The sequence below is a fragment of the Salvia miltiorrhiza genome, chromosome 1 (assembly GCF_028751815.1).
Source record: "Salvia miltiorrhiza cultivar Shanhuang (shh) chromosome 1, IMPLAD_Smil_shh, whole genome shotgun sequence".
Lineage (NCBI taxonomy): Eukaryota > Viridiplantae > Streptophyta > Magnoliopsida > Lamiales > Lamiaceae > Salvia > Salvia miltiorrhiza.
This window is the reverse complement of record NC_080387.1, coordinates 74,452,452-74,581,979: the sequence shown is the minus strand read 5'-3', so window position 1 is coordinate 74,581,979 and position 129,528 is coordinate 74,452,452. Positions and strand designations below refer to the sequence as shown.

General features: G+C 34.7%; 11 protein-coding genes and 2 non-coding genes across 16 annotated transcripts; 9 read left to right on the top strand and 4 right to left on the bottom strand.

Annotated features, from left to right (window-relative positions):
- The first annotated feature begins 2,400 nt into the window (after positions 1-2,400).
- Positions 2,401-2,507, top strand: LOC131007375 (small nucleolar RNA R71). The gene has a single exon (XR_009096077.1). It is a non-coding gene; the product is annotated as a small nucleolar RNA R71 (small nucleolar RNA).
- Positions 2,508-8,256: 5,749 nt separating this feature from the next.
- LOC131007374 (small nucleolar RNA R71) lies at positions 8,257-8,363 on the top strand. Its single transcript, XR_009096076.1, has one exon. It is a non-coding gene; the product is annotated as a small nucleolar RNA R71 (small nucleolar RNA).
- Positions 8,364-23,336: 14,973 nt separating this feature from the next.
- Positions 23,337-29,353, top strand: LOC131006163 (receptor-like protein 52). Its single transcript, XM_057933338.1, has 7 exons — positions 23,337-24,215; positions 25,050-25,193; positions 25,698-25,913; positions 26,210-26,353; positions 26,453-26,596; positions 26,712-26,855; positions 27,910-29,353. Exons 1-7 carry the CDS (start codon positions 23,585-23,587, stop codon positions 29,154-29,156), a joined length of 2,670 nt encoding a protein of 889 aa, XP_057789321.1. The 5' UTR covers positions 23,337-23,584; the 3' UTR covers positions 29,157-29,353.
- A 6,324-nt stretch (positions 29,354-35,677) lies between these two features.
- LOC131006161 (receptor-like protein 34) lies at positions 35,678-47,328 on the top strand. The gene is made up of 14 exons (XM_057933336.1): positions 35,678-37,711; positions 38,332-38,550; positions 38,863-39,006; positions 39,181-39,324; positions 39,706-39,924; positions 40,255-40,398; positions 41,050-41,193; positions 43,022-43,093; positions 43,328-43,546; positions 43,866-44,009; positions 44,175-44,318; positions 45,208-45,279; positions 45,535-45,750; positions 46,043-47,328. Exons 1-14 carry the CDS (start codon positions 37,021-37,023, stop codon positions 47,257-47,259), a joined length of 3,789 nt encoding a protein of 1,262 aa, XP_057789319.1. The 5' UTR covers positions 35,678-37,020; the 3' UTR covers positions 47,260-47,328.
- An 8,368-nt stretch (positions 47,329-55,696) lies between these two features.
- LOC131006160 (receptor-like protein 9DC3) lies at positions 55,697-57,861 on the top strand. The gene is made up of 2 exons (XM_057933335.1): positions 55,697-56,183; positions 56,513-57,861. Exons 1-2 carry the CDS (start codon positions 55,949-55,951, stop codon positions 57,733-57,735), a joined length of 1,458 nt encoding a protein of 485 aa, XP_057789318.1. The 5' UTR covers positions 55,697-55,948; the 3' UTR covers positions 57,736-57,861.
- A 5,945-nt stretch (positions 57,862-63,806) lies between these two features.
- Positions 63,807-66,997, top strand: LOC131013153 (probable leucine-rich repeat receptor-like protein kinase At1g35710). Its single transcript, XM_057941194.1, has 4 exons — positions 63,807-64,552; positions 66,202-66,420; positions 66,742-66,813; positions 66,882-66,997. The coding sequence occupies exons 1-4, from the start codon at positions 63,862-63,864 to the stop codon at positions 66,995-66,997; spliced, it is 1,098 nt and encodes a 365-aa protein (XP_057797177.1). The 5' UTR covers positions 63,807-63,861.
- Positions 66,998-67,083: 86 nt separating this feature from the next.
- LOC131006159 (receptor-like protein 9DC3) lies at positions 67,084-72,903 on the top strand. Of its 3 annotated transcripts, XM_057933332.1 has the most exons (5): positions 67,084-67,567; positions 68,131-68,349; positions 70,683-70,754; positions 71,010-71,225; positions 71,555-72,903. In XM_057933332.1, the coding sequence occupies exons 1-5, from the start codon at positions 67,522-67,524 to the stop codon at positions 72,775-72,777; spliced, it is 1,776 nt and encodes a 591-aa protein (XP_057789315.1). In that variant the 5' UTR covers positions 67,084-67,521; the 3' UTR covers positions 72,778-72,903. The 3 variants fall into 3 exon arrangements, with proteins under 3 accessions (XP_057789315.1, XP_057789316.1, XP_057789317.1); XM_057933333.1 differs by lacking the exon at positions 68,131-68,349 and having other exon boundaries at positions 67,088-67,279; XM_057933334.1 differs by lacking the exons at positions 67,084-67,567; positions 68,131-68,349 and adding an exon at positions 68,667-68,742.
- Positions 72,904-75,255: 2,352 nt separating this feature from the next.
- On the top strand, positions 75,256-84,042 carry LOC131006156 (uncharacterized). 2 transcript variants are annotated; one of them, XM_057933329.1, is made up of 16 exons: positions 75,256-75,394; positions 76,216-76,701; positions 76,895-77,135; positions 77,605-77,885; positions 78,814-78,975; positions 79,150-79,923; positions 80,020-80,111; positions 80,215-80,277; positions 80,381-80,469; positions 80,566-80,631; positions 80,749-81,396; positions 81,635-81,709; positions 81,855-81,925; positions 82,070-82,127; positions 82,726-82,945; positions 83,151-84,042. In XM_057933329.1, exons 2-16 carry the CDS (start codon positions 76,289-76,291, stop codon positions 83,792-83,794), a joined length of 3,897 nt encoding a protein of 1,298 aa, XP_057789312.1. In that variant the 5' UTR covers positions 75,256-75,394; positions 76,216-76,288; the 3' UTR covers positions 83,795-84,042. The 2 variants fall into 2 exon arrangements, with proteins under 2 accessions (XP_057789312.1, XP_057789311.1); XM_057933328.1 differs by having other exon boundaries at positions 75,265-75,394; positions 76,287-76,701.
- Positions 83,987-90,314, bottom strand: LOC131006158 (uncharacterized). Its single transcript, XM_057933331.1, has 6 exons — positions 87,937-90,314; positions 86,560-87,004; positions 85,807-85,939; positions 85,309-85,553; positions 84,744-84,915; positions 83,987-84,285 (listed from the first exon to the last, which is right to left on the bottom strand). Exons 2-6 carry the CDS (start codon positions 86,679-86,681, stop codon positions 84,079-84,081), a joined length of 879 nt encoding a protein of 292 aa, XP_057789314.1. The 5' UTR covers positions 86,682-87,004; positions 87,937-90,314; the 3' UTR covers positions 83,987-84,078.
- On the top strand, positions 88,236-90,325 carry LOC131006157 (pentatricopeptide repeat-containing protein At5g04780, mitochondrial-like). The gene has a single exon (XM_057933330.1). It carries the CDS (start codon positions 88,236-88,238, stop codon positions 90,138-90,140), a length of 1,905 nt encoding a protein of 634 aa, XP_057789313.1. The 3' UTR covers positions 90,141-90,325.
- Positions 90,326-92,606: 2,281 nt separating this feature from the next.
- On the bottom strand, positions 92,607-94,814 carry LOC131006155 (iron-sulfur assembly protein IscA-like 1, mitochondrial). The gene is made up of 3 exons (XM_057933326.1): positions 94,535-94,814; positions 93,088-93,205; positions 92,607-92,963 (listed from the first exon to the last, which is right to left on the bottom strand). Exons 1-3 carry the CDS (start codon positions 94,677-94,679, stop codon positions 92,855-92,857), a joined length of 372 nt encoding a protein of 123 aa, XP_057789309.1. The 5' UTR covers positions 94,680-94,814; the 3' UTR covers positions 92,607-92,854.
- A 1,264-nt stretch (positions 94,815-96,078) lies between these two features.
- On the bottom strand, positions 96,079-99,039 carry LOC131006154 (ribonuclease H2 subunit A). The gene is made up of 8 exons (XM_057933325.1): positions 98,821-99,039; positions 98,659-98,730; positions 97,849-97,972; positions 97,675-97,762; positions 96,955-97,092; positions 96,769-96,853; positions 96,559-96,679; positions 96,079-96,411 (listed from the first exon to the last, which is right to left on the bottom strand). The coding sequence occupies exons 1-8, from the start codon at positions 98,915-98,917 to the stop codon at positions 96,237-96,239; spliced, it is 900 nt and encodes a 299-aa protein (XP_057789308.1). The 5' UTR covers positions 98,918-99,039; the 3' UTR covers positions 96,079-96,236.
- Positions 99,040-110,882: 11,843 nt separating this feature from the next.
- LOC131006153 (cationic amino acid transporter 7, chloroplastic-like) lies at positions 110,883-114,438 on the bottom strand. Its single transcript, XM_057933324.1, has 4 exons — positions 113,766-114,438; positions 113,219-113,567; positions 112,849-113,083; positions 110,883-111,673 (listed from the first exon to the last, which is right to left on the bottom strand). The coding sequence occupies exons 1-4, from the start codon at positions 114,371-114,373 to the stop codon at positions 111,114-111,116; spliced, it is 1,752 nt and encodes a 583-aa protein (XP_057789307.1). The 5' UTR covers positions 114,374-114,438; the 3' UTR covers positions 110,883-111,113.
- Positions 114,439-129,528: the final 15,090 nt, after the last annotated feature.

Genomic DNA, 129,528 nt, shown 5'->3' with positions numbered 1-129,528 from the left:
CAAGCAAAACAAAAAACAAAAATATCAACCCAACTAACTCTCAAGCTTTCATTTATTCAACAATAACAAAAACAAGACAACAATACTAAAACAAACAAAAACAAGTAAAGCTTAAGATAGATGAGACAACTAATCCATCTCTCCCCTCCCCCCAAACTTATTTCACACAAAGTGAAAATGAGTTTGGAAGAAAAGAGAAGGAGAAGTTGTCTCGGACTCACAAAAAAAACTAACATATAAAAAAAAAAAAAATAAACCATACAAAAATTAAAGGGTACCTTGTTGGGGTGCCTCCCAACTAGCGCTTAGTTTAACGTCATGAGCTAGACGTCTCCATGATGGTGTTATGGCTCGGGGGTGGTTCCAACGAACACTTCAACTTTTGGTTTCAAGGGCAAAAATGCCTTGATTCTTTCCTTCTCAACCACAAAGGTTCTTTCATCCTTCTTTCTCAATTCAATTGCTCCATTGTTGAAAACCTTGTTGATTTTGAAAGGACCCGTCCATTTTGATCTTGGCTTTTCCGGAGGTAGTGATTGACGGAAGGTGAGGAGAAGGACTTCATCATCGGGTGCAAACTCCCGTTTTTGCATCATTTCGTCATTAGCACTTGTTATCCTCTCCTTGTAGAGGCTTGACTTCTCAAATGCGTGATACTCATCTAACTCTTTGAGTTGGAGTACACGGTCTTGCCCCATTGGATGTATCTCATTCTCACCAAAGAATGCATACTTCAAGTGTGTGGGGAGAAGCTTCAACTCCAAGCCTTGGGCTTCCTCCTCTTTCCTTTCTCCCTTCAATTTTTCTTTCATGTTGATGCAAGGTTCAATCACTTGCATCAATTTGCATTCCTCCACTCTCATTCTTTCTTCCCCATCTTTGTGCTTGGGAGCTTTGTGGATTGAGAAGGTAACACTCTCATCATTCACTCTCAATGTGAGCTTGCCCTTTGCAACATCAATTAGAGCCCTCCCCGTCGCCAAGAATGGACGTCCAAGGATCAGAGGTACATCCTTGTCCTCAACCATATCCAACACCACAAAATCCACCGGAAAAATGAATTTGTCAACCCTCACCAAGACATCCTCCACTATCCCTTTTGGATATGAAACGGAACGGTCCGCCATTTGCAAATCAATCGTGGTTGGCTTAATGGTTCCTATTTCAAGCTTGTTGAAGATGGAGAGAGGCATCAAATTTATGCTTGCTCCCAAATCACACAAGGCCTTTCCAAAACGACCATTTCCAACATCACATGGGATAGTAAAGCTCCCGGGATCCTTGATCTTGATGGGTAGCTTCTTTTGAAGAATGGCACAACATTCTTCGGTGAGGTTGACCGTCTCAAATTCTTCTAATTTCTTCTTCTTGGATAGAACTTCCTTGAGAAATTTTGCATACTTGGGCATTTGTTGCAAAGCTTCAACAAGGGGGATGTTGATGTGTACTTTCCGAAATATCTCAAGGAATTTAGAGAACTCACTCTCCACATTTTTCTTTTGAAGTCTTTGAGGGAATGGAATTGGTGGGCAATAAGGTGGTGGTGCCTTGTACACATCTTTCTCCTTCTCCTTATCGCCTTGCATTTTTGAGGAAATGTTCTCATCATTGTTCTTGACTTCCGGAGGTATCTTGGACTCTTCAAGTATCTTCCCACTTCTTATAGTGATAGCCTTGCAATGTTCTTTTGGATTCACAACGGTGTTACTCGGAAATTGCCCCTTTTGATGTTGGTTGCTTAAGGATTCAGCAATTTGTCCCACTTTCATCTCAAGCATTTTCAATTGGGTTGCTTGAGCCTCTAACCTTTCGTCGGTTCTTGTCATGTGGGCTTGAGTGGCCGTCATGAATTTCATTAAGATCTCTTCAAGGTTGAGCTTCTTCTCTTCCTTGATCATGCCATCACTCACCGCAAATCCGGGCGGTGGTTGCAAGAAGTTATTGGGATTACCATAGGCAAGATTTGGGTGGCGATTTGTTTGAAATCCTTGATTGTATTGCCCTTGCCCTTGGCCTTGATAACCACCTTGATGTGAAGGCCGGAAATTCCCTTGGCCTCGGTTGTTGTTGTTGTTGATGTAGTTCACATCCTCGAAGCTAGTTTGTTCTTCAACCACGGGCTCTACCCTTGATATTGACATAGCATCAATCTTGTTATTCATGGCGGTCAATTGAGCTGTCAAAAGAGCTATCGGATCCGAGCTTGTTGTAGCCGCCACCTTCTTCAAAATAGTCCTCTCCCCCGGAAATTGGTAGCTATTGGCGGCCAAGTTTTCTATGATGTGGGTGGCCTCCTCGTGGCTCTTCTCCAACAATGCTCCATTGGCCGATGCATTCATGTCTCTTTGCATCTCACCACTACACCCGGTATAGAATGAGCAAATAATGGTGTTTTGATCCAAACCATGGTTGGGACACTTCCTTATCATCTCTTTGAATCTCTCCCAAGCTTCATAGAAGGTCTCTCCATCGAATTGATGAAATTGGACAATGTCCTTCTTCATCTTCATTGTCTTACTTGGAGGGAAGAACTTGATAAGGAACCTTTGAGCCATTTTCTCCCATGTAGTGATGGAACCAATCTCTAAAGATTGATACCATGTCTTGGCCATGCCCCTTAGTGAGAAGGGAAAGAGTCGGAGTCGAATGGCATCCTCCGGAACTCCATTTATCTTGATAGTATCGCATATCTCCAAGAAATTGCCGAGATGTCCATTCGGGTCATCTTGAGAAAGACCGGCGAATTGATTTTGTTGCACCATGTTGATGAGGGCCGGCTTGAGCTCAAAATTATTGGCATTGATTCTCGGGGCATGCACTCCCACTTGTTGGACCACGGGTTGGAACATATTGCTAATAGGTGGTGGTGGTGGTGCATTCCTTTGAGCCTCTTGCTCATTGATTTGCCCTTGCATGTCCTCCAATTGCCTTTGGAGTTGACGGATTAAATCGAAATTTTCCGCCATAGCTTCCTCCAACTCTCTATCTCTTCTTGTTCTTGCTTTGTTGTGTCGGCAAAAAGCTTCAACCTCAAGGTCTATAGGTATAAGAGGTGCACCTTTAGACCTTGTATTCATACACTACCTATCAACCAACAAGAACAAAGAGTCAAATCACAATCTTAAAATAGAAAACAAAAATTAAAGCAAGTAAAATGTCTAAAGTAGTTAAGCACAATGAAGCAAAATATCACAAGCAAAGAAACTAAACTAATCCCCGGCAACGGCGCCAAAAACTTGTTCACTAATATTTTCACCACGCCGCAAGTATACGGGTAATTGTAATATATGGAAGCAAGGTCGTATCCCACAAGGATTAGTAGTTCAATCTAGTGATTATCCTAATTCATTTTACTCGACTATTTAGACTAAACGATTGAGTGATTGGTTTGATTATCTAACTAAATACTTAACAAGTGCAAAGACAAATAAAAATCAAATAAGCAAAGTGGATAAATAAGATGATTAAGGCGATTTAGGGACTAGGCATCGATAATTAAGCAAAAGACTTCAATTATAGCTCAATATTAATCTTGACAATCCTAATTATCTAGAGTGATCTCCCAACTAGTTCTAGCCCCCTCCCGGACGACTAGAACGGTAGATTACGGGTCATAATTGCCGTCCCCGGTCAACTTCTAACCTATAACTCCCAAAAGCACACAAAGATCGACATACTCTCACCCAACTCTCAACCTCCCGGTTATCGAATTGATATGTTTCAAACACCTTATCTATTGCAATTATCCTCTCCCGATTCAAAGTACAAATTAGAAATGCATAGAATGTGGCCAACAATCCATACAAGAAATAAATCAAGGGTTTGAAAAGATAATGTGCAAATGAACAAACAAGATTTATATTGAGCATAAATAATCAATCCATTACAATAATCATCTAGCCTAATCCCCAAATCAAAGAGAAATTTAGCCTAACATGTTCAAACACAATAAATCAAAGTTAAAGGTGTACATAATGAAATAGAGAGTAAGAAATGACAAATCCTATTTATGAGCTTCTTCTTCCTTCTCTTCTCTTCAATGGTCTTCAATGGTAGATGGGTGTGTTGTTGGAGGCTAGGGTTTAGTGTGTGGAGTGTTGGGGAAGATGAGTGATGGAGAAGAAGAAGAATAATGAGAGAAAAAGGGGGAAAATGGGGTTTAAGGGCTCAAAAACGCGACTCCGCTCTTTTCCCGCGGTCACGGCCCGCGCCCGTGGTGCTCAAACGTGGGCGAAACCCAGGGAACCCGCGGTCCCGCCCCGCGGCCGCGGGTGGTGACCGTGGGTGGACCCGCGGTCCCAGCCCGCGGCCGCGGGTGGTGACCGCGGGACATCCCTGGACTTGAGCACTTAGCCCGCGGTCCCACCCCGCGGCCGCGGGTGGTGACCGCGGGCGATACATTCCCCACGACGCGTGACCGCGGCCGCGGCCTCTGTGCGCGGCTGACTTTGTCGGCCCCGTTCTCCCTCGTCCGAGCTCCGATTCGGGCGCCGTTCACGCTCATGGATTCCTCTCGAGACGTACTTCAATCCTATGCTCTCACAATTCTCCAATCAACTCTTGATTTGCCCTGAAAATACTCAAAAACTATACCAAGCAATCAAAACTTCATAAATACTAAATATTCGGGCACAAACAAGCATTCACAAGCAAAACATGAAGGGAAATGACAACAAAACATGTGGAATTGAGGTACGAAAACCATGTTTGTCAACCCCCCAAACTTAAAGTGTTGTTTGTCCCCAAACGACGAAGAGAAGAGAAATAAAAGTAAACAAACATGTAAGCATGAATTGGTGTCATTTCAAAGGCTTCAACAATTTTTTTTTTTTCACATGAGTATCACAAGTAGATGTGCATTTCAAGAAATCACAAGTGTCAAAGAGTTCAACATTAGAGCCTCCAAGCTTGAATCCTCACAAAGGTGGATGTTTCAATGGTGCACTCAACTCTCAAGTGTTTAGAATGGACGTGTTTGCACTCAACTTGAAACAATGCATGCAATCTACCATAAGCTTGCCATTTATCCTAACTCTTTATACTTCAATGTGTTATAAATAAAGATCAAAAAGGGCTTTCCTTGGGTTGTAATGAGGGTTCTTTGGTAAGGTGAGTAATTTTTAGGCAAAGTGACTCATCCCACGATCAAATAATCATAATGAACAAATCGACTTCACTATTTCTCTTATCAAACATAAACCACAATCCCTGCATTTCATCCTTAGTGATATCTATCATGGCCATGATTCAAAAGGCAAATCACTCCCCTTTATGCTCTTTTATTCACATTCATTTTCATTTCTTTTTCATTTTGAGCTCATAGGAGACTAGTGATTTTCACTTAATCAAAGCTTGATAAGCACTTTCAATCATTTCCCAAACTTTTCTTCATCAAAGCAACCACCAACACTCTAGGTTCTACCCCTTTATTATTGGTTATTCAAAGAAAGGCTACAAGGCACAAAAGGGGTAAACTAGGATCATATGAGAATTTGGACACAATTTGAGTTAAGTGGCTAACAAAGATGGCCTTAAATCACTTCAATATTAACAACACATCTACTTTTATTTTCAAGAGAGGACTCATGGCAAGTTCTAGAGATCAACACACATGCTCAAATGATTTACACTCAAGAATAAAATGAGATTGTAAATGTATGACAATCAAAGGCTCAATTCTCACAAGCTCATTTTCTTTTTCAAGTTCTTGGAGGTACAACATTTAGCTCACTTGTCACAAGTTCAAACTTTTCATGCATAATCCACAAGTGATACACACAATTTTTCCAAAAAACGATTCATATCATAAGCCCAATGACATTCAATCAGCATCACAAAGTTTGATACAATTATCCCAAGCAAAACAAAAAACAAAAATATCAACCCAACTAACTCTCAAGCTTTCATTTATTCAACAATAACAAAAACAAGACAACAATACTAAAACAAACAAAAACAAGTAAAGCTTAAGATAGATGAGACAACTAATCCATCTCTCCCCTCCCCCCAAACTTATTTCACACAAAGTGAAAATGAGTTTGGAAGAAAAGAGAAGGAGAAGTTGTCTCGGACTCACAAAAAAAACTAACATATAAAAAAAAAAAAAAATAAACCATACAAAAATTAAAGGGTACCTTGTTGGGGTGCCTCCCAACTAGCGCTTAGTTTAACGTCATGAGCTAGACGTCTCCATGATGGTGTTATGGCTCGGGGGTGGTTCCAACGAACACTTCAACTTTTGGTTTCAAGGGCAAAAATGCCTTGATTCTTTCCTTCTCAACCACAAAGGTTCTTTCATCCTTCTTTCTCAATTCAATTGCTCCATTGTTGAAAACCTTGTTGATTTTGAAAGGACCCGTCCATTTTGATCTTGGCTTTTCCGGAGGTAGTGATTGACGGAAGGTGAGGAGAAGGACTTCATCATCGGGTGCAAACTCCCGTTTTTGCATCATTTCGTCATTAGCACTTGTTATCCTCTCCTTGTAGAGGCTTGACTTCTCAAATGCGTGATACTCATCTAACTCTTTGAGTTGGAGTACACGGTCTTGCCCCATTGGATGTATCTCATTCTCACCAAAGAATGCATACTTCAAGTGTGTGGGGAGAAGCTTCAACTCCAAGCCTTGGGCTTCCTCCTCTTTCCTTTCTCCCTTCAATTTTTCTTTCATGTTGATGCAAGGTTCAATCACTTGCATCAATTTGCATTCCTCCACTCTCATTCTTTCTTCCCCATCTTTGTGCTTGGGAGCTTTGTGGATTGAGAAGGTAACACTCTCATCATTCACTCTCAATGTGAGCTTGCCCTTTGCAACATCAATTAGAGCCCTCCCCGTCGCCAAGAATGGACGTCCAAGGATCAGAGGTACATCCTTGTCCTCAACCATATCCAACACCACAAAATCCACCGGAAAAATGAATTTGTCAACCCTCACCAAGACATCCTCCACTATCCCTTTTGGATATGAAACGGAACGGTCCGCCATTTGCAAAGCAATCGTGGTTGGCTTAATGGTTCCTATTTCAAGCTTGTTGAAGATGGAGAGAGGCATCAAATTTATGCTTGCTCCCAAATCACACAAGGCCTTTCCAAAACGACCATTTCCAACATCACATGGGATAGTAAAGCTCCCGGGATCCTTGATCTTGATGGGTAGCTTCTTTTGAAGAATGGCACAACATTCTTCGGTGAGGTTGACCGTCTCAAATTCTTCTAATTTCTTCTTCTTGGATAGAACTTCCTTGAGAAATTTTGCATACTTGGGCATTTGTTGCAAAGCTTCAACAAGGGGGATGTTGATGTGTACTTTCCGAAATATCTCAAGGAATTTAGAGAACTCACTCTCCACATTTTTCTTTTGAAGTCTTTGAGGGAATGGAATTGGTGGGCAATAAGGTGGTGGTGCCTTGTACACATCTTTCTCCTTCTCCTTATCGCCTTGCATTTTTGAGGAAATGTTCTCATCATTGTTCTTGACTTCCGGAGGTATCTTGGACTCTTCAAGTATCTTCCCACTTCTTATAGTGATAGCCTTGCAATGTTCTTTTGGATTCACAACGGTGTTACTCGGAAATTGCCCCTTTTGATGTTGGTTGCTTAAGGATTCAGCAATTTGTCCCACTTTCATCTCAAGCATTTTCAATTGGGTTGCTTGAGCCTCTAACCTTTCGTCGGTTCTTGTCATGTGGGCTTGAGTGGCCGTCATGAATTTCATTAAGATCTCTTCAAGGTTGAGCTTCTTCTCTTCCTTGATCATGCCATCACTCACCGCAAATCCGGGCGGTGGTTGCAAGAAGTTATTGGGATTACCATAGGCAAGATTTGGGTGGCGATTTGTTTGAAATCCTTGATTGTATTGCCCTTGCCCTTGGCCTTGATAACCACCTTGATGTGAAGGCCGGAAATTCCCTTGGCCTCGGTTGTTGTTGTTGTTGATGTAGTTCACATCCTCGAAGCTAGTTTGTTCTTCAACCACGGGCTCTACCCTTGATATTGACATAGCATCAATCTTGTTATTCATGGCGGTCAATTGAGCTGTCAAAAGAGCTATCGGATCCGAGCTTGTTGTAGCCGCCACCTTCTTCAAAATAGTCCTCTCCCCCGGAAATTGGTAGCTATTGGCGGCCAAGTTTTCTATGATGTGGGTGGCCTCCTCGTGGCTCTTCTCCAACAATGCTCCATTGGCCGATGCATTCATGTCTCTTTGCATCTCACCACTACACCCGGTATAGAATGAGCAAATAATGGTGTTTTGATCCAAACCATGGTTGGGACACTTCCTTATCATCTCTTTGAATCTCTCCCAAGCTTCATAGAAGGTCTCTCCATCGAATTGATGAAATTGGACAATGTCCTTCTTCATCTTCATTGTCTTACTTGGAGGGAAGAACTTGATAAGGAACCTTTGAGCCATTTTCTCCCATGTAGTGATGGAACCAATCTCTAAAGATTGATACCATGTCTTGGCCATGCCCCTTAGTGAGAAGGGAAAGAGTCGGAGTCGAATGGCATCCTCCGGAACTCCATTTATCTTGATAGTATCGCATATCTCCAAGAAATTGCCGAGATGTCCATTCGGGTCATCTTGAGAAAGACCGGCGAATTGATTTTGTTGCACCATGTTGATGAGGGCCGGCTTGAGCTCAAAATTATTGGCATTGATTCTCGGGGCATGCACTCCCACTTGTTGGACCACGGGTTGGAACATATTGCTAATAGGTGGTGGTGGTGGTGCATTCCTTTGAGCCTCTTGCTCATTGATTTGCCCTTGCATGTCCTCCAATTGCCTTTGGAGTTGACGGATTAAATCGAAATTTTCCGCCATAGCTTCCTCCAACTCTCTATCTCTTCTTGTTCTTGCTTTGTTGTGTCGGCAAAAAGCTTCAACCTCAAGGTCTATAGGTATAAGAGGTGCACCTTTAGACCTTGTATTCATACACTACCTATCAACCAACAAGAACAAAGAGTCAAATCACAATCTTAAAATAGAAAACAAAAATTAAAGCAAGTAAAATGTCTAAAGTAGTTAAGCACAATGAAGCAAAATATCACAAGCAAAGAAACTAAACTAATCCCCGGCAACGGCGCCAAAAACTTGTTCACTAATATTTTCACCACGCCGCAAGTATACGGGTAATTGTAATATATGGAAGCAAGGTCGTATCCCACAAGGATTAGTAGTTCAATCTAGTGATTATCCTAATTCATTTTACTCGACTATTTAGACTAAACGATTGAGTGATTGGTTTGATTATCTAACTAAATACTTAACAAGTGCAAAGACAAATAAAAATCAAATAAGCAAAGTGGATAAATAAGATGATTAAGGCGATTTAGGGACTAGGCATCGATAATTAAGCAAAAGACTTCAATTATAGCTCAATATTAATCTTGACAATCCTAATTATCTAGAGTGATCTCCCAACTAGTTCTAGCCCCCTCCCGGACGACTAGAACGGTAGATTACGGGTCATAATTGCCGTCCCCGGTCAACTTCTAACCTATAACTCCCAAAAGCACACAAAGATCGACATACTCTCACCCAACTCTCAACCTCCCGGTTATCGAATTGATATGTTTCAAACACCTTATCTATTGCAATTATCCTCTCCCGATTCAAAGTACAAATTAGAAATGCATAGAATGTGGCCAACAATCCATACAAGAAATAAATCAAGGGTTTGAAAAGATAATGTGCAAATGAACAAACAAGATTTATATTGAGCATAAATAATCAATCCATTACAATAATCATCTAGCCTAATCCCCAAATCAAAGAGAAATTTAGCCTAACATGTTCAAACACAATAAATCAAAGTTAAAGGTGTACATAATGAAATAGAGAGTAAGAAATGACAAATCCTATTTATGAGCTTCTTCTTCCTTCTCTTCTCTTCAATGGTCTTCAATGGTAGATGGGTGTGTTGTTGGAGGCTAGGGTTTAGTGTGTGGAGTGTTGGGGAAGATGAGTGATGGAGAAGAAGAAGAATAATGAGAGAAAAAGGGGGAAAATGGGGTTTAAGGGCTCAAAAACGCGACTCCGCTCTTTTCCCGCGGTCACGGCCCGCGCCCGTGGTGCTCAAACGTGGGCGAAACCCAGGGAACCCGCGGTCCCGCCCCGCGGCCGCGGGTGGTGACCGTGGGTGGACCCGCGGTCCCAGCCCGCGGCCGCGGGTGGTGACCGCGGGACATCCCTGGACTTGAGCACTTAGCCCGCGGTCCCACCCCGCGGCCGCGGGTGGTGACCGCGGGCGATACATTCCCCACGACGCGTGACCGCGGCCGCGGCCTCTGTGCGCGGCTGACTTTGTCGGCCCCGTTCTCCCTCGTCCGAGCTCCGATTCGGGCGCCGTTCACGCTCATGGATTCCTCTCGAGACGTACTTCAATCCTATGCTCTCACAATTCTCCAATCAACTCTTGATTTGCCCTGAAAATACTCAAAAACTATACCAAGCAATCAAAACTTCATAAATACTAAATATTCGGGCACAAACAAGCATTCACAAGCAAAACATGAAGGGAAATGACAACAAAACATGTGGAATTGAGGTACGAAAACCATGTTTGTCAGTTGACACGATCCAGTTCATGGTCATGATTTTGAACAAGGCAGAATACAGATAGGACAAGGTGGATGATTTCATCGGCTTTAACCATTTCCGCACTTTCCCACCAGTGATGACTGAGGCCACTTTGTCCATGTTCTTTACTGCTGTGGGCTTCACATCCGGCGTGCCAAGAATTCCATTGATGACCGAAGGCGTCAAATTAAAGACCGTGTTTCTGTAAAAAGCTTTCCCGTACTTCCTGGACTTTGGGTTTCCGAAATCGGCTGTCAGGTTGCTATAAACCAGCTGCACCACTGCTTTAACAAACGGCTCTACCTCCGTCACGGACTTGAACAGATGGCGAGATTTGAAGAATTCCACCAGATTGAGCACCTTAAATGAGTCTTGCTCGATGTTCCGCTCACTGTAACACTCCATCTTCTTGACATTTTGCCAAGACTTTGCCGCATCCGCAGTGTAGAAGAAGGGCTGGTAAGCTTTGTCGGCCTCCATGTCTGAGCCTTCGGGCTCTTCGTCTTCGACGTCCATGTCTTCTTCCTCCGACTCTGTGGCCTCAGGTGTTGGGGGCACAGCCGAGGTGGTAGCCTTCCTTTTTCCTTCACGAATGGCTTTTCGCTTGAGCTTTGTTAGCACCTCAGTGAGAAGTGTGTCGTCGTCAGAAGGATTCTCCGCTGCTACCTCTGCTTCAGCCTCGTTGAGCAGAGTATCAAGGGATTGCGCCGGAGAAGGGGCTGTGGGTTCTGCGGTCTCCTCTGTTGGAGCAGCAGATTCTTCATCAGCAGTGGAGGTTTCTACCGTCGGCCCAGATGTCCGTGCTTGCTTGGCTGGAGGTGCGTCGTCTTCTGATTCGTCGAGTAACACCATCTTCGGGGGTCCGGGTTTTGAAACCCTAGGTTGAGTGGGGATTCGATTTGACCTCCGTACCGCCTTGAGCTTGGGCCTAGAAGTTTCGGCCCCCTTCTTCTTGCGTTTAATCGAGGGTTTTTCAGGTTCCCCTTGCTTCGCCGGCTTTTCGACCGGTGAATCGGCAGAATGCTCGATTGTAGAAATGGGCGCCGGATTCAGCACCGCTTTTGAGACTTCCGGCGTTTGAGACACCGGTGGTGGAGCTTGTCTGCTTGCTGTTTCTGGAGTTGTCATCGGAGCAGGCAGGGACGGCAACGGTGGAACAGCCTGATTTTCCGGCACTGAGATGGTGGCTAGGGCTGCTTGAAATTGGGGATTTGAAAGAATCTGTCTAATGAGCTCAATAGTATTTGGGTTAGACATTATGAGAGCACAAAAAAAGACTAAGTGCAAGGCAAAGAAAACAAAGAGTCTCTCTCGAAAAACACAGTGTAATGATGAAGAATGGTGATGATTTGATTTGCATGCAGAGAATAAATACTAAAGAAATCAAAGCCAAAAACTCAACAAACCAAATCTTTCGAAAATCTTCACCATTAAATTCGAAAATTAGGGTTAGAAGGAGATTAAGAAAGAGATATGTTCACATCAAGACCAAGATATGCGGAACAAACTACAGAACCTGCGGATAGAGAGAATCCCATGAAAATCGGAACTGAAAACAAACTTCCCATTTTTCCCGAATTATTTTATCTAATGTTCTGCCTTCTGTTATAACAACATCCCCTAACACATAACTCAGTTAGACTTTATTTCGCACTTATAAGCACAGCACCAAGTAAAATTCACTCATTTTTATTGACATAGAGAACATCGTCGCAGCGAACGCCGTGCCCCTAGTCTAAATTTGTGAAAGCAATCGAGGATGGCCATTTTGTAAGGTAGCATCGTCGCAGCGAACGCCGTGCCCCCCAAACTACTTTGGCTTTTTCTGTGCTTTATATATATTATACACACAAACTGAGTTAGTGAAGAAGAACGTGCTGAAACAACATAGAGCATCACACAGACAAAAAAAAACAGTTGCATCTAAGAATATTTCTTTTGAAACGGATGCAACAAACACTTCCTTTTTCATTAGTTTCGAAGGCAAAGGCCAAGAGACCTTCTCAACATGGTGAATCTCTCAAAATCCAAAGGTTTAGTAAAAATATCCGCAATTTGGTTCTCGGTTGGAACATACTCTAACTTAATTACCTCTTGTTCCACTAAATCGCGAATAAAGTGGTGTCGAATATCGATGTGCTTGGTTCGTGAGTGTTGGACCGGATTCTTTGAAATGTTTATTGCACTGATGTTGTCGCAGTACATCACCATCGCATCACTCGTCACACCGTAATCTGACAACATTTGTCTCAACCAAAGAAGTTGAGAGCAACAACAACCTGCAGCAACATATTCGGATTCTGCAGTAGAGAGAGACACACAATTTTGCTTTCTACTATGCCACGACACCAAGTTATTTCCAAGATAAAAACACCCACCACTTGTACTTTTCCTATCATTAGTATCCCCTGCCCAATCTGAGTCGCTAAAAGCTACAAGGTTCGTGTTAGAATCTTTGGAAAAGAAAATGCCAAGATCAAGTGTGCCAGCCACATACCTTATCACACGCTTTACTGCTTTTAAATGAGACTCTTTAGGATCAGCTTGATACCTGGCACACACACACACGCTGAACATGATATCAGGTCGTGTGGCGGTGAGATATAGGAGGCTCCCAATCATTGATCTGTAGAGTGTTGGATCTACTGCCTCCCCAGCATTGTCTTTCGACAGAGTGTCGCTTGATCCCATTGGCGTGCGCATGTGCTTTGCACCTTCCAGATTGAACCTCTTCACCATATCTCGTGCATACTTCCCCTGTGAGATGAAAATTCCTTCCGGTTCTTGCTTGACTTGGATCCCTAAAAAGAATGTTAGTTCACCCACCATGCTCATCTCGAACGTGGTGGTCATGGCCCTTGCAAAATCATCTAACAAACGTTGTGAGGTAGCACCGACAATCATATCATCAACATAGATTTGAGTGATCAAAATATCACTACTTTCTCTTTTTATAAACAATGTCCTATCGGCATAACCTCTCACAAATCCAAACTCAAGTAAGAAGGAAGTTAGATGTCCATACCATGCTCGAGGGGCTTGTTTAAGGCCGTAGAGAGCCTTCTTTAGCCTGTAGACGTGGTGTGGTCTGTGTGGATCTTCAAAACCTTTCGGCTGCTCTACATATACCTCTTCCTTTAGGATGCCGTTGAGGAAAGCTCCTTTCACATCCATTTGGTACAGCTTGATGTTGAGATGGCACGCAATTGCAAGAAGCAGGCGTATGGATTCAATGCGGGCGACTGGTGCAAATGTGTCATCAAAGTCAACACCTTCGACTTGGGTGTATCCTTGCGCCACGAGTCTCGCCTTGTTCCTCACTATCGTCCCGCACTCGTCTGACTTGTTCTTGAAGATCCACTTTGTGCCGATCACATTCCTGTCAGCAGGTCTAGGCACAAGATACCAAACATCGCTTCGAACAAACTGGTTAAGTTCGTCTTGCATGGCTAGCATCCAGAATTCATCACGTAATGCCTCCTTGACTGTTTTTGGTTCAAGTTTCGACACAAAACACAAGAAACCAGGTATAGACGTGCAAAGGGAAGACATGCAAATCATCTTCCGGTAGTCAACCGGTGGTTTACCTCTTGTGGTCATGCCGTCACTTACATTGCCAATTACTTGAGAGGTTGGATGATTTTTGTGAATCCTTCTGGAGGGTGCATTATTCACATTTTCTCCTTGATTATTGGGGGTTCCCTCTTCATCGGTATCACACTGTTCTTCTGGTGTCTGTGGTGTGATTTCTTCTGTTGCCTCAGCATCTGCTGTTTCATCCTCTGCTGGCATCACAATGTCCATCACCTGATCTTCCCTATTATTCTCATCTGCAATACTCCTCACATCATCAAATACCACATTTACAGATTCTTGAATAGTCTGGCTTCTCAAGTTAAAAACTCGATAGGCTTGACTATTCAAAGAATATCCCAAAAAGATGCCTTTGTCACTTTTTTCATCAAACTTTGTGAGATATTCTCTGTCATTCAGTATATGACACACACACCCAAAGACATGAAAGTATTTGAGATTTGGCTTCTTACCACGCAGAATTTCATATGGAGTTTTGAACGTACCAGGTCTGATGTTGACTCGATTGTTAATATGGCATGCGGTGTTCACAGCTTCTGCCCAGAAGCGTTGTGCCAATTTCTTTGAAGCCAACATCACTCTTGCCATCTCCACCAGGGTTCGGTTCTTTCGTTCCACCACTCCATTCTGCTGTGGCGTTTTGGGGGCTGAGAATTCTTGAAAGATTCCTTTCTTCTCACAAAAATTTGTGAAAGCCGCATTCTCGAACTCACGTCCATGGTCAGACCTTATTCTTGCTATTCTCGCACCAAACATGTTAGTAAACCGGGCAAAGAGTGTTTTGAAAACATCAATAGTTTCAGATTTTTCACGTAAGAAAAAAGTCCATGTAAACCTTGAAAAATCATCCACTAAGACAAACACATACCGTTTACCTCCAATACTTTCAACACCAACTGGTCCTACCAAATCCATGTGAACCAGTTCAAAGCATCGGGTCGTACCAAAGTGTTGTTCAGCTTGTTGGGTAGCACGATGGGTGGCATGGATCTGCTTCCCTTTTTGGCAACTCTCACAAACTTCCTTTTCCTTTTGCGTGATTTTTGGGAGACCTCGAACTGCTTCCAACTTGGACAACCTGTCAAGATTCTTAAAATTTGTGTGCCCTAACTTTTGATGCCACAACATGCTTTCATCAATTTGGGCCTTATTGCACTTAGGATCATCGACAAGGTAGCAGTTATCACTAGATCTTTGCCCTCTCATTACACAACAATTTTGAGTATCAAAAACCTCACAAGAGTCCTTGTTAAACTTAACATGCAAATTCTCATCGCATAGTTGACTAATACTAATCAAATTTGCCATAAGACCTTTAACATGAAACACATTTTTCAAACAAGGTAAGCCGGGAACATTTAGGGTACCTTTACCAATGATTTTACCCTTTGAACCACCACCAAAAGACACAGATCCACCATCACATACCTGATAGTTATTAAGGTAGCCATTGTCACCTGTCATGTGACGGGAACATCCACTGTCGAAATACCATGAACTTGAGATGTTAGTTTTCAGTGCTGTGAACACAACATTACATTTCAGTTCATCTTTTCTGACCCACTTCCAGACTTTTCTACGAGCTTGTGGTAGATTTTTCTTCCCTTTGGTTCTCGTTTTCTTTGAGTTGACAAAGATTTTCTTCTCGTCATTGAACTTCCTGAAACAAAACGGTCGAATGTGCCCAATTTGATGACAATAATGACACATATACCTCTTCTTTTGTGGTCGTGTCTGTCCAACTGAAGTTCCTTCCACGACAAACTCCTTCCCATGAGTAGATTTTACCTTTGTCTTTCCAGGTGTGGATGCAGCAGCGGGTGCAGCAGTGTATCCAAGTCCAGTGGTGTCCGTAGTTCCTGCAGACACAAAATCATCAAGCCTATGCCGACTTGAATTCCATTTGGCAATGGTGCTTTGAGCTTCCTCCAGCTGACTTGTAACATGCTCAAGCTTGACTTCTTTTTGTGTGATTGAGGCTTCAAGCTTTGCCAACGATCTTTTTAGCTTGACATTCTCCTCCTTTGTTGCTTCAAGCTCTTCTCCTTGCTTTTTCCATTTTCCCAGTAGTTCGTCATAGAATTTTTTAAGTTCCATGACAACCAGCATGCTCTCTTCGTTGCTTTCCTCTGTGTTACCTACACATGCGTTAAAGCACAGACAATTTGGAACGAACCCTGTGTCATACCTGTTTAACAGCTGGTCTCCTTCATCATCCTCATCGTCGGACAAGGTTTTTCCAAACTTGACATGGAAAGCTGACAGACCGGGATCATCATCATCTTCTTTTTCTTCCTTTGAGCTTTCCGAACCATCGAAAAATTCAGCCTCATCATCACTCCAAGACACCCAATATGATTTGCCTCGTTTTCGAAGGGTGTTCGCACACTGGTTCGCATAGTGACCAAACCCCTTGCACTCACGACATTGAACATTATTGATGAAATTTGGATCATACCTGAAGGTTTCAGTCGTTGAGGCAACTTTCCTCATTGGTCGTGGGGGTGTGAAGTCATTCCTCTTAGGTGGTACGGAATCATGCCTTGGTGAGTTTCCTTCTCGATCATTCTCTTTGTTCCGTCTAAGTTTTCTCACCATATTGTTGAACTTCCTTGTGATGAGTGCGACACCATCTCCTTCGTGAATTTCCTCCAATTCTTCAGAATCCTCTAGATCACGTATCTGAAGGGTGTGGCTGCTGGTTGTTGTCGTAGATGTGCATCCGGCATTGAACGCAACAGCCTTCTTCTTGTGCAGCAATCCTCTTTCTTCCAGGGTCATCTCATAGGTCCGGAGTGTGTTCATCAAATCCACGAACTCCAGGCCTGCAACATTATGACTTGTTTCGATGGCAGTAATCTTCATTTCAAAACGCGGTGGGAGCGTTCGTAATGCTTTGGAAACAAGCACCCGATTGCTGATTGGATCTCCGAGCTCACGACATTCATTAGCCACACTGAGTATCCTCTTGGAATACTCCTTGATGTCTTCTCCTTCATCCATCTTCATGTTTTCGAACTTAGTGGTCAGGAGTCTCAGCCTTGTTTCTTTGACACTTGTGTCGCCCTCGCAGTGTCTTTGGAGTATGTCCCATTGTTCCTTGGCCGACGTGCTATTCTTGATGAGATTGAACATGTTCATGTCCACGAAAGAATAGATAGCATGCATAGCCTTTTCGTTGAAATTTGCCTCCTCGAACTCAGTTCGACTCCATTGAGCAGGTGGTGTTAAGATCACATCACCATGGGCATCAGTGGTCTTGGGGGCAGACCACCCTTCTTCGACGCAGTGCCAGGCTTTAAGGTCGATAGCCTTGATGTACTGTCGGATTCTTATCCTCCAGGCCGAGTAGTTTGCACCATCAAGGATAGGAGGACGCATAACACCAAACGGCTCCATGTGGAAGCAATTGTTGTAACAACTGTGACGGAAATTGTTGTAACAACACCAAGGATCACACTCAGTGTATCGAGTGTTGGCTCTGACGCCAATTGTAAGTGTTGCTCCACACGAACTAACTGAAAACCTTGTGTTAAAGTAACACACCACACAGCACAGAGTAAATAATGCAGCGGAAATAAACGAACACCAAACTTTGGAAAAATTTCTTCAAGTTATAAATAACTTGAAGAATGCCTTATGGCGAAATTACTAAACGGAGAATGACACTCACGTTCAATACCTTTACAAAGGACTAGGTATTGAACACCATACACTCTCACTAACAAACTAAACCGGATTCAAGAGCTATACTCCGAAATCCAACAAAACACAGAATGCTATAACTAATGTTATCCCAACACGAGAAACAGCACTCCTAAACAGATCACTTAAAAGCTAGATATCTTCTCTCAAAGTTCGTGATCTGAACTGGGACTTCTCCTTGGTATATATAGGCATCTCAATCTTGCTTCCCAAGGCTTGAAGTCGTGGCTTGGATCATGGATGAAATGGCCGTTTGATAGTTGTTGGATTTAGTCCACTTCTTCCTTGATTTTAGGAGCTGCCACACGCTCCTTTCTCTCTCTCTTTATCTCCACTTGTTCCTTCCTTTTCTCAACAGAATTTGTTCCTTCTTTTCCTCCTTCATCCTTCACGTCTTCCATCATTTCTTGACTCGGTCCAACCACCTAAAAACACACAATGAAGAAAGAGCAAAACATACTTATTCAAGACTAACAAAAGCATTGTTTAGTGTTTACCCTAAAAAAAGTTATAATCTAGTATTTTCTTATTTTTGCACAACATTTATTAGTAGTATTATTTAACGATAATCAATATATTTATATTTTTGAGTTAATTATTGACGAAAAATACCCTAAGTTTGCCAATTTTCTGGTTATATTATGAACATTTTATTTCTTGAAAATACATGAATTTAATATTGATTCTAAATCGTCCCACAACTTGCAATTTCGCTCAAATCCAATCTAATTGCCAACGTGTAATAATCGGCGGAGGGATAAAACGAAGTCGCGTGATACTAATCTCATATTTCTTCCATTAATATAAAGATTTCTCATTAATCTGTCACAACTTGAGAAACTTGGCAGACAACAACTTGGGTTTACATTTAATGATTTGGACTGTTGCGCAGACTAGTCAAAAAAATTGAAGTTAGAATTGATTAGGGAGAAGCTTCTTCCATTTTTCATTAGTGGGACCATCAAAATTAATGTGGCTGATGTAGTTTCATTAACTCTGCAATTGGCTTGACTTGTAAATAGTTTTTGTCGCTTTTGTCTCTAAAATTCTACCTTCACCACAATTATTCACACTCCAATTAAATAGTTAAAATTAATTAGCACTCTGCATTTAAAATTAAGGAGAGAGTTAGTTTCCCCTTTTATCTTGCCCTGCTCATATTGTTTTCTTGTCTTAGCCTTGCCAATTCAGATAAAATCAAAAGTGATGAATCTTCACTTCTTGCCCTAAAATCGCTCATCACTTCAAATCCTCACAATATTTTGAAAAATAATTGGACCATCGGAACCTCTGTTTGCACATAGATAGATCGGAAATCGAAAATCTTTCTTTTCTTGTTTCTCTAGATTTGAGTTGGAACTCTCTTCATGGTGAACTTCAATGATCTCTACCCTTAGAATTGGGGTGAATGAATGTCCACAACTTGAGAAAATTAAATGATCTCTATCCTTAGAATTTATACACAAGTTGGGAACTTCACACCCCTTAAGAAATTATACCATGATAGGAAGGCATGATCTCTATCCTTAGAATTTAAATGGATGTGTTCCTATTCTATACTGAGAATTTATACATCAATCCCTTCACAATATGTACAAACATATATTTATTGTTTACTAGCAAAGATGACATGCATTAGCACGTAAAAATGAATTATTTTAATATATGAATAATTTTTTATCAGTGCAAAATTTATATTTCATTTCATTTTATATCGTTTTAATATATTTTTTGAACCAATTAATGGATATTTTTTTAAAAGTGTAATGTTATAGAACTTATAAAATTGGAGAAAAAAAAATCAACCAACTAACCCTCCGGCCAAATAGTCGTTTAACGCAATTTCTTTTTTTTTTCCATAAGTGGTGGGTCACACCACATTTGATGCAATTAAACCCTCCACCTTCAACCACTACCTCACGGTGACCCACCTCGCCGCCGAGATCAACTGCCGCCGCATCATAAACATTTGATCTCGCCTGCGAGGTGGGTCACCATAAGGTACTGGTTGAAGGTGGGGGTTTAATTGCACTGAATTTGGTTGATAGTGGAGGGTTTAATTGCACCAAATATGGTGGGATCCACCACTTACGTTTAGCCATAGACACCCCTATGGCTAAACGTCATAGGGGTGTAATTGCTACCTAAGTCGAAATCGCTCTGTTGTGCTTGGAAATTTGTTGATGTATTTCCGGCTCCATTCATGAATTCGAGGATGAGCGTGAGTTGTTGTCCATGGACATGGCTATCTTGATTGACAGATCAATGCTCGACGCTCGCCTCACTCGACAGTTCTAAGTTGCTCGACACTCGATGCTCGAGGTGTCGAGCAATAGTTCAATTTGAACTATTGCTCGCCTTGCTCGACAGTTCAATGCTCAATGCTCGACCCCTCCGCCTCGCTCGATAGTTCTCAGTTGCTCGACACGCGATGCTCGACACTCGATGCTCGAGGTATCGAGCAATAGTTCAATTAGTACTATTTCTCGACACCTCGATGCTCGACACTTCAGTGTCGAGCAATGCGCGAATTATACATAAGGGTAAAAGTGGGGGTATATTTTATGTTTCATCATTCAAAAAGGGTAATGTTGGAAATGGAAATTCAGTCTTCCAACTTAACTTCTATTTGGGAGGCATTTGACACCCATGGGAAAAATAAGAAAAGAAAAAAAAAAAAGTTGTGTATTTTTTTTAAGATTAAAAGATCATGGGGAAAAATCAAAATTTGTGAAAATTTTGTGTATTTTACGGTAAAATATCACTTGTTATTATTATTATTATTATCTCAAAATGACGGGAATTCAAATTGCAACAGTTGCTCCACATGGGATCATCTGTCCCACAATATAGTGTGTACCATTGTGTACCACTTTTATTATATTATAATTTTTAATTATTTTTTATTTAATTTTAATTTATTATGCTTTAAACTAAAATAAAGATAATAAACAAGGGTTCAATCATCCAATTAGGGTTTATGATTATTTGAATTAATAATAGATTATTTGGGTTCATTAATTCAAAGTTAGGGTATATAATTTTTTAAATTTCAATTTTTAATGATAAATATTTATTAGAGTTCGTAATATAATAATAATTTTTTTTTAATTACAAAATAAAGAAATTAAGAGTGGTACACGGTGGTACACACTAATTTCTAGGACATAGGATCTCATCTGCAATTGCTCTATTTTCAGGGGGCAATTACGTAGAGCTTGGTTTTAGATTGCAAAGTGTCTCAAATCTATTATAAAAATAGAGAATATCTTTTCTGCTTTTGTTTGTTTATTTGTTTATTCAACTGGCGTATCGCTCTGATCATGGCCAACAACTTATAGTTCTATTTTAATCTGACTTCAAGGGTCATTTTTTAAGATTTTAATCTAAATCTTCCAAAACGAACAGAAATATTACTTTTGTTCTTATCAAGTATATTATTTTTGCTCATATTAAATATTATTTAACGGAAATATTACCTTTGCTTATATCAAATATTACTTTTGCTCATATCAAGTACTCATTTTGCTCATATAAAATATTACTTAACAAATCAAATTAGGACTCTTAAGTTTAATTTTGTCTCAAACTAAGCAAGATTTTTTTATTTTTGTTTTATGATATGGATGCTAGATATTACGTAGATTTAGGGCAGCTTATGCAAATGTGGGATTCTATAATATGTGTTGGACATTAACAAAATAATTAACGACTTGCACTGTTTTAGTTAAAAATATTGAAGTTAGAATTGATTAGAGAAGTTTCTTTCATTTTCCATTAATGAGACCAAAAAATATGTTGCTATGTATGATTTAGTTTCATTCTCCAATTGGCTTGACTTGAAATAGTTTTAGTCGCTTTTGCCTCCAAAAATCACTCTTTATAGTTCCACAATTATTGACTTCGTCTTTGCCCCAATCACACTCCAATTATTTATTTTCTTCGTCTTTGTCTTCGTCTTCGTCTTCCAGTGGGAAAAGATTATTTTAGCTTTGAATAAAAGGACATATTAGCCCTAGTTGGAACTGTCTCCATTGTGGGGGAGATACCATTGAATTGGGGTGAATGTCCACAACTTGAGAAACTTAACTTGGAAGACAACAATTTTGATAGACAAGGACAAGTACCTACACAAATTGGGAACATCACACACCTTAAGAAACTATACCTTGATAGGAACAATCTAAGAGGCATTATTTCTATCCTAAGAATTCAAGTGGATGATCTTATAATGTCTGTGTCCTAACATAAGCTTAATTGTAAATGGATTATGTAAATCCATTTACATAATCTGCCTAGGATTTTTGGGTTGCCCCACAATCAAATAAATCAAAATCTGATCTTATCTTGCGTGAAACAGAAGCGATATAATGACGCAGAAGCGTCCCTACTCATGTTGTTTTCTTGTCCTTTTTGCACAACATTTATTTTTTTGTTAGTAGTATTGTTTAATGATAATTAGAATAAAATTATTTTATTTCAGTTGATATATTTATTTTTTATTGTAAGGTTGAATTTTGATTTTGGATTTGTTAGGTTTTTATAGTGGATATATAAAAATCAAGATTCAATTTTTCTTGTTTTTTAAATTGAAATTTATATATATATATATATAGGGTTGGGATCTATGAAGAAGTAACTATATTTCGTTCTGAATAAGTCAATAAATTTACCGAATAAATCACGCGACCGCACGAATAGTTATTTTACTGAATAAACACGTACATTTTTCGTTCATGCGCTCGCGTGATTTATTCAGTAAATGTATTGAGTTATTCAGCCTTCGTTGTTTCCTTCTACATTTAGCATTCTTCATTGATCCCTTCCCTATATATATATATATATATATATATATATATATATATATATAGGAATTGGTTCAATTGAGATTTATATATATTTTGAGATAAATGAACATATAAGTACATTTTGATGAACTTGTCAATTAATTTTTATGAACGCGCGTTGGTCTGGGGTTCAATCCCTACAAGTGGCATGTTTTTTAAATAAATTAAATAGATTCATATGTTCATCAGTTATATTGGTTATGTTCAAAGAATTTATTGATATGTTCATTTATCTCAAAATCTCAAAATATTTAAAATCTCAATATAAGCTAACCCTATATATATATATATATATATATATATATATATATATATATATATATATTTGCTTGAATTGTTTTAATTTTATAATTATTGTTGTTTAAATATTTCCCTTTCAATGATCCAGTCATCTCCAAAAAAGTTAATGTGACATTATCAAGATCAAACCATTAATTAATTCTAGTATACGTGTGTTTGTCTACAATCAATGGTGGTAAAGACAATTAAAATTAGAGGTGACTTAATTCATTTCCCAAATTTCGAATTTCATTTGAAACTTCCCGACAAAATAATACTTGTATTGTTGCACAGATTAGACAAAAAAGTTGACCAAAGATATGTGGTTATATTTGAGTTTCATTAATTAATTCTGCAAATGGCTTCACAATTATTAGACAAATAGTTTTTGTCGCTTTTGCCTCCAAAAATCACTCTTTATAGTTCACAATTATTGACTTCGTCTTTGCCCCAATCACACTCCAATTATTTATTTTCTTCGCCTTCGTCTTCCAGTGGCAAAAGATTATTTTAGCTTTGAATAAAAGGACATCTGCTTAGGCTTCTTGTTTGCGCACACTAGCACTCTGCATTAGCATTATGGAGAGAGTTTCTTCCCATTTTCTCATCCTTGCACTACTCTTACCAATCCATTATTTGATGGATTATAGCTCGGCCAAAAACGATATCAACACCGATCGTTCTTCACTTCTCGCCTTAAAATCCCAAATCACTTTAGATCCTCAAAATGTATTGACCCAAAATTGGAGCACTGAAGCCAGTGTTTGTAGTTGGATCGGAGTTATTTGTGATTCACGTTACAATAGGGTTACGCAGTTGAACATATCGTACATGGGTCTTGTCGGAACCCTACCACCAGAAATTGGGAAACTTTCTTCTCTCGTTTCTTTAGTTGCGAACGAGAACTCCTTTCATGGCCCCATTCCCCCATCTATCTTCAACCTGTCATTTCTAGAAGTTTTGGAAGTAAGGAATAATAGTTTGTCTAGTAGTTTACCTCTTGATATGTGCAAACGCAATCTACATAGACTCAAGAGGCTTCGTTTGTCTTTCAACGAGATGTATGGGGAAATATCATCGAGTTTGGAGAAGTGTTCACAGCTTGAGTATCTTTCTTTGTACAATAACAATTTCACTGGATTGGTGCCGACAGAAATTGGGAACTTGACGAAGCTTCAAGAGCTGCACCTTGGTGAAAATAAGTTGACTGGTAAGTTCATTCCTATATTTATGACATGAGGTCAAAATCATGCATTTAACTTCTTCTCAAATCTATATTTGACTTTTCCTTATAGCATTTACAGCTATGTTCTTCTCAAATCTATAGTTCTTTAATTTCTTTTTCTCATATTTCATTTGATCTTCTTTAATTATATATGTGTGTATGTTGTCATTCATAGTGTTGTTAAATTATTTTATGTTATGCATAATATCTCCTCTTTTCAGGTCAGATGCCTAAATCCTTGAGCGATCAATTGTCAATGTGTAAATAAAAATAAGAACAACTCACTAACATAAAATAAATAGGGTTCATATCATGTAAACATTAAAATCTATATACTATATGTTATCATACCTTGAAATGTATGTGTTTGATAAATCAGTATGACCCCTAAATTTCTCAAAAATTATAATAAACTTTATATCGATAAATTAACAACTTTTTAGTTTATAAAGTATTTCTGAATTTCAGAAATTTACAATTAAATCAAGTTATAATGAGTAAAAACAAAGAGAGATGTTGTCTATGTTTTAATAAATTGGTTGAGTGTGTTGTGAGTTGAATAAGGGTCTCACCTTTTATGTGAGTGTTAAAGTAATTAAAGTGGAGTAATGGTTCAACCTACATTTACTAAAAATATAAATGAATATCAAAATGTGGGATGGACTAAAATGAAAATATGGATACTAAAAGCTAGGACGGACGAAGTATTAATTAATTCTAATTCGGGTTTTTATTTTCCTCTCTAAGAAATAATTTCATAATACTTATATACACTTATATAAATGGATTTTGATTTCATGCAATTTTACTAATATATAGGTAATATTCCAAAAGAGATCGGAGGTCTTACTAATTTGCAAGCTTTGGATATGAGTTCCAACAATTTCAGTGGACATGTGCCGAGAGAAATTGGAAACTTGACAATGCTTCAATTGTTGCACCTTGGTACCAACAACTTAAGTGGTAAGATCTTTGTCTCGTGCTCTTAATTACTTCCCTATTATACATTTGTTCTGCCGGAAAATACTTATAGTTTGCCAATTTTCTGGTTTATAACATAACCTTAAAATTTGACCAGAAAATAATAGTGACATTTATCATTTTAATATACTTTTTGCACGTGCATTTGCACGTAAAAATGAATTATTTTAATAAATAATTTTTTGTGAGTGTAAATTTATATTTCATTCATTTTATAGTGACATTTATCATTTTAATATACTTTTTGAATCAATTATAGGATAATTTTTTAAAAATATGTTATAAAACTCATAAAATAAAATAAAAATAGAAAAAAAAAACCACGATTAAAAAGAAAAGAAGATTAATATGAAGAGACCTAATGGAGTACTATAATAGTATTAAATGACACAATTGACATATGTTAGTTAGGAGAACCGTCTTATTAAATTTAGTTGATATATCGATAGCTGGATTTGATTCAACATAACTTTTACTCAATGACAGGTGAAATTCCAGAAGAGGTTGGTCGTCTGACTAATTTACAAAGTTTGAGCATGAGTTCTAACAAGTTAAAAGGCCCTCTACCATCAACTATTTTCACCATGACATCCTTGAAATATATGGACTTTGCCTTCAATGAATTGAGTGGACCATTATCAAGAGATATTGGAAACATGACATCCCTTCTCAGAATAGGCCTTGAATTCAACAATTTCAGTGGTATGATTATGCATGCACCCCTCAAAATTTTCTTTAATATTTGTTTTCTGCGTTTACGATTTGAAATGTCATGATTTGGATCATACGTATACAAATACATTTTCGTATTAATTTATAGCATATAATCGTGATTAATTCAATTGAGAGCTAATAATTTTGTGACTTCAGGTAATATTCCAAAGGAGATTTGCATCCAATTAGAGCTAATATTTTTTGTATTAAATTTGCTCATTGCAATTTGTCTTTCTTGTACCATAATTGCATCCAACTAGAGCTAATATTTTTGCTAATTTAAGGTAATATTCCAAAGGAGATTGGCCATCTCAATAATTTCGAGCGGTTGAGCATGTCTGCCAATAAGTTTAGTGGATCATTGCCAAGAGAAATTGGGAACCTAACAACCATGTTTGGGTTGTTCCTTCACAGCAATGTTTTAACCGGTATGATTATGCCCCTTTACTTATTATTATTTCAAAATACAATGAATATCATAACATTTTTAATCAAACTCAAATTTTCAAGATTTCATATTTGTGTAGGTCATATTCCGAAAGAGATTTGTCGTCTTATTAACATGGTGGAGATGCAATTGGAGGTAAACAATTTCAGTGGATCATTACCAGAAGAAATTGGAAACATGACACAACTTCGCTACTTGTACCTCAACAATGTTAATTTAAGCGGTATGATATATATCATATCTTTTTAATATTACATTACATAGTTACATTAACTCATTTTGATCGTATATGTTTCCGTTTTCAAAATTTATAAAAATTATACGACATTATTTCACAGGTAATATTCCAAAAGGCATTAGTCTTCTTAAAAATTTGAAGACACTCAATATGGCATCTAACAAAATTAGTGGAACATTGCCAAGAGAAATTGGGAACTTGACCGCCATTAGTCAGTTATGGCTTTTTGACAATAATTTAAATGGTATGTTATTCTCTCTCATTGTTTTTTTTTTAACATCCTCTTTGAGTACTTAGTAAAGATTATTTGCATTCACACGTGAATCTAATACATAAATTTTAATAAGTGCATTTGAAATTTGATTTCCTTTTTTTTAGTAGGGTTAAAATATAAATGGATGTATATTGGGGGAGTTTTTTTATGTGTATTGTAATTTTATACGTAAATGTGATTAGTGTGGGTAGTTGAAATTTATATTAATCATGTGCTAAGCACTCAAATGTGTATGTGATTAATGTGGGTAGTTGAAATTTATATTAATCATGAGCTAAGCACTCCATGTGTATTCATTTTATTGAGTCAACTTGTGAGATAGCCATATTAAGCAATGAAACTCAACTGAAACTCAACATTTAGCAAGGTGTGTAATCTTGTGTTCATCAATTTGGATGGTAATAAATTGCAAGGAACATTACCTAAATCCCTGGTCAATTGTGGAAGTCTATGAGGCCTCGACGTTGGAAATAATAGAATAGAAGACGAATTTCCCTTTTGGATGGAAGTCCTTCCGGACCTTCGAGTGCTGGTGTTGAGGTCTAACAAGTTTTATGGTAACATGTCACTTCCTTCGCAAACCAAGATTTCATTTCATAATTTGCAAGTTTTAGATATATCTCATAATAGATTTGTGGGATCTCTACCTCCAAGATATTTCAAGAATTTCAAAGCAATGATAGAGGAAAATGAGACAATCATATCATCTATCACTTTGAAAATTCTGTGGAGATGAGGATCACCTTGAAAGGTCTGGATCAATTATTAGAGAGATTGTTGTCTGCCTTTACAACAATTGACTTGTCATCCAATAGGTTTTCTGGGAGTATTCCAGATTCCATAGGAAATCTTAAGATTCTCAAATACTTGAATCATTGGACTTGTCATCAAACAAGAAAATTTTGACTTTAGGACGCAAAACATTAAAAGGTTCATTGGTTAGGATGATAAGTAATATTTTCCATATACGTTTCAATCTAGAATTAAACTAATTTTTTGTGATGATTTTGATAAATCTTTGTAGGAGTTATCCCACAAGAGATGCATCATCTTCATAATTTCCAACATTTGGGCTTAAGTTTGAACAAGTTGTCAGGCCAAATACCATCCTTCATTTGTAACTTGACATCCCTTGAGTATCTTGTTCTCTCAAAAAACACTTTGGAAGGATCAATTCCACAATGCATCGGAAACTTGAGCTCTTTGGCCATCTTTGGTCGTCGCATTCCATCAACAATTAACAAGGAGTGTAGTCTTGTGAACATTTATTTGAATGGTAATAAATTGCAAGGATCATTACCTAAATCCTGGATCAATTGCCAAAGTTTGCAAGTCCTCGACATTGGAAATAATAGAATAGAAGGCGAATTTCCCTTTTGGATGGAAGTTCTTCCAGACCTTCGAGTGCTGGTCTTAAGGTCTAACAAGTTTTATGGTAATATGTCACTTCCTTCACAAACCAAGATTCCATATCCTAATTTGCAAGTTTTAGATATATCTCATAATAGATTTGTGGGTTCTCTGCCTCAAACATATTTCAAGAATTTCGAAGAAATGATTAATGAAACAAACTTTCCAACTGACTACTTTGGTTCATATCGGGGGATAAGGATCACCTTGAAAGGTTCGGATCAATTATTAGAGAGATTGTTGTCAGGCTTTACAGCAATTGACTTATCCTCCAACAGGTTTTCTGGGAGTATTCCACATTCCATAGGAAATCTTAAGTTTCTCAGATACTTGAATTTGTCCAACAATAACCTCATTGGAAATATACCTTCATCTCTTGCAAATATGAGTGAACTTGAATCTCTGGACTTGTCAGTGAACAAGTTGGATGGAGAAATTCCAAGTGATTTGACGAGGTTGACATTTCTAGCAAAATTAAACCTTTCAATGAATAATCTTGTGGGGCAAATACCACAATCTAAGCAGTTTTCCACATTTGAAAATGATTCATACGTGGGAAACTTGGGACTGTGTGGAGTTCCGTTGACGAGAAAATGCAACGACGAGAATGGGCATGGGATGAAGCCACAAGAAGATGATGATGAAGAAGATGAGTTTGGATTTATAGATGGATTTGGATGGAGAAGTGTGGTGATGGGATATGGAAGTGGATTCATAGTTGGAATTGGAATTGGTTACATTATTATTAGAAATGGAAGGCCAAGATGGTTAGTGGAATTCTTTTTTGGGGTTGGATATAATAATAAGAAGAAGAAGAGACGCAGCAGAGCTACACCAACACCAACACGCAGGAGAACTTAATTGAAGGCTTGTGCTTGAATTGTGTTTTCTTTTTCTTATATCCTTTTTAATTGCTACTTTAGTGTGTTTGTGCTCGATTTCAACTTTAGAGTTTATGAAATGTTGTTGTTTGTTCGAATATGTGAAGTTTTAATTTTATCTCGTTTAGGTAATTTTTTAGATATATTAAAATAGTTTTGTGATTTTATTTGTTAAAATTTTTAGATTATTAAAAATGTCATCCTCTTAGTGACATAGAACTGCTTGCTGGATTTCTTCGAGCAAAAATACTACACATGTATCTAGTTGGAACAGATTCTGTTAAGACTATGAACTGTTCGAAAAAATTCCAAAACGAAGACGATGGGGAGAAAATTATCACAAAACATTTATCAGATTGTATGAGTTGTAGCGATGGGGAAAAAACCACAAAGGCAAATCGTTGGTTAACTTAGAAATCGTTTGTTTGTATTTATGGCTTATATAAATAATGTCTTATACATTTTTTTCTTTTTGACTCATTTTTGTAATTAATTAATTTAATTTAATCAATTACAAAATATCTTACTTCTTATTCTATATAAAAATAGAAAAAAAAAAAAAAAAAGTGAGTTTGAGTTTGAACACGCACTATGCAACTATGCTAACATTTATTGAAACAAAAAAAATTAATTATTCAGTGGTTAATATCTTGCATTTCTGTTGTTTATAAGAAGATTGCATTTTTGCAGTGTTCTGTAGTGAATAGTGAACTTTTGGAATTCTGTTTTGTGTAATTATTTAACTAAGTAGAAGTTTTAGAAGTCTCTCTAGTGGTTGAATATCTTTTGTTCGGCATTTTTCGATGAAATTGTTTTATTGGCTTTTTTTGTTGATTATTGCATCATAGTGTGATTTGGTTTTTGCTGGTGCTCTTGATGACTTTTTTTGTTGATTATCTCTTGTTGATTAAAATCTTGAGGGAAACGAATCCATAGTCATGAGATTTTCACCCTAGGAATGGACTCTGGTTTTGGTGTTCATCTTTGGATATAGGTCTACAAGTTTCAGAGATGGAATTGAGGACAGGAACTTTGCATCGGGAAGGCAAATACGCGAATTTTCAATAAATTTTGGTTTTTCGACAATTTTTTAATTTTGAAAAAAAAATCACCATCTTTAGATTTTTTTTCAAACTTTTGCCACCACAACTCTTTTCGATCAAATTAAAGCTGAGGTGGCATAATAATAATAAATTTATTATTTCAAAATTAATAATAATAAATTAAATTTATTAATCAAATTAACAAATTAATTCTGAAATTGGGATATTAAATGTTAATTCTAAATTAACAAAAGTTTTTTTTATTATAAAACCGTTTCAGCCCAAATGAGCCATTTAATAAAAAAAATACAAGCCCAGCCCATTTAAAACCGTAGCCCAGCAGCCCAGCAGTAGCAGCCCAACAATACCCAGCCGCCGCTGCTCCCTATTCTGTCACAGGTCGTTTATCTCGCCGCCCCCAGCGGTGGTCAAAGTTTTCCGGCAAACGTGCAGTTACTCCGCGAAGAGGGGTTCGAACCAAGTTCATCAATGTAAAACAATTTCAAAACTTTTGTTTTGAACATTTTGCCAAAACATAATGGAAAAAGCCCAGTACAGAATTCTTCAATTCCAAATATAAATTCAAAATCTGATTTCAAAAATCAAAATTTAACTAACCCATAATTAATTAGAACACAGCCAATTATAAATTGAGCCCAGGTAGGGCTGTAAATAAACCAAGCCACTCGCGAACTATTCGGAGCTCAGCTCGAAAAAAATTCATTCAAGTTCATTTAGAGAAGCTAGATAAATAAACAAACCAAACTTGAGCTTAGTAGTATTCGAGTTTAAAATTATTTCAAGCCATTATCTTAGGGCGATTTGCAAAAATAGGCCACTATTTTACGGACTTGAAAAAATAGGCCAATTATTTTAGTTTTTGGTATTTTTAAGCCACATTTGAGCTCAATTCAGCATTTATAGGCCACTTTTCGTGGTCAAAATGTGGCCCAAAATAGCCTGATTGGGTACACATGTGGCCTAAAAATACCAAAAACTAAAATAATTGACCTATTTTCCTATTTTTGCAAATCGCCCTAAGATAATGGCCTGAAATAATTTTAAACTCGTAGTATTCGGCTCGTTCGCTCGTGAATATGTTCATCAAGTGAATATGTTTAAAACTCTACAACAGTATGAAATCTTATCGGTTAAACCATTGTTTTCAAGGAATAAATACTGTAGTGCTTCCATGTTCCCAATTTCTCTCGGAATAGTACCTGGAGAATAATGAAGTCATCAAAGTCAAGTTCCATATTGTTAAGTTTAACGATCATAAGAATAATAAGTAAAAACACGTGATTTGATCGGAGGGGAAATAAATGTTAAAAAGGTGTGAGCGACAAAGAGTTCTAATATTCCAAATTTGTGGGTGCAATTAAAGCTCCATTATGTTTGTGGGAATCCCCAAAAAAAGAAATTAACTCGCAAAAAGAGTTCTAATACCACTTAAACTATTATTGTCGAGCCATAAGTCAGAAAGAGCGGTCATGTTCCCCACTTCTCTCGGGATTGATCCGCTAAGTTCGTTGGAACCCAACCGCATGTACCATAAATTATGAAGATTTTCAATTTCTTTCGGAATAGTACGTGGAGAATAATGAAGTCATCAAATTCAAGTTCCATATTATTTAAGTAAAATACGCGATTCGATCAGTTGGGAAAAGAACATAGCTGTAAATGCTATCTGGAAAAGTCAAATGTAGATTTTATTGAAGTGTCCCACATTGGATTGGAGATAGTGGCATAAGCCACTTTATATGGTGAGGCAACCCTTTCCCTTATAAGGCCTTTTAAGGGAGGAATGTGCCCAATATCCATTTCTAATAGATTTGCAATTGAGAAGAAGTTAAAGGTCTGTTTTGAAGTTCTAAAAATAGATAGCGGTTATTATTAAAAATTAATATTACTGAAATATTACAATTATGAATACTATTTTAACTTTTTACAATATGAACTTATTGTTGAATCATATTCACCTTGATCATCATTAGGATCTCCTGTAATATCAACCAAAATGACTTAGATCCATTTATTTAATTTAAATATTCTCTCTTTGTTCTTACTCATTATAACTTGATTTAATTGTAATTTCTAATAAAATTAAGAAAATACTTTATAAACTATAAAGTTGTTAATTTAAACTATAAAGTTGTTAATTTATCGATATATTAATAATTTATTAAATGAAATAAGAGAAAAAGAAATAACTCGCAAGCTAGCTTGCGGAGCTAAACTTGTGGCTAGGTGAATAATAATTCATACCACTTAAACTATTATTGCTGAGGTGTAAGCTGACCAGAGCTGTCATGTTCCCCACTTCTCTCGGAATTGATCCGCTAAGTTCGTTGGAATCCAACCACAATTCCTGCAAATTATGAAGATTTCCAATCTCTTTCGTATTAGTACCTGGAGAATAATGAAGTCATCAAAGTCAAGTTCCATATTGTTAAGTATAACAATCATAAGAATAATAAGTAAAAACACGTGATTTGATCGGATGGGAGATTGAGCCGTATAATATTTAAGTATAATGATATTTATTCCACTAAACAATGGAAGAATAACAATATAGATTTGGAAAAGTCAAATATAGATATGAGAAGAAGTTAAAGGTCTCACAATAGTTGTAAATGCTATATATACATGAAAATTAAGAAACATTTGAATACGCGTAAAACTATTGGTAAATGTTGATGGTCCTTGCAATTTATTGCCACTAAACTGGTTTGTGTTTAAATGAAAGATCATCAAAGATTTTCTAAAGGTTCGAAAACCTTGTATGCGGTATTGTATAATGATTAGTGGTCCAAATTGAGTTTATACATACAATTAAGCTGAGATAAATTTTAAATTTGACACTCAAACATAAAGCACATAAATTAAAGAATTAAATAATATGGCATTAAATGCATGATTTGACCTCATAAATATAGGAATGAACTTACCAGTCAACTTATTTACACCAAGGTACAACTCTTGAAGCTTCGTCAAGTTCCCAATTTCTGTCGGCACAAATCCAGTGAAATTGTTATTGTACAAAGAAAGATACTCAAGCTGTGAACACTGCCCCAAACTCGATGGTATTTCCCCATACATCTTGTTGTAAGATATACGAAGCCTCTTGAGTCTATGCAGATTGTGTTTGCACATATCAAGAGGCAAACTACTAGACAAACTATTATTCTTTAGTTCCAAAACTTCTAGAAATGACATGTTGAAGATAGATGGGGGAATGGGGCCATGAAAAGAGTTCTCGTTCGCTTCTAAAGAAACGAGAGAAGAAAGATTCCCGATTTCTGGTGGTAGGGTTCCCACAAGACCCATGTACGATATGTTCAACTGCGTAACCCTATTGTAACGTAAATCACAAGTAACTCCGATCCAACTGCAAACACTGGCTTCAGTGCTCCAATTTTGGATCAATACATTTTGAGGATCTAAAGTGATTTGGGATTTTAAGGCGAAAAGTGAAGAACGATCGGTGTTGATATCGTGTTTGGCTGAGCTATAATCCATCAAATAATCCATCGAACCGAATAGTGGTGTGCTCAAGTTTGGTTTGTTTAGTATTTACTAATAATTTACCAATGACTTTTCCATATAACATTCATTAGGACTAGTAAGAAATCTGAAATACTTTGAATTAAATATACTATATTTATAAAGAATTCAATACATTCATTTTAAATGTTAAGTAGGATGTGTTAGCGTGTATTTACATGACATTGTTTTATATTTAAAGATTCATAGGTTAGGGTGATAAGTAATATTTTCCATATATGTTTCAATCTAGAATTAAACTAACTTTTTGTGATGATTTGGATATATATTTGTAGGAGTTATTCCACAAGAGATACATCATCTTCAGTGGTTGAATATCTTGCATTTCTGCTGTTTATAAGAAGATTGCATTTTGCAGTGTTCTGTAGCTAATAGCGAACTGTTGGAACTCTGCTTTGTGTAATCAGTTAACTAAGTAGAAGTTTTAGAAGGCTGTCTAGTGGTTGAATATCTTTTTTTGTTCTGCAATTTTTGATGAAATTGTTTTTATTGTCTTTTTAAGTCTTATTACTTCTCTCTGAGTTTCGTCACTGTGGCTGGTGGATTACATTAGTCAGCGCATTATTGCTCTTTTTTTGTTGATTATTGCATCATAGTGTGATTTGGTTTTTGCTGGTGCTCTTGATGACTTTTTTATTTGGCTTGGTAGTTTTTAGCTGGTAAACACATAATATTAAAATGACCACAACATGTATTAAAATAAAATCTCGCACTGAAAATTTTGTACTTGATTAATAATTTAAGTAATTCACATCAACAGTTAGTCACGCCGTACCTAGTCAGATAAATTCAGATAATAGATGTAATCAAGCTTTTTTTTAAGATAATTTAAATAATTTTAAGAATTGTTCTATTGCCCTAACCCAAAGTCATGAGCCTAATAAATAAATAAAATGCTAAAATATGTATACTTTCTTGTGGAACTTAGCTCAAAATTTTTAACTAATAAAGCATGTTTCAATACTTAAATATATAAAAGTAGATTTGAGCCCATTTATGCCAAAAATCAAGTTCACTATTTAAAGTCCAAGAAAAGAAAGTGTTCAGCCCAATTATAGAAGCCCATATTAAATATCCCTAAGCCCAAAACTAATTTCAATTTAGTAGATTGTTAGTTATGCTTTCTTTGTTCAATTTAATTATGTTTTATTTCGATAGCATAGCAAATTTATTAATTCAGTGAGTATAATGAAACACTAGTCTAAAATATGTGACCTAATTGTTTTATTGATTGATACAATTGGATGAATTATTTACATCTCAATGAGAAGAAGCTTTTAGTTTAAGAAGGGATATTCGTGCTTATAATAGAATATTGTCATTTACTTCGTTCAGTGTAAAATTGGATAAAGAACTCGCATCTGTAAGACGAAGAGTTTATTCTTTAATATATGATCTTCCTGAATTGATCCCACAATATACATGTATTTTCAACTATACTTTTATGACGCACAAAGTGAGGTTGAGAATTGAATTAACATAAGATGCACGTTTTAGAGTTCAACCCGTATGAAAAATTCTTACAAATTAATTTATGTAAGAATTTACCGGTGTTTTTGATAAAATTATGTTAATTAATTTACTGGTGTTTCTGATAAAATTATTTAAATTTGAATAAATTTCCTCATTACCAAGAGCTTATTATTATTATTATTATTATTATTATTATTATTATCTATATCTATATACTAATAGAAAAATAGCCTAAGCATTCTATGGGACAACTTGCGGATTGCCTATTTTACCCCTATTATTTATTTTGTATTATATATTTATAAAATAAATCTATTTGATATATATTTATTTGCCACCCAAATTTATAAATAATATTTTATATTATAAAACCAAATATATACATAAAACCGTTGTCAAATTAATTAGATCAAAAATTTCTTCTCTACTTAGGTCCAATATTTGTTTCCCTCATCTAATCTAATTATAATTTCTAAATAAATCCCTAATATAATTGGTAATTATACATCACAATTCGTTTTTCCCTAAAAGAAGTTCATCAATTAGAGCACTCCCAGCAGATCACCTAAATGCATCACAAACTCTAAATTTAGGCTAAAACAATTGAAAATGAGATAAAAAATGCATCCAGCAGATCTCCTAAATTGGATGGGGCCCACAAAAAAAATTTACACCTACCTAAATTCAATCTTAAATTTACACTCACCCTAAATTTATTTTAAGCTTATAATTAGTAGGGCCCACACATAATTATTATTTTTATGTAAAAAATAGAAGATCTGGTGTATGCATTTATAAAATCGAGATCCTAAAATTAAATAGGGAAGCTTTAAGGAGGAATATAGGAGCATAATTTTGAGATTTCTGCTGGGAGTGCTCTTAAACCAACGATCAAGGAGATTCCAAAATCTTATCGCATTAGAATTCTATTTAATTTATTACATATTTTATTTTAAGGTTATTTTACAGTATTATATATTTATAAGAATATATTATTCATTAGATAGTACACTAAATCTATGTGATATATATCTATAGCTATTGATAAGGCTATAAATAAATATATTCATCCAATAAATTATGTAATGAAAGTAATAAATTAATAGATTTTCTAAAATAATAGATTATTAAATAAAATAACATTAATTACACGTACAACGTACGTTCTTTCTGCTAGTTACTCAAAATGACTCGAATATTCAAATTGCAACAATTGCTCTATTTTCAGGGGGCAATTGCGTAGAGCTTGGTTTTAGATTGCGAAGTGTGAATTACCCTTTATTATATCTTATTCAAAGATCACAAAAAGGGGGATTTAAAGTCTCCCAAATCTATTATAAAAATAGAGAATATCTTCTACTTTTGCATGTTATTCTACCACTTCAAATAAACAAACAGGTTTTGTTGTTTATTCAACTGACGTAGCCCTCTGATCACGGCCAAAACTTATAATGCTATTTTAATATGAATTTTAGGGTCATTTTTTAAGATTTGAGTTAGACTCAATATCCCAAATCGAACAGAAAGTAGCTTTCCATATAAATAGTCTTAGTTGCTTTTGCCTCCAAAAATCACTCTTTATAGTTCCACAATTATTTTCTTCGTCTTTTCCTCATTCACACTCCAATTAATTATTTTCTCCGTCTTCGTCGCTCCAATGGGAAAATATTATTTTAGCTTTGAATAAAAGGAAACTCTGCATTTCCTACTTCATCATTAATCCTTCCCATTTGCCCATCATATCCACACACACTCTATATATACATGTATATGGATTTCATAGTTCAATATTCTAAAAAATTACTACTGTCAAAATCAAGCCAAAAAATGCAAAAATCTCCCCATTTTCTCATCCTTGCACTACTCTTACCAATCCATTATTTGATGGATTATAGCTCAGCCAAAACCGATATCAACACCGATTGTTCTTCCCTTCTCGCCTTAAAATCCCAAATCACATTAGATCCTCAAAATATATTGACCCAAAATTGGAGCACCGAAGCCAGTGTTTGCAGTTGGATCGGAGTTACTTGTGATTCACGTTACAATAGGGTTACTCAGTTGAATATATCGTCCATGGGTCTTGTCGGAACCCTCCCACCTGAAATTGGGAATCTTTCTTCTCTCGTTTCTTTAGACGTGAACGAGAACTCCTTTCATGGCCCCATTCCCCCATCTATCTTCAACATGTCATTTCTAGAAGTTTTGGAACTAAGGAATAATAATTTGTCTACCAGTTTACCTCTTGATATGTGCAAACGCAATCTGCATAGTCTCAAGAGGCTTCATATATCTTACAACGAGATGTATGGGGAAATACCATCGAGTTTGGGGCAGTGTTCACAGCTTGAGTTTCTGTCTTTGTACAATAACAATTTCACTGGATTTGTGCCGACAGAAATTGGGAACTTGACGAAGCTTCAAACGTTGGACCTTGGTGAAAATAAGTTGACTGGTAAGTTCATTCCTATATTTATGAGGTCAAATCATGCATTTAATGCCATATTATTTAATTCTTTAATTTATGTGCTTTATGTTTGAGTGTCAAATTTAAAATTTATCTCAGCTTAATTGTATGTATGAACTCTATTTAGACCACTAATCATTATACAATAACGCATACAAGGTTTTCGAACCTTTAGAAAATCTTTGATGATCTTTCATTTAAACACAAACCAGTTTAGTGGTAATAAATTGCAAGGACCATCAACATTTATCAATGATTGGACTATTTTTCAGTCAATTTAAGTGATACTAGTAAATTGCAAGGAGCATTACCTAAATCCTTGATCAATTGTCAAAGTCATATAATTGTGTCTTTCACAAATTTATAAATGACTTTTCCATATAACATTCATTAGGACTAGTAATCTAAAATACTTTGAATTAAATATACTATATTTATAAAGAATTCAATACATTCATTTTAAATGTTAAGTAGGATGTGTTAGCGTGTATTTACATGACATTGTTTTATATTTAAAGATTCATAGGTTAGGGTGATAAGTAATATTTTCCATATACGTTTCAATCTAGAATTAAACTAACTTTGTGTGATGATTTGAATATTTGTAGGAGTTATTCCACAAGAGATACATCATCTTCATAATTTAAGAGTGTTGGACTTGAGTTTGAACAAGTTGTCAGACACTTTGCCACCAACCATTTTCAACATGTCTTCCTTGGCATGGATTGACTTATCAAGTAACACACTTAGCGGGGCATTGCCTTCAAAAATTGGGAACAAGAAAGCAGTAATAGAGTTTTTATACCTTGAAAACAATGCTTTAACCGGTAAGATTTCTAATTCTTGTAGACTTTTACACATTCAAATGTTTCTTAATTTTATATTTAGCATTTACAACCATTGTGCGACCCTTAACTTCTTCTCAAATCTATATTTGACTTTTCCATATAGCATTTACAGCTATGTTTCTGAAATCTATATTGTTCCTTGTCTTCCATTGATTAGTGGAATAAATATCATTGTACTTAAATAGCTCAAAATTTCGCATCCGATCAAATCATGTGTTTTTACCTATCATTGTTATGATCGTTATACTTAACAATATGGAACTTGATTTTGATGACTTCATTATTCTCCAGGTACTATTCCGAAAGAGATTGGAAATCTTCATAATTTGCAGAAAATGTGGTTGCATTCCAACAAACTTAGCGGATCAATCCCGAGAGAAGTGGGGAACATGACATCTCTAGGAGGCTTACAGCTCGGCAATAATAGTTTAAGTGGTATGATTTATTATCACCTAGCCACAAGTTTAGCTCCTCAAGCTAGCTTGCGAGTTAATTTCTTTTTTTTGGGATTCCCACAAACTTAGTGGAGCTTTAATTGCACCCACAAATTTGGAATATTAACTCTTTGTCGCTCACACCTTTTTAACATTGATTTAACTTTTCCGCCAGGTACTATTCCTAAAGAGATTGGAAATCTTCGTAATTTACAGTACTTAATTTTGTCTTCCAACAAAATTAGTGGATCAATCCCGAGAGAAGTGGGGAACATGACAGCTCTTGACCAGTTATTGCTCGACAATAATACTTTAAGTGGTATGATAGTGGTATGATTTATTATTTAGCTAGCCACAAGTTTAGGTAAAAGATAATATTGTTTGTTAAATTAAATAGATGCAAAGTAAAAGATATTTGATAGGTTTTGGAGAGTTTTTATTCAGGTAATTAAAAGATAGTAATAGATTGTAGAGTTTTAAACATATTCAACATGTTTCTTTTCAATTGGAACCATCTTCAGCACTCGTCTCTTTATCCTAAAAGATGGAAGCACTAAATCTTTTATTCCTGAGAAACAATGACTTTGACTTTAGACGCAAACATTAAAAGGTTCATAAATTAGGGTGATAAGTAATATTTTCCCTATACGTTTCAATCTAGAATTAGACTAACTCTTTGTGATGATTTGCATATTTGTAGGAGTTATTCCAGAAGAGATACATCGTCTTCATAATTTACGAGAGTTGAACTTGAGTTCGAACAAGTTATCAGGCACCTTGCCACCAACCATTTTCAACATGTCGTCCTTGGCATGTATTGACTTATCAAGTAACACACTTAGCGGGGCATTGCCTTCAGAAATTGGGAACAAGAAAGCAGTACTAGAGTCTTTATACCTTGAAAACAATGCTTTAACCGGTAAGATTTCTAACTCTTGTAGGGTTTTACACATATTCAAATGTTTCTTAATTTTCACGTATATTTAGCATTTACAGCCATTGTTGAGACCTTGAACTTCTTCTCCAATCTATTTTTGACTTTTCCATATAGCATTTACAGCTATGTTTCTGAAATCTATATTATTCCTTGTCTTCCATTGATTAGTGGAATAAATATCATTATAGTTAAATAGTATACAGCTCAAAATTTCCCATCCGATCAAATCATGTGTTTTTACCTAATATTATTGTTATGATCGTTATACTTAACAATATGGAACTTGACTTTGATGACTTCATTATTCTCCAGGTACTATTCCGAAAGAGATTGGAAATCTTCATAATTTGCAGGATTTGTGGTTGCATTCCAACAAACTTAGCGGATCAATCCCGAGAGAAGTGGGGAACATGACATCTCTGGGAGGCTTACAGCTCGGGAATAATAGTTTAAGTGGTATGATTTATTATCACCTAGCCACAAGTTTAGCTCCTCAAGCTAGCTTGCGAGTTAATTTCTTTTTCTCTTATTTCATTTAATAAATTATTAATATATCGATAAATTAACAACTTTATAGTTTATAAAGTATTTTCTTAATTTTATTAGAAATTACAATTAAATCAAGTTATGATGAGTAAGAACAAAGGGAGAATATTTAAATTAAATAAATGGATCTAAGTCATTTTGGTTGATATTACAGGAGATCCTAATGATGATCAAGGTGAATATGATTCAACAATAAGTTCATATTGTAAAAAGTTAAAATAGTATTCATAATTGTAATATTTCAATAATATTAATTTATAATATTAACCACCGTCTATTTTACAACTTCAAAACAGACCTTTAACTTCTTCTCAAATCTATTAGAAATGGATATTGGGCTCTTTCCTCCCTTAAAAGGCCTTATAAGGGAGAGGGTTGTCTCACCATATAAAGTGGCTCATGCCACTATCTCCAATCCAATATGGGACACTTCAATAAAATCTACATCTGACTTTTCCATATAGCATTTACAGCTATGTTCTTTTCCCAACTGATCGAATCGCGTATTTTACTTAAATAATATGGAACTTGACTTTGATGACTTCATTATATATTCTCCAGGTGCTATTCCAAAAGAGATTGGAAATCTTCATACTTTACTGTTCATGTGGTTGGGTTCCAACGAACTTAGCGGATCAATCCCGAGAGAAGTGGGGAACATGACAGCTTTGGGTAGCATACACGTCCAGAATAATAGTTTAAGCGGTATCATTTATTATCACCTATCCACGAGTCTAGCTCCTCAAGCTAGCATGCGAGTTAATTTCATTTGATCTTCTTTAATTATGTGGTATGTTGTCTTTGAAGTTGGTAGGGGTCATTCATCGTGTTGTTATTTTATGTTATGCATAATTACTCCTCTTTTCAGGTCCAATGTCTAAATCCTTGATCGATCAATTGTCAAAGTCTAAATAAAAATAACAATAACTCACTAACATAAAATAAATTGGTACATATCAAGTAAACTTTAAATTCTATATATATGTTATCATACCTTGAGATGTTTGTGTTTGATAAATCAGTATGACCCCTAAATTTCTCAAAAAATATAATAAACCTTATACAAATAAATAATAAACCTTATACAAAAATTATAATAAACCTTATCGATGATTAATGGTAATTTATTAATATATCGATAAATTAACAACTTTTTAGTTTATAAGTATTTTCTTAATTTCAGACATTACAATTAAAAATCAAGTTATAATGAGTAAAAATAAAGAGAGATAATATTTAAATTAAATAAATGGATGTATCTATCAAGTCATTGTGGTTGATATTACGGGAGATCCTAATGATGATCAAGCTGGAGATGATTCAACAATAAATTCAAATTGTAAAAAGTTAAAATAGTATTCATAATTGTAATATTTTAATAATATTAATTTATAATACTAGTGGGACCTATATATATAATAATTTGTGTCCGGCCGGAATCCAGTCATCTAGACATTAATTAATAAGAAAATTCTGACTTTAGGACGCAAACATTAAAAGATTCATAGGTTAGGGTGATAAGTCATTTTGGTTGATATTACAGGAGATCCTAATGATGATCAAGGTGTATATGATTCAACAATAAGTTCATATTGTAAAAAGTTAAAATAGTATTCATAATTGTAATATTTCAATAATATTAATTTATAATATTAACCGCTATCTATTTTACAACTTCAAAACAGACCTTTAACTTCTTCTCAATTGCAAATCTGTTAGAAATGAATATTGGGCTCATTCCTCCCTTAAAAGGCCTTATAAGGGAGAGGGTTGCCTCACCATATAAAGTGGCTCATGTCATTATCTCCAATCCAATGTGGGACACTTCAATAAAATCTAGGGGTGAGCAGAAACCGAACCGAAATGCAAAACCGAACCGAATCGAACCGTTTTGGTGCGGTTCGGTCCCGAATCTATTGGTTCGGTTTTCGGTTCGGTTCCGAAAATTAAAAACCGATAAGTTTCGGTTCGGTTTTGATTTTCAGTTTTTGGTTCGGTTTTAAACCGAACCGAACCAATAAATATTAATATTTTATTATATATTTATATTTTATACTCCCTCCGTCCCGGCTTTTGGTATCCAGTTGAGAACGGCACGGGTTTTAGTAAAGTGATTGATGTGTTGTGAGTGGAATAAGGGTCCCACATTTTATGTGAGAGTTAAAATAATTAAAGTGGAGTAAGGGCCCCACCTACTTTTACCAAAAATAGAAATGGATACCAAAATATGGGACGGCCAAAAAAGGAAAGTTGGATACTAAAAGCTGGGACGGATGGAGTAATATATATTCAATTTTCTAATTTTCAATTGGTTTATATATTTATATTTTATAATAATTTATTATACATTTATATTTTATATATTTTATAATATATTAATTGGTTTTTTCATAAATTATATATTTATATTTTTACATTATTTCGAATCACGTAATTTACTTATTATTCTTTATTCTTTTTTATACTTATTATTCTTTTGATCATTATACTTAACAATATGGAACTTGACTTTGATGACTTCATTATTCTCCAGGTACTATTCCGAGAGAAATTGGGAACATGGAAGCACTACAGATATTATTCCTTGAAAACAATGGTTTAACCGGTAAGATTTCTTACTGTTGTAGAGTTTTAAACATATTCAACATGTTTCTTTCAATTGGAACCATCTTCAGCACTCGTCTCTTTATCCTAAATCTTTTATTCCTTGGAAACAATGACTTTGACTTTAGGACGCAAACATTACAAGGTTCATAAATTAGGGTGATAAGTAATATTTTCCCTATACGTTTCAATCTAGAATTAGACTAACTCTTTGTGATGATTTGCATATTTGTAGGAGTTATTCCAGAAGAGATACATCGTCTTCATAATTTACGAGAGTTGAACTTGAGTTCGAACAAGTTATCAGGCACCTTGCCACCAACCATTTTCAACATGTCGTCCTTGGCATGTATTGACTTATCAAGTAACACACTTAGCGGGGCATTGCCTTCAGAAATTGGGAACAAGAAAGCAGTACTAGAGTCTTTATACCTTGAAAACAATGCTTTAACCGGTAAGATTTCTAACTCTTGTAGGGTTTTACACATATTCAAATGTTTCTTAATTTTCACGTATATTTAGCATTTACAACCATTGTGAGACCCTTAACTTCTTCTCAAATCTATATTTGACTTTTCCATATAGCATTTACAGCTATGTTTCTGAAATCTATATTGTTCCTTGTCTTCCATTGATTAGTGGAATAAATATCATTGTACTTAAATAGCTCAAAATTTCGCATCCGATCAAATTATGTGTTTTTACTTATCATTGTTATGATCGTTATACTTAACAATATGGATCTTGACTTTGATGACTTCATTATTCTCCAGGTACTATTCCGAAAGAGATTGGAAATCTTCATAATTTGCAGAAAATGTGGTTGCATTCCAACAAACTTAGCGGATCAATCCCGAGAGAAGTGGGGAACATGACATCTCTGGGAGGCTTACAGCTCGGCAATAATAGTTTAAGTGGTATGATTTATTATCACCTAGCCACAAGTTTAGCTCCTCAAGCTAGCTTGCGAGTTAATTTCTTTTTTTGGGGATTCCCACAAACTTAGTGGAGCTTTAATTGCACCCACAAATTTGGAATATTAGAACTCTTTGTCGCTCACACCTTTTTAACTTTTCCGCCAGGTACTATTCCTAAAGAGATTGGAAATCTTCGTAATTTACGGTACTTAAATTTGCCTTCCAACAAACTTAGTGGATCAATCCCGAGAGAAGTGGGGAACATGACAGCTCTTGACCAGTTATTGCTCGACAATAATACTTTAAGTGGTATGATTTATTATTTAGCTAGCCACAAGTTTAGGTAAAAGATAATATTGTTTGTTAAATTAAATAGATGCAAAGTAAAAGATATTTGGTAGGTTTTGGAGAGCTTTTATTCAGGTAAATTAAAGATAGTAATAGATTGTTTTATTACTTCGCAAATTCATTTCTAAAGAAAATTATTTTCACTTCAACTTAAACTTGACTGCAAATTTAACAGTAAACTTCAATTCAAACAAACTTGACCAATAAGGTTTCTTACTTTTGTAGAGTTTTAAACATATTCAACTGCGTGTTTCTTTTCATGCATAAATAGTACCTTTAACTTCTTCTCAAATCTATATTTGAATTGAACCACTTCAGCACTCTTGTCTCCTTATATAATTACAAAGCTTGGTGAACTATTTTGTACGATTTATTGTTCATTCTCTTCCATTGATTAGTGGAATATATATCATTATATTTAGGCTACATTTATTTTGATGGATAAATTTATCTATGGAAAATGATAGATAACAAAAATTTATGCCTTTAAGATTCTCATTTCTTTTCCAACATTTGACAAAAAAACATTTTTCTTTCCTTATTTTCACTTCAAGGAAGGATAATATTATCCATCCTTGAAGTGAAAATAAGGAAAGAAAAATATTTTTTTGTCAAATGTTAGAACAGAAATGAGACATTTCAAAGCATAAATTTTTGTTATCCATCATTTTTCATGGATAAATTTATCCATCAAAGTAAACGATACCTTAATAGTATACAGCTCAATCTCCCAACCGATCGAATCACGTATTTTACTTATTATTCTTTCTTCTTTTTTTTACTTATTATTCTTATGATCATTATACTTAAGAATATGGAACTTGACTTTGATGACTTCATTATTCTCGAGGTACTATTCCGAGAGAAATTGGGAACGTGGAAGCACTACAATATTTATACCTTGGAAACAATGGTTTAACCGGTAAGATTTCTTACTGTTGTAGAGTTTTAAACATATTCAACATGTTTCTTTTCAATTGGAACCATCTTCAGCACTCGTCTCTTTATCCTAAAAGATATATGGAAGCACTAAATCTTTTATTCCTTGGAAACAATGACTTTGACTTTAGGACGCAAACATTAAAATGTTCATAAATTAGGGTGATAATTAATATTTTCCCTATACGTTTCAATCTAGAATTAGACTAACTCTTTGTGATGATTTGGATATTTGTAGGAGTTATTCCACAAGAGATACATCATCTTCATAATTTAATAGCGTTGGGCTTGAGTTTGAACAAGTTGTCAGGCACTTTGCCACCAACTATTTTCAACCTGTCTTCCTTGGCATGGATTGATTTCTCAAGTAACACACTTAGCGGGGCATTGCCTTCAGAAATTGGGAACATGAAAGCACTATCTACTTTACAACTTCAGAACAATGCTTTAATTGGTAAGATTTCTTAATTTTTCTTGTATATTTAGCATTTACAGCCATTGTTGAGACCTTTAACTTCTTCTCAAATCTATATTTGAGTTTTCCATATAGCATTTACAGCTATGTCCTTTTCAAATCTATATTGTTCTTTGTCTTCCAGTGATTACTGGAATAAATATCATTATACTTAAATAGTATATATAGCTCAATCTCCCAACCGATCGAATCATGTATTTTACTTATTATTCTTATGATTGTTATACTTAACCATATGGAACTTGACTTTGATAACTTCATTATTCTCCAGGTACTATTCCATCCTCCATCTGTAACTTGACATCTCTTCATGCTCTTCTTCTCTCAAATAACAATTTGGAAGGAACAATTCCACAATGCTTTGGAAATTTGAGCAAATCTTTGTTCATTTTTCATTTAAATGTAAATCAGTTTAGTGGTCTCATTCCAACATCATTTAGCAAGGGATGTGGCCTTGTGTCCATCAATTTGAATGGTAATAAATTGCAAGGACCATTACCTAAATCCTTGATCAATTGCCAAAGACTACGAGACCTCGACGTCGGAAATAATAGAATACAAGACGAATTTCCCTTTTGGATGGAAGTCCTTCCAGACCTTCAAGTGCTGGTCTTGAGGGCTAACAAGTTTTATGGTAACATGTCACTTCCTTCGCAAACCAAGATTCCATTTCATAATTTGCAAGTTTTAGATATATCTCAGAATAGATTTGTGGGCTCTTTGCCTCAAGGATATTTCAAGAATTTCAGAGCAATGATAGAGGTAAATGAAACATACTTGCCAATTTACGACACCTTCTTTAAAGATTATGTGGAGATGAGGCTCACCTTGAAAGGTCTGGATCAATTATTACAGAGATTGTTGTCAGCCTTTACAACAATCGACTTATCCTCCAATAGATTTTCTGGGAGTATTCCACATTCCATAGGAAATCTTAAGATTCTCAAATACTTGAATCTGTCCCACAATAACCTAATAGGAAATATCCCTTCATCTCTTGGAAATTTGAGTGAACTTGAATCTTTAGACTTGTCGGTGAACAAGTTGGATGGAGAAATTCCAAGTGAATTGACAGGGTTGACATTTCTTGCGAAATTAAACCTTTCAATGAATAATTTTGTGGGACAAATACCACAGTCTAAGCAGTTTTCCACATTTGAGAATGATTCATACGTGGGAAACTTGAGACTGTGTGGAGTTCCGTTGACGAGAAAATGCAACGACGAGAATGGGCATGGGATGAAGCCACAAGAAGATGATGATGAAGAAGATGAGTTTGGATTTATAGATGGATTTGGATGGAGAAGTGTGGTGATGGGATATGGAAGTGGACTCATAGTTGGAATTGGAATTGGTTACATTATCATTAGAAATGGAAGGCCAAGATGGTTAGTGGAATTCTTTTTTGGCATTGGATATAATAATAATAAGAAGAAGAAGAAGAGACGCAGCAGAGCTACACCAACACCAACACGCAGGAGAACTTAATTGAAGGCTTTTGTTCGAATTGTGTTTTCTTTTTCTTATTTCCTTTGTAATGGCTACGTTAGTGTGTTTTTAGAGTTTACGAAATGTTTTGTGAAGTTTTAATTTTATCTCGTTTAGGTAATTTTTTGGATAAACTAAAACAGTTTTGTGATTTTATTTGTTAAATATTTAGATTATTAAAAATGTCATCCTCTTAGTGACATAGAAGTGCTTGCTGGATTTCTTCGAGCAAAAATACTACACATGAATCTAGTTGGAACAGATTCTGTTAAGCCTATGAACAGATCCTCAAAATCATCAAATTGATTTGGAGAAATGATCAAACACCACAAAGGCAAATCGTTTGTTTACTTATAAATCGTTGGTTTGTATTGGCTGCTTAATTTATAAATAATGTTTTATACAATTTTTTTGGCTCTTGTTTTATTAATTAACTAATTTAATTTAATAATCTACAAAATATCTTACTTCTTATTCTATATAAAAATAGAAAAAAAGTGTAATTAAATCAAAAAAAATAGCATAGAAAGGTGTAGTGAATTTAATCATTATACAGCCAATGAAAATAGACTACAACGTAAATATGTTGAGAGCATATTGCAGGAGTCTCTTGTTGAATTAAGTAATCAAATAGTAATAAAATAATAATTACTCAAAATAGAAAACACAACTTATACAGAAGGGTTGCTATATCATGTGACATTTTATCGAACAGTTGGAGCACTTATCTGCATACAAGATTCTGCTGGGCATTTTCTCGAACAGTTGGAGCGCCTCTTTGTTGGCCGATATGAACTAGATTCTCACGTTCCCGCTTAGAGGTTATAAATTGATACTCCCTCCGTCTTAGCTTTTAATATCTATATTTTCATTTTAGTCCGTCATTTTTTTTATTCATTTCTATTTTTGGTAAAAGTATGTGACACCGTTACTCTACTTTAATTACTTTAACACTCACATAAAAGGTAAGACCTTTATTCCACTCGTAATACACTTAACCTCTTTATTAAAACTTGTGTCACTTTCAAATTGATACTAACAATTGGGAAGGAGAGAGTAGATTTTTATCATCTTTAAGCAAAATTCAAATTGAGTTTGAACACGAATTATTTAACTATGTTAACATTTATTGAAACAAGAAAAATTAATTATATCACACATTTTTTAAGTGTAATTTATCAATCATGTTATATGTAATTCGCATGCTATTACAAATGAATATAGATAGAAATGAATATAGATAGATAAATCATAAATTTATCCAGTATACACCGAAAATAGCGCCAACATGTTTTCATGAGCATAAAAAATAAAAAGATAATTATGAAATTCACACATTGTCATGCAAATATATGATATAAGCACTTAATGTAGTATCCAATCCTCGATCTCAATTCAATATGTCATGTTTTCTTATTTGTACGTTCCATTTCAATAGATTATTTCTTAAAATGAAATATCAATACATTACAAACACCTTCACCTTTACAGCAAGTAACATTATATTTATATCCCACAAATGAGTACCCCCTCCGTCCCAATAGTAGTGTCCCACTTCACCTTTCCACTTTCTTTTTACGCAATATATTCTATCTCTATATTATTTAAATAATTTTCATCAATCCACTTTATCTACTTTTTACACATTCTTTAATCTCTGTGCCCAAAAGTAACGAGACACTACTAATGGGACAGAGGGAGCAGTATTTTTCTTTTCACTCAAAACAGAATACCTTAATCTATATTTCTAAATTCTTTGATAAATACATCTTTAAAAAAATTATTATAAACTATTTATTTTTAATATTTGAATTTGTAAACTCAATTTTCTCTCTTTTAGTTCATTATAAACTATTTATTTTTAATATCTGTATTCGTTTTGAAGTGTTGCATGACATTTCTTAAACTTGTGCCGTATTTTGGTTTCTATTTCTATTTTTCGTAAAAGTAGGTGGGACTCTTACTACACTTTAATTATTTTAACACTTAGGACCTTTATTATACTCACAACACTCAACCATCGTATTAAAATTCTGAACAAACACAATTACACTTGAACTTTGTTTAACATTTGTGTTTTGTTGAACAATTTAATTGTTTTATGTTTTCAAATCGTTCTATTTATTGTGAGTGAATTCAAGGTATGCAAATGAATTCAAAATACATTATAATTACAAAATGAAAATACTTATATTCTATAACGTAGATTGATAAAAAAAAATTAATAACATATTGATTAATAAATAGATATATTTTTTCGACATAAAAATAAAGACATATATGCAAATGAATTCAAAAATACATTAAAACTATCAAATTAAAATACTTATGATTAATAAACTATATTGATAAAAAAAATTAAAAAAAAAAAATTAAAAAAAATTTAAAAATATATATTTATTTGCCATAAAAATACGGGCGGCACGAGACTGGTCCGTAATTAACAACATTACTTGGATATAATCTCCTCATATTCAAATGTTATGAATATATGATATATATTGTATATTGAAATAGCCTTTAAATGATTTAATAGGCAATAGATATATCAATTATACGAGTGTTCTCTACTGGAGACAATTGAAAAAGAACTTCAAGGTTAAGCGTGCTTGACTTAGATTACAACTAAGATGGGTGACCCACTGGGAAGTTCGCCTAAGGTTTGAAATATTGTATAAATACGAAAATATTAGTGGAGATAAATAAATAAATAAATAAATAAAATAAATAATTTAAATAATTATTTCATTACCGGCGGCATAGTGCCGCCGGTAATTGGCTGCGGCAAAGGGCCGCCGGTAATCTCCAAACATCGACGACCATCGGTGTGGTGGTGGTGATCACCGGCGGCAATGCTACCGCCGCTGGTTACCGGCGGCATCTACCCGCCGCTGATTACCGGCGGCACTGACCGCCGGTAAACGTTCGGGAAACCACCTGAGCTTCCCGAGAAACTCCACCGGCGGTAGGGCCGCCGCCAATCTCCGGCGGCTGAGCTTCGCCGCCGGGATTCACATCTCCGACGAGATGAATACCGGCGGCAGGGTGCCGCCGGTAATTGAATCGCCGGCGGCCGTCCCTTTTTTACCGGCGGGAAATGCCGCCGGTAATCACTTATTTTTTTGTAGTGTTTCCACTTTCTTTTTTGGCAATATATTCTATCTCTATATTATTTAAATAATTTTCATCAATCCACTTTATCTACTTTTTACACATTCTTTAATCTCTGTGCCCAAAAGTAACGGGACACTACTAATGCGACAGAGGGGGTAGTATTTTTCTTTTCACTCAAAACAGAATACCTTAATCTATATAAGAGAACAATTTTTCAGACATAGAATTGTAGTATACGTCTGTATGTCCACAATAAAAGGTGGTAAACACAATCAGAATTATAGGTGACTTAATTTGAAACTTGCTGACAAAATAATAACTTGCATTACCTAAATCCTTGATCAATTGCCAAAGACTAGGAGGCCTCGACGTTGGAAATAATAGAATACAAGATGAATTTCCCTTCTGGATGGAAGTCCTTCCACAGCTTGAAGTGTTGGTCTTGAGGTCTAACAAGTTTTACGGTAACATGTCACTTCGGGCTAATTGCCGCTAAATTCATATACTTTTTTAATTTTCAATTTTTTCTCATGACAAAAAAAAATCTACTTTAAAATCCATGAATTGCAAAATTGATTGGAAATTTCCCCCGCATCCGATTTCCGGCCATCAGCGAAATGAGTCAGATCCTATGTGGCGAAATTCATTCCGGGTGTTAAGTTTAATGAATGACATGGACGCCACATAAGATTTTAAAAACTGAAAAAAAATTATAGGAAATCTTAAGATTCTCAAATACTTGAATTTATCCCAGAATAACCTCATTGGAAATATACCTTCATCTCTTGCAAATATGAGTGAACTAGAATCTTTGGACTTGTCAGTGAACAAGTTGGATGGAGAAATTCCAAGTGAATTGACAGGGTTGACATTTCTTGCGAAATTAAACCTTTCAACGAATAATCTTGTGGGGCAAATACCACAAGCCCAAAAGAATTGTTAAACTGGGGCCTTCTGGCTCCGCCATTGGTTACAACAATACAACAGACTTCGTTGTCAACTTCGTTTTTGGCTTTATAAGATACTAGCTAGTAACCTGTTGAAATTTGATGGAGTATTATTTTTTTTGTAATGAATTTATCTTTACATAACTTTTGAAATTAATTTAATTTAATGTAATAGAGTTCAAATTATATTAATCTCAACCACCTATATAAATCAAATCTTAATATTTTGTTGGGAGAATAGAAATGATATTTTATACTATAAGTTTTTATTTGATTAAGTTTTGTAAAAGGTCGATGTGGAATTGAAAATTTTAGAAAAATGAGAAGAAAAAAGTGTGTAAATTAGATGGATGATATGACAGAGGGATTGGTTGTGCCACATTGGTTGTTAATTGTATATAGACAACTTATGTGTGTATTTTAGTTGTTCAATATTCTTGAATTTTTTGGCTTTAATGAAATTTAATATACACAATTAGGTTAGGTTGTTTTTTTTTGTACAGGAATTGAAGAGATCAATGTCAACTGAATCGAATGAATGATGAAGAGCTAATGTTGGGCTACAAAGCCTACAATGTTGATTAGTCTTAATTCCTTGTTCGTGTGGGATTCTAGTGACATTAATTATAGAGATAAGCTTTTACTTTTTCTGCATAAGAGGAATAGTTTCTGCATCTGACATGGTTATTCGTTTGGGATTCTAGTGACATTATTCTGGTTTGTATCTTCAACTTAGTAGATTGTTAGTTATGCTTTCTTTGTTCAATTTAATTATGTTTTATTTCGATAGCATGAGTAGCTAATTTATTAATTCAGTGAGTATAATGAAACACTAGTGTAAAATCTGTGACCTAATTGTTTTATTGATTGATACAATTGGATGAATTATTTACATCTCAATCAGAAGAAGCTTTTAGTTTAAGAAGGGATATTCGTGCTTATAATAGAATATTGTCATTTACTTCGTTCAGTGTAAAATTGGATAAAGAACTCGCATCTATAAGACGAAGAGTTTATTCTTTACAAGCACAAGGAATGGTTTATCATGATCTTCCTGAATTGATCCCACAATATACATGTATTTTCAACAATACTTTTACGACACACAAAGTGAGGTTGAGAACCGAATTAACATAAGATGCACACGTAGAAATTTTAGAGTTCAACCCTTATGAAAAATTCTTACAAATTAGTTTATGTAAGAATTTACTGGTGTTTTTGATAAAATTATTTGAATTTGAATAAATTTCCTCGTTACAAGGAGCTTATTATTATTATTATTATTATTATTATTATTATTATTCAAAATAACTCGAATTCAAATTGCAACAATTGCTCTATTTTAAGGGGGCAATTGCGTAGAGTTTGGTTTTAGATTGCAAAGTGTGAATTACCCTTTATTATATCTTATTCAAAGATCACAAAAAGGGGGATTTAAAGTCTCCCAAATCTATTATAAAAATAGAGAATATCTTCTACTTTTGCATGTTATTCTACCACTTCAAATAAACAAACAGGTTTTGTTGTTTATTCAACTGACGTAGCCCTCTGATCACGGCCAAAACTTATAATGCTATTTTAATATGAATTTTAGGGTCATTTTTTAAGATTTGGGTTAGACTCAATCTCCCAAATCGAACAGAAAGTAGCTTTCCATATAAATTGTCTTAGTTGCTTTTGCCTCCAAAAATCACTCTTTATAGTTCCACAATTATTTTCTTCGTCTTTCCAATGGGAAAATATTATTTTAGCTTTGAATAAAAGGAAACTCTGCATTTCCTACTTTCATCATTAATCCTTCCCATTTGCCCATCATATCCACACACACACACTATATATACATGTATATGGATTTCATAGTTCAATATTCTAAAAAATTACTACTGTCAAAATCAAGCCAAAAAATGCAAAAATCTCCCCATTTTCTCATCCTTGCACTACTCTTACAAATCCATTATTTGATGGATTATAGTTCAGCCAAAAACGATATCAACACTGATCGTTCTTCACTTCTCGCCTTAAAATCCCAAATCACATTAGATCCTCAAAATATATTGACCCAAAATTGGAGCACTGAAGCCAGTGTTTGCAGTTGGATCGGAGTTACTTGTGATTCACGTTACAATAGGGTTACTCAGTTGAATATATCGTCCATGGGTCTTGTCGGAACCCTCCCACCAGAAATTGGGAATCTGTCATCTCTCGTTTCTTTAGATGTGAACTACAACTCTTTTCATGGCCCCATTCCCCCATCTATCTTCAACATGTCATTTCTAGAAGTTTTGGAAGTAAGGAATAATAGTTTGTCTAGTAGTTTACCTCTTGATATGTGCAAACACAATCTGCATAGACTCAAGAGGCTTCGTATATCTTACAACAAGATGTATGGGGAAATACCATCGAGTTTGGAGAAGTGCTCACAGCTTGAGTATCTTTCTTTGTTCAACAACACTTTCACTGGATTTGTGCCGAGAGAAATTGGGAACTTGACGAAGCTTCAAGAGTTGTACCTTGGTGTAAATAAGTTGACTGGTAAGTTCATTCCTATATTTATGAGGTCAAATCATGCATTTAATGCCATATTATTTAATTCTTTAATTTATGTGCTTTATGTTTGAGTGTCAAATTTAAAATTTATCTCAGCTTAATTGTATGTATAAACTCAATTTGGACCACTAATCATTATACAATAACGCATACAAGGTTTTCGAACCTTTAGAAAATCTTTGATGATCTTTCATTTAAACACAAACCAGTTTAGTGGTAATAAATTGCAAGGACCATCAACATTTACCAATGATTGGACTCTTTTTCAGTCAATTTAAGTGATACTAGTAAATTGCAAGGAGCATTACCTAAATCCTTGATCAATTGTCAAAGTCATATAATTGAGTCTTTCACAAATTTATAAATGACTTTTCCATATAACATTCATTAGGACTAGTAATCTGAAATACTTTGAATTAAATATACTATATTTATAAAGAATTCAATACATTCATTTTAAATGTTAAGTAGGATGTGTTAGCGTGTATTTACATGACATTGTTTTATATTTAAAGATTCATAGGTTAGGGTGATAAGTAATATTTTCCATATAAGTTTCAATCTAGAATTAAACTAACTTTGTGTGATGATTTGGATATTTGTAGGAGTTATTCCACAAGAGATACATCATCTTCATAATTTAAGAGGGTTGGACTTGAGTTTGAACAAGTTGTCAGGCACTTTGCCACCAACCATTTTCAACATGTCTTCCTTGGTATGGATTGACTTATCAAGTAACACACTTAGCGGGGCATTGCCTTCAATAATTGGGAACAAGAAAGCAGTACTAGAGTTTTTATACCTTGAAAACAATGCTTTAACCGGTAAGATTTCTAACTCTTGTAGGGTTTTACACATATTCAAATGTTTCTTAATTTTCATGTATATTTAGCGTTTACAGCCATTGTGAGACCTTTAACTTCTTCTCAAATCTATATTTGACTTTTCCATATAGCATTTACAGCTATGTCCTTCTCAAATCTATATTGTTCTTTGTCTTCCATTGATTAGTGGAATAAATATCATTGTACTTAAATAGCTCAAAATTTCCCATCCGATCAAATCATGTATTTTTACCTATTATTGTTATGATCGTTATACTTAACAATATGGAACTTGACTTTGATGACTTCATTATTCTCCAGGTACTATTCCGAAAGAGATTGGAAATCTTCATAATTTATGGTTCATGTGGTTGGATTCCAACGAACTTAGCGGATCAATCCCGAGAGAAGTGGGGAACATGACAGCTCTTTCTGACTTACGGCTCGACAATAATAGTTTAAGTGGTATTAGAACTCTTTTAGCGAGTTAATTTCTTTTTTTGGGGATTCCCACAAACTTAGTGGAGCTTTAATTGTACCCACAAATTTGGAATATTAGAACTCTTTGTCGCTCACACCTTTTTAACATTTATTTAACTTTTCTCCAGGTACTATTTCTAAAGAGATTGGAAATCTTCGTAATTTACACTACTTAAGTTTGTCTTGACTATTTATGGCTCCACAATAATACTTTAAGTGGTATGATTTATTATTTAGCTAGCCACAAGTTTAGGTAAAAGATAATATTGTTTGTTAAATTAAATAGATGCAAAGTAAAAGATATTTGATAGGTTTTGGAGAGCTTTTATTCAGGTAATTAAAAGATAGTAATAGATTGTTTTATTACTTCGCAAATTCATTTCTAAAGAAAATTATTTTCACCTTTAAGAGTCTCGTTTCTTTTCCAACATTCGACACAAAAGTATTTTTCCTTTCTTATTTTCACTTCAATGATGGATAATATTAGAAGGATAATATTATCCATCATTGAAGTGAAAATAAGAAAGGAAAAATACTTTTGTGTCAAATGTTAGAAAATAAATGAGACATTTGAAAGCATAAATTTTTGTTTCTTTTCAATTGGAACCATCTTCAGCACTCGTCTCTTTATCCTAAAAGATGGAAGCACTAAATCTTTTATTCCTTGGAAACAATGACTTTGACTCTAGGACGCAAACATTAAAAGGTTCATAAATTAGGGTGATAAGTAATATTTTCCCTATACGTCTCAATCTAGAATTAGACTAACTCTTTGTGATGATTTGGATATTTGTAGGAGTTATTCCACAAGAGATACATCATCTTCATAATTTAACAGTATTGGACTTGAGTTCGAACAAGTTATCAGGCACCTTGCCACCAACCATTTTCAACATGTCTTCCTTGGCATGGATTGACTTATCAAGTAACACACTTAGCGGGGCATTGCCTTCAGAAATTGGGAACATGAAAGCACTATCTACTTTAGTACTTCAGAACAATGCCTTAACCGGTAAGATTTCTAACTCTTGTAGAGTTTTACACATATTCAATGTTTCTTAATTTTCATGTATATTTAGCATTTACAGCCATTGTTGAGACCTTGAACTTCTTCTCAAATTTATATTTGACTTTTCCATATAGCATTAGCAGCTATGTTCTTCTCAAATCCATATTGTTCTTTGTCTTCCATTGATTACTGGAATAAATATCATTATACTTAAATAGTATACAACTCAATCTCCCAACCGATCGAATAGCGTATTTTACTTATTATTCTCAATTATGATTGTTATACTTAACAATATGGAACTTGACTTTGATCACTTCATTACTCTCCAGGTACTATTCCATCCTCCATCTGTAACTTGACATCTCTTGGATTTCTTGTTCTCTCAAATAACACCTTGGAAGGAACAATTCCACAATGCTTTGGAAATTTGAGCAAATCTTTGCTCATTTTTCATTTAAATGTGAATCAGTTTAGTGGTCTCATTCCATCATCATTTAGCAAGGGATGTGGCCTTGTGTCCATCAATTTGAATGGTAATAAATTGCAAGGACCATTACCTAAGTCCTTGATCAATTGCCAAAGACTACAAGACCTCGACGTTGGAAATAATAGAATACAAGACGAATTTCCCTTTTGGATGGAAGTCCTTCTAGACCTTCAAGTGCTGGTCTTGAGGGCTAACAAGTTTTATGGTAACATGTCAATTCCTTCGCAAACCAAGATTCCATTTCATAATTTGCAAGTTTTAGATATATCTCAGAATAGATTTGTGGGCTCTCTGCCTCAAGGATATTTCAAGAATTTCAAAGCAATGATAGAGGTAAATGAAACAAGCTTGTCAACTAACGACACCTTCTTTAAATATTATGTGGAGATGAGGCTCACCTTGAAAGGTCTGGATCAATTATTACAGAGATTGTTGTCAGCCTTTACAACAATCGACTTATCCTCCAATAGATTTTCTGGGAGTATTCCACATTCCATAGGAAATCTTAAGATTCTCAAATACTTGAATCTGTCCCACAATAACCTCATAGGAAATATCCCTTCATCTCTTGGAAATTTGAGTGAACTTGAATCTTTAGACTTGTCGGTGAACAAGTTGGATGGAGAAATTCCAAGTGAATTGACAGGGTTGACATTTCTTGCGAAATTAAACCTTTCAATGAATAATTTTGTGGGACAAATACCACAGTCTAAGCAGTTTTCCACATTTGAGAATGATTCATACGTGGGAAACTGGAGACTGTGTGGAGTTCCGTTGACGAGAAAATGCAACGACGAGAACAGGCATCAGATGCAGCCAGAAGAAGATGATGATGAAGAAGATGAGTTTGGATTTATAGATGGATTTGGATGGAGAAGTGTGGTGATGGGATATGGAAGTGGATTCGTAGTTGGAATTGGAATTGGTTACATTATCATTAGAAATGGAAGGCCAAGATGGTTAGTGGAATTCTTTTTTGGCATTGGATATAATAATAATAAGAAGAAGAAGAAGAAGAAGAGACGCAGCAGAGCTACACCAACACCAACACGCAGGAGAACTTAATTGAAGGCTTGTGCTCGAATTGTGTTTTCTTTTTCTTATTTCCTTTGTAATGGCTACGTTAGTGTGTTTTTAGAGTTTACGAAATGTTGTTGTTTGTTCAAATATGTGAAGTTTTAATTTTATCTCGTTTAGGTAATTTTTTGGATAAACTAAAACAGTTTTGTGATTTTATTTGTTAAATATTTAGATTATTAAAAATGTAATCCTCTTAGTGACATAGAACTGCTTGCTGGATTTCTTCGAGCAAAAATACCACACATGAATCTAGTTGGAACAGATTCTGTTAAGCCTATGAACAGATCCTCAAAATCATCAAATTGATTTGGAGAAATGAGCGTTTGTTTACTTATAAATCGTTGGTTTGTAGTGGCTGTTAATTTATAAATAATGTTTTATACAATTTTTTTGGCTCTTGTTTTATTAATTAACTAATTTAATTTAATAATCTACAAAATATCTTACTTCTTATTCTATATAAAAATAGAAAAAAAGTGTAATTAAATAAAAAAAATAGTCATAGACTTTTGTCATGCTCGTAGAGAGGCCAATCGAGCCGCTCATTGTTTGGCAAACTTTGCCACTTGGCATTCTGATGTAATGGTCTGGAGATCGGATTTTTTGAGTTGGCTCCAGGAGATTGTACATCGAGATTATGAATGAAAGACCTTTCCCTCTCAAAAAAAAAATAGTCATAGAAAGGTGTAGTGAATTTAATTTTATACAGCCAATGAAAATAGACTACAACGTAAATATGCTATATCATGTGACATTTTATCGAATGTGTTGCTTTATCGAAGATATCTCTCTCTCACTCTCCCCTTCTCTCTTAAAGGGCTTTTTAGATTGGAGAAAGAAAGCTGAGAGGGTTTGAGCGGAACATTTTGAAACTAAACGACGCCGTTATTAATGAACCCAATTTGGGCTGGCTTTAATGGGCTTTATACTTTGAATGAGTCCAGTACATGAATATTGTGATGGGCCTCCATAGATACATATAAAGTGAACTAATTGAATAGTCATTTTGTACTATTATAATGATAAAAAAAAAATGACATTACGAAAATAAGAAGATAAATTATTATACTAATAAGTTACAACCATGAAGCTCCGTAATCATCCTGAATTAACTCTATTTCGCTTACTATTCACAACCACGAATTTCATTTATCATGAATTGATAGTATTATTTATCTATAATTCACGATCAAACTATTTTTAAGTCGTCAAATAGACGAATATTCTTAGTTGCGAGTTGATTCGATTTCGCCTATAATTTACAACTACAAAACTTCTTAGTCTCGAATCAAGGGTTTTTTTATCCTTTTTTTTTATCTTTATAGCTATTTTTTTTACAATATGAAAATGATATTTTATATATATATATATATATATATATATATATATATATATATATAGGGTAGGGTTAATATAAAAACCTCTCTTAAGATGAAAATTAGGAACCAATTTAAAACCATTGATTTAAATAAAATAGAGGGCTGAGATTAAACTACAGATGCACAGTTTCGATTGCATAGATGCACAATTTCGATTTGCTTGAGTATTTTGCATTGTTGGTTTCAATTGCATAAATTGCATATTTTTTAATTGCACAGTAAAATATAATAGATGCACAGTTTCTTTTGTTGACTAAATCCTAACCATTAGATCTAATATTTAAAAGGTCAAGATTAGGTTCCTAGTTCTCATTTTAACAGAGGTTTTTATTAGAACCTCTTCCTATATATATATATATATATATATATATATATATATATATATATATGAACAATAAAATGGCCTTTTAAAACTTTTAAAGATAAAAGTTAATTAGCCACTAACATAAAAAAAGAGATCGATAGAGATTTGGTTGTAAATTATAATCGACCATATTATTTCCTCTGAAAATAAATGACGGCGAATAATGAAGAAAATCATAAAGAATGTAATGATGCTTTAAGTCAATGATAGTAATTAATGTTCACATGCATATTAATTGCCGTGACACGTCAGACTTTGTTTATAGTTATAGATATGGAAAATCATAAAAATAATTTTAGAGGGTTTATTTGTGTCTATTATATCATCCCTAATGGTTTCTCTATCCACTTCATTTTGGAACAAGCATCAAACATTAGATTCTGACGAAAGACTTTTGGTTGGAACATGATCGTATTTTATGTTTATTTTTTCCATTATATATATTGGTTCCATGTTGGTCAAGATTTGGTTGTATGTGTAAACAATTTTTTTGTATAAAGAATTCATAAGTAAACGCTCCTTTTTTCTTCTTTTTTTTCCTTTCGAACTTAATAATAAAAAAAAATTATAGGAATTTTTTTAAAAAATAATTTATGTGTGAAACGATTAATTGACGAGTAATATATACTTTACAACAAATTAATTGCGTGAAAAACTATTGCTAATCTTTTGTTGCCCTTTTTCTCTATCTTTGACGCCACCTTCTCCATCGTTGCCATAACCACCTCTCTCCGTCGTCACCTCTTGCATCTTTATTGTTACTGTAAAAATTGTTTTTCATTTATTATTAATGTGTTTGATTGGTCTCTTTTCTTTGTTATATGGCTTTTGGTAACTTAATTGGGCTAATCATTATTGAAATTACTTAATTTTTTGTTTATCACTGAAGAAGAAGAAGATTGCATTTTGCGTTTTTGTGTAGCAATGTGTTTGATTGGACTCTGTTTTGTGTAATTAGTTAGCTGGTAAAGAAGCTATCAAAATCTTGAGGGAAACGAATCCAAAATAGACAAAGGGGTTATTCTGCTTCATCTTTGGATAGGTCAACAAGTTTCAGAGATGGAATAGAGGGCAGGAACTTTTAATTCTGGAAAAGAAAAAAAATCACCATCTTTTGATTTTTTTTCAAACTTCTCCGATGTCCACGATGACTCTTTTCGATGAATTTAAAGCTGAGGTGACATAATAATGCCAGTGTGTCGTCATTGTGGATCACAAATGAAAACAACGTCGTACAGGCTTTGTAAATACAAATTTGAAGAACTTTTAATGCAGAAAATCATAAAGTAAATAATTTTGCTCATTTTTTTATAAATTAATTTTGCTCACTTAAAACCAATTTCAAAATAGATAAACTATCAAATAAAATACGCAAATAAACCTTGAATTTAAAAGCATCAAGCCATGACATAAACATAATATAATAATATTATAACTTAACTTGATAAATCGAATATGATATGAAAATAGTTTAAAATGCATGCAAAACTTATTCTAAACAAAATATGAGATATTGCATTAAATTCAAAGGGGCAACAATTTTCAAAATATGACTTGAGATGCCCATTCGACCCTCCACTGCATCTCCAACTTCAATTACCTGAAATATTTGTAAAGTATGGGATGAGCATGCACAGTATACTCAGTGTGGGATATCATGCAATAATTGTCCAAGTTAATAAAACGATAACACATACGATATTAACATTTATAACATTTACTCGCACGGTGACATACCAAGGACCTTTCCGTCCTGGACCTATTCAACGGGCCCCTGTCTATTATGGCTGCAACCTTAACTTTTACATTTAAATCGTATTGTGGCATACCAAAGACCTTTCCGGCCTGGACCCATTCAACGGGCCCCTAACAATATATAATTTAACTCGTATACGGTAAACACATAATATTAAAATGACCACAACATGTATTAAAATGAAATCTCACACTGAAAATTTTGTACTTGATTAATAACTTGAGTAATTCACATCAACAGTTACGTTCTAGTCACGCCGTACCTAGTCAGATAAATTCAGATAATAGATGTAATCAAGCTTTTTTTAAAGATAATTTAAATAATTTTAAGAATTGTTCTATAGCACAAACCCAAAGTCACGAGCCTAATAAATAAATAAAGTAGTAAAATATGTATACTTTCTTGAGGAACTTAGCTCAAAATTTAACTAATAAAGCATGTTTGAATACTTAAATATATAAAAGTAGATTTGAGCCCATTTATGCCAAAAATCAAGTTCACTATTTAAAGTCCAAGAAAAGAAAGTGTTCAGTCCAATTATAGAAGCCCATATTAAATATCCCTAAGCCCAAAACTCATTTCAATTTAGTAGATTGTTAGTTATGCTTTCTTTGTTCAATTTAATTATTGTAGGGTATCTTCGCCTAGCCAGGGTTCACCGCTTGATTCCCGAACCTCATGTCTTCCCCACTTCGTGCTCAAGCACTTCTTCTCTCTTCCTTCCTTCAATTATGCCTTCTTCTTCACAGCTCCTCCTTCCCTCTCCTTCAGATCTGCACAGAGAAGACAAGAAAGGAGTAAAAAGATACAAGGAAGAACAAAAGAAAGAGATAAAAGAAGTTAGGGTTCAGATGAGGGAAAAGGTGTCCTCGGGACACAGGGGCTCAGATTTTCCCCCTTAACACGGCAACCCTTCCGGCAGCTCAACAATCAAGGCCAAGGTGGACAATCGGAGCTTCTCAGATCTCAACAGAACCGCCAACAGCAGGAGCCAAGGTCAGAACTCCGGCGGCTCAGATCAACTCAGGTAACCACCAAACAGGGCTCCGATGGTCAGGAAAGCCCGGTGATACCACCACCCACGCAGGTAATCCAATATTATCAAAGAGTTAACCACAAAGGAATAGCAGAGCCTTTCAGTCCTTGATAATACGTGTTACCAGCATGAGAGCGCATCAGGGATTTATGGAGGGTAGCAGCAACGGTAGGGTGAAAAGCCATTGAAGGCGCTGAAGAATTCAAGGTAAAATGGCGGTGGAAGGTGGAGGAAACGAGGGGTCAGAGAGAGAGATGAGAGGATTAGGGTTAGTGGAGCGGCGCTGAGTGAAGTGAGGGAGAGAGAGGAGCGGGTGGAGTATATCCGAAAGGGGAGTGGGGGGAGTGGGCTTAGGGTTTGGGAATGGGCTGGGATAAGAGGGTGGGCTCGGTTCTGGGCCCTGAAGTTGGCCCAGACCCAAAAAGAAAAAGAAAGGAAGAAGGAATGAGAAATGGGCCAACCTCACAATTATGTTTTATTTCGATAGCATAGCAAATTTATTAATTCAGTGAGTATAATGAAACACTAGTCTAAAATATGTGACCTAATTGTTTTATTGATTGATACATTTGGATGAATTTTTACATCTCAATCAGAAGAAGCTTTTAGTTTAAGAAGGGATATTCGTGCTTATAATAGAATATTGTCATTTACTTCGTTCAGTGTAAAATTGGATAAAGAACTCGCATCTGTAAGACGAAGAGTTTATTCTTTACAAGCACAAGGAATGGTTTATCATGATCTTCCTGAATTGATCCCACAATATACATGTATTTTCAACAATACTTTTATGACACACAAAGTGAGGTTGAGAACCGAATTAACATAAGATGCACGTAGAAATTTTAGAGTTCAACCCGTATGAAAAATTCTTACATAAACTTACAAATTAATTTATGTAAGAATTTACTGGTGTTTTTGATAAAACTATTTGAATTTGAATAAATTTCCTCGTTACCAAGAGCTTATTATTATTATTATTATTATTATTATTATTATTATTATTATTATTATTATTATTATTATTATTATTATTATTCAAAATAACTCGAATTCAAATTGCAACAATTGCTCTATTTTAAGGGGGCAATTGCGTAGAGCTTGGTTTTAGATTGCAAAGTGTGAATTACCCTTTATTATATCTTATTCAAAGATCACAAAAAGGGGGATTTAAAGTCTCCCAAATCTATTATAAAAAAAGAGAATATCTTCTACTTTTGCATGTTATTCTACCACTTAAATAAACAAACAGGTTTTGTTGTTTATTCAACTGACGTAGCCCTCTGATCACGGCCAAAACTTATAATGCTATTTTAATATGAATTTTAGGGTCATTTTTTAAGATTTGGGTTAGACTCAATCTCCCAAATCGAACAGAAAGTAGCTTTCCATATAAATAGTCTTAGTTGCTTTTGCCTCCAAAAATCACTCTTTGTAGTTCCACAATTATTTTCTTCGTCTTTCCAATGGGAAAATATTATTTTAGCTTTGAATAAAAGGAAACTCTGCATTTCCTACTTTCATCATTAATCCTTCCCATTTGCCCATCATATCCACACACACACACTATATATACATGTATATGGATTTCATAGTTCAATATTCTAAAAAATTACTACTGTCAAAATCTAGCCAAAAAATGCAAAAATCTCCCCATTTTCTCATCCTTACACTACTCTTACCAATCCATTATTTGATGGATTATAGTTCAGCCAAAAACGATATCAACACTGATCGTTCTTCACTTCTCGCCTTAAAATCTCAAATCACTTTAGATCCTCAAAATATATTGACCCAAAATTGGAGCACTGAAGCCAGTGTTTGCAGTTGGATCGGAGTTACTTGTGATTCACGTTACAATAGGGTTACTCAGTTGAATATATCGTCCATGGGTCTTGTCGGAACCCTCCCACCAGAAATTGGGAATCTTTCTTCTCTCGTTTCTTTAGACGTGAACGAGAACTCCTTTCATGGCCCCATTCCCCCATCTATCTTCAACATGTCATTTCTAGAAGTTTTGGAACTAAGGAATAATAGTTTGTCTAGTAGTTTACCTCTTGATATGTGCAAACACAATCTGCATAGACTCAAGAGGCTTCGTATATCTTACAACAAGATGTATGGGGAAATACCATCGAGTTTGGAGAAGTGTTCACAGCTTGAGTATCTTTCTTTGGTAAACAACACTTTCACTGGATTTGTGCCGACAGAAATTGGGAACTTGACGAAGCTTCAAGAGTTGTACCTTGGTGTAAATAAGTTGACTGGTAAGTTCATTCCTATATTTATGAGGTCAAATCATGCATTTAATGCCATATTATTTAATTCTTTAATTTATGTGGAATTAAACTAACTTTGTGTGATGATTTGGATATTTGTAGGAGTTATTCCGCAAGAGATACATCATCTTCATAATTTAAGAGCGTTGCAATTGAGTTTGAACAAGTTGTCAGGCACTTTGCCACCAACCATTTTCAACATGTCTTCCTTGGTATGGATTGACTTATCAAGTAACACACTTAGCGGGGCATTGCCTTCAGAAATTGGGAACAAGAAAGCAGTACTAGAGTCTTTATACCTTGAAAACAATGCTTTAACCGGTAAGATTTCTAACACTTGTAGGGTTTTACACATATTCAAATGTTTCTTAATTTTCATGTATATTTAGCGTTTACAGCCATTGTGAGACCTTTAACTTCTTCTCAAATCTATATTTGACTTTTCCATATAGCATTTACAGATATGTCCTTCTCAAATCTATATTGTTCTTTGTCTTCCATTGATTAGTGGAATAAATATCATTGTACTTAAATAGCTCAAAATTTCCCATCCGATCAAATCATGTATTTTTACCTATTATTGTTATGATCGTTATACTTAACAATATGGAACTTGACTTTGATGACTTCATTATTCTCCAGGTACTATTCCGAAAGAGATTGGAAATCTTCATAATTTATGGTTCATGTGGTTGGGTTCCAACGAACTTAGCGGATCAATCCCGAGAGAAGTGGGGAACATGACAGCTCTTTCTGACTTACGGCTCGACAATAATAGTTTAAGTGGTATTAGAACTCTTTTAGCGAGTTAATTTCTTTTTTTGGGGATTCCCACAAACTTAGTGGAGCTTTAATTGCACCCACAAATTTAGAATATTAGAACTCTTTGTCGCTCACACCTTTTTAACATTTATTTAACTTTTCCGCCAGGTACTATTCCTAAAGAGATTGGAAATCTTCGTAATTTACAGTACATAAATTTGTCTTCCAACAAACTTAGTGGATCAATCCCGAGAGAAGTGGGGAACATGACAGCTCTTGACGGGTTATTGCTCGACAATAATACTTTAAGTGGTATGATTTATTATTTAGCTAGCCACAAGTTTAGGTAAAAGATAATATTGTTTGTTAAATTAAATAGATGCAAAGTAAAAGATATTTGATAGGTTTTGGAGAGCTTTTATTCAGGTAATTAAAAGATAGTAATAGATTGTTTTATTACTTCGCAAATTCATTTCTAAAGAAAATTATTTTCACCTTTAAGAGTCTCGTTTCTTTTCCAACATTCGACACAAAAGTATTTTTCCTTTCTTATTTTCACTTCAATGATGGATAATATTATCCATCATTGAAGTGAAAATAAGAAAGGAAAAATACTTTTGTGTCAAATGTTAGAAAAGAAATGAGACATTTGAAAGCATAAATTTTTGTTTCTTTTCAATTGGAACCATCTTCAGCACTCGTCTCTTTATCCTAAAAGATGGAAGCACTAAATTTTTTATTCCTTGGAAACAATGACTTTGACTCTAGGACGCAAACATTAAAAGGTTCATAAATTAGGGTGATAAGTAATATTTTCCCTATACGTCTCAATCTAGAATTAGACTAACTCTTTGTGATGATTTGGATATTTGTAGGAGTTATTCCACAAGAGATACATCATCTTCATAATTTAACAGTATTGGACTTGAGTTCGAACAAGTTATCAGGCACCTTGCCACCAACCATTTTCAACATGTCTTCCTTGGCATGGATTGACTTATCAAGTAACACACTTAGCGGGGCATTGCCTTCAGAAATTGGGAACAAGAAAGCAGTACTAGAGTTTTTATCCCTTGAAAACAATGCTTTAACCGGTAAGATTTCTAACTCTTGTAGGGTTTTACACATATTCAAATGTTTCTTAATTTTCATGTATATTTAGCATTTACAGCCATTAATTGTGAGACCTTTAACTTCTTCTCAAATCTATATTTGACTTTTCCATATAGCATTTACAGCTATGTTTCTGAAATCTATATTGTTCCTTGTCTTAGTGGAATAAATATCATTATAGTTAAATAGTATACAGCTCAAAATTTCCCATCCGATCAAATCATGTGTTTTTACCTATTATTGTTATGATCGTTATACTTAACAATATGGAACTTGACTTTGATGACTTCATTATTCTCCAGGTACTATTCCGAAAGAGATTGGGAACATGAAAGCACTATCTACTTTAGTACTTCAGAACAATGCCTTAACCGGTAAGATTTCTAACTCTTGTAGAGTTTTACACATATTCAAATGTTTCTTAATTTTCATGTATATTTAGCATTTACAGCCATTGTTGAGACCTTGAACTTCTTCTCAAATCTATATTTGACTTTTCCATATAGCATTTACAGATATGTCCTTCTCAAATCTATATTGTTCTTTGTCTTCCATTGATTAGTGGAATAAATATCATTGTACTTAAATAGCTCAAAATTTCCCATCCGATCAAATCATGTATTTTTACCTATTATTGTTATGATCGTTATACTTAACAATATGGAACTTGACTTTGATGACTTCATTATTCTCCAGGTACTATTCCGAAAGAGATTGGAAATCTTCATAATTTATGGTTCATGTGGTTGGGTTCCAACGAACTTAGCGGATCAATCCCGAGAGAAGTGGGGAACATGACAGCTCTTTCTGACTTACGGCTCGACAATAATAGTTTAAGTGGTATTAGAACTCTTTTAGCGAGTTAATTTCTTTTTTTGGGGATTCCCACAAACTTAGTGGAGCTTTAATTGCACCCACAAATTTAGAATATTAGAACTCTTTGTCGCTCACACCTTTTTAACATTTATTTAACTTTTCCGCCAGGTACTATTCCTAAAGAGATTGGAAATCTTCGTAATTTACAGTACATAAATTTGTCTTCCAACAAACTTAGTGGATCAATCCCGAGAGAAGTGGGGAACATGACAGCTCTTGACGGGTTATTGCTCGACAATAATACTTTAAGTGGTATGATTTATTATTTAGCTAGCCACAAGTTTAGGTAAAAGATAATATTGTTTGTTAAATTAAATAGATGCAAAGTAAAAGATATTTGATAGGTTTTGGAGAGCTTTTATTCAGGTAATTAAAAGATAGTAATAGATTGTTTTATTACTTCGCAAATTCATTTCTAAAGAAAATTATTTTCACCTTTAAGAGTCTCGTTTCTTTTCCAACATTCGACACAAAAGTATTTTTCCTTTCTTATTTTCACTTCAATGATGGATAATATTATCCATCATTGAAGTGAAAATAAGAAAGGAAAAATACTTTTGTGTCAAATGTTAGAAAAGAAATGAGACATTTGAAAGCATAAATTTTTGTTTCTTTTCAATTGGAACCATCTTCAGCACTCGTCTCTTTATCCTAAAAGATGGAAGCACTAAATTTTTTATTCCTTGGAAACAATGACTTTGACTCTAGGACGCAAACATTAAAAGGTTCATAAATTAGGGTGATAAGTAATATTTTCCCTATACGTCTCAATCTAGAATTAGACTAACTCTTTGTGATGATTTGGATATTTGTAGGAGTTATTCCACAAGAGATACATCATCTTCATAATTTAACAGTATTGGACTTGAGTTCGAACAAGTTATCAGGCACCTTGCCACCAACCATTTTCAACATGTCTTCCTTGGCATGGATTGACTTATCAAGTAACACACTTAGCGGGGCATTGCCTTCAGAAATTGGGAACAAGAAAGCAGTACTAGAGTTTTTATCCCTTGAAAACAATGCTTTAACCGGTAAGATTTCTAACTCTTGTAGGGTTTTACACATATTCAAATGTTTCTTAATTTTCATGTATATTTAGCATTTACAGCCATTAATTGTGAGACCTTTAACTTCTTCTCAAATCTATATTTGACTTTTCCATATAGCATTTACAGCTATGTTTCTGAAATCTATATTGTTCCTTGTCTTAGTGGAATAAATATCATTATAGTTAAATAGTATACAGCTCAAAATTTCCCATCCGATCAAATCATGTGTTTTTACCTATTATTGTTATGATCGTTATACTTAACAATATGGAACTTGACTTTGATGACTTCATTATTCTCCAGGTACTATTCCGAAAGAGATTGGGAACATGAAAGCACTATCTACTTTAGTACTTCAGAACAATGCCTTAACCGGTAAGATTTCTAACTCTTGTAGAGTTTTACACATATTCAAATGTTTCTTAATTTTCATGTATATTTAGCATTTACAGCCATTGTTGAGACCTTGAACTTCTTCTCAAATCTATATTTGACTTTTCCATATAGCATTAACAGCTATGTTCTTCTCAAATCTATATTGTTCTTTGTCTTCCATTGATTACTGGAATAAATATCATTATACTTAAATAGTATACAACTCAATCTCCCAACCGATCGAATCACGTATTTTACTTATTATTCTCAATTATGATTGTTATACTTAACAATATGGAACTTGACTTTGATAACTTCATTATTCTCCAGGTACTATTCCATCCTCCATCTGTAACTTGACATCTCTTCATGCTCTTCTTCTCTCAAATAACAATTTGGAAGGAACAATTCCACAATGCTTTGGAAATTTGAGCAAATCTTTGTTCATTTTTCATTTAAATGTAAATCAATTTAGTGGTCTCATTCCATCATCATTTAACAAGGGATGTGGCCTTGTGTCCATCAATTTGAATGGTAATAAATTGCAAGGACCATTACCTAAATCCTTGATCAATTGCGGAAGTCTACGAGGCCTCGACGTTGGAAATAATAGAATACAAGACGAATTTCCCTTTTGGATGGAAGTCCTTCCAGACCTTCGAGTGCTGGTCTTGAGGGCTAACAAGTTTTATGGTAACATGTCACTTCCTTCGCAAACCAAGATTCCATTTCATAATTTGCAAGTTTTAGATATATCTCGGAATAAATTTGTGGGATCTCTACCTCAAAGATATTTCAAGAATTTCGAAGCAATGATAGAGAAAAATGAATCAACCATGTCAAATTCCTTCTTTGAAATGTATGTGGACATGAGGCTCACCTTGAAAGGTTTGGATCAATTATTACGGAGATTGTTGTCGGACTTTACAGCAATTGACTTATCCTCCAACAGGTTTACTGGGAGTATTCCACATTCCATAGGAAATCTTAAGATTCTCAAATACTTGAATCTGTCCCACAATAACCTCATAGGAAATATCCCTTCATCTCTTGGCAATTTGAGTGAACTTGAATCTTTAGACTTGTCGGTGAACAAGTTGGATGGAGAAATTCCAAGTGAATTGACAGGGTTGACATTTCTTGCGAAATTAAACCTTTCACTGAATAATTTTGTGGGACAAATACCACAGTCTAAGCAGTTTTCCACATTTGAGAATGATTCATACGTGGGAAACTTGAGACTGTGTGGAGTTCCGTTGACGAGAAAATGCAACAACGACAACGACATTTAACTTATTCAACTGCATGTTTCTTTTCATGCATAAATAGTACCTTTAACTTATTCTCAAATCTATATTTGAATTGAACCACTTCAGCACTCTTGTCTCCTTATATAATTACAAAGCTTGGTGAACTATTTTGTACGATTTATTGTTCATTCTCTTCCATTGATTAGTGGAATATATATCATTATATTTAGGCTACATTTATTTCGATTGATAAATTTATCTATGGAAAATGATAGATAACAAAAATTTATGCCTTTAAGATTCTCATTTCTTTTCCATCATTTGACACAAAAGTATTTTTCCTTCCTTATTTTTACTTCAGAGATGGATAATATTATCCTTCCAAAAATGGAAGGATAATAAGTATTATCCATCCTTGAAGTGAAAATAAGGAAAGAAAAATATTTTTTTGTCAAATGTTAGAACAGAAATGAGACATTTGAAAGCATAAATTTTTGTTATCCATCATTTTTCATGGATAAATTTATCCATCAAAGTAAACGATACCTTAATAGTATACAGCTCAATCTCCCAACCGATCGAATCACGTATTTTACTTATTATTCTTTCTTCTTTTTTTTACTTATTATTCTTATGATCATTATACTTAAGAATATGGAACTTGACTTTGATGACTTCATTATTCTCCAGGTACTATTCCGAGAGAAATTGGGAACGTGGAAGCACTACAATATTTATACCTTGGAAACAATGGTTTAACCGGTAAGATTTCTTATTGTTGTAGAGTTTTAAACATATTCAACATGTTTCTTTTCAATTGGAACCATCTTCAGCACTCGTCTCTTTATCCTAAAAGATATATGGAAGCACTAAATCTTTTATTCCTTGGAAACAATGACTTTCACTTTAGGACGCAAACATTAAAATGTTCATAAATTAGGGTGATAATTAATATTTTCCCTATACGTTTCAATCTAGAATTAGATTAACTCTTTGTGATGATTTGGATATTTGTAGGAGTTATTCCACAAGAGATACATCATCTTCATAATTTAATAGCGTTGGGCTTGAGTTTGAACAAGTTGTCAGGCACCTTGCCACCAACCATTTTCAACATGTCTTCCTTGGCATGGATTGACTTATCAAGTAACACACTTAGCGGGGCATTGCCTTCAGAAATTGGGAACATGAAAGCACTATCTACTTTACTACTTGAGAACAATGCCTTAACCGGTAAGATTTCTAACTCTTGTAGAGTTTTACACATATTCAAATGTTTCTTAATTTTCATGTATATTTAGCATTTACAGCCATTGTTGAAACCTTGAACTTCTTCTCAAATCTATATTTGACTTTTCCATATAGCATTAACAGCTATGTTTTTCTCAAATCTATATTGTTCTTTGTCTTCCATTGATTACTGGAATAAATATCATTATACTTAAATAGTATAAACTCAATCTCCCAACCGATCGAATCGTGTATTTTACTTATTATTCTTAATTATGATTGTTATACTTAACAATATGGAACTTGACTTTGATCACTTCATTATTCTCCAGGTACTATTCCATCCTCCATCTGTAATTTGACATCTCTTGGATTTCTTGTTCTCTCAAATAACACCTTGGAAGGAACAATTCCACAATGCTTTGGAAATTTGAGCAAATCTTTGCTCATTTTTCATTTAAATGTAAATCAGTTTAGTGGTCTCATTCCATCATCATTTAGCAAGGGATGTGGCCTTGTGTCCATCAATTTGAATGGTAATAAATTGCAAGGACCATTACCTAAATCCTTGATCAATTGCGGAAGTCTACGAGGCCTCGATGTTGGAAACAATAGAATACAAGACGAATTTCCCTTTTGGATGGATGGTCTTCCTCAGCTTCGAGTGTTGGTCTTGAGGTCTAACAAGTTTTATGGTAACATGTCAATTCCTTCGCAAACCAAGATTCCATTTCATAATTTGCAAGTTTTAGATATATCTCAGAATAGATTTGTGGGCTCTCTGCCTCAAGGATATTTCAAGAATTTCAGAGCAATGATAGAGGTAAATGAAACAAGCTTATCAACTAACGACACCCGTTTTAAAGATTATGTGGAGATGAGGCTCACCTTGAAAGGTCTGGATCAATTATTACAGAGATTGTTGTCAGCCTTTACAACAATCGACTTATCCTCCAATAGATTTTCTGGGAGTATTCCACATTCCATAGGAAATCTTAAGATTCTCAAATACTTGAATCTGTCCCACAATAACCTCATAGGAAATATCCCTTCATCTCTTGGAAATTTGAGTGAACTTGAATCTTTAGACTTGTCGGTGAACAAGTTGGATGGAGAAATTCCAAGTGAATTGACAGGGTTGACATTTCTTGCGAAATTAAACCTTTCAATGAATAATTTTGTGGGACAAATACCACAGTCTAAGCAGTTTTCCACATTTGAGAATGATTCATACGTGGGAAACTGGAGACTGTGTGGAGTTCCGTTGACGAGAAAATGCAACGACGAGAACAGGCATCAGATGCAGCCAGAAGAAGATGATGATGAAGAAGATGAGTTTGGATTTATAGATGGATTTGGATGGAGAAGTGTGGTGATGGGATATGGAAGTGGATTCGTAGTTGGAATTGGAATTGGTTACATTATCATTAGAAATGGAAGGCCAAGATGGTTAGTGGAATTCTTTTTTGGCATTGGATATAATAATAATAAGAAGAAGAAGAAGAAGAAGAGACGCAGCAGAGCTACACCAACACCAACACGCAGGAGAACTTAATTGAAGGCTTGTGCTCGAATTGTGTTTTCTTTTTCTTATTTCCTTTGTAATGGCTACGTTAGTGTGTTTTTAGAGTTTACGAAATGTTGTTGTTTGTTCAAATATGTGAAGTTTTAATTTTATCTCGTTTAGGTAATTTTTTGGATAAACTAAAACAGTTTTGTGATTTTATTTGTTAAATATATATTTAGATTATTAAAAATGTCATCCTCTTAGTGACATAGAACTGCTTGCTGGATTTCTTCGAGCAAAAATACCACACATGAATCTAGTTGGAACAGATTCTGTTAAGCCTATGAACAGATCCTCAAAATCATCAAATTGATTTGGAGAAATGATCAAACACCACAAAGGCAAATCGTTTGTTTACTTATAAATCGTTGGTTTGTATTGGCTGCTTAATTTATAAATAATGTTTTATACAATTTTTTTGGTTCTTGTTTTATTAATCAACTAATTTAATTTAATAATCTACAAAATATCTTACTTCTTATTCTATATAAAAATAGAAAAAAAGTGTAATTAAATAAAAAAAATAGTCATAAAAAGGTGTAGTGAATTTAATTTTATACAGCCAATGAAAATAGACTACAACGTAAATATGCAACACAAATGATGTTGAGAGCATATTGCAGGAGTTTCTTGTTGAATTAAGTAATCAAATAGTAATAAAATAATAATTACTCAAAATAGAAAACACAACTTATACAGAAGGGTTGCTATATCATGTGACATTTTATCGAACAGTTGGAGCACTTATCTGCATACAAGATTCTGCTGGGCATTTTCTCGAACAGTTGGAGCGCCTCTTTGTTGGCCGATATGAACTAGATTCTCACGTCCCCGCTTAGAGGTTATAAATTGATACTCCCTCTGTCTTAGCTTTTAATATCTATATTTTCATTTTAGTCCGTCATTTTTTTTTATTCATTTCTATTTTTGGTAAAAGTATGTGACACCCTTACTCCACTTTAATTACTTTAACACTCGCATAAAAGGTAAGACCTTTATTCCACTCGTAACACACTTAACCTCTTTATTAAAACTTGTGTCACTTTCAAATGGATACTAAAAATTGGGAAGGAGAGACTATATTTTTATCATCTTTAAGCAAAAGTCAAATTGAGTTTGAACACGAATTATTTAACTATGTTAACATTTATTGAAACAAGAAAAATTAATTATTCACATATCCGAGCATATTACACATTTTTTAAGTGTAATTTATCAATCATGTTATATGTAATTCGCATGCTATTACAAATGATTCAATGAATATAGATAGAAATGAATATAGATAGATAAATCATAAATTTATCCAGTATATACACCGAAAATAGCGCCAACATATTTTCATGAGCATAAAAAATAAAAAGATAATTATGAAATTCACACATTGTCATGCAAATATATGATATAAGCACTTAATGTAGTATCCAATCCTCGATCTCAATTCAATATGTCATGTTTTCTTATTTGTACGTTCCATTTCAATAGATTATTTCTTAAAATGAAATATCAATACATTACAAACACCTTCACCTTTACACCAAGTAACATTATATTATATCCCACAAATAAGTACCCCCTCCGTCCCAATAGTAGTGTCACACTTCACCTTTCCACTTTCTTTTTAAGCAATATATTCTATCTCTATATTATTTAAATAATTTTCATCAATCCACTTTATCTACTTTTTACACATTCTTTAATCTCTGTGCCCAAAAGTAACGGGACACTACTAATGGGACAGAGGGAATAGTATTTTTCTTTTCACTCAAAACAGAATACCTTAATCTATATTTCTAAATTCTTTGATAAATACATCTTTTAAAAAATTATTATAAACTATTTATTTTTAATATTTGAATTTGTAAACTCAATTTTCTCTCTTTTAGTTCATTATAAACTATTTATTATTTAATATCTGTATTCGTATTGAAGTGTTGCATGACATTTCTTAAACTTGTGCCACATTTTGGTTTATATTTCTATTTTTAGTAAAAATAGGTGGGACTCTTGTTAAACTTTAATTATTTTAACACTTAGAATATTTATTCTATTCACAACACTCAACCATTTTATTAAATTTGTGTTACTCTCAAATAAATACTAAAACTTGGAACAAAAAGAGTACTAAATTTATAGTAAAAATTTGTGTATTTCGATGCACATGGTATCTTATATAGTCAAACTAATTGCATAAAGACCAATTTATTGCGGCTTTAGTTTAAAATTCCGAAATTCTACACAAAATTGTTTAATGGTTTTTCCAAAATTCACTATGAATAGGGGTTTATTAAATTCTTTGTTTTAATAATAATAATAATAATAATAATAAGGGCATACTCAAAAATTAGATTCAGCAATTGTACTTGGCACCTAATCCGATGAGTTCTTTGCCCCAAATTGTAGCAAGTGGGCCCCGCAACTTAACGCGCTATATATACGCACCAAAGATTTCAGCGTCGAATTAGAAAAAAATAAAATCTAAAAAGGTTCGTTACTGTCGTAGCTGCCTGTCTCTCTACGAGCTTCTGCTTTCTCTCTCTACTTCCTTTTTCTTCTCTTTCACACTCTTTCTCTCTCTTCGATCTCTCCCGATCGATGAATGCAGGTTAGCTTCTCTGCTTAGCTCGCACCTCTCTGCTTGAATTGTTCCGGAAGCTATGTAATTCTGTTTGATTTGGGGGAAGCGGAGAATTTTGAATAAACCCTAATTTCTCACTTTGCTCAATTATGACTTTTGAACTTGTGAATGGGAGCTTGAAGTGTTTTGATGTGTGGTTTATGTATTAATTCACTATTTGGTGTGATATCTGTTTGCTAATTTTGATAGTTTACTGTTAAATACTCATTCTTCTTGGAGTTCTTAGGTATTAGTGGTTAGTAATGTGTTTGATTGGTCTCTTTTCTTTATTATATGGCTTTTGGTAACTTAATTGGGTTAATCGTTATTGAAATTACTTAACTTTTTGTTTATCACTGAAGAAGAAGATTGCATTTTGCGTTCTTGTGTAGCGAACTGTTGGATTTTGTTTTGTGTAATTAGTTAACTGTATATACCTGTGATTTATGAAGTCTCTAGAATGCTTTTCAGTGGTTGAATATCTTGCATTTCTGCTGTTTATAAGAAGATTGCATTTTGCAGTGTTCTGTAGCTAATAGCGAACTGTTGGAACTCTGTTTTGTGTAATCAGTTAACTAAGTAGAAGTTTTAGAAGGCTGTCTAGTGGTTGAATATCTTTTGTTCTGCAATTTTTGATGCAATTGTTTTTATTGTCTTTTTAAGTCTTATTACTTCTCTCTGAGTTTCGTCACTGTGGCTGGTGGATTGCATTAGTCAGCGCATTCATGCTCTTTTTTTGTTGATATTGCATCATAGTGTGATTTGGTTTTTGCTGGTGCTCTTGATGACGTTTTTATTTGGTTTGGTAGTTTTTAGCTGGTAAAGAAGCTATTAAAATCTTGAGGGAAACGAATCCATAGTCATGAGATTTTCACCCTAGGAATGGCTGGGAATGCAAGATTTGAATTGACCTCGGCCAGCCCGGACTCTGGTTTTGGTGGTAACTTCCAAAATGGACAAAGGGGTTATTCTGCTTCATCTTTGGATAGGTCTACAAGTTTCAGAGATGGAATTGAGGGCAGGAACTTTGCTTCTGGGAAGGCAAATTCTAGGGGGAATGCAACATCTTCAGGAGATGCAAGTACATTGTCTCAATGTCTGATGTTGGAGCAGTTTGTTATTGATCAAAAATATGCACAGTCTAGTGATGTAAGGAGGGTTCTCAGCCTTTTTGTTGGCAGTAGTTCAGAAGATAACTCTTTTGGTACTGCTCATGTAAAGAATCCATCTCCCGCTGCCCTTGAGGAATTGAAGCGATTGAGAGCAAGTGTTGCTGATTCTTGTGTTAAAGCCAGGTAAACTTACTCCAAATTGTCCTCCTTGGAAATATCTTGTTGCATGGATATTCGTATGAATGAATTGAGTTTTCATGCATCTTTTGGTCTCGTTCTGCCGATGAACTGTTACATAGATTTCGAAGTCTCTCCCCTCATGATAGCTATTTCTTGTCCACCTCCTTCTATTCTGAATTTTATATGTTTTTGGCAGTTCTAGAGCAAAAAAGTTGGAGGAACATTTAAATAGGCTGAACAAATTTGAAACCATGTCTTCTAAGAAGCTGCAACAACGGAATGAGATGCTGACACATGAACGATCTAGTGGTTCAACCGTGAAGATCGGATCACTGATGCATCGGAACACAGCTGAGTTTGGAAGTCAGAAATTTGACGATCGGCCTAAGAATGGTGGATTAAATAAGCGCTTACGGACATCAGTGGCAGAAACTAGGGTATTAACTGCATTAATTAATTCCTTGTGGTTCTGCATTTGCTACATCCAGTACATTATTTTGTATCCTACAAATAGAAGTCTGTATAGTCTGTTATTTTGTTTGACACCTTTATTTGGTGCTGCAAAAGACACTTTTGTCATGCAAAACTTAATATGGGGTTAGCAAGACCAAGGAATAAATGCCTTTCAATGGCTTTAATAACTATTAAACATATACTCACTTTTGTATTCATATAATGAAGTAATGGAGCGTAATTATGATTTGGCTGAAATCTTGACAGCCTATCTACATAAGAACTTTAAGATCAGCATAACGTACCTGTTGGCATTTTAATGCTATATAGCTACCTAGTTTTATCGATTTAGTTTTCGTGATCTATCCTCTTTGTTCAGTCTTATTTTATTTAGCTGGGCTACTTCTCTTCATCTTATTGATTAAAAAAGTTTTCTACACTCCCCATTCTCAGGCTGAAAGCAGAAATAATGGAGTACTACGGCAGCCTTTGACAGTGACAAAAGAAAGAGATCTGCTTAAGGATCGTAATGTGGATTCTGAGATTGGTGAAGAAAAGATAAGGAGGTTACCTGCTGGTGGAGAAAGTTGGGATAAGAAAATGAAAAGGAAACGTACAGTTGGTACGGTCTTTCCAAGATCTGTTGACAATGATGGAGAGCTGAAGAGGACCATGCATCATAAGCTCACCAGCGAATCTAGCCTGCAGTCCGGCGATTCCACGCATAGTTTTAGGTCAGTGTCCTAATGGATAGTTTTATGACCAAAATCTACATGTTACTTGCAACTGTGCTGCATGTCAATCTCTCTTTGCTTTCGATTCGATGTTTTCTATATTGTTGTCTTAAGTGAAGCTTATTGTCTGCATGTTTTCATGAAATTGATTTTATTCTAACAATCTTTTGATGTATCTGAAGGTTTTTCATTATTAGAAATATTTACTTCCTTTGTCATCTATAGATACCTAGACATTTCATGTCATATATATAGATGTACAATCTGATCAGCTCCTTTAAAGTTACAGGTCATCAATTTTCCAAAAACATAATAATGGATAATGTGTTTTTCAACTAGCCATTTCTGGATGATGATTATCTACATGATTTATCATTGTTGGTATACCAAATTGAGTTGACGCCAGCATGAGTGAATGTTTGTAAAGTTAGTGAACCAAGCTCAAGCCATATGTAATGGCAATTGTGCTTTAGCCAATCATGAGTTTCTTTATAGTCTCAGTTGAGTGATTTATGGTGTTTTTATTTCTTTTTAGAATATAACATGCACACTTTATTCTGTTTAACTTTTACGACAAACTTTTTACCAATAATGGCGATCTCTTAAACGGTCCTGCCCTGTGGGTTCATGTTTCCTTTTTTATGAGTTGATGATTTCTATAAAACAGTAGATGCTCACTGTTCCTTTCAAAGTATCACCAACTCAAGAATTTGATTGGTTGGTTGCAAATTGTGTCAAATCTTTTGAAGAGATCGAGCTCTTTGTTTCTGTGTTTTCTTCGAATTTTCCAAAATGGTTTTGTTATGATCTGCACTGACCATTGTTATATCCATCGAGCCATGATTTTGGCCACAATAATCTTTATGTTTATATCAATAATTTAATATAAATTATAATGACACTTTACTCTTGGAAACATTTTTCTCAGGTCAGGAGCTTCTGGTGGCAGCAACAAATTAGATTCAACATCACAGCCAGCTGGTTCTAGTGCTCGTGCTACCTTTAAGAATGAACAAGAGAAATCAATGGTCTCAAGGGATGGCTCGGCTGGACCAATTAAGGAGCGTACTCTAGGAAAATTAAATGTTAGGTGTGTGTCTTATCATTTGAATCTATAAGTCACTAGCATACTTGTTTTCCACTGACTCATCTACATAACACCCTTTCCCTCACTGTTCTGCTGCAGCACTTTTCTCTTTTTTCCCTCTTTGTAATCTTAAACTTGATATTCTTTTGATGATAATAGTGCTGGGTTTTCTTCTAGGATAAATAATCGTGAGGAAAATCATGCCATTTGTCCTAGCCCGATATTAAAAGGGAAGGCCTCTAGGACGCCACGAAATGGCTCTATGGTTGCAGCTAATTCAACTTCTACCATCCCTCGTGTGTCTGGAACTCTAGAGAGCTGGGAACAGCCTCAGGCTGTAAACAGAACCCCGACAACTAGTGGAGCTAATAATCGGAAGCGTCCTATGCCTGCAGGGTCATCATCTCCACCTATAACTCAATGGGGTGGTCAGAGACCACAGAAGAGTTCTCGAACGAGAAGGACAAATCTTATTCCTGTCCCAAATCATGATGATGTTCAGATGCAAGCTGAAGGAGGCTCACCTTCAGATTTCAGTCCCCGGTTAAGCACTGGTACCACCAGTGCTTCTCTTCCCACCAAGAGTTCAGGCAGTGGGAACCATAACTCTAAAGCAAAGCCTGAAAATGTTTCATCTCCTGCAAGACTGTCTGAAAGTGAAGAATCTGGTGCCGGTCAATTTAGAACAAAAGAGAAGGGCATGGGTAATGCAGATGTTGAGGATAAGGAGGGAAATGGTGGTCAAAATGTTGGACCTTCTACGATACCTATGAAAAAGAATAAAATCATGGTAAAAGAAGAAATTGGTGATGGTGTGAGGAGACAAGGGCGTAGTGGAAGGGTCTCACCGTTTTCTAGGGGTGGCATTTCCTCAACGAGAGAGAAATTGGATATTGTGGCCCCGAGCAAACCTCTGCGAAATGCAAGGTCTGGTTCTGACAAGAATGGAAGGTCTGACTATTTTCCTGGCTGATGATTTTCCTTCAGTTCTGTTCTGTCTTTTGTTACTTTTCTCTATTCTTAAGGCCTTTTGTTGTACTGTTGCAGCAAGTCAGGTCGCCCTTTGAAGAAGCTATCAGATCGCAAAGGCTTTTCTCGTCTTGGCCATATGCCCAATGGTGGTTCCCCTGATTGTAGTGGTAATGAAATGCATTTTGTCTTTTTCATTTCCTTGCATGCTACTGGTGTGAATGAGAGGTAATAGCACAAAAGCAGTCTATGCTAATGTATTGTAATTTTCAGGGGAATCAGAGGATGACCATGAAGAACTTCTAGTAGCTGCTAATCTCGCTTGGAATTCTAGCGGTATGCATTTATGATCAATAACGTATCTCATAGTTATTTTTTTTACTTTTCTGACTTCTGGATGAATAGGACTATCCTTAATTACTGTTTTTACTTGCTGCAGTTAATGCATGCTCAAGTGCATTTTGGAAAACAGTTGAGTCCTTGTTTGCTTCTATTGGCCCTGATGAAAGATCATATTTGTCTGAACAGGTAATTCAGTCAATATTTTGGTAGATTATACATATTGTAGCCAGCTGATTTCTGAATTTTTTTAATTTTTTTTTTCTCCTTTAATATTTGAATCAGCTCAAATTGGCTGAAGAAGCTTGGACAAATTCTCATCAGAACTCTAGCCATGGGAATCATGTACAGGTGAAACATCAGACTGTATTTGTGAAGTCTAATCTAATAGTAATATTTATTTTCCAATATAATTTCTGATTATATGTTATGTCATCTAATGTGCAAAGCATTCTCACCCTGTGTCAGGATGAATCTGGCCATGAAGAAATTGTGGCTCCTGAATCTATCTCTTTTGGAAGATATAGACACATGAAAAATGGAACTGGTTCGAAGATTTCTTCAGACAGGATAGAATCAGTTGAACAACTACAGGATTCATCTGTGTTTGATTACTCAGACGCAGAGAAACCTTATGAAATAGTTACTCCACTTTATCAAAGGGTATTATCAGCTCTAATTGAAGAAGATGAAATTGAAGAATCTGAAGAAACTGGATTTGGGAGGCCAATTATTTCAGTTACTGATTCATGTCTCCTTATTGGTGCTGATAGCAAACATATCAATAAACGGGACCTTTGTGAGCCACTCTTTGGTGTTCAAACTCCAAAAAATGGTAATCACATAATTTTTTCTTGTAATGGAAACACGGACTTTGCTAGGAACGCTGGTTCTGAAGACCGTCTATCTAATGGTGAGCTGCATCAAAGAGACGGTGGATATATGCACTCTGAGGTTGAAGTTTTGGTCAGACTTTCAAGATGTGATTATGTTCCTGAAAGTCCACAGACAAAAAATTGTGGTGTTTCTTCTTTCCATCACCAGTATGAGCAGATGTCTTTTGAAGAGAAGCTTGTGCTAGAACTGCAGAGTATAGGCCTATTCGTGGAAGCTGTGGTAAGGTTTTGGTTGTTGAGATGAGTGTTAATTAACATATTTTTGGTCATAAGTTCATATTACTACGTCTGCAAAATATATCTATCTGTGCATGTTATAATATGTAGATACCCCCATACAAAATGTATAACAAATATGCTGTCTGATTTATGCCCTTTCATATAACATCTAGGTCCTTATTTTCTTCAATCATCTTTTACTGCAAGTTACAATTCTCTTGCTGTAATGTTGTATGCAGCCTGCTTTGGATGAGAAAGAGGATGAAGTGATTAACGAGGAAATTATTCAGTTAGAAAGGGGACTTCATGAACAGGTCATACTTCGTTGAACTCTGAGCTTTTCCCAGGCCCAACCAGACATATTTTACATTTGTTTCTTGAAGTCTTCATGATTGGTTTTTCTGCAATATCAGGCACTCAAATCACTTTAAATGATATGTCTTATGCTTGAATTTTCAGATTGGGAAGAAAAAGTCTTGCTTGGATAAAATACACAAGGCCATTGAAGAAGGCAAGAATATTGTAAGAAGGTAAAAAAAAAATCCTATCTGGAGATTTACAGTGAGCTAGAATTGTGTGAATGCTGTAGTGAGATTTATTGTGAGAAGTGGTCTGATTAATAGCTAGAATAAAGTGAATACTGTAATGATATTACAAATCTATTGTCTTCTCAGGGACCCTGAGCAGGTTGCAATGGACAAACTTGTTGAGTTGGCATACAAGAAACTTCTGGTTAGTATGAATTGCACATATCAATTTCGTACACAGGTTTATAAGCCCTGAAGCAATACATCTGCACTCAATAATCGTACAAGAGAACTTAATGCAGTATCGTTATTCCCCTGATTGCTTACTATTGAAATTTTGGAGTAGCATACATACACCTCATGTGCCAGGTTTTCATGTAAGATGATTTTTATGTCGAAGATCCAGCAATAATATGAAAATGTTGCCATGTTGGTATGTGCGTGCCAGCAACAGTCAAAATGGAAGCAGCATTCGACTATTTTCCTTATGAAATTTTTAGTTCGAAAAGAGATTAGTCATCATATAGCAATGAAGTTTGATTATAAGAGCAGTTTATTATCGAATGAACGTAATAGTGAAAGTGCAGCCGTTGGAAGGCTGATAACTATTAATGGGTTCTGCCAGGAAATGTGCTTACTTAGTTCTTTGACTGACCATAATTAACTCAAAATCGCATTTGTTCTTTCAAATTGCTATTTAGTTATATCATGTATGTGAATCAATCATTCTCATCCTTGCATGCTTTATTCAATCCTACCTTCAGATTTCTAACGTGAGAATAATCTCTTGGAATAACCGACAGGCAACTAGAGGAAGCTATGCTTCAAAACATGGGATACCTAAGGTATCAAAGCAAGTTGCTTTGGCTTTTGCAAGGAGGACGCTTGCCAGATGCCAGAAATTTAAAGATTCAGGGGCAAGTTGCTTTTCTGATCCGGCTCTCCGGGATGTCATTTTTGCACCGCCACCTCGGTTTGATGAAACAGAGCTGCTCAATGGTGGCAGTCTGGCAGTTGCCAATGGTAAAAGCTTGAATCTTGTACTGTATTTGTTCTTACAAGTTCCAACATACTGTCTTGAGTTCCTTTCTAAACAGGCACTTACGACACTTTCTATTTCACTTAATTACTTTTTCTTTGGTTAATCTTTGGCTTACATGTGTCCTCTCTCTTGGCTTAACAAATTTTCTCTGCTGTTACTGAACTGGATCCTCATATGTTGATGCAGATGGCACGTCAGCAGATGCTTTCAATACTTCAGTTCATCAATCTGATCACTCCTTTGCTAAAAATGGACCAATATTGAATAGAGCAAAGAGAAGGGAACTACTGCTTGATGATGTTGGCGGCGCTGTATTTAGAGCCTCGTCTGCCCTAGGTATTACTGATGGTACAAAGGGAAAGAGAAGTGAAAGAGACAGAGACGCTTCTGCCAGAAACGCTGTTGCCAAGGCCGGACGTGCATCCGTGGGCGGCTCAAAGGGCGAGCGCAAAGCAAAATCAAAGCCCAAGCAGAAAACAGCTCAGCTTTCCACTTCAGCAAACGGCTTCATCAATAAATTCGCCGACACCTCAAATACCGGTGCTCTTGAATCTCCGAACGGCAACAGGAGAAAGGATGTCAGATTCATGTCTTCTGGTAATGTTCCTCCAGTTTCTTCAAATGAGGTGAAGGACCCCATGGAGTTTACTGATTTGCCGATGAACGACATCGATGGTATCGATGACGAACTAGGTGTAGATTCTGAGATTGGTGAACCGCAGGATCTGAATACTTGGTTGAATTTTGACATGGATGGTATACAAGATCATGACTCCATTGTTGGGCTTGATATACCTATGGATGACCTTGCAGAATTAAATATGTTTTGATATCTCTCAAAAATCTTCTTGTACAGCTTGTGGATATTTTAACTGGTTAAAGAGATCTCTTTTTTTCCTTTTTTTTTTTTTGTGGGAAAGAGGGAGGGTTATACTGCCTCCAGAATATGTCAGTCTTTTGCCAAATGGCATTTGTAATTATGTAATTTTTTTAAATTTTTTTCCATTACTGGAAAATTTGTCTAGGCAACCTTTGTAATTGATTTGTCAGAATCAGTGAGTATGAAAAGTTTCCAATATATCCAATATTTTCCTGTGATTGATTTCAAGGTAATTTACAGCATCACTTTGTGAGAGACGTCAAGTTTTCTCGACAAGTCGTCGCGCCGCGATTGGACGAGATCATCAACCGTTAGAAATGTAAAACTTGCATTTGGAAGATTGAGGCCTGCAATGTAAAACTCCTCATTGAAATCAATCTGTTTTAGAGTTTTCATGTAACTTGAGATGGCACTTCTTGGATGACCTCTTGCAATGGATACCTATATAGCAGAATGAGTGTAGCAACAATGTAAGAATAAATCCATGATCTTCTTTTAGGATGCGTTTACTTTGATGGATAAATTTATCATTGGAAAATGAGGGATAATAAAAATTTATGCCTTTAAATATCTCATTTCTTTTCCAACATTTGACACATTTTTCCTTCCTGATTTTCACTTTAATGATTTTAATGATGGATAATATTATCCCTCTGAAGTGAAAATAATGAAGAAAAAATGGTAAACTTCTCTTTTGTGTCAAATGTTGGAAAAGAAATGAGGCATTTAAAGGCATAAATTTTTGTTATCCATCATTTTCTCACGATAAATTATCCATCAAAGTAAACGCATCCTTAGTAAACTTCAGCATTTATAATCAAACACACAAATATGAAATTATCCTAAAAATAATCATAGTTTTCAACATATTTCCATCTGCAGTGAAGGGATGGACTTACTGAATGGTTGTTTCCGAGTTCAAGAAGCCAAAATTTCCAGTCCTTCAATTCTTTGCCACAAACTTTGACAAATATATTCTCCCAATTTACGTGATGAAACTCGACATCGTCCAATTTGTGGCCGACGCCACTACCAATCGCCTTCACAAAAGCTTCCTTCAAGCACCAATATCTGCACGACGACAATTGGTATAACAACACCTCAGTGGAAATCCGGATGCATATTAGCATGGTAGAGTCGCATCGACATCTATATGAATGATCTCACATACAAAAACCCAAATAAATCGAGGCTAGTTTGTTCAATCACACCATATTGGTAAGAGTGTGTTTTGGCCAGCCGGTCTACTATGGCCCGTATTGCCTAATTTTCTAGACGTGTCAATCGACCCATGGTCCGTGTCATGCCCCAATCTTACTAGGTACAAAAGTTTTATGGTGAACTAAAAAGAAATAGCATACCAACTCGTTCGTGTTTATGAAATTTTCATCCTCGTCTTAGCGTCTTAGTAGCACGAAAATGGCAATGGTAATAGAATAACAAAGGCACCGGAGAGTGACATACCTATAAAAAACTCTCAGCTTCTCATCGGGCGAGCCAGCGTTGCAGATATTACACCATTCCAAATCAGAGAAGTATGATGAGAAACTCTGTATAAACTCGTCAGCTGCTTCGTTCACAGGAACCGAATGAGAGACGATATCCACTCCCACGAGGCATATAGGCTCAGATGCTATCGCGACATAGTCACCATGATGGGATACATTGAAGTTGAAATTCGGAAACCCCGGCTCCACGCTGTCACATACCTAACAACACAGGGAAAAACAATGAATGCCACTTCTTCTATTTGCTAAACACACAGAAAAAAGCAGATAAACCATATCCATCCCAATTGTCGAAATACCCACATAGCTCGACTCCAGCTCAACTACAACCTAGTTTGTAGGATGTCAGCAACGTAGAGGCCAACATTCCCATCGAAAATTTCAAAAATCCAACGAAGCTCGAAGCATGAATGCAGTGGAAGAAAAGTACTAAATGCAAGATGTAAGTATATACCAAAAAGGGCTTCCCCTCGGGAGTTCGCTTGATGATGATCTCATCAAATGGAATTCCCAATAGTCGATGCACCAGAGCGTACTGCAGCAGCCGGCTTACAAGAGCCCGTTTCCGATCCTCTAATTTAACAAACCTAATCAATCCAATCTCACTCAGAATCACTCTAATACAAGAACATAGAATCTAAAAACAAGGGATTGTTTTATGCTCGTACAAGAGCCCGTTTCCGATCCTCTATATTGACAAACCTGATCAATTCAATGTCACTCAGATTCACCATAAAACAAGATCATAGAATCTAACAACATCATTCAAACCCTAAAGAAAGGGGAAATTTTAAGCTCATACAAGAGCCCATTTCCAATCTGGCAATCTCTAAATTAACAAACCTAATCAATTCAATGTCACTCAAATTCACCATAACAAAAGATCATAGAATCTAAACAAAAGGGGGATTTTTTTAAGCTCATACAAGAGCCCATTTCCAATCTCTAAATTAACAAACTTAATCAACTCAATTCCACTCAAATTCACTATAACACAAGATCATAGAATCTAAAAACACTATCAAAACCTAAAAATAAAGGGGTTGTTTAGGAAGCACTAAATTAGATCAAAGGGCTCAATCAAAATTAATCAAGTTTCAACTAAACACGCACATAAATATGATAATTTGCCCAGAAAAAAACAAGAGTGGGACAAAACTTAAACCTTTAATTTACATGAATACCAAAAAATGAAGAAATGAATAACCTGGTGATGGAGGCGTGTTCGTGGTGGGGAAGAAGAGATACCGCAAGATTGAAATCTTGGAGCGAAGGATTCCAATTAGATATGTCAACAATCCATCTCTGCACCCCTTTTTCAAGCTCCATTTCTGCTTTTACCGAATTATTCACTCTAATCCATCCAAATTGTGAGTAATTTCGAAAATTAAAACCTTTTCAATGTTGTATTTTGTCGGAACTTTGTTGAAAGTTTAATTCCAAATTCCAAAATCTGCTCTATATTCAGCTGAGCTTATTTGAAAGAGTGTATGAGTTCTCTCCTACAACAACAAAAGAAGTTAATGAGTTGACAAATCTTGTAAAATTAGAGTCTATAAAAAATATTTTAAAAGAAAATTGCCTAATCTTTTCAAGAAATTTATAAATCTTGAAACAGTTTATATTTTAAATAACTTTTACTAATCTTTATTCTATATATGAAAACGAACACCATAATGATCATGATTAGGGATGTCAATGCAGCCCGAAACCCGTGGGCCGACCCGAATAACCCGACAAAATTAGAGGGTTAGGGTTGGAAAATCGCAACCTGAAAAAACCTCCAGCCCGATTAGCCCGCACCCGACTAACCCGGAACCCGATAGGGCTAGCCCGAAAACCCGATGGGCTGACGGAATTGTGACTGATGCATCCAGTTACAACTTCTGCTATGTTTAGATCTATGGTATTTGCTTAAATATATATATATGTAGCCTCATTAAAAAAAATGAAATTAATTAGTTAGAATATATATGTGTGTGTGTGTGTGTGCAATCTCATTAAAAAAAGTGAAATTAATTACGGATTTTTTGTAGAAATTGATTATTAATATCTCATTAGTTAGAAATTAATTATTAGTATCTCATTTTAAAGTGATACCAATTTTTTTTTTTTTTTTCTGTCAATGAGACGTGCATGGCAAATCCACTAATTATTCAGTAGTAATCCAGATTGATTCTAGTGTATTGATACATGTTAAATTTTACTATCTCATTTTAATATAATTTTGTTTATGTAATCTTGAATATCTTATATTTTTGCATTTCATGCTTTGCTATATAATTTATATCTTTAATATTTATGTATATTTTATACATTATACATTAGATCATTAGGAATAATAAAATACAAATGATAATTTTATTTTTACGCCTTTAACCTGATTAGCCCGATGGGCTAGCCCGAAACCCGAAAGTTTAGGGTTAGGGTTGAAGATTTACAACCCGAAAAAATCTCCAACCCGATTAGCCCGCACCCGACTAACCCGGAACCCGATAGGGCTAGCCCGAAAACCCGATGGGCTGACCCGATTGACATCCCTAATCATGATATCACAAAAATTTATAGGGATAATAATGTCTACTTTGGCCAAATCCTAATTTTATGCACCCAAAAAATTGAATATGTAAATTTATAGGAGTATACTTTTAACTGATTTTAAGTTTGCCACCAAAATCAATTTATCTTCCAACTTTGGCCAAATTTATAATAATTATGATGCAATCATAATTTGATTAAAAATCATAATTTGATTAAAAATCAATCTATTGTATGATGCAAAATCAGAATTTGATTAAAGATTAGATAGTTTAAGACTATAATCTCAAAATTAATATAGGTAAATATATTAACCCTTCTTATTGATTCTCTCCCACAATTCAAATGAAATTCTTGTACAGAAAAAGTAAATCTCGTTTAACATTTACCTTTCATCACAAAAGCTTTTCAACAATCTCCACTGCCAAAGCTGAGCTACCATTCCAACAACACCAAGAAGAAGAAAAAGAAGAAGAAGAAGAAGACCATGTTTGGATATGCACCAGAAAAACCTTTCTGCAAATGCAGCAAACCATCGTCCAAAAATGCGCCAAACATCGATCAATCCTGCCGGGAAAATCCTCCCACGCACAGATCATTCAATTCGGGCTTCAATCCGACATTTCCACCTCCAACATGCTCATCAACATGTACTCCAAATGCGGCGCCGCGGATCACGCCCGCAAGGTGTTCGACGAAATGCGCCTGAGAAGCGTGGTCTCCTGGAACACCATGATCGGCGCCTACACTCAAAACGGGAACGCTTCCGCCGCTCTGAACCTCTTCGTCGCGATGCTGAGAGACTCATCCGAGTTCAGCGAGTTCGCCCTCTCGAGCGTGCTCTGCGCCTGCGCCTCGAACGCGCTCGCGTTCGAGAGCAAGCAGCTGCACGCCGTCGTCATCAAGTCGGCGATGGAGTCCAACGCCTTCGTCGGCACCGCATTGCTCGACGTCTACGCGAAATGCCGTTCAATCGCCGACGCCTCGCGCCTGTTCGACACAATGCCTGAGAGAAGCGATGTCACATGGAGCTCAATGATGGCTGGCCTCGTCCAAAACGACCTCCACGAGGAGGCCTTGCGATTGCTCCTCGCGGCGCAGAGGAACGCCGTGGAGACGAACGTGTTCATGCTCTCGTCCGTGCTCTCCGCCTGCGCGGCCTTGGCCGCCTTAATCGAAGGGAAGCAAGTGCACGCGGTCGTGTGGAAGTCCGGCTTCTTCGCGAACGAGTACATCGCCTCGTCTCTCGTGGACGTCTACGCGAGATGCGGGAGCATCTCGCACGCCCACTCTGTTTTCTCCGAGGCGGAGAAGGCGAAGGCGAACGTGATCCTATGGAACACGATGATCTCCGGCTTTGCTCGGCATGCCAGGCCGTTGGAGGCGATGATGCTGTTCGAGAAGATGCAGCAGGCGCTGCTCCGCCCGAGCGAGGCGACCTACGTCTCCATCCTCTCCGCGTGCGCCCACAACGGATTGGCCGAGACGGGGCGAAGATACTTCGCCATGATGAAAACAGAGCATGATCTGAACCCCAACTCTGTCCACTACTCGTGTATGGTGGACATCCTCGGGAGGGCGGGGATGATCGCGGAGGCGAAGGCTCTGATCGAGGAGATGCCGTTTGAGGCCACCCCGTCCATGTGGGGCTCGCTCCTCGCCTCGTGCAGGGTTCATAGAAACGTCGAGGTGGCTGAGGTTGCAGCGAGGGAGTTGTTTAAGATCGAGCCACACAATGCCGGCAACCACGTGCTGCTCTCAAACATATACGCCGCGAGTGGGAGGTGGGACGACGTTGCAGCCGCGAGGAAGCTGCTTAAAGGAAGCGCAGCGAAGAAGGAGAAAGGGAGGAGTTGGATTGAGATCAAAGACAAGGTGCATTCATTCATGGTGGGGGAGAGGAGCCATCCGCGGATGGGGGAGATCTACACGCGGCTGGACGGGCTGCTCGAGGAGATGGAGAAGGCCGGGTTCACGGGGCACGTTGAGCACGATCTGCACGACGTGGAGGAGGAGTGCAAGAGGGAGCTGCTGAAGCATCATAGTGAGAAGCTGGCTTTCACATTGGGGTGGATGTGTTTGCCTCAATTCGTGCCGATAAGGATCATGAAGAACTTGAGGATCTGTGGAGACTGCCACCAGTTCATGAAGGTGGCGTCGGCCGTGACGGCGAGGGAGATCGTGGTGAGGGATAATAATCGGTTTCACCATTTTAGAGAGGGGAGGTGCTCTTGTGGGGAGTTTTGGTGAAGTGTGTGTTGTGTGTTTTTTTGGAAAGTTTTGGTGAGTTTATGGAGATGGAGGTTGAAGAGGTGGTTAGAAACTAGGAGTTTTTTTATGTGGGAATGCTTGTTAGGGAAAGTGATGTATGATTCTTTTATAGTGAAAAAGAATATGAATTAAAAAAATTCTACTCTACCTTTTCACCCGATTCATTAGACTTTTCACACAATTGTCAATTTTTTATGAATTTATGTCATTATAGCTAGTTGAAGCGACGAATTAATGGCATCGTGATTGACTTAAGTGATGTTATTTAAGTCATGTAGATATTTCAAGCGACCATCTCAGTATTAATTTGGGACAATAAACAATCGTGTGAAAAATAAACACAATCAAAAGTTTGTGTATTTTGAGGCAAAAGTTTTAGAGACACTCTCCCGTGCAACTGGTTTCTGAATGACACTACTTTAACATAATGACACTTGAAGTAGACAGCCATCAAAACATGACAGTTAAACTTGTTCTCAATAGGTAACAGAATAAACCCTAAAGTTGCAAGTCGATGAACCAAAATTGTTAGCACCTTCTTCTGTTACCCTAAACTCTAACGAGACGTTTACTTTGCATGATTGATAAGATATACGATTAAATAGTTTTATCCTCAAGAGTAGGATTTCTCCAATTCCATAATAAAAATCAAGTAAAAGTAGTTTATATGATAAAAATAATCAACAGCCTTCGCACATCCCAAAATTTCAATCCATCAAAGTAAACAATAAATTAGTCTTACTATTTTTATCTATCAAGTCTAGTCCTTCAAAGTAAACGACCCGTTAAAAAAATCTAAAACCCTAACTAATTCAACAACGGTAATGAATTCAAATATTTCAAGCACCCCCTCTTGTGAGATGGAAAGAGAGCTCTCCTCCCTCACCTCTCACACCCCAAACCTCCACCACCATCCCTTCCCGGAATCCATTATCCTTCTTGATATCGTTCCACGGCTTCCCGATCGCGTAGATGCTGCTGTTTTTCGACCCGATCGGCGCCCACCTCAGCCGCACATCGTACCCCCGCCCCGCCCCATCCACCACCTTCGCCGCCATCTTCTCCCCCGCCCGCAGCCTCCCCGCTTCCTCCGCCGTCAGCACCCCCTCCTCCACCCGGCTGCACGGCATCGACAGCCTCGACTGGTGCTCGTCCACGTCAGTCTTGTGCAGCCGCTTCTTTATGAACAGCCGCCTCCCCTCCGCCGCCGCCGCCGGCGGCGGCGGCGGCGGTGACGGCGGCGGCGGGCGGCCGCCGCCATCGTCCGAGGAGGAGGAGGGGGAGAGTAATTTGCATTGTCTCCTCAGCTCGGAGTCCATGTTAAGAAGGCGACTTCTGATGTCGTCGATGTCGATCGGAATGCCGAGGCCGAGCTTCTCGTTTCCGAACTCCTGCAAGAAACGGGCGACTCTTTCGGGGTTCGAGTCCAATGAGGCGCGACCTTTTTGGCACATGCACAGCAGCCACGAGTCCGCTGATCGCCGGAGTTTCTCGTCTTCGTCGTCCGCGCCTTGCGGCGGCGGAGATTTGTCGGAATTCGACGATGATGCTTTACTTTTCATCTTCCTGCGCATGCTTGCTTGTGTATGTATTGATCAAATAAATTTGGAGAAGGTAAATATGTGTGAATATGGGAAAGTAGATATATATAGAGAATGTAGATGGATAAAAGTGTAGTAATTACAGTTGGAATAGGAGAAGGAGAAGTTTATTAAGTTAGTTTCCTAGTTGGGAGAGGACTCTATATGGAAAGATTAACTTCATGTAACTATAATAATTGTATCAAATTGTTAGCATTAATTAATTTTGTTAATTATACTCAATTTTCGGTAATTATTTGACCGAAATAAATTAGACGTGTAGGATTATGCGATTTGCACATGAATTTAAAATTGTCTTGTTGTGACATAATAGGATTATAAAGCAATAAACGAACATAAAACATAAAGAAGGTGAAGAAGGAATATGCAATTTGCACATGAATTTAAAATTGTCTTTTTGTGATAGAATAGGATTATAGAGCAATAAACGAACAGAAAACGTAAAGAAGGTGAACAAGGAATATGCGATTTGCACATGAATTTAAAATTGTTTTGTTGACATAATAGGATTATAGAGCAATAAACGAACAAAAAATGTAAAGAAGACGCATAAAACATAAAGAAGACACAGATTTACGTGGTTCACCAAATTAGCTATATACACTTGACCCCCCCCCCCCCCCCAACTCGCTAATCGGGCAGCGAGACCCCTGTACAGTTTTGTGAAGCGGGAGATTCAAGACATATCAACATGTCTTTTCTTAATTTATTTTTTAATTGTTCTGAAAATAAATAAAAGTTGAAAAGTCTAGTCTAGAACTTTTCTGCATATACCTAAAGTCGTGGCATTTTTGCAAAACATCATCTAAGTTCAGAGACAAAACGGGAAAGAAATTCTGGAGCATTAAGATCTGCAAATCGATTTATTTATTTCCCATGTGAATATCTCGATACAGCTTATTGATATTGAGTAATATACATCATTAAAGCACAAAAGATACAATCAATGTCACTATAATTCTAAAATAAATTGTGATTCACAAGAATTTCTCAGCCCTTGCTCCAAAATAAGCTTCTCCTGTATATGCAATTCCTTCTCTAATATATGTATCTGTAGAAGAATTGCAGATCCAAAACAAGACTTGTATATATTCATGAGCTACCACTGCTCTTCGCTGCGTCTGATTTGCTCGCGGTCAAAAAGGATTCTCCACAGCCGCACTGCCCTTTAGAGTTCGGATTTATGAAAAGAAACTCGGATCTGTGCAGAAGTAAACAGCCATCAAAACATGCTAGTTAAAACCTGTTTATCTCAATAAGTAATGAGCGCGGGTTTGCAAAGAAGAATTGAAAGAAAGAGTTGAAAGTATCTCATACAGACGTACCTCAGTTTGTCGTCAACAAAGTCCATCTTAGTTCCTATCACATGCATCAGGGCTTTTGGGTCGATCAATATCTTTACGCCTTTGTCCTCAACCAACTCATCAAACTTCCCTTTTTCGTCTGTGATGAATAAGAATTAATAACTCCATATAAAAATGTTAACAACATAAGAAACAAAAACTTAGTGAAATAGTAGTGCTGAAGCATTGGATCTTCAGGTCAAAAGACTCCTCTTTCCTCGAAAACAAACTTCAAGTTTAGCTTTCAGATAAGATATTCGACCAATATAAATTTACAATTTCTGTCCATCAAGGTAAACATGCCGACCTGACAGTTCATAAGTGATAATTCTTTCAATTGATTAATATTCCCTGCCTCTCCCAGCCCAATATAGTTTTTTAATAGAGTGAATCAAAATGACATAATTCTTAGGCCAGAATAACTAGAAAATCAAATGAAGTGAAAAGAAATACAACAGATACTAAGTTACTAACTCACAAGAGAGAGACATTGAAGAAGTAAAGTAATATTTCCTGTAGTTCATGCCATACCTTTTCTTCACGTACATGATAAAGATTCCAAAACTAAATGAGCTATTAAGTGACAACTCGGATAATACAGTGTGATTATCGCTCAACATACAAACAGGAAGACTCAAAATCTTTTGATGAAACAAGCTATGATTGGTGCTACTCCTAGTAAAAGAGCCAGTTAAAAGAATTCCTACTTCTAGGATAGCACACAGGGTAATACAAACGACTAAAAATTTCTCCCGAACTTGTTGAGCTTCTTGACGGGTTTATGACAACACGCGTGAAAAAAAAAAATATGCGGAGACGTCCAATCTCATTATAAGACCTCAACCACCATTGATCTATTCCTAACCATCCGTGCAAATCAGAAGTTCATTCCCAATTTTCTACCGTGGAATCTAAACCAGACAGTAATAAAGCTGGTTAAGAATCATGCCAAACTCAAACACATCAAGCTCCACCATCACTTGAAGAACATAAACAGTGCATGAAAGAAGAGAAGAAGGAAACAATCGTCGAACAAGCTGCTCGTGTGCGCGACAACACTACAATATAATCCACCACAGATGTTCATCAAAGAAATGGGACTATTTTCCCCATCAAAATCATTTCTATTAAAGAAGAACATAGCTAATCATACCAAGCAACAACAATAGATACGAATAAGCAGGTTCATTCGCATATAATCTATCTAAACAACACAGATTTCTCAATTTAATCACGAACCACATCATATAATATTAAATTAACTCGATTTTAACAGCAATAATCCTAAAAGCCCTTTCCGCAACACCAAATTCATTCAGTAATTATCCAAAAAGGCGTGAAATCAGAAACCCTATGCCGTAATTAAGCATACGTGAATACAAACCGAAAAGGGCAAAGAGATAATCCACGAAAAGGGGGGAAATTTTACCGGCATAATTAAGGGTGTAGGATAAACCATTGCAGCCGCGAGCCTTGACGCCGAGCTTGAGGAAAGAGCGCTGGCGCTGGTCTAAGAGGCGGCGTATTCTAGAAGCCGCCGCTTCCGTTAAGGAGAGGACTTGCTTTCGCATCATAGCTCCGATCCTACGCTTCTGTTGAGGAGAGGAGTTGCTTTCGCATCCCAAATTTTACAGCCAAACAGTCCCTTGTAATGTTTGACCCGGGTTCAATAATGGGGCACGAGTCGGGTCATGGGTAAACCTCTTAAATATTCAATATTTTTTTAATTTTCCTTTCTGATAAATATAATAACTAATTAATTAATTATTGCACGTTATATTTGTAGTTTTTTTTTTTTAAGTAACATTTTATAAGTGATCATATCTTTAGGAATTTAATAACATCATTGGTATTCGCCTCGATCCAAATCCTCTTTTGACAAATTAGGTGATTTTGATTTTATTTTTTTCCTTTACATTTTTTTAAAAATAAAATTATGATATATCCAAATATATGTCTCCATAGTTAACGGCATATCATATCCAACTAGAATCCATTTCGACAATTCGGACATATAATTTATTTTAGAATTTATAAAGGCATAATTTTAAGATTAAGCAGAATATTTATGCACTAATTTATTTTTATTTTTTTGAAAACTTTATGGACTAATTTATTGAGTGGTTATATCAACTCGGTTCGAAATAAAATAAATTATTTTGTTGCTAAATAGAATTAAATCCACACATATTCGTTTATCAATGCTTTTACTTTTGAAAAAACAATCCACTTTTAGTTTTAGGACTCCTGTATTTACAGACGATCAACCCATAATATTTTACTTTGGAAATTTTGAGGTATAATATTACGAGCCAAAAAATGGACGATGAGACCTAATTCAAATGACAAATGCCTGTGTGCGAGTAATTTTTTCAGTTTTATGTGGTAGTTGTTCCGCCAGCGTGCAGGTAGTTTTTCCACCTTTGATTATATAATAAATACCTCTTGTAATTTTTTAAAAATATATATATAAATCAAAAAGTGTAATAATTATAAAAAAAATAATATGCTCCCTCTCTGTACACAAAAAAATAGTCCTAAAAAAGAGCAACACATTTGTGTGCGTGTGTTAGCCTTTTTTTTTTTTTTTGATCGGGCAAAGTCATGTTAAATGTTAGTAATTAGTACCCCATGCACTCCAAGAACCACCTTATCTCTTCATTCACCAAAATCCACCTTATATCTCCAATCTCCAATTCGCTCCAAGAACCACCTTATCTCTTCATTCACCAAAATCCACCTTATATCTCCAATCTCCAATTCGCTCCTAAGAGGGATCGAACCCGGGTCACTTCACTTAAGTGAGGACCCGGTGGCCAGTGGGCTAAGCCCCCTGGTTTGTGCGTGTGTTAGCCTAGTGGTAGGAGATTAATGCTCAAGACCAAAATCGAATCAAAGTTGGCAATTCTTTTGGCAAGTAAACAAAAATGTAAATAATCCTTCATATGAAGCACATCAGCAGAATTCATGCCATGCTATAACTATATCATTCATTTCAACACAAAGAACATATTAATACAATGGATTCATTCAAGTTATGGAAAGAACTGTTACAGCAGCAGCTGGAGAACAGTGATTAACTAATTATCACTCAAATGTGAGAGTTCATGATACAGATAATCAACATACCTCTAGAACTGGCTAAGTAGCTCGAGTTTACGAGCTTGAAAAAATTTGCAACGACCTTTCCCACTCGATTCAATGTCTTCACTTCTTTTCTTTACTGTTGTGAAGCCGACACTAGTTAGCTTCTTTTGCCGTTTGCTAGACTTCCCACTGTCGTCCTCATCAGCAGCATCGGACTCCCTACCATGATCATCACAGCACAGAACCAGTTAAATTTTTTGCCAATTCGAACTAGGGTGAAAAATGCATAGATTTACTGAAACTAAGAAGAAATGAGTGAATGGTTTCTCATTGACAATTTTTTTTCCAATTGCATCATAGACTAACCATAACACGTCGACAAAATCTTTGGAATATGACATGCAGGTTCCCCAACTGAAGCGAACCAAAGATGGGAACCCGAAGACTGAGTGCTTGTGATCTTCCAGCCAGGACTTGGTCTGTGGATCTATATGAAGATGACAATTTGTTCATGAGAGAAGGAAGCGAAAGGAATAAATAATCAACGAAATTTGTGAATTATGAAGGAAAACCTACCTCCAGGGTATCCAGACCCAAAATTCCTACTAAGGTCTGCAGTCTCATCTGGCATCCAGTCCCGCAAAGCTCTGTCTCTCGTTACCTAAAAGGCATAGCAGCAGTGTAACTAGTAGGTTCCCACAACAAATACACAAACGAGAGGGGTGTCTTGTTTCTGGAAGACTTAGAAGAAATTAAGTTTACCTTTGCAACAATACTTGCACCACTCACAACAGGATAAAGGCTGTCAGCTTTCTTAGCAACCACAAATTTGATATTAGGAAATCTTTCGGAAAGCTTCACTCTATACTTTTCAGTATCTCCAACAGTATCCAAATAAACCTGGATCAGCGAGAAGATGTTACAGGCGTTGCAGGAGTCAAAGGCTAAATGTAAAAAAGAGTGACATCCTACGACGTAAACCACGTGCAAATTCCTTTTATGCCAGAATATTATAGAATTAGTTTTAGCTTCAGTACTCTTGCAGAAATTTTGATTCAGGCCAGGATATGTCTTCAATTCCAAAGCCATTTTGATTCTTGACTAGTTTAGAGTGCAAACTTCAGTCCCATATTAGATGTTAGCAATTGTAACGCTTACGAATTAAAAGACCTTATAGTCCTATAGTGCTAATAGGCATTCAATATACTGCAGCTTTTGAAGCATTCTTCAAAATTCCAAGAGTGTATAATACGTGTGCGTGTGTTGGCCAAGCGGTAAGGGGCTAATGCCTAAGGCCAAAGGTCTTGGGTTCAAGTTCCATGTGGTGCGGCCTTTAAATTTCTTTATTTAATACTGTTAATTTATCAAAAAAAAAAGGGTGTATAATACAATTAAGAAAATGATGAGATTTGGTGGATTTGTCTGAAAATAATACCATGTTTATCTTGTGTTCAACAAATAACAATGTTAAAAGACTTGTACCTCAGTTAAAAGAACACCAAGGTTCAACGCCTTCCTGATGAGGCCCATGGCAGATTCATGTGAAATTTCGTTAAGATTGATCTTATTCCTGCAGAGAATGAGAGCCAAAACAATGTTATGAAGCTTTTAAACAAAAATAAGTTGTGGAAAATACAACATAGGTTTGATAGTTACTTTCTTAACATTTTGTCTGACAACTCTCTCGGGTCTATGACATCAACAGCCCATCCGATTGATTCATCAGCCTTCAAATTCTCAAATAACTCTTCCCTCTTCTCTTCTTTTAAAGTTTTTGAGTCTGCATTCACACGAATGGAGAATTCAGATAAAAACATCTTGTCATTTTAGAAAAGAGTTTGCTCCCATAGAAGAAGGTAAATCAGGAGTAATGACAAAAAATCTAATAGGCTGTTGCTGTGCATCATTACAAGAATCTATTCTTTCTACTATGAATGATTAAATGATAAGCTTGAGAGTACAAATGTAGATCATTTTCAAACACTCTATTACACTCACGAGGCACGAAGCCTGCCAACAAAGCTTGCGCTTGCCCGTTAGTGTTTCCATTAATTTTTCTTCCCTTGGTGTGGGAGATAGGAGAAATGATTTAAAAGATAAAAAATTCACCTACTTCTGTCACACACATGCACACAAAAATCAAAATGCTATAAGTTCAATATCAGCAGTAAAAGAAACTGATCTTTACAAGCAAAGATAAATTAAATAAAACTTGAAAGCAATCAAAACCTAATTACTCCCAACATTAGCAGCAAATAGATGCAATCCTTCAACACAAACTCCCAACCTCCTTAGCTCATCATCAAAATTGATGAACACCCAACATTAACAGCAAAAAACTAACGATCATTAAAGACAATGCACCTTACTAACATACACTTCAACTAAGAATCTAAGAACCTCAACTTAAAAAACGGAGAAAAAAAATCACAAAAACTGAAAGAAAAAAAAAGGTGGGGGAAAAACCTGCAAAACTCAAGGTGGAGAGCGTTTTTTGATAGGATAGCGCACAATACAAGCATCCATAGACCATTGGACCTAGAAAATAAAGAAACGGATTTCCAATTCAAATCAGATATCAACAAATGAAATGAGAAATTAGCGAATGAAGCGAGAAATTGCGAGTACCTAACACAGGGCCACGGCCAGCTTCATCAATGCCCATTATGCAGGGCTCTGACGCCCATTCCGGCAGCAGCGGCGGCGGCGGCGCCTCCGATCCCATCGTTATGGTTTCCTTCTTTTCCCCGCCACAAAGAGGGGTTTTCGCGCTCTTTCAGTCTTCAGCTGCTTGCCTCAGTTTGTATTTTCTTTTTCTCTTTTATAAAAAATAAATAAATAAATAAAACTCAAAATAGAACTCTGCTTCGCAAAGACAAAATATAGAAAAAGGTATTAAAAAAAATACATATCTGACTTTTATTATGACGTAAAAATGTCTATTAACTTTTATTTCTTTATTTTATTATTGTCTACTTAGATAATTTGATTTTTTTTTAAATTGATCTTTTTTACATTTGCAAAATATAAATATAAATTAGGACTAAACTCATATTTCTCGCAATTCTCTTTGGGCTGACTCAAGTCCAGCTGTATATAATAATGGACTGGGCTCAAGGTCTCCACTGCATTTAAATGTTCATATTTTTGGGCCTCAAATTTTGGGCCGCAAAAAATGTTCATATTTTTGGGCCCAATTTGTTTGGGCCAGAAATTATGGCAACCAACACAATATATATATGATTTGATAACAATATCCTAAAGTGATACTAATAATTAGCAAAGAGAATATATATATTTATATAATTATATGTGGGATGTGATTATTGTGATTCGTGAGAATTATATTTTTCGATACCGTGAGAACAATGCATCGACGTAAAAAATATTTATACTTCCTCTCATTCTTGATCTCTTCAAGTATGAAGTATATACTTTTGAATTGATATGAAAATTTAAAGGCTTGTGATTATAGTTATAAAGAAAGATATTATAAAGAATTTAAGACTAACTAAGTGACATTTAATTATTATTCGAAAATTATATACATATATATACAAGTATCAAGATATGACTTGTTGTCAAATACATTGATGCTGATCTTTGAGATACGAGAACAACTCTATATTCAAAGACAACAACTAGGGTGTCACATGTTGCATGCAACATGATCGATCCGCGGCATGGAGTCTCGATCGATCCGAATCCTTTACTACATTATATTGCATGGTGCATAGGGATGGCAATCTACCCGCGGGTAGTGGATATCCGCGAAAACCCGAACCCATTAGGGTGGGTTTTGATACTATTTGATATTCACGGATAGTTTCGTGGGTACAATTCATTATCCATTTAGTTCGTGAGTATGGGTTTGGATACTTACTATCCATACCCACGAAACCCGTTTACCCGCGAAAAATATTCGCCAATTACCCGTCAATTATCCGTTAATTACCCGTCAAATATCCACAAAAAATTCTATAAAATATGGGCTTTAAATACATATTTTGAGATTATGGGCTAGTATTTTATATTTTAAAATAGGCCCAAACAATAAGGCCCAAAGTCTAATATTGAGCACCACAGTCGTCTCAAACCAAAGCTATTAGAAGCATTAATGTGTACTCAAAATTGGCTACGAAATCAACTTGAAGGTATGTAAATTTATAATTATAATTAATCTTTTATTTCATATATCTAATGTAAATAATTGCTTATTTCATAGGTCAAGGAAAGAATGGAAGCTTTTGGACTTGTCTTGAAGATGAAGAAGAAGAGTTCAATGAAGAGGGTTCTATTTCTACTGTCGAGCAATTATAGACATTGTTCTTTGTTGGATTTTATATTTTAGTTGATGAATTTAAACATTGTTCTTTGTGAATTTGAATTTAAACATTGTTCTTTGTGGATTTGAACTATACTATTTATGTTGATTTTTTTTTTCTATTAAATTTGTTGTAAATTTATATTTAAATTCTATTTCGTGTGTATCCGGCGGATAGCGGGTATCCGTCGGATAGTGGGTGACGGATACCCGTCGGATAGCGGGTTTCGCGGATACCCGACGGGTAGCGTGTATCCGCGGGTAGCGAGTTTGGATACCATTTGATATCCATGGATAGTTTCGTGGGTAGCAACCACTATCCATTTAGTTCATGGGTATGGGTATGGATAGTCACTATCCGTACCCGTCGTACCCGATTGTCATCCCTAATGGTGCAACATGTTACAACATGTCTTATTTAATTTTTAATTCCATAATATCCAACAACTAAATATTCATATAGCAAATATACCACAAATTTAATGAACCAACAACGCCGACAACATAAATCCAAAAAGCCCTAGCTGGATCCCAGAAATCCTATTTCTCTGATGTCTTATCAAAAAAATCCCATCGAATTTGCTTGTCATCTTTTTTTCTGTCTTTAATTTTTTTGTTTTTTTATTTTTTGTTTTCTTGTGTAATCCCTAGTGATAATACAACCTTTATAAGAAAGAAACAAGGCAGCTTCGAGGATATACACAATCACAGGCTAATGATTGATTCTCACACTAAATTGCAACTTTAAACAACACAAGTGGATTAGGATATATGTGCATATATATATATGCCTCCACATTCATTTGTTATCATTACACAATCCAAGAAATTATCAAAATTTCCACCATTCCCTGTCTCGACAAATCCATAATGAATCTTGAATTGTTAGAAATCATACTATATATATAATGCACATTTCCACATGTTGTACTCCCTTCGTCCATGAAAAAGAGTTCTATTTGGGGTTCGGCTCGAGTTTTAAGAAAATTGTTAAAGTAGGTGTAAGTGAGATAAAGGTATAATTTGTAGGGGTATTATTAGTGCAAAAAAGTAGAATAAAAGTACATTTTTAGTTAAAAAGTTGAATAAAAGTACAATTTATAGTTAAATGTAAGAGAAAATGTATGATGTGATGGTTCAAAAAGTTAAATGGGACTCCTTTTCATGGACAAAAAAAATGAGGTAAGTAGGACTCTTTTTCACGGACGGATGGAGTATTATTTACCTAGCTTCTTTTTCATCTGAAAAAAAAACAACCCTATGTAGCATGCACCTTTAAATAAGTTATTACCTTATAAGAAGTGATAATAATTTGTGTTGGCCTTGCGATAGGAGGTTAATGCTTAAGATCCGAGATCCTGGCATCAAATTTTCCGTTTTACGGTCTTTAAAATTTTTTTTATTTACTTATGTAGTTTATCAACAAAAAAAAGTGATATATACGATTTACTTTATAATATCAATAGAGGATCACATGTTCGATTTTTTTACATACCCTAATTTATAGTTCAGTTTTATCTTATACTTTCCTCGCCCATGAAACATTTTCACAAGAGGATTCAGCACAGATTTTAATAAGCGGAGAAGAGGTTCCACAAATTAGAAAAAGTGATGTGGGTCCATTAGTAGCGATGCGTGTAAATATGTGAAAATTATAAGGATAATAGTTAGTATAATTGTTTCCAAAAACTGACTATAAATATATTTTGTGAACGGACGAAAATGACAAAATATGAAGATATTTCGTAGACGGATGGATTAATTACCTGATAAAAAATTTAGCTCAAAAGCTTGGGTACAACCGGGTGGTGTACCGTACCGGGTTGACCTGCATTCAAAATAGTGTTATTTATACGGTTCAGGTCAGGGTGTGGGTCGGGACCTAAGTGCAGGTACAACTCGGTTGTACTCAAGACCACCTCAAAATTTAGAGCAAGTGTATGAGAAAAATGTAATTTGACCTAATTAATTTTTAGTAATTAGTATATAATTCATGTGTATAATTAACTTATACTAGCTATGCATGTCGATTACGATCATGTGGGGATTGGATCAATAATATGACAAGTGGAGTGTGATGAGGTATATACAAAATTTATGAAGAAAATTTATTTATATCTCACTAGTTGGAAGATAATTAAGTTTAAGTATAGAGAGGACAAAAAGACACATTAAAAGCTCCATTAATGGATTTCATGACCTAAATTCCTCAAAATTTTCTTCCCATTTATGGATAGACCTTTTTCTAGAAATGGATAAAAATTATCAAAAGTGAGTAGATTTTCCAACTTTTGAATTGTGGAGAAAATATCAAAAGTAGACTTTTTTTGTGTGGTTGGATTAATGGTAATTGCAATCAGGCCACTTAGATATGTCACAATCACAATAGACAAAACAAGATGTTAAATTGTTAATACATATAATAATTAAAAAGTACAAAATGACTCCCAACTTATTTTACAAAGTATAAATTTAAAGTGCATAGCATAAAACTGCATTTCTTTTACAATGACTCGCACTTTATTTTGTTTGTATATAGTTTTTATTTCAAAATATCATTATGGTAGTACTTATACTATTTTTTTTTATATGTGGGAATGTAATTGGGTGTTATATGTAGCAATTAATCCGCTAAACATATTGTATAAAATACTCCAATTGAAAACATTAGTGAAATTAAAGCTTGTGGTATTCAACATATTTATACAAAAAAAAGAGCATATTTATACAATAAAGGTGGGCAAAAATAAATTAGTTCAAACGTATCATATATATATATATATATAGGGGGCCGCTCCAATGAGACCCCCTAATTTTAGTGAGATTTAGGACACGATCTGGTGCGTTTATTTTATCAATCCTATGGCTGATATTGTATTTGGAGGGTGATTTTTTTTCGCAGGGTTCGAATCCTGGAGGGAGCAGAATATTTTAAATTTTGTTATTCATCACTATATACTGCATTGTTCATCAATATATACAGCCATGTTCATCAGTATATATGTCTTATTCATTACGAATTTTTTTAAAAAAAAAATCATCAATATATACATCTTGTTCATTAGATATACGTTTTGTTCATTAGTATTATATGCCTTATTCATTGTACTCGTGTTACACGAAAAATAAGGGGGTCTCACTGGAGCGCGCCCCTATATATATATATATATATATATATATATATATATATATATATATATATATATAGCACAATTTCGATTGCATAGATGCACAGTTTCAATTGCATAGATGCACAATTTCGATTTGCTTGAGTATTTTGCATTGTTGGTTTCAATTGCATAAATTGCATATTTTTTAATTGCACAGTAAAATATAATAGATGCACAGTTTCTTTTGTTGACTAAATCCTAACCATTAGATCTAATATTTAAAAGGTCAAGATTAGGTTCCTAGTTCTCATTTTAACAGAGGTTTTTATTAGAACCTCTTCATATATATATATATATATATATATATATATATATTCTATAATTGTTGGATGGCTCATATGCTTATCACTTTATCAAGTATAAGTATCAATTTTTTATCAAAAAAAAAAGTATTAAGTATCAAATTTTATACTATTATAGGCAAATTCTTCTCCCCAATAAATACATAAATAAAATTTCACTAAACTAACTTGGGCAAGAGAAAATCAAATTAAAAAAAAAAAGGTACGAGTCCCCAGTGGCGCGATCTTTAAATTTCTTTATTTAATACTGTTAATTTATCAAAAAAATATCGATCATTAAAAAATAGAGGCATTCAAAATGATACATCCAACTCAATCGATTCGATTTCATTGACTCTCATAGTCAGGGGCGGAGCCAGACTTTCAATTCAGGGGGGCCCAATTTTTTTTTTAAAGAAAATTAATTATTAAATTAAAAAATAAAAATAAAATAAATTAAATTAAATTAAAATAAATGATAATCAATAACACAATTATAATATTATTTAAATTACAAAAAACTCATTTTAACAGATTTTCAAGCTCATATTCATGTTACGATGTATTTTGCAATAAAATTACTAAATATTGAATATTATATATAGTGCAAATACATGATACAATCTCTTTCTAATTTGGAGAAATTTTTAATTGAAATGGTACGAAACGATGTCGTTTAGGCCTCACAAAAACGTTATCGTCTTTACTAATTCACGTAAATCCAATTCAACACTCTAGCGATCGAAAAAAATTGAGGGACAAAATTGCAAAACTTGAAAAAATAGTGATTTAATTCGCCACACTCAAAAGACGTTAAAATTGCAAATTCAAAATAGTTCGTGATTTTATTTTCCAAAATCCCATGAAACTTTGTAAGGCAAAGTAACTTTCAATATCAGATTCAAAAAATAAATCTCTAGAATCCAATCCAAGCATGATATGCATAAATTAATTATGTGTTTACTTATTCTAAAGGTCTTAACTTTAAAGTTTACATTTCAATTACAATATAAAATAGCTCAACAAGATAAAGATGTAGATAAAATTATATATTTTTTATTTTTAATATAAAATTACGAAAATATCCTAGTATTTTTTAAAATTCCAGGGGGGCCCAGTGACCCCCCTGCCCCACCCCTAGCTCCGCCAGTGCTCATAGTCATCCCTACCCACATCAAATCAAATACAAAATTAAAGATTTTGAAAATGATAAGTCGAATTGAGACTCGCAACCCTAGCCACATCAATCAAATTCAAAAATATCATAACAAAAATATTAATTTCAAAATGATATGTCCAATTTAGCTCGATTCGATTATATTGACTCACATCCAACTACTTTATCCTTTTTCAACTTTGCCCCCACAAACCCCAAACCATCCATTTGTAATAATTTCACCATGAATGGGGAAGAAATTGGAGAAGGAAAGAAAGAAAGAAAAAAAAAAGTTAAAAATGTCGACCAACAAATTCATTGGCAATGAGAGCAAATTCTTGTGCAGTACTACACTTGAAATGAAGGCCATCCATCGTGGAATTTCATGTATTTTTAACCACATGTGTTAATATTAGTGGGGGACAGTGATTTTATTTATTGGCAACCCCATTTGCAACTTGAGAATTTAGATTTAGGGCAAAACTTTAGACGACGAATCGACGAATTCTCGGTTTACTGACTTATTCGTTATTTTTATTTCTTACGAAAACAGACATTCTCATTAGAGTGATGCTAAACAGTCACATTGTGGCACCCACAAATTAGTTAAATAGAAAAAAAAATTATATAAAATTTAGTTATTTTAAAAATACAGAAATAAATACAATATAGACAATACAGTAAAATAATTAAATTATATTTTATTTAAAAATTAAATTAAATAAATCAAATTTTTCCTGTTGAAAGTAGTTCGTAGGTGGCCACAATTTGACTGCGTAGATTTATTTTTCTCATAATAACCTAACCCGTAAATTTATTATATTAATCATATGACAAACAATATTTGAAGTGGTGTTCTATTCCCGACAATTTTACGTGTAGTTTTTTCTAGAGGATTTTATATGTAGTTATTGGCCCATGACATGTACATAATTAATTATTAATTAGCATTAGAGATCATAATTAACCAATTAATTAATTAGCTCGCGGGAGTCGGTCTAATCAGCCATCATGAGGTTCAAGCTAAAGATAATTATTCACAACTCTAATGAATCTTGGGCTTATATAAAAGTAATTAATTCCATAAAATGAGTGGGACTAGAAGAATTGGATTAATATTACTATATATATAATTTCATACTTCATCTTATAGATAAAATATTTAAAACATAAAATGTTCATTTTGCATTCATTTTTTTACAACACACAATGAAAAATTATCTAAACTAATACAAACTAGATCATATTCAAATTAATATAAATTATATCATATTTGGAAAATTAATTGTGACCGATGCAAATCATACAAGATAGATAAATTATACTCCCTTCGTCCACGAGAAAACTTCTTATTTTTTCTTTTTGTGACGTCCTCAAAAAAACTTCCAACTTATTTTGGGACTATACCGCACCACTTAAAAATATCTCATTCTTCCTTCATTTTTCACCAACACAATAAATTACTACTACTAATTAATAATTTTTCACTATTCTCAATACATTCAACAACTTTGTCTCTACTCTCAATACACTGAACAATATTTTATTAAGATCTGTGTCACTCCCTTCTAGGAAGTTCTTTTCGTGGACAGATGGAGTATTTGACAGGCTCAGACATATTGAGGGGTTCTGCATACCCAATACACTTTTCTTGGCACATATCAATTTGAGGGATTATGTATACCATACTCTCTCAATACATACTATAATTAGAATTAAGATTTGTATTACGTATACCACCTACAGAGATGGTATACAGAACCCCTCAAATCAATATAATATTTTCGAGTTTTTTATTTATAAAGGATTGTGTTTCGTATTACTTTTTATTAAAAAAAATATTAAGATGTCATAGGTATATTCTACACCCTAATCATTCGTACCAAACGAGTTCTTATTATGCGGTTATTTTTAGGGATGTGATTTTTTTTTTTTTTTGAATCGTACGATTTGTGGTACGAGAGAGATGAAAAGTATAATTATTCTTAGTGGAAAAATTGGATAAGAAGAATAGTATCGAATTCTTAGGCAAGAAAGAAAGACGTCTTAACTTGACATTTGGCTGTTACAGAATTAGTCTCTCACTTTGCTTAATTTTATAGCATTTTTTCTTTATTAAGCTAGGTACAATATCGAAATGCTATAAGTATTATTTATCCATAAAATAAAGAAAATGGTAATACCAAAATTCCATAATTATCATCCCTCTCTCTCTCTCTCTCTAAAACAAGGACTGAAAAAATGTATAGTTAATTTGGAAAAAATGTAGTTTATGATTAATGAATTTAATGTTAATTTCTATATTTATTATTAACAAAAATTAGTTTACTTTTATAAGAAATGGAACGATATTTTTTTAACAAACATAAAGGTGGATTTTCATGTGATTAATTCATACCTGTTGTTAAATCAATGAAAATAAATGTCTGTTACTATTATTATTATGTCTTCTTTTATAATGTATTTAAATTACTTGATCTATAAAAATTGTTGTTCGTTATTATTATGCATATTTTTTAAGTAATAAAAAAATATACGAAATGTTCAAAAAAAATGATTCGGGGGCTAGGCCCATCACCCCTGAACTCTCGTGCAAATTCAGCCCCTCCCTCCAATAAAAAAAATCCTGGCTCCACCGCTGTTAAAAACTATTGTAGTTAACTTTATGTGGTGATGATGTTACATGCATGAAATTCTATATAAAATTACATAAATAAAATAATATAGTAATACTCCACCATTGTAATGTAGGTATATATAATTTATAATCTTCATTAATTTTAATTATATATTGGTATTGGAGGTGGCTTCTAATTAATTTTCATTATTTAGAGTCGAGAATACTCAAAAGTATTTCTTAGTGATCGAAGATTAAAAGTATATAGGTGTTTAATATATATATCTTTGTTGGGTGGCAGTATTTAGACTCATTGGAAAGGAAGATTACCTTAGAAAAGCTAAAAGTGAATGATTAGCATCAATCACTAGAATCCTATGCTATCTTAGAGATAAGCTAAATATGACCCTTTCATTTGGTTATGTTTAATTAGGTGGATTCCATGCTAAAACAATGAAACAATAATACAGTATTATGATAAATAGCAAGTAATGATTACCTACTCATGTACCCTTTTATTTTTTATTTTATTTAGGGAGAATTGGAACGATGGAGTTTGAACCCTATACCTCACTGTTCGCAGACAAAAAATCGTATTATGAATTTATTATTTATACCTAAAAATATGAAACTAAAAAGTTAAGTGACATAGTAACTTATATAGCACAATCACACTCTCAAGTTACAATTTGCATGTAATGTTTCAAAATATCAATGTGACGCTACAAATTAAATCAAAAGGCCGATATACTATTGCTGAATTAAAAATTTTATTAAAAGAAAAAAAAAATCAAGCAACCCGATAAAAAGGTCGACATACTATTATTATATTATTTGGGTAAATTCATTTTGATTAAATTTTTATTAATATACCAGTGAGGCGTTGGATTTGGTGGATTATTAAATAATCAATTTAATTTTTTATTGATAAATAATCAGTCAATTGAAAATTATAAGACGAATGAAATTATTTATCACCGACTAAATTATACAAATTATATATTTAATTATTTTATCAATCATGTCTGATGGCTAAAACCAAAATGTCCTCAAGGAGTTCAACACAATTTCGGGTAAACTCTAAATAAAACGAAATATCAATAATTAGTTTGTGTTATCATTCTTTTTTATAAAAGTTGGGTATCTCTTATACCTAAAATAAAATTGATTTCCAAAGTACATAGACGTCATGCTCACAAAAAATTAGCAACTAAATCGATGTGACATAAATATTAGGTGGGGCCCATAAATCCAACACATATGTAAATGGGACCAAATAATCCACAAAATGCTGATTCTGTCTAAAAGGGCCCTATTAATATTACAAGACGAAGAAACAAAAAGGTTTCAATTGTCATTGAAAATCGAGGAAGATTAAACAAAAGGCCCATATAATTAATTTATTCCTCTTTTTCAAAAAAAAAATTAATTTATCCCTCACTATATATATCATCCAGTCTTTTTGACTGAGCTTAGTCAAGTTTTAAATGGCTATGAACTTAATATTGAAACGGGTGCCTTCTTATAGATTTTCTTAGAAATAAAATTAAAAATTTTGATTTTTTTTTATTTTTGTATTAATTTATTTAAAATTAATTGAATGTGTTGGTATGAAATTTGAGGATGATCCTTATTACAACAAATCAAAAGGTTAAATATCATATGGTCAAATTCTAAAATCGGTGTTATAATTGTAATTTGAATTAACATTAATGTCTTCGAGACATTTAACACCTTGATTAATATTCAATTCGTCCCATAAAAACACGCAGAGTTTTCTTTTTTCGTCTGTCCCATAAAAATATGCATACCTCATTTATAGTAGTTCCCACTAAATATCACAATTAAAATGAGACCCTTTCCTTTCTCTACTCTCATTACACTTTACATAATTTTTTAAAATATGTGTCGTCCCATATTATACATATTTTTATGGGACAGAGGAAGTATATCATTTGGTATAGGCATAGCGACAACGGTGCAAAGGGGTAGAACTGTACCAAAAAAGGTATATACTTAAATTATCGTACCCGTTCCTTCATTTCCTTTTCAGTACGCAGAGAGGTCAGAAAGAGAGAGAGAGAGAGAGAGCTTAGAAAAATATTCTCCGCACATTCAAATTTCTCTTCAATTTTCTCATCGTCCGCCGTTCGAGTTTCAGACCTATCCCGCATTCTTCTCCGCTTTTATTTGTAGACTGTCGCACCCTCAAATACAAAATTCTGGATCCACCACTACTATTTCATTTTATTTAGATGTGAAACCATCACACAATGAGACGATTCTCCACAAGACTCCTCCATACAATTTCTTTCAAGCCTTTAATCACTAAAAAATCCACCACTCATCACACGACTAATGGCATTCGAATGTACGAAAATATAATTAATAGATACCATATTCGATAGTTCATTGCCAAATATAACATAGACAAGTCATATCATGCCATGCTTCAATTAATTAGACACATTCAATGACTAACATTGTATATTCCAGTCATTGAGCCAATAAATTCACCGATAATGGATCGAGAACCAACTTTTTTCATACATGATGGATCATGGAATACTCATTTGTTTTTAGATTGGAAAGTGAAATTATTAATTTTTTTAAGTAACAACTTCTCACTTTTCAGCCTCATTTCCTTTAATTCCAAGAATCGCGGCTTTTACACCACATTGTTCACGCTCACTTGGAATCTTGGACTTAACAAATACTACTCCAAAGCCGAAAGAAAATTAAAGAGCAAATTATTCCTCCTTCAAATCTCACTTTTCCATTCTCTATAGTTTATAATCTCACTAGATAAAGTAAACAAGAGAGAGAAGGGAGGGAGAGGGAGAGGGAGATCGATCACGATAAAAGGAAGGTTGAGACGAAGCAATAAAAATTAGTCATGTTTCTATTATCGTAAAGACGTAAAGTGACCCTCATATAAAAAAAATATCTATTGATCATAAAAATGGCGCTTTACATTCAATAGATTGAATCGAATATCGCGTCGAATATAAAATTTTGAACTCTACTTAAAGTTTGAGTTTAAGCTTTATAACTAGTAAACAAGAAACTTGAATTTTTGGCCCTGGGTTATCGCTCATGTCTGCTCGTCCTCGTAGTCGGGCCAAGAGTGGGAGAGAGATGAACCTTATAAATTTCTTTGACTTTATGATTCTTTTTCATTTAAAGGTGCACAAGAATTGATTTGATCAATGACTACATCATATGCACAAAAGGGATTCCAAACCTAAAAATCCCTAATTAAGAAAACAAACTATACACTTTGCTATTCCTTTTTCTTTTTCATTCTTTTCTCTCTAAAGTTATTACAACATAACAAAGGTAAACTAGTCAAGAAAGGAAAGAAAAAAATGGTTCACACTTTCTGAGCATCATCTCCACTTTCCACGGCGCCTTCGACGGCCTTCTGGGTAAGAATCCCATCCCTCTCCGCATCGAAGCTCGAGTGCACGCTATAGAGGACATAGACAAGCACCACAAGGCACGAGAAAACCCCGAACCTCACGTAAGAAGGCTTATCAAGAGAGCCCAACAAGAATATGTTGAGGAATATGGAGATGGAAGGGATCCATGGCATGAATGGGACACCCCAAAACTCGGGCTTTCGGGCCTGAGGTACCATCAAATGGAACAAGAGTACAACTCCCAAAGCTAGGGCAACGCATGACCCAAGCATGAAGGCCTTAGGCCTACCTGCTGGGGCAAATTGCCACAGCAGGGTGAAGATGAGAGAGGTGAGTGAGAAGCAGAAGAGGAAGGAGAGGGTCGGCCACGGGTTGCTCGTTCCATGAGGGGCGTAGCGCCTGTAGATCACCGCATTCGCCACCATGTAGAACACGAAGAGGGACCCAATTGAGACGAGGTTTAGCAATATGTTTAGGTCCGTGAAGAGGGCGATTGTTGCGGTGAAGATTCCTGAGGTGTGACATTGGAGATCAATAAGAAAGATTGAATTGAACATGTGGTCTTTAAAATCATTTGTTCTACAACTACAAGAAATTGAAAAAGGTATAAACAGTTCATGGATTGGGATAATAGATAATGAAATGAACTCATTCTTTTGAGTTGTGACTGAAAATTCTTTCAAACTAGATAATGTTGGAATAATTTAGGTGTGGCCTAAGACATAGCTAGACCACCATAGCTACACAAAATCTACCAAAGTCAAGTTGTTGAGTTTTAAGGAATAATTCATTCCCATTTTTATCCCAGCCACCCTACACTAGCAGCATCAATCATTTTCTATATCTTTTCCCTTTTTAGAAAAATATACTAAAAAAACACCATTAGACCACCTAGCTAACAAATTTCCATAGCCACTCATTAATCTTGGTACCTCATATTTTTTAGATTGAGATTCACTCACAACCCATGGGAAAGGATAATAATAAGAAAAGAAATAAACCCAAATGGACATTACTTCTACACTATAAATTGCTTCACATGTGATGGTATTATTGAAATGGAGTTCTTCCTTTTCTGCATTGTTAATTATACTCAAATTTCTCCAACTAATCACACAAAATTATCACATTCTTGCATGAAACAGAGGACCCCACAAACCAAAAACAGAGCTCTCAAGATAAAATCATACCCTTTTTAACCAAGACAAATAATTTCATAAAATCACATATAATCCCATAACTTCATATAAATCAAGCCTTAATCTCAACCTCTCACCCTCATATTAATTTTTTTTTAAACGTAGAAAATTATATATATAATTATAACTTGGTGCGATTCATATTATAACAGTAGTATAAAATATGTTATATCCCGACCCTAAAAATTATGCTCATATAAAATATAAATAAAATAGTACTACTACTAATAATAATAACATATGTCACCTCAAGCACTATTAGTCCCCGAATCTAAATGATGTGACTTCAAAACCTAGGACCACACGTTGAAATTCCAAAAACTATAGGCTACAAAGTACTATGATGATCATGTGCAAAGTGAAGCCCCATATATATTTTTCGAAAAAGGGAAAGAAAATTAGAAAAACAAAAAAATTAAAGTTGCCCAAAGTGGCTAAGTTGTGTGGTGGTGGGGGAGTGTCAAAAAATGATGAGATGCCGACGTACCAAGGAAGGCGGAGGCATTGATCGGTGTCGACGTGGCCGGGTGGACCCGGGCGAACCACGCGGGGACCACGCACGATCGCCCGATGACGCACATGTACCGCGCCTGCCCCAGCATCGCCACCAGAAGCGACGTCACGATGCCCATGCTCGCCCCGGCCCCGATCATGTTCGCCGCCCACCGCCACCCGGCCGCGCCCGCCTCGAATGCCCCCGAGAAGGGGGCATCCGCGTCAATCTGCCACCAACAAAATTTTATCTAATTAGTCAGATTGACGCGGACTTGGATGCTACACCCAATGAAATACGTGGCTCCCGCCCCTTTTCCAACGGGGGAATGGTTGTACCACGTGCATCGAGAGGTGTACCTTACCTTGTCGTAAGGGAGGAGCGCGGACATCGAAGCGGCCATCAAGCAGTAGAGAACCGTCACGAGGATCACGGAGCCCGACACACCAATCGGAATGTTCTTCGCCGGATTCTTGACCTCCTCCGCCATGGTCGAAACGGCATCGTACCCGATGTAGCTGAGGTACACCATCGCCGCCCCATTAAACACGCCGGAGGCTCCGAACGGGAAGAACCCGCCCGCATTTTCCGGGTTGCCGGGTTCGGTAAAATTCTTCAAATCTCCCCTCCAAAAACCCACCACTATCACAAACACTATGAACAAAATGTGTAGCACCGTTAGCACCATGTTCAGCCACGAGCTCTCCCTCGTACTGCCAAAAAAAACACAAGCAATCGAGATATATTTCATCAGGTGTAACATTTACGAAATAGTCCATAAATTTCATATACTATATGATCGTAGTCGAAATAAATTTCATCAGGTGTAGCATTTATAAAATAGTCGATAAAACACTTAAAAAGAGTAAGGGGGGCTTCAGCCCCCACTACCAATTATAATGTGGTGGAACCTGTAGCAGATGACGAAGGTGAGGAGGAGGACGACGGCGACGGCGATGAGATCCATCTCGTTGTAGCCGTCGGGGAGGGCGTGGACGGTGAAGCGGAGGCTGGCGTGGGCGGGGAGGCCGAGGGCGGTGCCGAGGTAGGCGGTGAAGCCGCGGGCGACGGCGGCATTGGAGAGGACGTAGTCGACGATGAGGTTGGCGCCGGTGACGAAGGCGAGGAACTCGCCGAAGGTGACGCGGATGTAGCTGAAGGCGCCGCCGGCGACGGGCATCTCGACGGCGAACTCGGTGTAGCAGAAGGCGGAGAGGAGGGCGCAGAGGCCGGCAATGGCGTAGGAGAGGACGACGGCGGGGCCGGCGTAGAGGCGGCTGGCGCGGCCGGAGGTGACGAAGACGCCGGCGCCGACCATGCCGCCGACGCCGAAGCCGATGAGGTCGTGCCAGCGGAGGCTGCGGCGCATGTCGGAGCCGGAGCGGGCGCGGGCCCGGCTCGTCTCCTCGAAGGAGGTGGAGACGGAGCAGGCGCGGCGGGAGAGGCGGCGCGGGGTGTCGGAGAGGGCGTGGAGGTAGGAATTGAAGGTGGAGAAGGAGGAGGAGGAGTGGCTTTCCATTATCTCTCTTCTTCTTTTCTCTCTCTCTCTCTGGAAATGGAGAATTGAGGAATGCGGATGAAGATGGCGATGAAGTGTATATATATACGTATATGTATAGCTACTGTAGATGGGGTAGGGTTGGGGGGGGGGGATTGTGAAAGTAACGCAATTCATTGTATAATTGTTTTTTTTTTCTTTTGAATTTGATGTTACTATAAATTAGTGGAAAGAGATGGGTTTATAGCTATTAAACATGAAATAAGCATTTCCGTTTTGCCGTTAAGATACGAATTAGATTTTTTTTTGGGGGGGCTCTTTTTATTGTAGATATTTTTATTTGAAAAACAGTGGTGTCTCACTCTTGATTTTTTTATTTATTTTTCTTTGATTTCAATTTTGTATTTTTCAATCTAATTAAGATATATACTTGTTTTTATTATTTAATTTTACTTTTATTAGATAATAATTCAGTATTAGGGTTGAAATACGAAATTGAAATATAGATGTAATAGTAGGACGTAATGGTTTCACAAAAAACTATGAATACACTTGGTTTCATCTTGTTATTTTTATGCTTAAAAGTCCAATTTTTATTTTTATTATTTTCTCACATTTGTGTGGTGTAGAGGTGTAGAGGTCCTGCATGTGTGCAGTGAAGTATAATTTTTCCACCTTCGTGTGAATAGTAGTCTTGTTTGCGTGTGTGTGATTTATTTGATTAGATGATAGTAGTCTCTTTCAATTTAAAAAAAATGTTATTATTATTTTTTTAATGTTTGGGAATGTGAGAGTTATAATGTGGGTTTCTCACCCTTAATGTAAGTGATTAATATAATTGAGTTATAATGTTCGTAATTTTTATTTTTATTTTTACTTAATACAAACATTTGTTTGCATATTTTAAACTTTATTTGGGATTGAGTGTGTTAATTGAATTCATATATGAACATAAGATCCAAATAAAGGTCTAACACAAAAAATCTCTTTTTAAGTTTCTTTTCTCCCCTTTCTTTGCCTCCATATCAATTTCTAGTTTTTGAGGATTTGGTATTGAAAATTAATATCTTGAAAAATTCAAGTTTGTTGAAGAAGATTTTTGAGAATTCTATCCGATGCATTCAACTCGATTGCAACGGTTTATTACTCACGAAGGACTTGAGGTTTATGTTGACATTATTGTGTATAATGTTATATTTTTAATTAAATGCAACTGTATAATACAGTCATGGCAATATTGTATAATGTTATATTTTTAATTAAATGCAATTGTAGTCATGTGAATTCCGCGGTTAATACTAATATAAAAGTAAAGATTATGGATAATTTATTAAAAGTATTTTTATTTGTAACTTTAGCTCAATAAATTTTGATTAAAGTAACTAAAAAACTTTTATTATGCGTAAGATCGCCATATGATCGTGAACGGCCATAACACAATCGCGTGATACGTAGTCATGTGAGTTTTTTTTGACTTGGGGGAGTTGGGGGAGGAGCAGTGAGGTTTGAACCTGGGACCTCACTGTTCACACATAGGAGGTCGCATCGCTTAGTGTCCCCTTGGGGACCGTAGTCATGTGAGTTATACAGCTAATACCGATATAAAGGTGAAGATTATGAACGTAGGTTAATATTATTATATTATGTCATTATACTATCGCTTTTTCGAGAATAATGAAAAATAAATAATTTTAAAAACTATGTGATATTTGGCTCGAACTTAAGATACTTGACCTCAAACCTTAACCATAAAACACTTTATTTTTTATGGTGAAAGAATAAATAAATTTAAAGATGTTCGAAACCTTTGACATCAGGCATTATTAATATAAAAATATGATAAAATCAGTTTCTTATACAGTATGAATTACTGTAATTAAAATTATTTATGGCTATGGCCTCTATGAATTTTGAACTGGAATTACAAGATTTTATTAAAATGACTGCTACTAATAAGAATGTGATAAACTTTTGCAAATTTGGTCATAGTCATTGATATATAAACAATAAAATTGATATAAGCAGTTAAAAAAGTCTCCACTTGTATTAATTAATTTCATTAATTTGATGTCTTATATTAATTTATTCTTTTGCGCACTCTAGAATCTAACAGTTGACATGTGTATGCAATATTGTTAGAATATGAAACTAAATATATCAAATTTTATATATATATAAAAAAATCAAACATTTTTTTTTTGTGTAATATTACATCAACATACAGTTAGAGCATGTAAAGACCCACTTAGTGAATGGAGCAAAATTCCATTTTAACAACTCTAATTAATTATGAGAAGACAAAATGAAAAGTTGAGCACCAAGTTTACATTTTACTGGTTTATTACACCCATCCAACTCATTCTTGTTCTATTGTCCATCTTCAATGTATAATAATGTTAATTTAATAAATGTGGTTACACATTTCAAGCAAATAAATCATAAATTATTGGATTAGTGAAAAAAAATATATTGGGAACTTTTGGGAATAGGTAGAAAAATACAAATTAGTTTGATTTGAGTGTTGAGTAATGCACGTCGCTACGAAAGGTACTTTAGTTGAGTATGTGAGGTCCAGAAATTAATTACGAGTTTGATATAAGAGACAATTACGTGAAGAAAATAAATATTGTTTATATTAGAAATACTACTAAAATGGAAAATATATATAATGTGCTTGAAGTACTCTTGTAATGAAAATTCAAAATTTTAGCAAGTATTTACTAATTTTTCTTGTAATTCACTTTTTGTGAGTATATGTTTTCTAAATTTTAAAAAGTTAATCTTCATTCAATTCATTTGGTGGTGGGAGTTTTACCGGATGGATCCTATATCCCATAATTTTCCATCCTATATCCCATAATTTACTGTATCACATCGTGTCACATTCTTAATTTCTCTATTTTATAATTGTTTGTTTATAAAAATTAAAAAGTAGTTAAATTTATAACAAATTAAACGTGGGATACGATGGAACACAGTAAATTATAGGACAGAGGATCTTATTCGAAGTTTTACACGATGATTTACATTCGATGTCGATAATAATGCCCCTCTCAAGCTTTATTTGGGTCCGCCACTGATTTTAAATAATTAGAGCATATTTTTATGCAAATAGAAGCATTGAAAAAAAAATTATGCTACAACTTCAAAGATATTAGTAGGATTTAAACCCATAAACTTTAACCATTGACTAACCCAAGTGTAATATCTAAAATAACTCTCATGTCATAATTGATTTAGTACATATAGCTAGGTATCGAACTACCTAAGATGAGAAATAATTGTGCAAAAATTAGTTAGCACAAATTGTGAGTACATTTTATAGTGAGTGACAAAAGTATAAATATAAATAATGAGTGACAAATAATGATCGCTTTATAATGTTTGGTGAGCATCCTTATCTTCATACTCCGACTATTAATTGAGTTTGTCTTACTACAATTAGTGCATTTTTTTCAATGGAAAAATTAACTGTTTTTTTTTTTTTTTTTTTTTTTTTTTGAGAAAGAGGGAGAAGAAAAATTAACTGGTTAATCATCCTTATCTTCATAGTCCGACTATTAATTGCATATATTTGAGGTTTCAATTTATAATTTACAGCCACCTCAAATGTCTATAATTTTTCCCGAACACGACATTTCATTTCTTTTACATTAATTTCCACAAAAACTGATAAGAAAATACTTTATTTTATTTTAATTTTTTTATAAAATTGAAAGATATCTCCGGACGGACATTACAACAAATTGAAAGCTCGTTCAAATTTTTGCAACAAAAAAAAAGATTGTCAAAAAATCAAATTTGGATTAAAGTGGGGTATTTTCATGCAATTTGCCCTAATAATAATAATAATAATAATAATAATAATAATAATAATAATAATAATAATAATAATAATAAAAAGAGAGTTTAATTAGTTCATAACGCTTATAAATGAGAATTAAAAAGATTGTTAGGGATGAGAGTGAGATCTGCAATACTAAATGGACTGTGATCGAACCAATTAATTTTTTCTTTAAAAGGGAACTATAAATATAAGTTTTTGGCGGCATTTATAAATTCTGCACAATATAATATAAATATATAATATAGAAAAGTTCTTAAGCTTTTTTAAACGTCACTTTAACCTATGGAAGTGCCAAAAGGTTCTCAAATTATTATAATCCAAGGGATTTTTCAAGTACAACTGATAAACTTAGTCTAATTAATTATTTGTTACGTAATGGAAACACCAATTTAACAACTAATACTATATTATGAATCAAAGAATTCCCCAATAAAGGGGAAATTGAAGGCAAAAGGAAATGTCCAGAGCAAGAATAGATTTCATTTCAAGAAAAAATATTATCATTACTTAATGAAAATTAATTTTGTTGCATATTTTTACTACATTCAATAAAAAATTATTAAAAAAAAACTATATTCAAAAACTAAATATTGTGAGATTTTTTTTTATGAATGTGACATATTTTATCATAAAATTTCTTCTGAGACACATATCTAAATAATTAGAAAAATTACCCACACCTTAGTGGGCATCGAATCAAGGACCTCTCACTAATGAGAAACTTTGGTCCCTCGTCATAGTTATTTAAACCAGACCTCATCGACCATCAGAAATTTAACATCGGTCAAGAAGAATGAGGGATTTTTTTTTTAATTTACCATATAATTTATAATTTTTTCATGTAATTAGTACATAAACTTATTAATTAAAAGAAAAACAACGTCTGTACTTTATCATTTGTCTTATAACAAAAAATATCTTATTAACTGAGCTGCACTTCGTTTTCATTGTAACCTAAAGTTTAATTAACAAAAAGGCCCTAAAAGTAGCAAAACTCCCAAGAATTATGGGCAACCCCAACCACAAATATTCCCTAATTATAGTAAGTGATGACTAAAAATAATGAGTGGATATATATAATGTCCCATTTCTAAGGTCACGATTCTGCCAAGTCTTCCACTCCTAAATTCCCTCTCAACTTGCATCTCACTCTCACGTCCCAACCAAATTTCAAGAGTCAAATACCATTTTTTTTGTATTCTCTTTAAATAAAAAAATTTAATTATTTGATTATAACTATAGGATTATATAATATTATCTCCCACTGATCTTTCCCTCTTCCTAGGGATTATTACTCTGCAAATCTGCGACGCCATTGAATAGTTGTGGTGCCTCTGCTGCCATCTGACATTAGATAATTAGCTATATATATATGCATATATAAATAATCACATTACTTTAGAGTTATATAAATAGAAAGTTTCTAAATCATTAAAGTAAAAAAAATAATTAAAAAAAATTAAGATCGATGACATATAATTCACCGCACTACAAAAAAGGACACGATTCGCTACGAAATTTCAACGACATAATAACGACGAAATTAAGTAAATAAGCAATCCAGAAAGAAAACATCTTTTCAGCGATGGAAGAAAGGTTGGCATTAATTAACGACGCATGCTTTTGTCGTTAATATATGATCCACAAAGTTGAAATTTTGTCGTTAATTAAAATAATAATGAATTTCTTCGATTTTATTTATGACAAAAAAATTATCGTTAAGGTGCGTTTTTTTTTTTTTGTAGTGTCGAGTAAAGTTACGCAATATCATTCAACCACGTGTAGTTCGATTGAACGTTTGGACAATATTATCCAAAAATTTACTTTTTTTTGTACGTACAATGTGTCACAGACTCACGATTAGATGGATAAATTTGAAGTTATGTCATCAAAATAAATCGATGATCATACAATTCAATCAAGAAAAGAAAAATTCGAGATTATGATGATTCACTTTACAAAGAAATAGCTGATCCAATCCAATTGAAGAAGTTATTCATAAAAAAAAAACAATAATTAAATTGGCGAAAATATATAGTGTGTTTTACATATAGTTGACTCTATGTGCAGTAGAGTTGAATGTTTTTCATTTTAAAGTTTACGTAATCATCATTGTTAATTATGCCTATTTAGGGACTTATTTTATGTAGGTCAAATTCGCCTATTTAGCCTATTTGTAGGCAAATTCAGTGGCCATTTTACTTCATATATATTATCTTTTGAAATTAATTATTATGTACATGCTTTATCAAATATGTTGGGCAAAACGCATTACATCTTGAATTCTGAAATATCACTTTTTATTGACATTGCAATTTGCAAAACAAATTGAAATATCACTAGAGAAATTTTGATATTTTAAAATTAGTTTGTTATTAATTTATGTGTATCTATGAGTATATTTAATTACGGTTATTCTGTATTATTTTTGTACATGTGTTGAGCATTAGCATATTCAAATGTTATTATATCCATTACCAATTACCAATTACCTACCAAATCAGAAATTAATGATGGTGATTGGTGACTCCCAATCATTTCAAATATATTTCCAGTGATAATCAATACGAGAAATTTAGTGATTTGTCAAGATCCTCATTGTTGTGAATAAGAATAATACTCCCTCCGTCCCGGCCAAGACGCTACATTTGCTTTTTGACACGAGATTTAAGGAGTTGTAGATTAATATTTTAGGTGTGTAATAATAAAGTGATAAAGTAGGAGATAGAGAAAGTAATAAAGTGATAAAGTAGGAGAGAGAAGGTAATAAAGTGATAAAGTAGGAGAGAGAATGTAATAAAGAAATACTTAATTAGTGTTAATTAAGTGTTTAAAATTCCTTATTTTTGCCAAATATAGAAATGTAGCATCTTCATTGGGACGGTTCAAAAAGGAATATGTAGCATCTTGGGCGGGACGGATGGAGTATTTATCAAAAAAAAAAAAAACTCAGTAATATGAAGAAAATGAATGAAAAATAACAGAAAGGGAGTTATTAATGGCCACTCTACTCAACTTTGACAAATTTTCTATTGAGTTAATTTGAGTGTTTATTTTTAGATATTCAAATAACAATTATTATTATTATTATTATTATTTGGTCACAATTATTTGTCTAGATAGTAATTTTTTGACATAACACTTCAAAATTACAGTAAAAAAAAAATACACAAATTTTAAATTTATTTTTAGTGGAAATTATAGTGAAGCCAGATTCATGACTTTTTCATGTGGATAAGCGCAAGCAGCCTTTGAAAAATAATGATATATATATTGAAAATCGTTCAATAATATTTTGATTGCGACGAGACTGCCTTGCCCTTCTTGTCCAAACTCAACCCGGTTGGAATAGTGACTGTTTTCTTATTTATTTTTAATAGTTTTTTTACTTTTATATATGTCCATGTTTATATTATTTCTAGCACTTTTTATTACTGTATGTCCCGTTTCTTGTTGATTTCTTAATAGTATATTTTTGGGTTCCTATTATATAATCTACCCAATGTCTAACTACGTCATTTACAAATACTTCAATTTAAGCTATGTAGACAGTTCCAACTTCGGCCTCAATATTTATTTATCGGAAATGTTTATCTCGTATAAAATCAAAAAAAAAATCGTATATTTAGGCGTTATTACCATGTAAAAAATTAAGCTCCTTTTGACCTATAACAAGACCAATGCATGCTCTTTTCAAATAGTAATATTATTCAAGAGACAAGAATTAGGTCTTGGAGAAAGTTTTATTGACTTGGCTTCTTACCTAAATAAATTAGTGCAATATATATATTTATTTCTCTTTTTTCTAGGGATGCACTACATTATTGTTGGTACACATAATCAGCATATTTAAGATATTTATAAGATGTTAGGCATTATATATTCATGGTGTTGACCTAAGCTATCTAAAATAGTGATCCCATGCATATATATATGCATTGTATATATATTCAATAAAATTCTATCTTAATAAAACCTTAAATGGGCAGCTTTCATCCACTTTTTAGTGGAGGCAGGAAAAAAGAAGAAACATTGACAATAACTTGTTTGTCACATTTAATTAAACTTTATCATTTTTATATGTCATGATAATTTTTCGCGTAATTAAGGGAGATATCATGTTTGAATTAACAATATTTCAATCTCGGTCACATAATAAGAATACATTTAATGATTTTATTCTGTTTATTTAATAAAATGTAAAAAATAATGGATGAAAACAACCACGTGCTCAAATCTTTAAATAACGAAAATACTAATTAAATGGGCTTTTGATTCTACGTCAGTTTAGAAAATTTAGGTAAGAAATTTTGATTCTATGTGACTCAAGAGATTGCACATAAATAAATTATGATTTTTTTTTTGTCTCATAATAATAGAGAAAGCACACACGTAGCACAATATTCCTTTAAAAAATAAAAAATATATTATGTGTAATAGTACGTGGCATATTAGTTTAGGAGCCCAAATTATTTGCCCTTCTTCAAACTTAATTAATTCATATTTTTCATAGATTTTATTTTTTAATTCAAAAAATAGAGAAGTGGACTTTTTTTGCATGCATCAACAGCATAAAGATACAAAATTTCACAATCATTGAACATTTGGTTTTAGGCCCAATGTTAAATCTGCATGAACTAAAAATAGAAATTTATCAACAAACTTTTATTTTCAATATAGACTGACATAAAAATCGATTTGCTTTTGTAATATTTCCAAAATAATCAAGACTAGATTCAATGGATGAATTGTCGAACGCGTGACTTATAATAATGGACTAACTAATACCATATTCCCAATTTTGTCCAACCCCTCAAAATACAATACATATCAAATATTTATATATATTTTCTTCAAAAAAAAATATTTATATATATTTATGATTTAACATGACCTTTTCATTGAACTTGGCCTCTAATTCAAGATGGTGAATATATGCATGATGGGCAAAAGGTTGCAAGTTCAAGTTTTAACGACACCTAATTATTAGTAGTGCTTGTACCATTTATATTTTTTTGTATAATATGCATGTTATTGCACAAGAGCGACATATTTACTTATAGAGTATCTTTAAATAACGGTCGAGTGTCTCCTTTTCTCCCATTTAAAGGAAAAAAAATCCTATCATTTCAAAATAGTTGCATAGTTGAGATGGAGCTGGGTGTCTGACGATTGAGTAATTGAGTCAGTAGTTGGCGTGACGAAGTTAAGGTTTCACAGCGGTACAAGTTGTAATTTCAGATATTCAATGATGAAATTAACAATACAAGATAACAGTTCAAACTGTGAACGTGCATGCTTTAAATAAGCTCATTCAATTTTTGAATTTTGACGTCAGACGGAGGTCTAAATATCAATCTCATGCAAACAAATGGGCCTTTATTGATAAGTGTCAATAACTGGGCCTATATTGTAAATGACCCTAAATTTTGGGTACTAAATTGCAAATAACTAACATATGTATAATGTAAAGTTCCTTTACTTTGAAAGTATGAAAAATTCCTTACCAAAGTAATGATAATTTTTAATTGATATAATGGTAGGAGGAAATGAGTCATTAGAATTCAAACATCCTTTTGACTACGTTTTCGAGCAGACAATGTTGCCTAGTCAAACTACATTAGAATTTTATATAATACCATGATCTTGAATTTAATAATGTAAGGTCTTCATCTTAATAATGCCATTTTATTAAATTTAATCTCTAGCTCTCAAATGATCATCAATTTGTTAGTGGCAAAACATTTTGTAATCTGTGTATACTCCAGAAAAAATAAATAAATAAAAAGTAACAAGTGCATTCAAGAAACACATCCCTTTATGAGAGAACAAATATTATTCCTTAAAATTATTGTTTAAAAAAAATATTCCTAAAACTTAAACTATTTGGCAATACCAGCAACCAAGCAAAATACAAAAATAAATAAAATAGAAATAAAAATAAAAAATGATGGGTTTGTAACAAAATTTTGCACATGCATTCACTATGGGTTGTGATTTGCATTAGCCAAAGCTTATTCCGACAAAGAAATCACATTTGTTGGCTATAGAAAAATCTAAGGACCTTTTTTCTTCAATTTGTTTGGATGACTTTGAAAAAGAATACTATATTATTCATTTATTCTCAATGCATTTTAAAGATGGAACAAATTTGATCCCATTACACTTTCTCTTTGATAGTGAATGAGGATCTTATTGGACAATCACATCAATCTTGGTCAAAATAAAAATCATTTTTAGAGAATAAAAAACTATTGGATGGGGATTTGGATTTAGATAAGAGGTCGACAATATCATTTAAATTATTTTTTTCTCGGACTGAGTTGCTTCTCAATTGACTTTCTACTTTTTTGAAACTTTATTGCGAATAATATAGGGTAAATTTGGTTTAAAGCCATAATAAATGATCAAATTGTGATTTTTCCCGCAATCTTTCATTCTTGTTTCAAAACACATAATAAAATATTTTTTTTGGAATTTCCCATCGCGTCACTTTCCGATGAACTTTTAAATGATATGGCGCCAACCTTAAAAGATGTGGCATATTTAACGGTAGGGACGAGAAACGATGCCATTTTGACACCTACTCATTTAAAATCTTGAAACAAAATTGTCTAGATTACTGAGTTCATACATTTCAATTCTTTTTTATTAAGTTATAAAATTTAGATATTCCTTGTCATTTATTTTGGGGTCCAAATATTATGAGTTAATTGAATGTCATATAACTTATCCATGTAATTACAATACAAGTGCCACGTCATTTAAATTTTTGATCGGAATCTGTCATCATGGGAAATTTCAAAAAAAATAATTTATTATGTATTTTAAAACAAGAATGAAAGATTGTGGAAAAAACCAAAATTTGACAATTTATTATGGTTTTAGACCAAATTTACCCAATAATATATTAATTATTTTAAATTTATCTTTTGAAGCTTTCGAGCAAAACACAACATTTATTTGGGTGGTTTGTGCTAATTCACCAATTCTTTTTCCCTATGTAGAGTAAAAATTGTAAATTGTCATGATGTGAACTAATTTAAATGACGCAATATATTGAAGATATATTATATTAATGTAATATAGAATCTCGTCCTCAACTCAAACATGCCTATAGATATAATTAATAATATAAATATGCCAAAAAAAATTATGATGAATTTAACTCCACTCATATTGTTTCATAACACCTAATGTGTTTTTTAAAGCCAATTTTGATAGTTAATGTCTAAAATATCTTTACATTTTTTAAATATGTTTTTGTTAATTTTCATTTAACAAAAAAATAAATGGAAGAGAAAATGTGTTTGTTGTATAAATTTGAGCCCAAAATTTATTCCTAGCCCAATACATATCATATATAGTTTGCGTAGCCCAAATAATCATTTTAAGGCCTAAGAATTAAAATCTTAGGCCATTAAGCCCCTCTATTTTATGTGAGAGAAAGCACATAGTGTGGGCTTGAATGAAGGCTCAATGGTTTTGTTGTAGAAATTTAAAGATTTGAATTTAGGGTTGATTTGATCAAAAATATTATTTTGAAGCTCAATCATTCATCTATGCACTATGCTCGTTTTAATTCATGTACACCTTTTTTAATCCTATATCATCTACGCATTCATATATATAAGGAAAAGGCATTGAAATTAATGAAAATTGAAAACACCACTTACAAATTTTTTTTTTTTTTTTTTTTTTTTTTTTTTTTTGATCGGGCAAAGTCATGTTAAATGTTAGTAATTAGTTCCCCATCCACTCCAAGAACCACCTTATCTCTCCCATTCACCAAAGTCCATCTTATATCTCCAATCTCCAAATTCGCTCCCAAGAGGGATCGAACCCGGGTCACTTCACTTCACTTAAGTGATCTCCACTTACAAATTGATTGCATGTTCATGTTGTGCCCGATTACATAGGAGTTTTGCAGTGCACATTTTCATGTTTTTTTTTATGGATTCATGTTTAATTTTTTTTTTTGAAACCCAGATGTGAGATATTATTAGGAGTTATCCTCCGAAAGAAAATCGTTCAGCCAGCGAGGAAAATCAGCAATCCAACAAACTGGCTGCTGACAAGAACGCGCACACTGCGATAAACTATGAGCAATTTTATCCGTCTCCCTATACATATGATTGACACTAACAAGCATAGACGAGCGAGCAATACTCAAAATATCCAGAATATCATCTGGCAAAAACTGACCCTCCTCCTCTGGACAAGCCATCACTCTTGCCGCCAACATGAAATCTGTGTAAATCTCAATAGGCAAGATATCATACTCCATACACCATGAAATACCTGCTACCACCGCCATAACCCATAAATATCACGTTTAATTATTTTATTAGTACATTTTGTTGTTATACTATATTCTCTACAACTATAATTTTCAATTATTAATTAACTGTTATAATTGAGTTATTTGCCATTTAAAAATCATTTTACAATTGCGATGACACCTTTGAAACATTTCGACGGTAACTCACATCTTTCGTTTTATTTTTATTTTTTTAAAAACTCCCATTTACATAATATTAAAAACGACGAAACACAATTCAATTAATAAGACATTTTTCTCCAATTAATAAGTTACAAATTTGAATCACCCACATATATGAATAAGGTGTGTAGTTATAATTAGAAAAATAATATTCTCTTCATCCCAACTTTTAGCATTCAACTTTTCTTTTTTGAACGTCCTTTCTATTTCTAGTTACAGTAGGTGAGACTCTTATTTCACTTTAATTATTTTAACACGCACATAAAAGTGAGACCCTTATTCCACTCACAACACATTCAATCATTTTATTAAAATTCGTGTCACTTTCAAATGAATACTAAAAATTGAGACGAATGGAGTATATAAAATTAAATAATGAAGTGAAATTCACCGAATCACAAAACATCTTATAGTGGGCAGAATAAGTAAAATAAAAAATAAAAATCGCAATTTCTAGCTATAAACGAAATAAATTTAGATCTACTCATCCAAAGAAGCCGACTTTTATTTTATTGAGTGGGTGGGTCCCATCCCACTGAGATCAAATTATCCAAAACCAACGGCGTAAATTTAATGGACCAAAATACCCCGGCCCCAGCCAACTTTCCACGCATGGGCGATGCTGGAAAACGCGGGGGCTGTTTTGTACTACTTTTTTTCCCGGGAGAAAAAAACTAAGAGGATGACGTGGCAGTCCATCTTATCCAAAAATTTGTCATCGTGTAAGTTTGACTCGCCAAGCACACGCGTCAGCACAGCATTCGGCCACGTAGCGTGCTACTCACACAGGTGTTGAGGGGGCGGCTCTCTTCTGAGGCGACAGCTTTCACCAAATACTATAACGCCAACCGTTGCCGACATCCCACGCCTTGTCTTAAATTACTATGTTTAAAATTATTAATCAATATTAATATTCAATTTATACAAAAAAAATCGAGTTGTTGCGTATTAATTGGAGGCACTCTCTCGTATAACCGATTGCACAGTGCAACTGATTTTTAAATGACACTACTTTAACATATAAATGACACTTGGAGATCTTCAAGTGTCATTTGTATGCTGAAGTAGTGTCATTCGAAAATGTTCAAGTGTCATTTTCTGAATAAAATAGTATTATTTTAAAAACCAATTGTACGGTGCAACCGATTGCACAAAAATATTTGTGTATTAATTATAAGGATATAGTAAGAGTCATTAGAGAATTAAGAAAAAACATATGTTGTGAATGATTTAGAAAAATCACAAAAAATTGGGATGGAATTAATAGGGACAAAGCTAAAATTTTAGAGATGAACAGACAAAATTATATATTTCGCTCATTTCATCACGGGGATTAAGAAATTTATTTTTGAGAGAAAAAGTTGCGTGGTCAATACCACTTAAGCATTTAAAGTCTCTCAAAATGAAAAATGAGCCCAATTTAGTGACATATCTCAAAATAGAAAACAAACATATTCTAGTAAGCCGAAGAGAGTATTTGTTTTAAATAAATTTCGGAGAAGGAAATCACAATTTATGTATAAATTTGAAGTGACTTGGATTTGACTCCTTTAAATATTGCCAAACGTGGCTGAAGCTTATTGGAAGTTTTATACTTTGCAGTTTGCACAAATATTTGGAGGAAGATTTCATCATTGCAAAACTTGAATATAGTAATTAAGCAAGTAAATGATAGTATAATACATCAATTAAAAACTTGATTATAGTAATTAAGCAAGTAAATGATAGTATAATATCAATTACGTGTTTGAGTAATTACTCAAAGCTAAGGTGAAATCAACCTAGTAATTGATTGTGACATAAATAGTCATTTATTTTTTGGATTTTCATACATGATTAACGTGTCACATCAAGCTTGTCTTCAAACACTTAAGCTAATTATATACTATCAAACAAAATAAATCCCAATTAGCGCGTTAGTTCCATTATACAAATATATTTATCTTTCTAAAGCAACAAATTAAAGTTGATGTCACATTAAATCCATCATGATACCATCTCTTTAAGAAAATTTAGCTATAAAGTGAATATTTTTAAGGTAAAAAAATTTATATTTCAATCTCACAAACGTCTTCATATAAATAAATTGAGTATGTTACACATACAGATTTCCCCAATACAAAGAAAAAAGCTATCGTAATATACTCATATTTTGGATTCCCACAAGACATAGAAAGAATAACATCATAATACTCTTATTTCAGATTTCTACGACATGAAAAGATAAAAATTCATAATAATATACTCTAAGTTTTATGTGATGACTAGGAGAGATTCAAAGGGTGCATTTAATCATTGTTTAATTCATCATAGTATGCTCCACATACTATTAAACGAGATTTTAGGAGATCATTAATTTTGTATGTATCAACTTTATACTTTATAGGGCCTAGCCCCTAGGGTTCGAAGCCTTTGTTTATTTTTGCTAATCAAGTGTTGCTAAGATAAGACATTTTAACCTAAGACAATAGTATAATTAATTGTGGCGGCAGCGGAGGCGTTCAACTGAAATGTTAAAGAAAGAAAATGAGATGTGAAAGTGAGAGATAAAGAGAAAGACAGAGAAATAAGACCTGCATTGGTGGCTGGCCGGTGGCGGTGGACTGACGGCGGCGGCGGCTGGGGGTGGGGCGAGGCGGCGACTGGGGGTGGGAGGCGCGGCAGGGAGGAGGGGGGGGTGAGGGGAAAGGGCTGTGCGTGAAAAGGGGATCTGGGTTTATTTAATTGCACAATTACCGGCGGCAAAATGCCGCCGCTAATTACCGACGGCAATGCCGCCGGTAATGTGCATATTTAGTTAAATTTAAACTTAAATTAAAGTATTTT

What these genes read in the sequence shown, in the direction of transcription:
- LOC131006157 (XM_057933330.1), top strand. Translation starts at nt 88,236, where the DNA reads ATGAAATTCTTGTACAGAAAAAGTAAATCTCGTTTAACATTTACCTTT.
- LOC131006153 (XM_057933324.1), bottom strand. Translation starts at nt 114,373, where the DNA reads ATGGAAAGCCACTCCTCCTCCTCCTTCTCCACCTTCAATTCCTACCTC. An exon ending in CGCTCCTCCCTTACGACAAG is followed by an intron (nt 113,084 to 113,218) that starts GTAAGGTACACC and finishes TGTTGGTGGCAG; the next exon opens with ATTGACGCGGATGCCCCCTT. An exon ending in CAATGCCTCCGCCTTCCTTG is followed by an intron (nt 111,674 to 112,848) that starts GTACGTCGGCAT and finishes GTCACACCTCAG; the next exon opens with GAATCTTCACCGCAACAATC.
- LOC131006155 (XM_057933326.1), bottom strand. Translation starts at nt 94,679, where the DNA reads ATGATGCGAAAGCAAGTCCTCTCCTTAACGGAAGCGGCGGCTTCTAGA. An exon ending in CTACACCCTTAATTATGCCG is followed by an intron (nt 93,206 to 94,534) that starts GTAAAATTTCCC and finishes TATTCATCACAG; the next exon opens with ACGAAAAAGGGAAGTTTGAT. An exon ending in TTTGTTGACGACAAACTGAG is followed by an intron (nt 92,964 to 93,087) that starts GTACGTCTGTAT and finishes ACTTCTGCACAG; the next exon opens with ATCCGAGTTTCTTTTCATAA.
- LOC131006159 (XM_057933332.1), top strand. Translation starts at nt 67,522, where the DNA reads ATGACAGCTCTTGACGGGTTATTGCTCGACAATAATACTTTAAGTG. An exon ending in CGACAATAATACTTTAAGTG is followed by an intron (nt 67,568 to 68,130) that starts GTATGATTTATT and finishes GGATATTTGTAG; the next exon opens with GAGTTATTCCACAAGAGATA. An exon ending in TGGAAACAATGGTTTAACCG is followed by an intron (nt 70,755 to 71,009) that starts GTAAGATTTCTT and finishes GGATATTTGTAG; the next exon opens with GAGTTATTCCACAAGAGATA.
- LOC131006161 (XM_057933336.1), top strand. Translation starts at nt 37,021, where the DNA reads ATGTATATGGATTTCATAGTTCAATATTCTAAAAAATTACTACTGTCA. An exon ending in TGAAAACAATGCTTTAACCG is followed by an intron (nt 38,551 to 38,862) that starts GTAAGATTTCTA and finishes ATTATTCTCCAG; the next exon opens with GTACTATTCCGAAAGAGATT. An exon ending in TGAAAACAATGCTTTAACCG is followed by an intron (nt 43,547 to 43,865) that starts GTAAGATTTCTA and finishes ATTATTCTCCAG; the next exon opens with GTACTATTCCGAAAGAGATT.
- LOC131006156 (XM_057933328.1), top strand. An exon ending in TGGTTCCCCTGATTGTAGTG is followed by an intron (nt 80,112 to 80,214) that starts GTAATGAAATGC and finishes TGTAATTTTCAG; the next exon opens with GGGAATCAGAGGATGACCAT. An exon ending in TCTCGCTTGGAATTCTAGCG is followed by an intron (nt 80,278 to 80,380) that starts GTATGCATTTAT and finishes TACTTGCTGCAG; the next exon opens with TTAATGCATGCTCAAGTGCA.
- LOC131013153 (XM_057941194.1), top strand. Translation starts at nt 63,862, where the DNA reads ATGTATATGGATTTCATAGTTCAATATTCTAAAAAATTACTACTGTCA. An exon ending in TGAAAACAATGCTTTAACCG is followed by an intron (nt 66,421 to 66,741) that starts GTAAGATTTCTA and finishes ATTATTCTCCAG; the next exon opens with GTACTATTCCGAAAGAGATT. An exon ending in TCAGAACAATGCCTTAACCG is followed by an intron (nt 66,814 to 66,881) that starts GTAAGATTTCTA and finishes ATGTATATTTAG; the next exon opens with CATTTACAGCCATTGTTGAG.
- LOC131006163 (XM_057933338.1), top strand. Translation starts at nt 23,585, where the DNA reads ATGGAGAGAGTTTCTTCCCATTTTCTCATCCTTGCACTACTCTTACCA. An exon ending in TGGTACCAACAACTTAAGTG is followed by an intron (nt 25,194 to 25,697) that starts GTAAGATCTTTG and finishes ACTCAATGACAG; the next exon opens with GTGAAATTCCAGAAGAGGTT. An exon ending in CAACAATGTTAATTTAAGCG is followed by an intron (nt 26,597 to 26,711) that starts GTATGATATATA and finishes ATTATTTCACAG; the next exon opens with GTAATATTCCAAAAGGCATT.
- LOC131006160 (XM_057933335.1), top strand. Translation starts at nt 55,949, where the DNA reads ATGATTTGGATATTTGTAGGAGTTATTCCACAAGAGATACATCATCTT. An exon ending in TCAGAACAATGCCTTAACCG is followed by an intron (nt 56,184 to 56,512) that starts GTAAGATTTCTA and finishes ATTACTCTCCAG; the next exon opens with GTACTATTCCATCCTCCATC.
- LOC131006158 (XM_057933331.1), bottom strand. Translation starts at nt 86,681, where the DNA reads ATGGAGCTTGAAAAAGGGGTGCAGAGATGGATTGTTGACATATCTAAT. An exon ending in AAGCTGAGAGTTTTTTATAG is followed by an intron (nt 84,916 to 85,308) that starts GTATGTCACTCT and finishes GTCGTCGTGCAG; the next exon opens with ATATTGGTGCTTGAAGGAAG. An exon ending in AACTCGGAAACAACCATTCA is followed by an intron (nt 84,286 to 84,743) that starts GTAAGTCCATCC and finishes TCTGCTATATAG; the next exon opens with GTATCCATTGCAAGAGGTCA.
- LOC131006154 (XM_057933325.1), bottom strand. Translation starts at nt 98,917, where the DNA reads ATGGGATCGGAGGCGCCGCCGCCGCCGCTGCTGCCGGAATGGGCGTCA. An exon ending in TCAGACAAAATGTTAAGAAA is followed by an intron (nt 97,763 to 97,848) that starts GTAACTATCAAA and finishes CATTCTCTGCAG; the next exon opens with GAATAAGATCAATCTTAACG. An exon ending in TTGGTGTTCTTTTAACTGAG is followed by an intron (nt 97,093 to 97,674) that starts GTACAAGTCTTT and finishes TCGCTGATCCAG; the next exon opens with GTTTATTTGGATACTGTTGG.